The following is a 122,654-nucleotide window of genomic DNA, read 5'->3' as shown; positions in this document are numbered from 1 at the left end:
TTGATAGAGCTGTTCTAATCTGTCTTCAAGTAGACTCCAAGGAACACCTTCAGTATTTCAGGTTACTAGCAACACAGAGACACCAGTGCTGAACAAGGTGTGTGCCCAGTAAAAGGGCAGGTTATGTCACCTGGATTCTGTGTTGGCAAAGGAACTCAGAATATGTTGGCTCCACTCCACCCCTTGTTCCCTCATGTGAGGGCACATGGCACTCAGGGCACAGACACAACCCTAATAGACAGTGCTGACCAAAAGATTCCAAGCTTGAACTCATGAAGTACATGCACATGATGAGTGGCATATATATATATATATGGACAACACACCCTGAAGTACTTTACAGTTACTATAAAGTAAGTAACTGTTCTTTCCCAATTTATCTTCTCTAGACCATTCATTATTTTATATACTTTTATCATGTCCCCTCTTATTCATCTCCTTTCTATCTAAAATAAACAATTCCAAACTTTTCATTTTCTCTGCATACAAGTTTTTCCAGACCCTTTATCGTGCTCACTGCATTACTTTGAACACTCTCTAGTTCTGTATTATCCTTTTTTTAGATAGGATTAGCAGTACTACACACACTATTCCAAATGAGGTCATACCATTGATTTATATAAAGGCATTAAAATATTCTCCATATTATTCTCCATCCCATTCCTTGTGCAACCTAACAACTTGTTTGCTTTTTTGACCACAACTGCAGATTGAGCACTGAACTGTCTGTGATGATGCCCCTCTACTCTAGATGGAGTATGTTACATTAATGTAGTGTTGTATAACCCGTATTGCTGAAAAGTAGAGGCCCACTAGCACACCCACTTTTGCATGTGTATTTACCACACAGGCACTTCCAGAGTGGGGATTTTGGATGCACTCATGACTAACGCAGTTCTTGTCTGGCCATATGTTTGGGCAAAATACCTTTTGTGTCAGTTCTTTAAGTGTCCCTGTAGGCAAACTCCTCTGGCCTCGCTCTAATAATCAGGCCCTAAAAGGCTTAGGCCTTAAGCATGCTCTCTTTGAAGTTAGTGGCAAAAATCCGATTAACTTAAATGGAAGCAGGATCAGAGCCTTTGAGCACAAGTGCCTTTACAGTAATATCAATTGCCCTGGACTTTATAGTACAATTTATATTGATGCCACTGTAGTGACTGAGAAAATATGTGGTACATTGGTATGCAGATAGCAAGCATTGCGCTGTGTGTGTGTCTTTGGCATTGTTACAGGGTAACATTATCTTATTTATCAGTGTGCTTGGCAGACTCTGACATTTTATATTTTTTAAATTTTAACAGAGAATGTTTATTTTTAGCATTTTTTTTCTGATTTAAATTACTACAGTTGTGGGAAATTATGGGTGGATCAGACAGTAATTATTTAATGAGGGTAGATGTTGAGATTCCAACAGTTAAAGCTATATAACTGTTAACACAAACTGTCAACATCACATGTCAAAATATACAAAGTAAATATTCTTAAATTAAACTGTAGCTCTGAAGCAGCCATTTTCTTCCCTTCCCTGTCTCTAAATTTTGATGGTTGATGGCAATATTGTTTAATTGGTCTGTGTGCATATGGCGAAATCAATGTTTACTGACATTTACTGATAAAATCTACTCCCCAAAGCCTATTAATGAGAATTTATTAACACCTTCCCTAATCTGTATATTCTCATAGATATTAGCCGTGCACCTCCCTCTTGCATGAAATAAATACAGAACACTGTGAAGAAGAGGGTTTGCACTGTAGTGATCAGTATTTGTGCCAAAGGCTTGGGTGTCAGGTTTGAGCCTACATTTTCTGGTGTAGTAAGTATGTGATAATGCACCAGTAGATGCTAATGTATATGGAAAATAGGATGCATCTGTTACTGTAGCAAATTAACTGACACTGATGATCTGAGTCTTCACATGGGTTCAGTTGTATACTGGCAATCTTACCACTTTTTGTGGTTTATTTACCAGATGTTAATGGCAATTTAAGCTGTTCACCCTATCCCCTTTTACTGCATTATCTGGGAGATCAAACACATTTAATTTTCTTTGCCTTTCCTATTAACACCAGAAAACAAACATTCTCTCTCTAACAGACAGACAGACAGACACCACATCAGTAGTAGGTTTCCTTCACAGTTTTTAAAGATACACATCTGCTGATACTAAAAATAGGTCCTTGTCAGCAGTGTGGCAATTTTAGGCTCAATAAGAAACCGTACCCATGGTAACAGTACAGTTGTTGAATCATTTATTATTTGAGCTACAAAAGCGTAACTGTACAGACAATTTTCAATTTCTGAGCATTTTTTAAGGACACTTTACCATTTTGCTGTACTCCCTTTTCCCATATCATTAATATTAATCAAACAACACTGGCCTTGGAACTGATCACCTGCCTCCTTGTAGTCTGCACTGTAGCAACTACTTTGCTAGAGTACTAGATCAGAGCATGGTAGTTTCTCTTCCTCCTCACCTTCCAAACATGTTTAAAACATGATTCAATCTTGTATTGTACTGATGGGTCAAACTGTGCGACAGACTTGTAAAGACAAAGGCTGTCCCAGAGTTTGGAAATTGGGTTAAGTCAGTTTGACCCAGTCTCTGCTGCAGGCAGGGCCGTCCTTAGGATTTATGGTATCCTAGGCAGGATTATTAAACTGGTGCCCCTGTGCCTGTCTTGCTCTTAGCAACACAAACATAAGCTGACACTATTGGAAAACTTGTCACATGCATGTTATTAAAATCAGTTTAACGTAGTTAAGCACATTGTAATGCTGATGGACTAGCACTAAAGAAGTAGCACTATAGAAAAAATTCTGATTTGACAGAATGATGCAAATAATATAATTTTTTTAATTTGTCAACATAGTATTTGAAATTTCTATTAAGAGGTATTGAAACAAGGATTAGTTTTTAATTAAAAGCAATCTTTCAGACTTTTTTGGCCAGTAAGAATGTCATCGTATAACAAGGACAAAGTGATGTCTTGTTTGACTGCAAGAATAGCAAGACCAGTCAAGTGTTCCTGACTCCTTGTAGAGCGAAGATAGTTTTTAATGAGCTTTAGTTTTGAGAAACTCGGTTCTCCTGATGGTACTGTTACAGGAATTGTTGGTAGAATATGAGTGGCAACGTACACATTAGGATATATGTCAACAAGTTTGCTGGTATGAGTAAACTGTACCATGTCCATCATCGATTTTGCATGTGGCAACATTGATGACAGTGTACTCAATTCTTCGTATAGTTCAAGTCCATTTAAATCAAAATGATCGCTGTGCTTCAGGAGGCTCTCTAGGTCAGGCCCACCAGATGAAAAAGGTTGGGGATCACTGCTCTAGGTTCTTGCACTTGTCATTAGTTGCTCTTGTTTTCCTATTTCGTTGAATTTAGTCCCACTCAGCCCGCTACCAGCTGAGTGAATGGAACCCCAGGCTAACAGCAGGTTGAGTGGCTCAGCCAGGGTATCAGCTGCTGGCTTGCTCAGCCCACTTCCAGCCTGGGGTTCCTTGGGGGTCCACAGACCAGCAGTGGGTGCTGAGTGGGGCCAGCAGCCGGGACCCCGGGTGGCAATGGGGCGGCAGCCGGAACCCCAGAGCAGTGGCGAGCTGAGCCACTCAGCCTGCCACTGTGTGCCATCAAAAATCAGCTCGTGTGCCACCTTTGGCACATGTGCCATAGGTTGCCGACCCCTGCTCTATACACTAGTAAGAAGATGAGAATATTACAGTTGTTGGAGGGCTCTAAATAGCAGTAACAGGGCTATAGGAAAGTCAGTCAACATTTTTTGTTTCTCTGATGAAAACTGGCCCACTCCCTTCCCCATACCAAACTTGTGACAAATAATTGTCAACAACTTAATTTTCTGTTTTTGGCTAAGATATTGATTTTTAAAAAAAAATATTGAAATTGAATTCAGCATTGTTAGCAAGCATTTTTGGTGAACAAATTTGTTAAATGACAATCTAAATGGCAATGCAGTACTGCTTTCATGCTAGGCTCATCCCTCAGCCTGTTGGTCCAACAGCTGCAGTAGAGAAGGAGATAGGTGGAAAGCTGCAGGACCCCAAAATCCACCTCTTGGGGTGCAGAGTGGCAACAGCAGCAGCAAACCCTCAGGTCCAATCACATGCCAATGGGCACTGCCGCCAACCCAGTGGACCATGGTATAGTTAGCACAGCATCTGATCTCAGGAACTGGGCACCCATGGAGCCATAGCAGCTCATCCTGCCCTGTTCAGCTCCATCTGGGGGAGAGACGCGCTCCCCAGTTAGGGTGATCAGATCCAGATGTCCTGATTTTATGGGGCCAGTCCCGATATTTGGGGCTTTGTCTTATATAGGCACCAATTACCCCCACCTAGGGTGACCAGACAGCAAGTGTGAAAAATCAGGACTGGGGGTGAGGAGGGAATAGGAGCCTATATAAGAAAAAGACCCAAAAATTGGGACTGGCCCTATAAAAGTGGGACATCTGCTCACCCTACCTCAACTCCCTGTCCTGATTTTTCGCACATGCTATCTGGTTATCCCCAGCCCAGACTTGTGTGACCATTCCAATCCTGGTTGCCTATCAGGAGCGGCTCCAGGCCCTAGCACTCCAAGCGTGTGCTTGGGGTGGCAAGCCGCTCAGGGCGCTCTGCTGGTCTCCACAAGGGCAGCAGGGAGGTTGCCTTCGGCGGCTTGCCTGTGGAGGGTCCGCTGGTCCCACAGCTTTGGTGGACCTCCTGCAGGCATGCCTGCAGAGGGCCCACTGGTCCCATGGCATCGCTGAAGCCGCGGGACCAGCAGACCCTCCACAGGTACGCTGCCAAAGGCAACCTGCCTGCCATGCTTGGGCGCGTGCTTGGGGCGGCAAAATCCCTAGAGCCGCCCCTGTTGCCTATGGAGGAAGTGAGTTACTTTCACTTTAATTCCTCAGCAGGCAGCCAGCCTCCCCTCCTCCCACAGTACCTCACCCATCCCAGCTCTGACAGAGGAGAGGGGGGAGAAAGAGGTGCTCCGTGGGGGAAAGGGATAAGGGGGGTGCTCCGTGAGGCAGGAGGGAGAAGAATGGACATTATGGGGAACAACAAAGGATACTGCCAGAGCCACCAAGCCTGCCTCACCTCAGGCCGGGGGAAAGAGTCACACTCACAGTGAGTTCCTTCTCCCACCCCTTCCCAGAGACCCCAGCAGCCAATCCCCTCCCTCAGACTGTGATGCATTCGGCTCTCTCTAGGACCCAGCAGCCCTGTTCTTACATTCTCCACTGCTTCTCATCTGTCCGGGCTCCCGGCAGAGTGGTGCCCCCAGACCTAGTGGTGCCCTAGGCGGCTACCTGTTCTGCCTATGGCTAAGGACGGCCCTGGCTGCAGGACTAAACCATGTTTTAATCACAGTGGAAGACTACTGGATAGTAACAGTCCCTCAAAATTTGCTCAGTGTATATGAGACCTTAGGATCTGTCCACACGAGAATCAGATCCACGATAGCTAAACCATGCATGATCCTTAAACACAGATGATGCTAGCAGGGTTCTATGATAGGTTTCCCTGATTGGTGTGGTTGACTATTTCTTTCTGCACATTGTGCTATGCCCTACCTAGCTAACTACTCTACAATTCTGTTTTACAGCATAGTTCTAAGTCTCTTTTAGGCCCTGCCTGCATAATAATTTTTATGTGAAATTTGTCTGAGTCTGGGGGCTTGGCTACACTTGTGAGACACAGCGCAATAAAGGACCCCCGGGCGCACTAGCTCACTCCTCGTCCATACTGGCAAGGCACATAGAGCGCTCTGACTCCACGGCTACAACGCTGCTGGTACTCCACCTCAGCAAAAGGAATAATGTTTGCTGCACCTTGGCTACAACGCCCGGGTGTCAGTGGGAATAAGGTGTCGTGTTACTGCGCTCTGATCGGCCTCTGGAAACATCCTATAATCCCCTTAAGTCAAGTGGCCGCTCTTGTCATTGTTTTGAACTCCTGTAGGAATGTGGAAATGCCCTTTCAAAGCTCAGCCAGCATGCAAGCTCTTACTGTGGAATGCTGTGTATGAGAGAGAGATGTGGGGGGAGGGAGAGGGGGGGGCCTGCTGCTGTCTGAACTTGCAAGACATCATGCTGACATGCTCTCAGCACCCCATAAACCCACCCTCTTTCTCCTGACATACACACAACACACTCTGTGTCACATTCCATCCCCCCCCCATTTGAAAAGCACATTGCAGTCACTTGCATGCTGGGATAGCTGCCCATAATGCACCGCTCCCAATGCCGCTGCAAGTGCTGCAAATGTGGCCACGCCAGTGTGCAAGCCCTGTTGGTGTGGAAAGACTGCAGCGCTTTCCCTACTGCGTTCTATGAAGGCGAGGTTAACTCACAGTGCTCTACATTTGCAAGTGTAGCCATGCCCTGGGTTAGTTCTAAACTGGACTTGTGTCCAGTACTCCCTTGCTCTCCTGTGACATGTTGGGACCTTGAAGCAGCTGCTCATTCAAGCACCTGGACTCCTCCCTGCTGCTTCTGCAGGGATAGGAGAGAGGGAGGGAGTATAAACTCCACCATCCCCACAGAGCAATGCAGAGGGAAATCAGTTTCAATTCAAAGCTTCCTGCTTTCTAGGCAGAAAAAATTCTATAGAGGTGACTATCTGACCCTTAATTTATATAAGAAAAAGTCAAACAATTGGCCCCCTTGCTTCTCTTCACTTTCTGCTCCCTCTCCTGGATCAGCTCAGCACAGCGGAGCTTGTTACTGCCACATCTAATAACGCCCCAGGAGAGAAATAGAATTTTATGTTTTAAATACTTGTTGTATCTCTAAGTGCCTAACTTAGAGCTCTAGGATCTTTAATACAATATACAGACTGGGCATTTAATTCTGTTATATCTTCCATTAAAGCCAAATGAAAGGGCTATATTGTTTGTAATGGGAGATGGATTGGACACCAATACAGCAGGTCCAGTCTGATGCATCAGCAACCTATATGAAATAATCAGCCACACAGGCCATTAAATACAAGAATACTATCTCACTTGCTTTAAAAGAGAGTCACCTAAAAGCTCTCATTTAGGGAATCCTGTAGGGTCAGTTCTACAGACCCTCTTATTCAACATTTAGGTTGGACCTCTCTGGGGAACACAGAGGAGTTATGGACTCTGTGCCAGGAAAGCATCATGACACCCAACGCTAGTTCTTAATCTCATGAAACCTAGATAGTCTCATTGCCTAGGTGTCCTAGAGAAAGAAACACAGGAGAACTTGGATGAAGAGCAGCAGACTAAAGCTCAGCATAGGCTAGTCAGATGTGATGATGGTGGAAAATAGGAAACATTTCAGAGAGCTGACAGAGGTGGTCAGATTGTGCACAGTCTTCACATATCTCATTGCTTCTGGTCAATCAGATGGAAACAGTAGTTAGAAATGTCCTTTTCCATCTTTGACTAGCCAGCAAGCTTCACTCCTTCCTTTTCACAAAGCAATCACTCCATATCTGACCTCTCAGTCCTCATCTTCAAAGAAAACCTGCACAACACCTTCAAAAGGTGAGCCTGGGAACTTAAATTCATAGACACTAAAAACAACGGACTTAGCAGAGACACAGGTTTTGTGACTCTTTACAACAATTTGTAACACACTCTGCTGCCTGCTAACCCTTAATTGCCACTTCATTTTAAGTGGTCTCCTCCAGCATGTGTGAACCCCTTATACTTACCAATCTGTCCCAACTCATATTTAGCTTAGGGCATGGCTACACTTGAGAGTTAGAGTGCATTAAAGCAGCCCCATGCGCTTTAACTCACAACGCATCCACACTAGCAAGGCACGTAAAGCGCCAGGACTCTGCAGCTAGAGCGCTTCAGGTACTCCACCTTGGCGAGTGGAATAATGTTTGATGCGCCCCCGCTGGAACACCACAGCACTAGTGTGGACACCTTGGTCTGTTAATGCGCTTTGATCAGCCTCCAGAAGTGTCCCACAAAGCCTGTTCTAGCCATTCTGGTCATCACTTTGAACTCTACTGCCCTGCCCTCAGGTGACCAATCGTCAGACCTGCCCTTTAAATTATCTGAGAATTTTGAAAATCCCCTTCCTGTTTGCTCAGCCAGGCGTGGAGTGCAATCTGTGAATCTTTCCAAGTGACCATGCCTCCATGCACCAGGCGGTCCCCAGTATGGACCAATGGCGAGGTGCTGGACCTCATCAGTGTTTGGGGGAAGGAAGCTGTCCAGTCCCAGCTGAGCTCCAGACATAGGAATTATGATACCTTTGGGCAGATATCAAGGGACATGATGGAAAGGGGCCATGACTGGGACGCACTGCAGTGCAGGGTTAAAGTGAAGAACCTGCAGAATGCCTACCGCAAAGCCCACAAGGCAAACTGTCACTCCGGTGCTGCCTCCACGACCTGCCATTTCTACAAAGAGCTGGATGCAATACTTGGGGGCGACCCCACCTCCATTCCGAAGACCACCATGGACACTTCAGAGCCCAGTTCAACAATGCAGGAGGAGGAGGAAAGCGGGTGTGATGGTGCTGAGGAGGAGGAAGACACCCCAGAATCCCTAGATTCATGCAGCCAGGAGTTGTTCTAAAGCCAGGAGGAAGGTCGCTAGTCACAGTGGCCAGTGCTTGGGGAAGGACGAACAACAGAGGAGGTTCCCAGTAAGTGGCTTTTATTTTGGGAAGGAAGTTATTTAGTGGGGGCTCTTGCGGTGAGGAGGGTTAGGGCTACATGCATGCCTAGATGTGGAATAGGGCGTTGATGTGCTCTCTCACATTGAGGTAATCAAGCTCAGTGATCTCTTCAAAGGTCTCATCCAGAAGTTGGGCAATGCACTTGTGCAGGTTTCTTAGGAGATCCACTGTGGTCCTTGTCCTAGTCAGGCTAACATGTCCGTGCCACTGCACGGTGAGGTGTGAGGGGGCCATTTCTGCACACAGGAAAGCTGCATATGGGCCAGGGCAGAAGCCGCATTGCAGTAGAAGACCCTCCCTTGCTTCCCAGGTCTCCCTCAGCAGCGAGATATCTTCCAGGACGAACTCCTGTGGAAAATGTGAGGACAGTGTTCAGTATAGGGGCCCCCTGCAGCTGTTGGCTCTCCCCAAAGCACAGAAACCCAGAGGACAGTATGGCCATGAAACAATCAGTCCCCCTTGACCCTGTGCTTACTCACCATTTTGGGGCTTCCATGGGTTATGTGCGCTCGCTTTGGGATGGGCAAATTATGCCATTGTGTAGACCAGGGATCGGCAACCTTTGGCACGCAATCCACCAGGGTGAGCACCTGGCTGGGCCGGGCCGGGCTGGTTGTTTACCTGCCGCGTCCGCAAGTTTGGCTGAATGCGGCTCCCACTTGCATTGGTTCACCGATGCAGGCCAATGGGGTCTGCGGGAAGTGGTGTGGGCCAAGGGATGGCCATTGGCGAACTGGGGCCAGTGGGAGCCACGACTGGCCAAACCTGCAGACACGGCAGGTAAACAAACTGCCCCGGCCCACCTGGCGGGCCGCATGCCAAAGGTTGCCGATCCCTGGTGTAGACTGTGCTTGCCCTTAAGTATGGGTGAATCATTGCTCTCTCTATTGTGAACAATGCTGCCTCTGTTAAGTGTTGCATTTTGCCTTTTGTAAGCAGAGTCAGGATGAGCTCTACCCTGACATCTGGTGGTGAATTATGGGGAGTGTGGAAAGGAATATTAGGTATTTGCATTTGCCCACCCACTCTGCCTAGCATAGCCTACGGCAGCCTGGGATGGTTACTTTGACAGCTGTGGGATCCCCAATTTCTTTGTTATTGGGGCAGGAGGAATAAAGTGTTCTCACCCTGATTATGTGAATGAGGAACTTTGACACTGTTTTATGACAGAGAGTTTCACCATCAGTTAAGTAAAAAGAACAGGAGTACCTGTGGCACCTTAGAGACTAACAAATTTATTAGTCTCTAAAGTGCTACAAGTACTCCTGTTCTTTTTGCGGATACAGACTAACATAGCTGCTACTCTAGAACCATCAATTAAGTAGCACTCGCTAGACAATGGACATGGGTGCCAAAACCTAGTGAATTGAGAGAGGTTGGGGATAGGTATGTGTACCTGATGGTATGGGTGCCTTTTGAAGGCTGGCATACCAATTGCACCACCACCACTTCTCTCCCTCTACCCATCTTTGAATAGCAGAGCTAATTTTGATTCTATTAGGAATCGAGCTAGAGGCGGCTGAGCTGAATTCACTTTGGACCAATGCTGCACCAGCACTGGGGCTCCCCTACTACAAGCTGAAATCACTAAGAGCTGAGATCACTGAGTGCTGTGTTAACTAGTGGGGGAGCTTGAAGATATATCGCTAAGCAGCTGGCAGAGCAGTTTGCAGGATGGTTGGAGCAGCCTAGTGCAGCAGAGTGGAGCGGAGCCATTTGTGGGGACAGCTGGTGGAGTGGAGCATCTGGTGGAGCGGAGCAGCGTGTGGGACGGTTGGAGCAACCCATGGAACAGTGAGTGGAGTGGAGTGGAGCAGTTTGCAGGGATGACTGGAGGAGCGGAGCAGAGCTGTTTGTGGTGAAGGCTGCAGCAGATCTCCTCGGAAAGGCGAGGCAGTTGGCCTCTGCCCACATAAGGTGCCCCTTTACACTCTATGTGCCTCCCCCCCATTTCCACCCAGGTTGTGGGGAGGAGGTAAAACTCTGCAGATGAACTTTTGAACTCTGGGGTGATTTGGACTTAAGAACCTGAGGGGAAAAGCACTTTGCCAAACGTACTTGGAGGTGGGTTTTTTGCTCATGGTTTGTGTTATAATCCTGTTTGTGGTGTTTCTCCAACGTAATGCTGCATTGTTTCCCTCCTTTATTAAAAGGATTTTGCTACACTCGGACTCCGTGCTTGCGAGTGGGGAAGTATTGCTTCCTAGAGGCGCCTGGGGGGTGGTAGTATGTAATTGTCCCAGGTCACTGGGTGGGGGCTCGAGCCGGTTTTGGAATCTCTTGTCCTTGCTTCACAACAACATCTTGACTTGCTTCATTAGCAATCACTATAGTCACCTTTTTCTGGGCGTCAGCAGGTAGGGTTCTGACTCCACTGGGAACCAGCACTCCTTCTGGGAGCTCTCCTTCAACCAGCTGCTCTACCATTGCTAATGCCCCTTTACTGCCTTTCAGCCTGGTACTCATGACAAGTACTTCTTGCTCCGTCCTTGCAGGCACAACTAAGGGGGTTGTGCCCATGTACTTCAGTGCCCCAATCGGTGGCATTGGTCTGTGTGGCCTCAGCATGGATGAATACCCCTATCAAGGGTATGCCATAGTGCACCTGGAATTCCCAGAGAAGGTTGCTGGGGCAAGCTAAGAGGTAGACACAGCTGCCTTAATATGCCCTGACCCTAAAGGGACCTCTGATGTGTCTGTGCTGATAGAGACCAACTCCAGTCTCTTCAAGATGCTCGCGGATTACTGCAGACGATGGGCTGGGGACCAGTACCTGAATACTTTGATGATCCATATGCTTTGTGCTGAAGCCTATAGGAAGATTGCAAGAGCTAAAAAGGAGATATCTGAGCTACCGATTGGGGCACTGAAGTACATGGGCACAACCCCCTTAGTTGTGCCTGCAAGGACGGAGCAAGAAGTACTTGTCATGAGTACCAGGCTGAAAGGCAGTAAAGGGGCATTAGCAATGGTAGAGCAGCTGGTTGAAGGAGAGCTCCCAGAAGGAGTGCTGGTTCCCAGTGGAGTCAGAACCCTACCTGCTGACGCCCAGAAAAAGGTGACTATAGTGATTGCTAATGAAGCAAGTCAAGATGTTGTTGTGAAGCAAGGACAAGAGATACCAAAACCGGCTCGAGCCCCCACCCAGTGACCTGGGACAATTACATACCACCACCCCCCAGGCGCCTCTAGGAAGCAATACTTCCCCACTCGCAAGCACGGAGTCCGAGTGTAGCAAAATCCTTTTAATAAAGGAGGGAAACAATGCGGCATTACGTTGGAGAAACACCACAAACAGAATTATAACACAAACCATGAGCTTAAAACCCACCTCCAAGTACATTTGGCAATGTCCTTTTCCCATCAGGGTCTTAAGTCCAAATCACCCCCGAGTTCAAAAGTTCATCTGCAGAGTTTTACCTCCCCCCCCACAGCCTGGGTGGAAATGGGGGGGGCACACAGAGTGTAAAGGGGCACCTTATGTGGGCAGAGGCCAACTGCCTCGCCTCTCTGAGGAGATCTGCTGCAGCCTTCACCACGAACAGCTCTGCTCTACTCCTCCAGTCATCCCTGCAAACTGCTCCACTCCACTCCACTCACTGTTCCATGGGCCGCGCCAACTGTCCCACACACTGCTCTGCTCCACCAGATGCTCCACGTCACCAGCTGTCCCCACAAACGGCTCCGCTCCACTCTGCTGCACTAGGCTGCTCCAACCATCGGGCAAACTGCTCTGCCAGCCACTTAGCAATATATCTTCAAGCTCCCCCACTAGTTAACACAGCACTCAGTGATCTCAGCTCTTAGTGATTTCAGCTTGTAGTAGGGAAGCCCCAGTGCTGATGCAGCATTGGTCCAAAGTGAATTCAGCTCAGCCGCCTCTAGCTCGATTCCTAATAGAATCAAAATTAGCTCTGCTATTCAAAGGTGGGTAGGGGGAGAGAAGTGGTGGTAGTGCAATTGGTATGCCAGGCTCTCAAAAGGCACCCGTACCATCAGGTACACATACCTATCCCCAACCTCTCTCAATTCACTAGGTTTTGGCACCCATGTCCATTGTCTAGCAAATGCTACTTAAGTTATGGTAAAACTCTGTCATAAAGCAGTATCATAGTTCCTCATTCACATAATCAGGGTGAGAACACTTTATTCCTCCTGCCCCAATAACAAAGAAATTGGGGATCCCACAGCTGTCAAAGTAACCATCCCAGGCTGCCGTAGGCTATGCTAGGTGGGGTGGGTGGGCAAATGCAAATACCAGATATTCCTTTCCACACTCCCCATAATTCACCACCAGATGTCAGGGTAGAGCTCATCCTGACTCTGCTTACAAAAGGCAAAATGAGATCTCAGCCATCCGTGTTATCACTGGCCGAAAGACTCGAAAGAATTAGGAAGAGGCCATGTAAAAGCAAAGAAGACATGCTGCATGAAATAATGCAGCAGTCCCTTAATGAGAATCTAAAAGTACAGGAGTAGGGGGGACAGTGAAAGGAGGATCCGACAGCAGAATGCGGATCGCTGGCACAAAGCACGGAGCTTCGGCAGCAAAGAACAGAGCAGCTGATAAGCATCATGAAGTGCCAAGTGGACTTGATCCAAGTGCTAGTAGCCAGGCAGGTGGAGCACTAACTGCGCCCCCCGCTCCCTGCCACAGCCCTTGTCCCAAAACTCTTTCCTTTGTGCCCCCATGTAACCTCCAACCCACTTTCCCCAACATCTGGGTTCTTATCGCCACCAGCTGCCTCTAATACCTGTAGTTTCACCACCCAGCTCTGAAAACTACAACCCTTACCCACAGCACTTAACCCCCATCACCATGCATTACAGCCATCCTGAAGTGCAGCACTCAGTGTACAGCACTCCAGACAGGAAGGCTGAGTATGATAGCAGAACATGTGCAAATCTGTGATTGTACCGTTCCCCACCCCACCTCCTTGCCCTTTCTGTTTCCCAAGCAGTTGTGTTTCTTTTCAATAAATGAATTTTCTTTTCAATAAATGGATTTTTTGGCTTTTGAAAATATTCTTTATTATTGCATAAAGTAAAAAATACCTTAGCCCAGGAAAGCAACAGGCACTGCAAGTCAGTATAGCAAACAGATTCCTACTAACATTGTAACCACTGCATTTCACTCCTGTACAGGGCACCAAACATTACCGGTGGCTTTCAGCATTGAATTGCTCCCTCAAGGCATCCCTAATCCTTGCAGCCCCGCGCTGGGCCCCTCTAATAGCCCTGCTCTCTGGCTGTTCAAATTCAGAGTCCAGGTGTCGAATCCGAGGTCCATGCCTGAGTGAAGCTTTCACCCTTCCCTTCACAAATGTTATGGAGGGTACAGCACGCAGATATAACCTTGGGGATGTTGTCACTGGCCAGGTCCAGCATCCCATACAGACAGTGCCAGCAGCTATTTAAATGGCCAAAAGCACACTCCATAGTCCTTCTGCACTGGCTCAACCTGTTGTTGAACAGCTCTTTGCTGCTGTCAAGGCTCCCTGTGTAGGGTTTCATGAGCCACGGCATTAATGGGTAAGCAGGGTCTCCAAGGATCACAATGGGCATTTTGACTTCCCTTACTGTGATCTTCTCGTCCTGGAAGAAAGTCCTAGCTTGCAGCTTTCTGAACAGGCCTGTATTCCGAAAGATGAGTGCATCATGCACCTTTCCGGGCCAGCCTGTGTTAATGTCAATGAAACACCCACGGTGATCCACAAGTGCCTGGAGAACCATAGAGAAATACCCCTTCCAATTAACGTACTTAGAAGCTAGTTGGGCTGGTGCCAGAATTGGAATATGCGTCCTATCTATTGCCCCTCTACAGTTAGGGAAACCCATTTGTGCAAAGCCAGCCACAATGTCATGGTTCTTCTGAGCAGGATGCGATTAATGGCCCTGCAAACTTGCATCAACATGATTCCAATGGTCGACTTTCCCACTCCAAACTGGTTAGCAACCTATTGGTAGTTGTCTGGAGTTGTCAGCTTCCAGATTGCAATAGCCACCCACTTCTCCACCATTAGGGAAGCTCTCAATTTCATGTCCTTGTGCCGCAGGATGGAGGCAAGCTTCTCACAGTCCCATGAAAGTGGCTTTTCTCATTCGAAAATTTTGCAGCCACTCTAGTCATCCCAGATTTGCAGGATGATGTGATCCCACCACTCAGTGTTTGTTTCCCAAGCCCAAAAGCAGCGTTCCATGATGGTGAGCATGTCTATGAATGACACAAGCAATCTCGTGTTGTATGCAGTACCCGAGTCAATATCATTGGAGTCCTCAGTGTCAGTTTGGATCTTAAGGAGTAACTCGACTGCCAAACTTGATGTGCTGGCGAGAATCGTTGGCATGTTCCTCAGCAAATGTGGATGGAAGCACAGAGATTGCTGGAATGCAAACTGATGCATCACGGGATGTTGGGACAGGACCCAGAATGCCCTGCACCCCCTTCCCCTTTCCCACAAGCCACAGCACCATAATGGGAAGATGTGCTCTGTGGGATAGCTGCCCACAATGCACTGCTCTCAATGCTGCTGCAAGTGCCACAAATCTGGCCATACCAGTGCGCTTGAAGCTGTCAGTGTGGACAGATTGCAACGTTTTCCCTACTGCGCTCTACAAAGGCTGGTTTAACTCAAAGTGCTCTACATCTGCAAGTGTAGCCATGCCCTTAGATCAGGGATGGGCAAACTTTTTGGCCCGAGGGCCACACTGGAGTTGTTAAACTGGATGGAAGGCCAGGTAGGGAAGGCTGTGCCTCCTCAAACAGCCTGACCCCCACCCCTATCCACCTCCTCCCACTTCCTGCCCCACTCAGAACCTCTGACCCATTCAACTCCCCCTGCTCCTTGTCCCCTAACTGCCCCCTCCCTGGACCCCCCGCCCCTAACCGCCCCCTGGAACCCCACCCCCTGCTCCCAGTCCCATGACTGCCCCGACCCCATCCAAACCCTCACTCCCTGACAGGTCCCCTGGGACCCAACGCCTATCCAAACCTCCTGTTCCCCATCCCCTGACCGCCCCCCTCGAACCTCAGCCCCATTCAACCGCCCCCTGCTCCCTGTCCCTACTGCCTCCCAGAGTCCCCCGCCCCTTATACAACCCCACGGCCACAGCCCAGTTACCACGCCGAGCAGAGCATGCAGAGCAGCACATCTGGCTTCCACACTGGCAGGAACCAGACACCTTACTGCTCTGCTCGGCAGGAGCGCGCAGCTCTGCTGCTGGCCGGGAGCTCAAGTGCCAGGTAGGACGGCCATAGTTTGCTCACCTTTGCCTTAGATAATCTGCTTAACTTCCCCAGAGCTGAAGAGGAGCACTGTGAAGCTCCACAGCTTGTCTCTTCCACCAACAGAAGTTCGTCCAGTAAAAGATACTATCTCACCTATCTTGTTTCTCTGATAATATTGAGAGTCTACATCCCATTTAGATGAAGTAAAGATAAGAGGAAGAAAAGATAAGAGGACTGGAGATGCAGGTGGAAACTCTGGCTGAGTTTAGAAGGGGGTTTGAGCAGGTGATGGAACACAGACATGATGAGGCACAGGGGATAAGCTCAGACGAGCGGATAGAAGCAGGACCAAAGAACTCTGAGGAGGGGCTGCTGGGTGAGGAAAGTGGACGGTGGAAGCATGTGACTAGGAGAACCAGGCAGAGGAAGAGACGGGCCAGCGATGGAGAAATAGAACTCAGGAACAGGTTTGCTGAGTTGGAAAATGAAGATGGAGCACAGCAGGCTGCTGAAGGAGAGAGGGCAAGGAAAAAGAGACGAGCAGTTAGTCCTGCAGAAGGAAGGGAGGAGTCAATGGAGGTGACACCAAGTATGAGCCCTAGGAGGATTGTAAGGGCGAATACAAATCGAGAGGACTTGCGGCCAGCTGGTGTGGGGGATAGACCGGAGAATCACACTGTCGCCAGGAAAAGGCAAGTCTACGTGATTGGAGACTCTTTACTGAGAAGAATAGACAGGCCTGTAACTAGACCTGATCGGGAGAACAGAAGGGTGTGCTGTCTGCCAGGGGCTAAGATACAGGATGTGGACCTGAGGCTGAATAGGATCCTAGCGGGAGTGGGAAAGAATCCGTTGATTGTCCTTCATGTGGGAACGAATGATACGGTTAGTTACTTGCTGGACTGTATCAAGGAGGACTATGCCAGACTGGGGAAGACGCTCAAAGAAATCGAGGCTCAGGTGATCTTCAGTGGGATTCTGCCGGTTCCTAGAGCAGGGCGACGAAGGAGTGACAAGATTATAGCGATTAACAGATGGCTCAGGCATTGGTGTTATAAGGAGGGCTTTGGGATGTACGGTCATTGGGAAGCGTTTACGGATAGACAACTGTTCGCTCAGGATGGACTTCATCTAAATAAGGAGGGAAATAGAATTCTAGGATGGAGGCTCGCCGACCTCATCAAGAGAGCTTTAAACTAGGAAGTTGGGGGAGATGGTTGGGAGATGTTCAGGAGATCTCCACGGAATATAACCTGGAGAGGGAAGTAAACAAAGTGAGAGGGGATACCCTTGCGGACCAAAGAATTGATCCAAGGAGGAATAGTGGAGTAGAAACCAGATTAATGGGGGATGCTGGTGGTAGAAGGTCTGTGCACGGCGGGGGAAAGAAAGTCACTGACGCCAAACGCCAAAAATTAAAATGTCTGTACACTAATGCGAGGAGCCTAGGTAACAAGATGGAGGAACTGGAGCTACTGGTGCAGGAAGTGAAACCGGATATTATAGGGATAACAGAAACCTGGTGGAATAGTACTCATGACTGGAGTACAGGTATTGAAGGCTATGTGCTGTTTAGAAAAGACAGGAAGAAAGGCAAAGGTGGTGGAGTAACCTTGTACATCAATGATGAGATTAACTGTAATGAAATAAGAAGCGATGGAATGGATAAGACAGAGTCTGTCTGGGCAAAAATCACACTGGGTAAAAAAGCAACTAGAGCTTCCCCTGAGATAGTGCTTGGGGTGTGCTATAGACCACCGGGATCTGATTTGGATATGGATAGAGACCTCTTTAATGTCTTTAATGAAGTGAACACAAAGGGGAAATGTGTGATTATGGGAGACTTCAACTTCCCGGATATAGACTGGAGGACAAGTGCTTGCAAGAATAATAGGGGTCAGATTTTTCTGGATGTGATAGCGGATGGATTTCTTCATCAAGTAGTTGAAGTACCTACGAGAGGGGATTCCATTTTAGATTTGGTTTTGGTGAGCAGTGAGGACCTCGTAGAAGAAATGGTGATAGGGGACAACCTTGGTTCGAGTGATCATGAGCTGATTCAGTTCAAACTAGATGGAAGGATAAACAAATGTAGATCTGGGATTAGGGTTTTCGACTTCTCGAGGGCTAATTTTAAAGAGTTAAGGAAATTAGTTAGGGAAGTGGATTGGACGGAGGAACTTGTGGATTTAAATGCGGAGGAGGCCTGGAATTACTTTAAGTCGCAGCTGCGGAAATTGTCGGAAGCCTGCATCCCAAGAAAGGGAAAAAAACCATGGGCAGGAGTTGTAGGCCAAGCTGGATGAGCAAGCAACTCAGAGAGGGGATTAGGAAAAAGCAGAAATCTTACAGGGAGTGGAAGAAAGGCGGGATTAGCAAGGGAAGCTACCTTGGTGAGGTCAGAACACATAGGGATAAAGTGAGGAAGGCTAAAAGCCGCATTGAACTGGACCTTGCAAAGGGAATCAAAACCAATAGTAAAAGGTTCTACAGCCACATAAATAAGAAGAAAACAAAGAAAGAAGAAGTGGGGCCGCTATACACTGAGGATGGAATGGAGGTTAAGAATAACCTAGACATGGCCCAATATCTAAATAAGTACTTTCCCTCAGTTTTTAATAAGACTAGTGAGGAGTTTAGCGATGATGGAGGGATGATAAACAGGAATGTGGATATGGAGGTGGATATTACCGCAACTGAGATAGAGGCCAAACTTGAACAGCTTAATGGGACAAAATCGGAGGGCCCGGACAATTTCCATCCGAGGATATTAAAGGAACTGGTGCGTGAAATTGCAAGCCCATTAGCGAGAATTTTTAAGCAATTGATAAACTCGGGGGTTGTGCCGTACGACTGGAGAATTGCTAACGTAGTTCCTATTTTTAAGAAAGGGAATAAAAGTGATCCGGGTAATTATAGGCCTGTTAGCTTGATGTCTGTAGTATGTAAGGTCTTGGAAAAAATTTTAAGGGAGACAGTAGTTAAGGACATAGAGGTCAATGGTAATTGGGACGAATTGCAACATGGATTTACTAAAGGTAGATCGTGCCAAACCAATCTGATCTCCTTCTTTGAGAAGGTGACGGATTACTTAGATAAAGGAAATGCAGTAGATCTAATTTACCTCAATTTCAATAAGGCGTTTGACACGGTTCCACATGGGGAACTGTTAGTTAAATTGGAAAAGATGGGGATGAATATGAAAGTTGTAAGGTGGATAAGGAACTGGTTAAAGGGGAGACTCCAGCGGGTCGTATTGAAGGGTGAACTGTCAGGCTGGAAGGAGGTCACTAGTGGAGTCCCTCAAGGATCGGTTTTGGGACCGATCTTATTTAACCTTTTTATTACTGACCTTGGCACAAAGAGCGGGAATGTGCTAATAAAGTTTGCGGATGACACAAAGCTGGGGGGTATTGCTAACACGGAGAAGGACAGGGTTACTATTCAGGAAGATCTGGACCACCTTGTAATCTGGAGTAATAGTAATAGGATGAAATACAATAGTGAAAAGTGCAAGGTCATGCACTTAGGGATTAATAATAAGAATTTTAGATATACGTTGGGGATGCATCAGTTGGAAGCGACAGAGGAGGAGAAGGACCTTGGGGTATTGGTTGATAGCAGGATGACTATGAGCCGCCAATGTGATACGGCTGTTAAAAAAGCAAATGCGATTTTAGGATGCATCAGGCGAGGTATTTCCAGCAAGGATAAGGAGGTGTTAGTACCGTTATATAAGGCGCTGGTGAGACCCCATCTGGAATATTGTGTGCAGTTCTGGTGTCCCATGTTCAAGAAGGATGAATTCAAACTGGAACAGGTCCAGAGACGGGCTACTAGGATGATCCGAGGAATGGAAAACCTGCCTTATGAAAGGAGACTCAAAGAGCTTGGCTTGTTTAGCCTGGCCAAAAGAAGGCTGCGGGGGGATATGCTTGCTCTATATAAATATATCAGGGGGGTTAACGTTAGGGAGGGAGAGGAATTATTTAAGTTTAGTACTAATGTAGGCACGAGGACGAATGGGTACAAACTGGATATTAGGAAGTTTAGACTTGAAATTAGATGAAGGTTTCTAACCATTAGGGGAGTGAAGTTCTGGAACAGCCTTCCGAGGGAAGTAGTGGGGGCAAAAGACTTATCTGGCTTTAAGACTAAGCTTGATAAGTATATGGAGGGGATGTTATGATAGGATAGTTTAATTTGGGCAATTGATCTTGGATTATCACCAGATAAGTCTGCTCAATGGTCTGCGGGGAGATGTTGGATGGGATGGGAACTGAGTTACTGCAGAGAATTCCTTCTTGGGTGCTGGCTGGTGAGTCTTGTCCACATGCTCAGGGTTTAGCTGATCGCCATATTTGGGATCGGGAAGGAATTTTCCTCCAGGGCGGATTGGCAGGGGCCCTGGAGGTTTTTCGCCTTCCCCTGCAGCGTGGGGCATGGGTCGCTTGCTGGTGGATTCTCTGCAGCTTGAGGTCTTCAAACCAATTTTGAGGATTTCAATAACTCAGTCCTGGGTTAGGGGTTGTTATAAAAATGGATAGGGTTCTGTGGCCTGCCTTGTGCAGGAGGTCAGACTAGATGATCATATTAGTCCCTTCTGACCTATGAGTCTATGAGTAAGTAGATCAGTTCCCACCTCAGAACTATTGTTTCCAGGATGCCTGCAGACCCCAGTTCGTTTATATTTTGAAGGTTCTGTCTAAACTGAAATGGCTAAATATTTTTTAAATGGAAGTTTAGATCCTGGATCACATGGTGATACCCCTCACAAAAGTGGATAAGCTGGCTAAATATCTGAGAGCCAGTTCATTTTGACCCTAGGCCTCAGTTATATCTTAGGGACCATCTCTCTCAATCTCTGGGACTCACTAGGAAAGCTGTGCTTTTGGAGGACTCAGGCTATGTCTTCACTGGAAAAAAAGTGCATTTTCAAAGTGAGATAACTAATGTGAGTTCTCGATCTTGCTCTCAATCCCTTTGAGACTAGGCACAGGTAATTTTTAACCTTATTGTGGCTAAGTAAGGTCAACCCCAGGTGGGGTGGGGGGGAGAGTGGTTGAGTGTTGAACTCACCTAGCCACAGTGAAGTAAAAGCCTCCTGTGCCTTGTCTCAAGAGGATTTTTGCAGCTAATTCATATTAGCTATTCTCTTTGTTGGTAGTGAACATGTAGCCTCAGTGGCTGACAGTGACAGAGAGGGTGGTGGTATGCCTGGACTAGGGCATTCTATCCGACCAGAAAGGACGTGAGCCTAACTCTTGCTTAGTTTTGTGTGTGTGCACGTGTGGGGTTTTTTGGTAATTACAACTGCAGAATGGACTGGAAATTGCTGCTCTGCATATTCAAATAATAAAAGGAATCCAGCAATATAAATATATACACGAGACCATATACATGGCCCTGAGGAGGGATGGCAGAGAGATTTCAGGAAGTGTCACATCACACACCCTGACTGCCTCACTAGTTCAGTAAACAGCACATCTGAGTTTCTAGTTTTATTGTAGCTGCGTCGCCTTGCAGTTTACTTAAGTTCATAGTAGTAAGGTGCTACTTATTGTCAATACATTTTATACCAGAAGTGGCTTGACAAAGTCCCTTTCAGACTCTAACTTTACTTAGAATCCAAAAGAATGCTATAAAATAATAAAGACATCAGTTCTATGTTCAGTTAATTGTGAAGTGATGCACTTAGTGGAGCTACTGCTGCTGCTGCTGACATGAAATGCTACAGCTATTGTATAGTCATGGTTGTGAAAGTTAAAGCTACCTTTTGAGCCTAAATGCACTTTCAGTGTGTGAGCTTTTAAGAAGCGCTGCGAGAATGTAATCTGTACGGTGCTTTTAAAGTGGCTTTTGTATTATTAGTTAACTGAGTCGAACAAAGCAAGTTGAAGGCATGTGAGTGTTTCACATCTTTGAGTGCAGATGTTTTCTACTTTAAGAAGCTTTCTGTAAATCTGTCAGTACCCAAAACATGTTATCCATCATTAGTACAGGATTCATCAGGTGATCCCAATACATGCTTTGTTGAGGGTCACAATGTGTCACCTTAATGTATTTTCCTCTTCTTTTCTGTGTGTGTGCATAATCATTAAGAATTACCCACACAGAGAGACAGGAAAAACACACTGAACCCCGGAGGAACAGTGACAACTGAGCTAAATATCTAGTCTATGAAAATCATATTCTAGTATAAAGGCTCTGCTCACAGTGATTTGGCACCCCCAGCTGATTCTCCTTTTAAACTGTTCATTACTTTTAACAAAAGATTACAAGACTTTGCTGCCATTTAGCTCATTACTCTGCCAGCCAGCCAGATTTTCAGCTCTCCCTACACGTTTTATTAAGAGCCCCTTTGATGCACTCAGTGGGCTCTGTTCTTAGAGCAAGTGTTCATACTGCAGTGCAGAGAACATACAAATTGCTTGGTACATTAATACACAGTACATAGTGGGTGTAGAACTCTGAACACAGATGGAGCTTTCTTATTGGCTATAAGTGATGTCATACCCATCTCTCTAGTGCTCATTGAATGACACGTCTGACATTTTTCTTTATTAATAAATTTCAATTTATACTAACAAAGAGATGCTTCAGTGAGTACATTGCTAGGGAATGATTGCACCTCAGACCTCTTTTGTAACAACCATCAATTCATGTTATAGCTGCCTAGAAATTTCTGATTTTTTACATTATTATAATTTAATTATGTTTAGCTAGTTCAATTTTTGGTTTTTATTTTTATTTATTTTCAGTGAGTTGGGTTATGATGCCTTTTCACTGCATAAATAAAAACTTTGATTGGATAGATGATTTGAATTGTGATTGCATAAATTTGCACAATTTTTTTTCACCATGAGCAATGAACCAAACAGAAGAGTTAGAGTTTTTTTTAAAAGGATTTCACTATAGTTTATATGTTGCATTCCCACAATGTGTGTAGCCACAAAGAAAGCATGAGGGACTTGGGGATTTATATGAGAAATCAGGCTGCTGCCTACCATAGTCGCAACCTTCCCACATTTGAACTCCCCTGTAAGGAATGGAATGAGATGGCACAGAGACCTTCTCTCACCCCAAACAAAAACATGAGTAGAACAGATTATTTCTGCTTAGGATACTTTGCTCTGTCTCTGTTCTATATTCCTTTGAAACTGACCAAGATTCATTCACATACATTTGTACTGAAATTCCTCTCATCTTTTCCAAAACAATTTAAAAAATCCTGACTCTCCATTCTGTTCACATAATTACATGAGCAGCTTCCTTCCCCCAGTCAGTTCAGCCTCTATCTATTTGTTCCAATAGTTCCTCACATATGTTTTTAGAGATTTGGGAGACACTTAGACCTTTTATTTCCAACTAAATGTCCTTCTATTCAGGCTACAAGTAACACTTAACACTCACCACTGCATCTGTCAGCTTAGTTCTAGGTTATTTCCTAAAATGGAACTGGAATATTCTAACATCTTCATTTTCAGGAATTGCCTCTACATGACACCCAGAAAACTGTTCACTAGTCAAGTCCTCAGAAACTGTTGTAGCCAAGAAGAAATATGGAGAGGTCAAAATTGATTGAAAGCTTACCTGTGCAGCAGGCCAAAAAGAAGCAGCATTTACCCCAGATTCCGTTGTTGCATGTTCCTGGCTATGGGTCCTATCCACTTGTAATGCATTGCCTTGGAAGCTTTCTTAGCTGTCTCCCAAAATCTGTTCCTACCCAAATGTAAATATTTCTATACAAACCAGGTATCTGTACCAAAGCCTCACAAGCCTTTCCAAACACCGCTTTCTCATTCATACTAGTGATAAAGCATAGTTCAAATCTGAAAAGTGACTTAAAAAAACAGTACTGTCTTACTCGGTAGATCTGCTTTTCACTGGCTTATGCTCATATAGTGTGACTGTAGTGCTCCAAATGAGTTTTACTGTCTATTAACTCGTTAGTATTGCAGAGTTAATTTGTGTAAGAGAGTGAGCTGCATTCTGTTCCTTTTTGTTCATTAATTGTTCACTAAGTTCCAGTTACACCTGTGTAATACTTTAACCACAACAAAGTTGTACTGGGGTAACTAAGGGCATAATCTGAAGCCAATAGGCCTAGACAGCTGTCACTGAGGACATTATTTAGTATGAAGAACAATTATTACTGGTGGTAATGCATGAAAAGGAAAATCACCTAGTTTCACTCTCAGAGAATAGGTTGAGTTTGAAGTGCTAGAATATTTGTTTACTTATAAGTGGAAAATTTTTTATCTGAAGCCACTGAGACATAATAAATATGGAACTTCATAATGCTATTTTTATAGTTTCTTTTCAGACTAGTACTGCACTTTAAATACCAACTGGAAACAGACATTTTCAGTTTTCAACTGTTTGGGGTCATATTTCCTAGTAGAGATTTCAGGTGGCAAAAACAACATTTATTTACATCTTATTTAATATTTACAGCATAATAGTGCCCAAAGACCCGGTTTCAGGATTTGGTCCCCAGCATACTAGGTACTGCATAACCAAAGCCACATCACAGTTTTGTTCATGCCAGGCTGATGTTTTATAAAGAGCATTTGAATCACATTATGTCTTGTCAGCACTGGAGGCAAAACCCCACCAGCTGCAACTTCTCAAAAAATGGCTTCCTAGTAGATTATTTGGGATGTGTACAGTGCCCTGAAAGCCACAAGCTGAGCTCTAAATAGCACACTGATACTCCACCTGTGACTACTTCATACAGCTTTTGTGTGTCAGAACCTGAAATATACTCCACTGGGGACTCCTCAGCAAAGAGAGCTACCTGAGGTGTACATCATCCCTCTCTGCTCTTGGGGGTAGGAGAGGAGTGTAGCTTGGACAAAGGGGGTGGAGGTGAGGGAGGAGGTTAGAGTTTCTTTGTACAATAATCCTCAACTGCCAGAACTGCCTTGGGGACCAGTGCAAATCGTAAGTTAGAACAGCCATCAGACTGCTCTGAGTTGCTTCTTGAAACTGGCCCAGTGATCAATAGCACAAGTGCTAGAGCCATAAAGGTGGTTTACAGCCACCTTTGTGGTCTCCATTCCCGAAGCTGCACTGGATACAGAATATCTGGTATCCATGATCTCACAATGTAGTGCTAAGAATACACTGAAACTAAAAGCTCTCTATATTCTTTTATATAGATGTCATATGTATTCTCCCTACAAATCCAAACATACCGTATTCTGTATTAGCAGAATATACGCATACTAAATTACATATTCCTTAATTTTCTTCATGTTTCTGGAGATGATTTATTTTTCGTTTGGCACTATCATATTCTTGCCCCAAAGAATGCCACCCTTGATTTCTATCCCTAATCTTGTCTATGCTGACAATCAATTTATATATTGTGTCAGACCCAGGCCAGTGGGGTACAGGAGTCTGGTCCTATTGGCAACCAGGAGGTGGGCGGGCTTCGCTTCTAAAGGACCTCCCCCCAGCCTAAGGGGAAGATCCACAGCTCTGTGACACCAAATGATGTGGGATAACTAATAAAAAAAACAGGATTGGGAGTGAGGTCATAGGGCTAAACAAAGGGAACCTAATGGGGACACTGAGCAGAGAACCCCGGACAACACCCACTGCTCCCCGAAGGCGTCAAGGGAGCCAGTGGACGCCACCCAGAGGAACTCTGCCCGGATGCGTGAACGGATGGAGGAGCAGAAATAGGCCCCACAGTCCCAGGAAATCCCGTCGGCCAACCTCCTCTCCTTGGTTTTATAGATGGTTAGTTTGGCCAGGGCCAAGAGGAGGTTGATAAGGAGATCCCGCAACTTTCTGGGGCCAAGGATGGGGAGTGCATAGATAAAAAGGTGAGGGGAAAAGTGCAACCAAAAACGCAATAAGATATTCAAGAGGAGCTGGAAAAGGGGCTGCAATCTGGTGCACTCCAAATAAATGTGCGCCAGGGTCTCTTTCACGCCACAAAAAGGGCAGATGTTGGGGACAGGGTTGAACCGGGACAAGTACACACCCGTGCTCACGGCCCCGTGAAGGAGCCGCCAACTGACATCCCCGGCAGGCCTCGGGACCAGGGCAGACTATAAGCTGGCCCACCGGGGCTTCTCACCCTCGAGAGGTGGCAGGAGGTCCCGCCATTTGGTATTGGGGCGGGACGTGAGGGTGAGGTAGTGAAGAGTGTGGAGCACGAGCATGTACAGATGTTTCCTTGGCGCGGTCTGGAACAGAACCAGCTGCAGATTGTGCAGCCGGCTCGCAGTGAAAGGGCGGGGGGGCCAATTGGATCCACAGGGCAGGGGCCTGATAAAAATGTCCACGGGGCCAGGGGTGGAGGGTGGGTGGGGCGTGCCCTCTCACAGGACCCGGTCGAGGTAGGCCCGAGCAGAGGGCTGTAAAGCGGCCTTCACCTCCTGAAGTACGCACCAGGGACTATGAGGGCTGGAGAGCCCCATGCGCTGAGCGAGCGTCAGGGGATCCAGCCAGTCTCCCTGGTAGTAGTCCAGGAGGTCTCCGACCCTGGTGACTTCCGCCAAGACCAGCCTCTGGCACACTGCGGGGGACTCCGCCACCTGCACACGAAGCTGGGGATTGTGTAGCAGGGGCTCCGCGAGGAGACCAACCCCCACGGTGGCTGCCACGGACCTGGTCATTGAAAAGAGCTTCCAGGTCCGGAGGAGGTCTTGGTAGAAGATCGGCAGCCCGGAGAGGTCTCGCGGAAGACCTCTCGGATGGAGGTAAAAGAGCTGCCAGTAGTATCAGAGCCCTCGGAAGCGGTGGAGGAAGGCGTGCGCCAATATGCTCCACGCCGGACTACCTGCACCATACAGGAGCCTCTGCAGGGCCTGGAGGCGGAAGACATGGACCTGAGTGCGTAGGCACTTCAGGCCCTGCCCCCCCTCCTCCAGGGGCACGTGGAGGACCCCTGCAGAGACCCAGTGCATTCCTGGCCAAAAGAACTCCAGAATTGCCGTCTGGAGGTTGGCTAGGAAATCCGGGGCCAGGACCAGGGTGTTGAGCCGGTACCAGAGCATGGACAGGACCAGTTGATTAAGCACCAGTGCCCTCCCTCGAAGGGAGAGGCACCGGAGTAGTCCTGTCCATTTCTGGAGCTGCTCTGTCACCCTGCCCTCCAAACCGTGCCAGTTCTCCGGCGGAGACGGATGCGTGGCAGAAAGGTAAATGCCGAGATAGAGCAGTGGACCCGCGCTCCACCGGATGGCCTGAAGTGTGGGTGGGAGGGAGCTTGCCTGCCACGCGTCCCCGACCACTAGGCCAGAGCTCTTGACCTGGGCGGAGGAGGCCGCCGAGTACACAGCATGGCAAGCCTCCACCCGCGCCAAGTCGCCCGGGTCCTGGACCACGAGGAGCACATTGTCAGCGTATGCCGACAAGACCAGCCACAGCTCCAGCTCCCGAAGCACCAACCCTGTCAACTTCCTGTGGAGGAGACAGAGGAAGGGCTCGATGGCCAGAGTGTACAGCTGGCCCGAGAGGGGGCACCCCTGTTGCACTCCCCGCCCGAAGCTGACCGGCTCGGTCAGGGTCCAGTTGAGCCTGACCAGACACTCTGCAGAAGTGTACAGCACCTGGAGAAAACACACAAACTGGGGTCCAAAGCCGAACGCTCGCAGAGTGCTCAGGAGATGCCTGTGATCCACCCTGTCGAACGCCTTCTCCTGATCCAGGGATAAGAGGGCGAACGACAAACCATCCCTACACCCTAATTCCAGAAGGTCCCGGACCAGATACAAGTTATCAAAGATTGTGCGGCCCGGGACAGTGTAGGTCTGGTCAGGATGGACCATGTCCACCAGCACGGACCCTAGCCGCATCGAGATGGCCTTCACAACTATTTTGTAGTCCGTGCTGAGGAGCGAGACGGGACGCCAATTCTGTAAGTCGCGGAGGTCCCTCCTCTTCGGCAATAAGGTAAGCACAGCTCGCCTGCAGGAGAGAGGGAGGACCCCGCTCTGCAAAGACTCGGCCCAGACAGTGACCAGGTCTGGGCCGAGGACGTCCCAGAACACGCGGTAGAACTCCACAGTCAGCCCGGAGATTTACTGGTGGGCATGCGACGGAGGGCTTCCGAGAACTCGGCCAGAGTGAGATGCAGCTCTAGCTGGTCCCGGTCGCCCGTGCTGACCATCGGGAGTCTGTCCCAGAGCACTCTGAAAGCATTAGGATCGGTCGGATCTGGGCAGAAAAGAGTCACGTAGAAGGCCCTGGCCCTCTCGCACATCTCCGCCGGATCCATGAAGGGGGTGCTGTCCTCTGTCAGGAGGCAGGTGACATGATTCTTGGCCCCCCTCCTTTTCTCCAGGGCGTAGAAGAAGTGGGAGCCATGAACCATCTCCCGAAGGAGGTGGATGCGGGATCGAACAAAGGCACTCTGGGCCCGATGGTCTTCGAGGGTCCGGAGCTCCTCCCGCTTCTCCCGGCACGCTCCGCAGAGGGATGGATCCTCGGGGCTGGCAGTCGGACACCTCTCCAGCTCCAAGACCTCCCACTCCAACTGCTCTATCGCCGCATCCCTCCGTCGGCTGGCGTCCCAGGTGTAGTCACGGCAGAAGAGCTGGGCGCGCACCTTCCCCACATCCCACCACCGCCATGCCGAGGGAAAGGCGCGCCTCTGCCCTCGCCAGGCCAGCCAGAACTCCTGGAAGGATGCCACGAAGCCCGCATCCTCCTGCAAACTATTATTAAAGTGCCAATAGGCTGGCCCCGGCCTCTCTGTGCAGAGAGAGGCCGTCATGGTGGCAAGGTGGTGATCCGAAAAGGGGGCCGGCCTAACGCTGGAGGAGTGGGCCCGTGAAAAGTGGAAATGCGACAGGTAAATGCGGTCCAGCCAGGAGTGGAGCGACCGATGGGCCTCCACCTGGATGAAGGTGAACATCGAGACGTCGTTCAGGTGGTGGTTGCGCCAGACGTCCACCAGGGAGCGGCTTTTGATGATCTCCCGGAGGACGTCCGTGGCGGCTGGGCACTGCTCGGTCCCCAAGCAGTCTCGTTCCTCGAGGGTGGTGTTAAAGTCCCCTCCCAGGACCAGGCGTTCATGAGGATTCAGGGAGCTGAGTAAGGTGGACGCCTGCTGATAAAAACGCAACCTCTCCGGGCCTGATGTTGGGGCATAGATGTTGACAAGATTAACCACAAATCCCTCCATGCGGACCCGGAGGTGCAGCAGGTGGCCCGGCACAGCCTCGGCGACCCCCAGCATCTCGGGCCGTAGGTCGGGGGAGAACAGGGTGGCCACTCCAGCTGTGCAAACTGAGAGGTGGTTAAAGTAGACCCCGTCCCCCTACTCCAGCTGCCAGCTAGCTTCAGCAGCTGGATCCGTATGGGTCTCCTGCAGGAAAACCACAGAGTACTCCCCCTCCTGGAGGAAGGAGAGCACCTGGCTCCTGCGGAGACCCATCCTACAGCCCCGGGTGTTTAATGTGGCAAAGATGATCGGTGCCATGAGGAGGGCTGGGGGGGATCCTCGCCGGCAGACACGCCCACGTCCTCCGTCGGGCCACACAGCAATCCATGACATACCCCGTAGGTGAGTAAAGAGTCGCAGAAGAGGCGGACCTGCTGGTAGGCCACAGTGGCCTGCTTCCCGGTCCTCTTACCCTCCCCCATGAGGGCCCTCGCGGCCCGGAGGATCTGATGGAAATCTCCCCACTGCTGAAGCGCAAGTTGGTCTTTGTTATGGGAGCCACGGAGTCAAGGAATTCCTGCAGCTCCTCCCTCAGTGCATGGGGGGGCGGGGTCACTGATGGATGAATGTCCCCCAGTAGGGCCCCTGTCACAGCCCCGTGGCCCACCGAGGCGGGCAGGCAGGGGGCAGACCCCCGACGTGGCGTCCAATGGGCTGACACCACATGGCCTGTCCCGCTCTCCGGTTCAACAGGGGGCGGCGGAAGGAAAACAGCAGCCCCTGGTGGGTCGGGACAAGGAAAAACTACTAAAGCCGCTCCCTGGGGGGTATTCCCAGGGGCAGCACCGGCATCACAGGAGGTGGGGGGCCAAGGACAGAGCTGGCATCAGGGATAGGGCAGGGGACAGGAGTAGGGTGGGAATCAGGAAGAGAATCAGGGAGGGGGGCAGAGGCAGGATCCTGAGCCTCAATTGTCGGGCCGCTGGACGGAGGCCCTTCCCGGCCAGGCTCAGGGATCTGGGAAGTGAGAAGGGGACCCCTAACGATGCCTGGCTCAGCCACTGTGGTACGTGTGGCAGCCCCGGTATCCAGAGATAGATGTCCGTCAACGGAGTCACTGCCTGGGAAGGAGGGCGGGTCCTCCACACCCAAGAGGGACACTCCCTGGGAACCGGGTCCCAGCAGCGGGGCACTGGTCGTCGCTCCAATGAGCTCGGCGGCCGTCAGCAGGGTGTCACCCGCAGCCGGGTTGATGGAAGAATCCAAGGGACCCTCAGAGGCAAGAGCAGAAGCAGCGGTTAGGGGAAGGGAACATGGGGACCGGGGGACCGTCGCCCAGATCGAGGCCCGCTGGCAGAGGGTCATCCTCTCCCTGCATGACCGGGGTCAGACCAGGGCCTCGATCTCCTCGTAGATGGAAGGGAGATCACCGTCCACCATCCCAGGGCCCTCCTCGCCAGCACCTGAGGCGACGCCCACCTCGGCGTTCGCAGCGGCTTCAGGTGGGAAGGGGGCGAGAGAGGCTCCCTCAGGGGCTTCCACGGGAAGGGACCCTGGAGGAGGGGCGGAGTTACCTTCTGGTGCTGCCACAGTGTCCCCAGCCGGCACCACAGAACAGGAGTCATTGGGGGCAAGATGGAAGGCTCGTCATTTGTGCCCCCCTTCCTGCTCTTCCGGGAGGTCTCCGAATCTGAAGGATGTAAGGACACTCGAGCCTTCTGCTTGCCCTGCTTCTCCTGCACTAAGGACCAGCCCTCTATGGCATCAACCGGGGGCTGGCTAACAGAGGTCGGGTTGGGGGGCAAGGGCAATGGCTCAAGGACTCAGGGAAGCAGTGGTGGAGTAGCAGGAACGAGGGAGGATTCCCCATGGGGCAAGCCCTCTCCCACGTCCGGCGACATCTCTGCCGCACCCTCCTCCACAGCAGTGGACCGAGAAGGAGGAGGGGCAGCTTCAGGTGCTGGGCAGCCAGGGGTATCAGCGATGATAGGGCCGGTGCCTTGCCGAGGTTCGGGGGTACTGGACACTCCTCCGTGCTGGGCCAAGGGACAGTCCCTCCAGACGTGCCCCATTGCCCGGCAGAGGTAGCACCGGGCCTCCCCCGTTGAGTAATGCACCCGGTAGTGGGCTCTCTAGTAGGGGACCAGCAAGGACCCCTCGAGCACCTCTCCGCCACGTGCCGCCGGTGGCAGTTGAAGCTGCACTTGCTGGTGGAACGAGAGGACGTGACAGAGGGCGGGGTCCTTGCAGCCCAACGAGAGAGGGCTGATGACAGAGATGGGGTGCCCGAGGGCAGAAAGGGCGGGCAGCAGGGCGGCATTGGGCAGGAAGGGAGGGACGGAGGTCAGGATTAAGCGGCCCCCCAGGTCTTCCAACGTCTTCAGGGGGACGAACACGCCCCCCACTGCCAGGCCCGTCTCTACCGCCTCCTGGGCGGCGGCCTCCGATGCCAGGAAGAAGACCACCTTCCCGTACATTTTGGAGGCCGCCACGATAGCCACCCTCGCCAACACCCGCACATAGGTCTCCACGTGGGGCGAGGCTGGCACCAGGAGGCAACGGACGCCATGCTTTCTGGTCAAGGTGGGGAAGGGGCCCCGGCCGCTGTAGATAGTAGCGGAAGCGGCGGTTGGAGGAGCAGCAGCAGGCGCAGTGGCTGCCGCCACGTGGGCATATGCCCTGGGGGCTGGGGGAGGGACACCCGCGGAGCTGGTGGAGGGAATAGCGGGGAGGGATGCCGCGGCCGGTAGCGGGGCCGTGGCAGCGGGGGTAGTCTCCGCCATGGAGGGCCTGGCCTTTCTAGCGGGGCCCTTACCCTTCTTCCCACCCCACCCTTCCCACTGGCTGGGGGGGCTCCCCCCCAAATCGGAAGGGGCGAGGGACGCGGCTGCAGCAGAGGTCTCCTCGGTACTCGCCACCGCTGGTGCCCCAGCAGGGGCAGTGGTAGGTGGATCGGCAGCGACGGTTGAGGTAAAGGCTCGGGCAGCAGACATGGGGGCAGGTGGAGGAGGGGCGGTGGGAGCATCATGAGGGGTCTCCCCCGCCGGGTCCTCCGCCATAACAAGAGAGGGGAGGGGGACAAACAGCGAGGGGAGGGGAAGGAAAGGAGGCGACCACCCCTCCCCGCTAGGCTGCAGGCAGGGGAAGAGGGTGCCAGAAAGGGAAGGCTAAAGGGGTGTGGGGAGCAACCAAGGACCCAGGGGTGGGAGGGAGTCAAGTCACTGACACAGAGGGGAGTTCCAGCTCCTCTAGTTGCACTAGGAGATCGGGGGGACAATGGCATAGGGGGGTGCAGTGAACAAGGGGAAATCAAATGGGGGAAGGGCACAAGCGTATGGGGGGGTGTGGGCGCACAAGGGGAGGAACCTATCAGGGCTGGGGGATCACAGGGTGGGGGTGGGGGAAAAGGGTGAGCTGGGAATGGGGTAGAGGGATCACGGGGATAGCTGCAGGGCTGGGGGAGGACTATCAGGGCCGCAGCGGGAAATAGGTGGGGTGGACAAACGTGGCAAAGGAAAGGGGTCAGTCCAGGGGGAGGGGGGAAGTGGTGCGCCCACAGGCACTTGTGCCAAAAAGTCAATGGTTGGCTGGTGCTGCTGCAGGCCCAAATGATGGAAGTAGGCGTGGTGAGCCAGGCGAGCAGCTCAGTCCCAGAGGCAGGAGTCCGAAGCAGAAGGAAAACAGCCAGCAGGGGTGGTGGAGGAGGCAACAATGGTGATGGGGGCAAAAGGGAACACAGATGGATCGGGGGCAGGCTTCATCCCACACCCCCGGTGTCCCAACAGACACACAGTCCAAACCCCCACCACAAGAGCACAGTTTGAAAAAGACTTAGTCCAGAAAAGCCCCCTCCACAGTAGTCTTCATGTGGTCTCCCAGCAGCAGGCGGTCCTCTTCTACTCCCCCTCCTCCGGGCTCCAACAGCTCCCCAGCAACAGCCACAGTAGCCCCAGCAGCTCCAGGTGGTGGTGGTCTGGTGTCCAGGCAGGAGGGACCCCGCTCAGATGGTGTTCTCAGCAACAAGAGCCGGGGTCCCTCACTACCCCCCTCTCTGGGAAGCAGGCCAGCAGCCCCCTCCCTCAAGGGCTGTAGGTGGAGTAACAGCAGCAACCGAGGGGGGAGGGGAATCTACTAGCCAGCCAGCCAAACAGACAGCAAAGAGAGGAGCTGGTGGTGGAGTCTAGCCCAGCCAGGGGAGCAGCAGGAGCAGGAACAGCAGCAGCAGCAGCGAGGGCCCAGCGCCCAGCAGGAACAGCAGCGGCAGCATCAGCAGCCGCCCTCTCCCTCCTTCCTCTACAGCAGAGCGATCGAAGGGAGAGCTACTGGCTACAGGAGAAGCAGGCTTCTGTTCCCTGAGTGACCAGAGCAGAGGCTGCACTAGAGTAAGCAGGAACCTGCTAGAACCAATTAAGGCAGCCAGGCTGATTAAAACACCTGCAGCCAATCAAAGCAGGCTAATCAAGGCACCTGGGTTTAAAATGGAGCTCACTCCAGTCAGGGACGGGGGAGCAGAGGAGAGGAAGTGCGTGTGAGGAGCTGGGAACAAGAGGCGCAAGGAGCTGAGAGTGAGAGGGTGTGCTGCTGGAGGACTAGGGAGTACAAGTGTTATCAGAGACCAGGAGGCAGATTCTGTGGTGAGGATAAAGAAGGTGTTTGGAGGAGGCCATGGGGAAGTAGCCCAGGGAGGTGTAGCTGTCATGCAGCTGTTACAGGAGGCACTATAGACAGCTGCAATCCACAGGGCCCTGGGCTGGAACCCGGAGTAGAGGGCAGGCCCGGGTTCCCCCCAAACCTCTCAACTCCTGATTAGACACAGAAGAAGTTGACCCAGACTGTGGGGAAGATCACTGAGGTGAGCAAATCTGCCAAATAAGCGCAGGACCCACCAAGGTAGAGGAGGAACTTTGTCACAACTGGTATCAAAGGTAGGATATTGGTGTGCACAGCGCGGAGAAAGGAGGAGGTTAATTTAAAAAAAAAAAAATAAAAATAAAAGAGGATTTTTTTTTTCACCACAATAGATGACTTAGTGCGGGCATTGATACAAGCTACGGCGGCCCAGCAGACGGTTACCTGTGTCCAGGCAGCTGCCCAACAGGAGGCAGTGCGGCTGCAGCAAGAGACTAATCGCCTGTTGATGGACCAGGCTTCTCAAGACCGAGCTATGTTGCGGGAACTGGTAAACCAGGTAAAGACCCTTACAGATCTGAACCATGGCCATGATGGGATGCAGATCATATGGCCAGCCATTGGCCACAGAAAATGATGCGGGAGGATGATGTAGAGGCATACCTTCTGGCCTTTGAAAGTGGTTGCAAACGAAATCCCGGAGTCTGGAAGAGCTACTAGAGGTTCTGGTCATTGACCGATACATGAGGGGACTACCGCCAGACCTTTGTGCTTGGGTAAGCCAGAACAAACCCTCCACCTATGATGAGGTTGTCGCACTGGTAGAGAGGCAAAGGACAGCGAGGGCGCTGACCCGACCAGTTAAGGAAGAGGCACCTCGGGTTAAACTAGCAGCACCAAGCCCTACAGCTCTGGTGACTGGGCCACCAGGAGGGCCCAGGTGGAAAAAGAGAGGGGCTGAAGGCCCACCAGAGGCCACAAAGAGTCAGAGCATGGAGGGAAAAGAGGATCATGATGTTAGATTGCTCAAACCAAGAGACCAGGGAATGCCTAGGGCTCCATACAGATGTTATGCCTGCGGGGAGTGGGGACATATAGCTGCACAGTGTCCCAATGCTGAGGAGCGGATGCAGTGTAACCTGGGGAACTGGGCAGACCCATGCTCCCTAATCCACCTTGTGGGGGTCTCACTAACCCCACATATGTACACCAGACCAGTAAAGCTAAATGGGGTAGAGACCACAGCACTGGTTGATTCGGAGAGTGCTATCACGCTTGTCTTGGGGAAGCTTGTGAAGTGTAGTCAGCTGCTGCGGGCTAAGCTACGGGGATAACATGCGTCCATGGGACAGTTGGTTACTACTCCACCATCCCAGTAAAAATCAAGATTCGGGGGAACACTACTGAGGTAGCAGCAGGTGTAGTCCCTAAACTCCCATACCCGGTGCTCAAAGGGGGGGACTTCCCACAGTTTGGACTCACTCCCAGTAGGAGGATTGGAGAAATAGGGGAACCCTGAAGTTTGTGAGGCATCCACAGTAGACTATCAACCCCCAGTCTTCTCTGAAATATCCCCAGATTTATTTTCTATTCCCAGACAGGATAGAAAGTCGAAAAGGGAAAGGAGGGCAGCTAAGGCCTTGGGAACCCAAATACTGACTCAAAGCCAGAGGGTTGCTCTTGTAGGTAGGCGGACCCGAGCAGCTGAAAAGGAGGCCACGCAGGAGGGAGAAGCACCCGAGTCTGACCTCCACCCTAACGCTTCTGAACCAGTAGAGGCAACAGAGACTGGGCCCCTAGATCTTGGGCAGATTAGCCCCAGAACAGGAAATTTTGGATGGGACCAGGCTGAAGACCCAAAGTATGACAACATTAGAAAGGAGGTGACTGAAATAGATGGGGCCACCGTGGAAGGGAAAACCCAGGGACCAGGACCCTACTTCATAATGAAGAAAAAACGGTTACTCACCTTTGTAACTGTTGTTCTTCGAGATGTGTTGCTCATATTCATTCCAGTCAGGTGTGTGCGCGCCGCGTGCACGTTCGGAGAAACTTTTACCCTAGCAACACTCGGTGGGTCAGCTGGTCGCCCCCTGGAGTGGCGCCGGATATATACCCCAGCCGACCCAGCCACCCTTCAGTTCCTTCTTGCCGGCGACTCTGACAGTGGGGAAGGAGGGTGGGTTTGGAGTGGATATGAGCAACACATCTCGAAGAACAACAGTTACAAAGATGAGTAACCGTTTTTTCTTCTTCGAGTGATTGCTCATATGCATTCCAGTTAGGCGACTCCCAAGCCTTACCTAGGCGGTGGGGTCGGAGTGAGATGTGGCAGTATGCAGAACCGCTGCGCCAAAGGCTGCATCATCTCTAGATTGCTGGACCAGCGCGTAGTGCGAGGTGAAAGTGTGGACCGATGATCAGATTGCTGCATGGCATATCTCCTGGATAGGCACGCGCGCCAGGAAGGCGGCTGATGATGCTTGAGCTCTAGTAGAGTGCGCTGTGAGGTGGCCTGAAGGGACATGAGCTAGGTCATAGCATGTGCGGATGCATGTAGTTACCCAAGAGGAGATTCTCTGGGAGGAGACTGGCAGACTTTTCATCCGGTCCGCGACCGCCACGAACAGTTGGGGGGCTTTCGGAACGGTTTTGTTCTCTCAATATAGAAAGCGAGTGCCCTGCATACATCTAAGGAGTGTAGCTGCTGCTTCCACCGAGAAGAGTGGGGCTTTGGAAAGAAGACTGGTAGGAAGATGTCCTGGTTGGTATGGAAGGCAGACACAACCTTAGGGAGGAACGCCGGATGAGGGCGCAGTTGTACCTTGTCTTTATGAAAAACAGTGTAGGGTGGGTCCACCGTGAGTGTCCTCAGCTCGGAGACCCGCCTGGCCGATGTAATGGCCACCAGGAAGACTGTTTTCCATGATAGGTACAGGAGTGAGCAAGTTGCTAGCGGCTCAAATGGTGGGAGCATGAGTCTGTTTAGGACCAAATTGAGATCCCAGGTAGTGGCAGGGCGACATACGGGGGGATAGAGACGCTCTAGGCCCTTAATGAACTGAGAGACCAAGGGGTGAGAGAACACGGAGTGGCCACCCTCACCTGTCCGGAAGGTGGATATAGCCGCTAAGTGCACCTTCAGAGAGGATGTCGCCAGGCCCTGTTGCTTAAGGTACCAGAGGTAGTCTAGGACCATGGGAATTGAGGCCTCCAAAGGAGTAACGCCATGAGTTGCGCACCAGCAAGAGAAGCATTTCCACTTTGCCAAATATGTGGAGCGGGTGGAAGGCTTCCTGCTGCTGAGGAGAATATGCTGAACCAGAGCGGAACAGCGAAACTCTGCTGTGTTTAGCCATGCAGGAGCCACGCCGTGAGGTGGAGGGCTCGCAGGTCTGGGTGACGAAGCCTGCCGTGGTCTTGTGTGATCAGGTCTGGGAGGAGAGGGAGGGGAACTGGGGTGTCCATGGACAGGTCTAGCAGGGTGGTGTACCAGTGCTGTCTGGGCCACACAGGCACGATCAGAATCAGATGTGCTTTGTCCCTGCAGAGCTTTAACGGGACCTTGTGCACCAGGGGAAACGGAGGGAAGACATACAACAGGTGGTGCCGCCACAACAGGAGGAATGCGTCTGTGATCGACCCCAGAGACAGACCCTGAAAGAAACAGAACTCCTGGCACTTCCTGTTCGAGCGGGAGGCGAACAGGTCTATGTGGGGAAATCCCCACCTCCGGAAGATCGAGTGGATGACATCCGGTCTTATTGACCACTCATGACATAGAAAGGACCGGCTGAGCCGATCTGCCAGAGCATTCCGGACTCCCGGAAGAAAGGATGCCACTAGGTCTATCGAGTGGGCTATACAGAAGTTCCAGAGTCGAATGGCCTCTTGACACAGGGGAGACGAGCGGGTCCCCCCTTGTTTGTTGATGTAGTACATGGCCGTTGTGTTGTCCGTGAATACCGAAACACAACGACCATGAAGATGTTGCTGGAACGCCTGGCACGCAAGGCAGACTGCTCTCAACTCCTGGACGTTTATATGGAGTGTCAGCTCCTGGAGCAACCAAAGGCCCTGGGTACGCAGGTGACCTAGATGGGCCCCCCAACAGAGGGATGACGCATCCGTCATTAAGGTCATCGACGGCGGCTGTGGATGAAACGGCATCCCTGCTCATACCAGGGATGGAGCTAGCCACCAATTGAGGGAGCGGAGGGGGCTGGGGGGAACTGTCACCAGGACGTCTATAGGGTCCCTGCCCGGGCGGAAGACCGAATGGAGCCACGTTTGGAAGAGTCTCATGCGGAGTCTGGCATACTTGGTCACATAAGTACATGCGGCCATGTGCCCCAGGAGGCCGAGGCAGGTGCGAGCTGAGGTGATTGGGGAGGCCTGTAAACCTTGTATGATCGATACGATTGCTTGGAAGTGGGGCTGAGGCAAGTAAGCCCTGGCTTGAGTGGAGTCCAGCGTTGCCCCTATGAACTCCAGCCTTTGAGTGGGGACCAGGGTGGATTTCTCGGTGTTGAGGAGTAAGCCCAACTGGGAGAATAGATCCGTGATTATACCAACATACTGCCGGACTTGAGATTGAGAGGTCCCCTTGATGAGCCAGTCGTCCAGATACAGGAACACATGTATCTGTTGCCAGTGGAGGTGGGCGCCGATGATGGCCATGCACTTCGTGAATACCCTCAGGGACGTGGAGAGGCCGCAGGGGGAGGACTGTGAATTGGAAGTGCTGGTGGTTGGCCATGAAGCGAAGGTACTTCCTGTACATTCCTGAGATGGGAAGATGGCAATGTGGAAGTACGCGTCCTTCATGTCGAGGGCGGCATACCAGTCTCCAGGATCCAGGGATGGGATAATCATTCCCAGGGAGACCATGCGGAACTTCAACTTGAGCATCCATTTGTTGAGTCCGCGCAGGTCTAGGATAGGTCTGAGGCCTCCCTTGGACTTGGGAATCAGAAAATAATGGGAGTAAAACCCCTTTCCCCTCTCGTCTAAAGGTACCTCCTCTATAGCCCCCACAGCGAGGAGAGATTGGACCTCCTGTATGAGGACTTGCTCGTGAGAGGGGTCCCTGAAGAGGGACCGGGATGGGGGGTGGGAGGGCGGTGATGAAACAAATTGGAGGTGGTATCCTTGCTTCACTGTGCGCAGAACCCAAAGATCTGATGTCAATTGAGACCACACCGCGAGGAAGTAGGAGAGACGGTTGGAGAAGGGAGGGAAAGGATCCTGTCCTGAGACTGGTACGCCGTCCCCGGCTGCACCTCCAAAAGTTGGATTTAGGGCCCGGTGGTGCCTTAGAGGGCCCGTGGTTTTGGGCCCCCTTGGGACCGGGCTGGCGTCTGCGGCCATCCCGCCCGCGCCTTCTACTGATGTCCTGCCTCTGCAGAGGTGGAAAGTACGGGCAGTGTGCTTGGGGCCTGAAGGGTCTACGTTGGGTTACGAGGGTATGCATCTCCAACGAGCGCATGATGACTCTATTATCCTTCAGGCTCTGCAGCCTGGGGTCGGTCTTTTCCGAGAACAAACCCTTGCCATCAAAGGGTAGGTCCTGGATGGTGTACTGCAGCTCAGGAGGCAGGTTAGAGACCTGGAGCCAGGAGATGCACCTCATGGTGATTCCCGAGGCCAAAGTTCTGGCTGCTGAGTCGGCTGCATCTAGGGAGGCCTGGAGAGAGGTCCTGGCCACTTTCTTTCCCTCCTCCAGGAACGCGTTAAATTCCTGGCGTGAGTCCGGGGGTAGCAGCTCGGTGAACCTACCCACTTCTGCCCAAGTGTTATAATTGTATCGGCTCAGGAGAGCCTGTTGGTTGGCCAGTCGGAGCTGTAGGGCCCCCGTTGAGTACACCCTCCGACCCAGGAGATCCATCCGTCTGGCCTCTTTGGACTTCGGGGCCGGCGCCTGCTGGCCATGTTGCTCCCTTTCATTGACCAACTGGACAACTAAGGAGGAGGGAGGATGATGAACGTACAAGTACTCATACCCCCGAGAGGGTACCATATTCTTTCTCTCAACTCCCTTTGCCGTCGGTGGAATGGAGGCTGGAGACTGCCACAGGGTGTCGGCAGTGGCCTGGATAGTTTTGATGAATGGCAATGCGACCCGGGTGGGAGCATCATCGGTGAGAATGCTCACTACAGGGTCCTAGACTTCTGGAACCTCCTCCACTGGGAGGTTGATATTGAGGGCCACCCTGGGAAGGAGGTCCTGATGGGCCCTGAGGTCTATCGGCAGGGGCCCTGATGACGAGGTCCCTGCCACAGCCTCATCCGGTGAAGAGGAGGAGGATACCCCGGGAATGAGAGGGTCCTGGATGGCCTCCTGCTCTTGGGACGGTTCCTGCTCCAGCTGCCCCGGGGAGTCCGGAGGATGTGTTGTGTGCTCTTCTGACTCAACCGCGGGGGGGCGGGAAATGGTGGCCTCTGGTGCCCGATGTTCTGAGGCAGCAAAGTGGGTCTTGACCAGGGGGGCACCCTGGGCTTGGTGGTACGCCCAGGGTGTCCAGAAGGAGCATTGTTGAGGTCCTATGTCCTGCGGCCAAGAGTCCTGGAAAACCCCGTAGGTAGGTCCGTATCCTGGTCCCGATCGTAATAGCTGTCCGCCTGGGAGGATACGGACATGTGTCTGGATGGCCATGGTGGAGCAGAAAAGCCTGGAGCTGAAGTCCCGACTGATCGCGCACCTCTCGATCGTGGGGACCGGTGCCGGTACACCGAGCGGTACCGAGGGCGAGACCGGGACCTGCGATCGGATCGGTGCCGGGAGGTCGACCGGGATCTCGAGTCTCTATGCCCTGACCTGCTCAGGGAGGTACAGTGCCTGGGACGGTGCCAGGAATTGGAGCGGTACCGCGAGTAGCGGGTTGGGGAGTGAGAGTCCGACCGGTGCCGAGAGTCCGACTGGTGCCATGGCGAGGAACAGTGCCGGGACCGAGAGCGACACTGGGAGTGGGAGCGACATCTCGACTCAGAGCGCCTGCAGGATTGCGATCGTGAGCGGTGCCGGTCCGCTGCGCTGACCGACGACAGTCTGGTCAGGGTCGGCTTGCCCATGGACTGCAATACTCGCATCGGCGGTGCCGGGGGTAGGGGCGGTGCCGCCTCGGTGATGGGGATCAAGTCCCTCGCTGTGGAGAAAGTCTCTGGGGTAGATGGCAACGTGAGCTCTACCACGGCCGGTGTCGGGGAGCTGTCAGGTGCCGGACTCAATGGCCCTCGTGGGGCTGGAGTCGACGGTACCGGTTTCAGCTGTGCCACGGCAGGTATTGGTGCTGGGCGGTCAGATCTAGGTGCAGTCTCTGGCTGCAACACTGGTGTTGCCATCTGACCTTTCGCCGTCTTTGACCTCGGGGAGAGGGAGTGGCTCGGAGTCGATTTCGGTGCCGGCGGTGGCCGGTGCCGGGAGTCCTTAGGCATACCAGCAACACCTGGTGCCATAGGGGTGCCTCTGCTCACCGACTGGCTCGTGCTCTGTGCCGAGGGCGACGGTGTCAGGGCCACTTCCATTAGGAGCTGCTTCAACCTAATGTCCCACTCCTTTTTAGTTCTAGGCTTAAAAGCCTTGCAAATTGGGCACTTAGCCGATAAGTGTGATTCCCCTAGGCACTTCAAACAGGAGTCGTGGGGATCTCCTGTCAGCATCGGCCTATGACAGGCCGAGCACTGCTTGAGACCCGGTGAGCCAGGCATGAGCTCCGGCACCTGGTGCGGGGAAGGGGTTACCCCCCAAACCCCGCAACACTTACTAACTAACAACTATAACTATGAACTATAACTAAATCTAACGAACTATATATATATACACAACAACAGTTAACTACACTACGAATATAACTAGAAAAGACTACGAGTAGCTAGGGAAGGTGGAGGTCAGCTAAGCCGCACTCCACTGTTCTAACGACTGACACGGGCGGTAAGAAGGAACTGAAGGGTGGTAGGGTCGGCTGGGGTATATATCAGGGGCCATAGTGGCGCCACTCCAGGAGGCGCCCAGCCTACCCACCGAGTGGTGCTAGGGTAAAATTTCTCCTACGAACGTGCACGCGGTGCGCACACACCTAACTGGAATGCATATGAGCAATCACTCGAAGAAGAAAAATCTCTTATACTGGGTTGCACCAGTACAGGGGCAGGAAGTACAGCAGATCCTAGTACCTCAAAAACACCAGAACTCTGTATTAAGTCTTGCTCATAGTCATCTTTTTGGGGGGCACTTGGGAGTAGAGAAGACCCTGGCATGAGTCCTACGACAGTTCTTCTGGCCCGGAGTACATGAAGAAGTGCAGAGGTGCTGTGCATCCTGCCCGGAATGTCAGCTGCACAGTCCCCATCCCCACCTGAAGGCACCTTTAGTACCCCTTCCCATCATAGAGGTCCCCTTTGAGCAAATAGCCATGGACCTAGTGGGACCCCTGGAGAAGACAGCTCGGGGCCACCAATATATATTTGTTGTTTTGGACTATTCTACTCGCTACCCAGAAGCCATCCCCCTGCGGAACATGGCCTCTAAAACGATAGCCAAAGATCTGGTGGGGATCTTTGCCCGAGTAGGGCTACCAAAGACGATATTAACAGACCAAGGAACCCCATTTACGTCAAAGCTAATGAAGGATCTCTGTACACTGCTCCATATACATACCCTGAGAACTTCAGTCTACCATCCGCAGACTGATGGGTTGGTAGAAAGGTTTAACTGAACCCTCAAGACTATGATAAGGAAGGTGGTAAGTTGGGACAGGAAGGATTGGGACACCCTACTGCCCTACCTTATGTTCGCTATCTGGGAGGTACCTCAGCCCTCAACTGGGTGTTCCTCCTTCGAGTTATTATACGGGAGTCACCCCTGTGGCATACTATATATCACAAAAGAGATTTGGAAAGAGGAACCCAATGAGGGGAGAAATATAACAGAACATGTAATACAGATGCAAGACCGGATAGCCGGGGTCACCCCTATTGTACGGGAACATTTGGAAAAAGGCACAGGAGGCCCAGAGAACCCATTACAAATCACCAGGCAAAAGTCTGACAGTTCCAAGCAGGGGATCGGGTGATGGTGTTGACACCCACAGCAGAAAGCAAGCTTCTGGCCCAATGGCAGAACAACAATGAGGCCCTATCGGGTGCCAGCGGCCAAAAGGGAGGAAATAAAAGAAGAAGTAAAAAAAAATGCTGGAGTTGGGGATCATCGAAGAATCCCAGTCAGTGGTCCAGCCCAATCATGCTGGTGCCCAAACCTCATAGCACCACAAGGTTTTGCAACAACGTCGGGCGACTAAACGAAGTATCCCAGTTTGATGTGTACCCCATACCTCACATAGATGAGCTAGTGGACTGTCTGGGGAATGCCTGGTACTTGACTACCCTAGACTTGACAAAGGGGTATTGGCAGATTCCCCTTGCGGAAGATGCAAAGGAAAAGACTGCATTCTCTACACCAGAGGGTCTTTTTCAATATACTGTCCTCCCTTTGGACTACATGGGGCCCCAGCTACTTTCCAGCGCCTCATGGACAAGCTATTACGCCCACATAACAGTTATGCTGCTGCCTACTTGGACGATGTGGTCATTCATACCCCACACTGGGAAACTCACCTACAGAAGGCGGAGGCAGTTCTTGATACCTTCAGGCGAGCTGGCCTTACAGCAAACCCTGCCAAATGCACTGTAGGGTTTACAGAGGCCAAATATCTTGGCTACATTGTGGGAAAAGGTCTGGTAAAAACCTAAGTGAACAAGTTGGAGGCCACCCAAAATTGGCCCCAACCATGTTGCAAGCAACAAGTCCGGGCATTCCTAGGTGTAGTGGGGTATTACCCACGCTTTATCCCCCGCTTTGCCACAAGGGCTAGTTCCCTGACAGACCTAGTGAAAGCCCGTGGACCTGATCTGGTGAGATGGTCTGACGCAGCAGAGGAAGCATTCACAGACCTACGGACTGCCCTCTGCAGTAACCCCGTACTGGTAGCCCCTGATTTCACCAAGGAATGTATCCTGCAGACAGATGCATCGGAAGCAGGGTTAGGGGCCGTTCTATCACAGATGGTCAGGGAGGAGGAACACCCAATTCTCTACCTCAGTAGGAAACTCTTTCCAAGAGAACAAAATTATGCAGTAGTGGAGAGAGAGTGCCTCGCTGTAAAATGGGCCATGGAAGCATTGTGGTACTACTTGCTCAGGCGCAGATTTGTCCGTGTGACCGACCAGGTCCCTCTTCAATGGATGCAGCAGAACAAGGAGAAGAACACAAGGGTGACCAGGTGGTTCTTATCCCTCCAACCTTTCCAGTTCCGTGTGCAACACAGAGCAGGGAGCTGTCACGGCAATGCTGATGGCTTGTCACGTGTGCGCTGTCTGGCATCCCAAGCTGCCCAACCCCTTGGTGTTGAGCAGGAGGGAGGGATATGTGACTGACCCAGGCCAGTGGGGTACAGGAGTCTGGTAGAGGGCAAATATACTGGTCACTGGATGAGTAGTCTTCTGTTCTCTGAGTGACCAGAGCAGGGGCTGCACTAGAGTAATCAGGAAACTGCTGGAACCAATTAAGGCAGACAGGCTGATTAGAACACCTGCAGCCAATCAAGACAGGTTAATCAGGGCACCTGGGTTTAAAAAGGAGCTCACTCCAGTCAGGGAGAGGAGAGCCAGAGGAAGGGAAGTGTGTGTGAGGAGCTGGGAACAAGAGGTGCAAGGAGCTGAGAGTGAGAGGGTGTGCTGTTGGAGGACTAAGAGTGCAAGCGTTATCAGACACCAGGAGGAAGCTCCTGTGGTGAGGATAAAGAAGGTATTTGGAGGAGGCCATGGGGAAGTAGCCCAGGGAGTTGTAGCTGTCATGAAGCTGTTACAGGAGGCACTATAGACAGCTGCAATCCACAGGGCCCTGAGCTGGAACCCGGAGTAAAGAGCAGACCTGGGTTCCCCCCAAACCTCCCAACTCCTGATCAGACACAGGAGAAGTTGACCCAGACTGTGGGGAAGATCACTGAGGCGAGCAAATCTGTCAAATAAGTGCAGGACCCACCAAGGTAGAGGAGGAACTTTGTCACAATATATAGAAAAAAACACCCCTATACCTCTGCTTTAAATAAAGCTTTCAGTGATTGGATTTATTTGTAAGTGAACTTAAAGTTAAGGACAATTAATTGGAAAGGGTTCTGTCTATGACAGGCTGCATTGCAGTGACAGGAGTCTGGAAACTTGATTTGTTGTGGAGGCCTGTAGGTGGCAGAAGATGCAAAATATTCAAGAATCAGAATTTAAATCTCAGTATTGCCTATATGCTAAATTACTAAATTTGTTCACTGGGTTGAGAATATTCACATAAAATTATATCTGCACCACCATGTTTGTGGATAAGGTGGGAAGAACAATAATTTAAAAAAAATCTATGCAGAATAACTTTGGTTTATCAAAAAAAATTTAACAATTTCTGAATTAGACAGAGATGGTATTGAAACTCCATTGCAAGAATTTAAGCGTAAGGGACAAAACACTTGAGAATGTAAAGTTAGTGTATGTAGACTTATTTCTGGCAGGGATAGACTAGACAATCTAAACATCTAGACAACCTGTTTTCTATCTTTGAGGTTCAGGATTTTGTTAGCCTTTAGACCCCAAAGTCAGAGAGTTTTGCCATCAACTTCAGTGGTAGGTAAAGCATAAAGCCTTTATGTTCTAAACTGTACATGTATCTGGAGTTCTACACCACAACACTGTCCCCAAATTTTACATGACAGGCTTGTATTATCTAATCACCTGTCCATACAAGCATAAGCTTTTTTTTTTAAGCAAGGTCTGCTTAAGTAATCCAGTACTATAATGCTACCATAAGAAATGCAAGGCTGTATTCTCTCCCTCCACAAAAAATGTTAATGCATATATCATGGTTGTAGCTAAAGATGTTTGTGGAACATTTGTATACTTCATTTTTTTCCAAAAACAATTTTAACTACTCAGGCTGTCTTCACTGCAGAGTTATCTTGAGCTCTTCATGTGTTGCTCCTAATCCTCGCCCCCCCCTTCCTGTTCACACATGCAAACCCTCTCACCCAAATTAAGTGGTGCTTTACACACAGGCTAGCTGGTAATCTGCCCACCTCAACAAGGACAAACTAAATCACTCACATTTTCATAATCCTTCAATACTTTCTTGCAATTTCCCCCATAGCTAAGTCCTCCCATCACTCACTGCAAAAGAATTAGAGCCTCTTAGCTTACTGCATCACAAACAGGGCTGGTGCTACCATTTAGGCAGACTAGGCGGTTTCCTAGGGCACTAAGATTTGGGGGCACCAAAAAGCAGTGCCCCCAAATTATTTTTTAAGCATTTCAGCTGCCACGGAGGGAGAGTGAGTCTGAGCTGCCGCCGGCAGCCTAGGGCTTCCCCTGGGTCAGCGCGCCGCTGCCAGCAGCTGGCAGCCCAGGGGTTCCCCTGGGTTAGCCCACAGCCGGCAGCCTGGGGGTTCCACTGCCCAGTCGCTGCTTCACTTCTCCCACCTCCCAGGCTTGTGGCGCCAATCAGCTGTTTGGGGCCACAAGCCTGGGAGGAGAATTAGAGCAGGACAGCGTGCTCAGGAAGGACAGGGAGCAGAGGTGGGGAGGTACTGCAGGGCTCCCTGGGCCAGGGGGTAGGGAGCTGCCACGGGGGTGGGGTGCTGCTGCAGGGCTGGGGGGCACGCAAGGTGGAAGTTTTGCCTAGGGCGCGAAACTTCCTTGCACCGGCCCTGATCACAAAGAAACTTCTAGTGTGGCCACACAGGTCCTAACGACACTCACAGCTGCATGTAGCACCACTGAGGACATGATAACATGGCAATGGCTTTGCAGTTTGGCCTAGCCTGAAAGTTAGCCAACAGTAGGACAGTCACTCAAGTTAACTCTGCAGTCAAGACCCACACAGAGACAACTTGATATTAAATAGTTCCTTAGGTAGCATGTACGATATAGGTCATTCCAGGAGCAGCTGGGTGCTAGAAACTCTAGCATTTCAATCCTGGAACTGCCAGACTCTTTGATTAGACATGGTGCTCAGCTCAAAGCCCTGAAAGGTCATCCCACTCTTGCAAGTGATGCAGCTGCTGTGTACCTTACTCACAGGCCCAGTCTGCCACTGCACCAATTCTATTCTCTTGACTCCTTTCTAGAGATCACTGAGTGAGTGGTGGAGGATGTAGTCTTTCAGAGATGAGGACAGTCCCATCTCCTGAGTGATGCTACTTACTCATTGTCTCAATACTCCCCTGTCCATGCAGGCAAGTTGAAGTCCTAGAGGAGAATCTTCAGCATTTCTCCTCCTACCTGAAGAAAGTAGGGAGAAGACATTTATGCCCACCTAGGTGAGGCATAGCACAGATCACATGTACATCCCTAGGCAGGGGATAGGGATGTACACCTGTACCATTTGCCTGCAGCTGGGACTGAGCCTCCCCCCGCCCCCAAGCTGGAAAAAGTGAGTGTAAAGATTAAGAAAATAAAGATTTGTGGTGATTGGTAGTTAGGAAATAATCAGTTCCTGGCTTTGCCACAAGTTTCCTTTTGAGTTTTTACTGTCTTAGTTCCCATTCGTCAAATTGAAAGAGTTTGTTTCTCCCATATTAGCTTGCATAGAGATTATGAACTCCTCAGCCTTGTCTTCACTTTGGAAAAAAAGGCATATTTGAACCTGTGCGAAAATAACCCCTATTAAAATCTTAGTTCTAAGGTAAGTCTTCACTGCAATGGTGTGTTCTTAACTTGGGTTAGCGAAACCATATTAGAACATCAGTGAAGACATAGCAACTGAGCTTTTAACTTTGGGTAGCAGCATGCGTTCAAAGAGACACTCCCCTATAGGCTTTAACCCAAACTGATAAACAAGGCACATTGCTGGGTCTTTGCTGCTATTTTAACTTGAGTTATCTTATTACCACGTGTATGCAGTAGTGTGTTGGTTCCAGGATATCAAAGAGACAAGGTGGGGGAGGTAATATCTTTTATTGGACCAAACTTCTGTAGGTGAGAGAGAGAAGCTTTCGAGCTTGCACAGAGTTCTTCAGGCCTGCTGATGGGGGCAAAGGGGGCAACTATCCAAGGATCCAGGTGATTTAAAAGGGCTCATGGGCCCCCAGCTGCCACCACAGCAACAGGAGCCAGAAGCCCTAGACCCTTTTAAATCACCTGGGCAGGCCACAGGGTGCCTAGGCACGTGAGACTGCTCTGGGCCCCACACTTTGGGGGGCCCTACAGGCAGTCCCAGCAGTGACTGATTTATCACTTCTGCCCCAGACCCTGTTCCCCCCTTGGGACTCCCTGGCGCCTAGAATTTCTGTCAATGGGTCTGGAGCTCTTCTTCAGGTCTACATAAGCTCGAAAGCTTGTCTGTCTCATGAACAGAAATTGATCCAATAAAAGATATCACCTTCCCCACCTTGTCTCTACCACATACGTAGCAATACTTCAGTTCTGTTGTGGAACTCATCTTTTACACTAATATTTGAATGCAGTTCTGCATTTCTGCAAAAATATCCCCGTAATGGAATCCTATGCACTACAACACAGAATCAGAGAACTGGAAGGGAGCTTGAAAGGTTATCTACTGCAGGCCCCTGAACTCAAGGCAGGGCTAAGTATTATCTGGACCATCCCTGGCAGGTGTTTGTCTAACTGCTCTTAAAAATCCCCAGTGATGGAGATTCCACAACTCCCTAAGCAATTTATTCCAGTTTGACAGGAAGTGTTTCCTAATGTCCAACCTAAACCACCGTTGCTGCAATTGAAGCCCATTGCTTCTTGTCCTAGGCTCAGAGGTTAAGAACAATTTTTCTCCCTCCTCCTTGTAACACCTTTTATGTACTTAAACTGTTATGTCCCTCCTCAGTCTTGTCTTCTCCTGACTAAACAAACCCCATGTTTTCTATCTTCCCTCACAGGTCATGTTTTCTAGACCTTTAATCATTTTTGTTGCTCTTCTCTGGACTTTCTCCAATTTGTCCACATCATTCCTGAATTGTGGCACCCAGAACTGGACACAATACTCCAGTTGAGGCCTAATCAGCATGGAGTAGAGTGGAAGAATTACTTCTCGTGTCTTGTTTACAACACTCTTGCTAATACATCCCAGAATGATGTTTGCTTTTTTTTGCAACAGCGTTCCACTGTTGACTCATTTAGCTTGTGATCCACTATGACCCCCAGATCCCTTTCCGCAGTGCTCCTTCCTAAGTAGTCATTTCCCATTTTGATTGTTCCTTCCTAAGTGGAGTACTTAGGATTTGTCCTTACTGAATTTCATCCTATTTACTTCACACCATTTCTCCAGTTTGTCTAGATCATTTTGAATTTTAATCCTATCCTCCAAAGCACTTGCAACCCCTCGCAGCTTGGTATTGTCCACAAACTTTATAAGTGTCCTCTCTATGCCATTATCTAAACCATTGATGAAGATATTTAACTGAACCGGACCCAAAACCAATCCCTGCAGGACCTTACTCATTATGCCCATCATTATGACTGTGAACCACCGATAACCACGCTTTGGGAATGATTTTCCAACCAGTTATGCACTCACCTTACAGTAGATCCATCTAGGTTGTATTTCCCTAGTTTGTTTATGACATGGTATGTATTAAATCAGAAAACTGTCAACCATTCAAATGAAGACATTCAGGAGTTAGAGCTAACATATTTGGTAATATAAACATTCTTTCCTACACAATAAAACATACACTGCTTCATTCTCTCTTTGTTAGTACCATTCTGTCTTTGCCATAAGCTTTCAAGCCATGTTAAGATAGTTACTTAAAAGCGAACTCAATTATTTATTCTGACTTCTTCTCCAGAATACCTTTGTTTTTCAAATAGTCAATCCAGGCTCCTGTATTTAAAAGGATCATGTTGGGCAAGCTGTAAAGGAAGGTGCAGGGACGAGAAATTGTTTGGCTCTCCATTCAAGTTGTTAATTATTAACAAAAAATAGCATCCAGTAGAAATCTGCATAACTCCACATGCCAAACGCTCACTTTCAAGCAAACAGTGAAGTAACTCAGTTATTTTAAGACCTGTTTTCCCCCTCTTCCCCCTTTTGAATTTGGACACAAGCTATATTCTATATAGTGTCACATACTGCACTTCTGTAGCAGATATTCACACAATGTTCAATAAATCAGATATCAGTAACAAAATTAATTTAGTTTTAGTGTTTCCTCCCTCTACTACAATGGCTTTACATTTTAACAACTTACCGTTGAGAAAATGTAAGCCCGTGACAGCATGGTTAACACACACAGAAGCATTACATTTTTTAATTACAAATTATTGCTTTCTAGAGCATGATGATTTTAAGATAATACCACTAACATTCAGAAAATGGAATGGAAAATGAAGTCTCGTTAGACAACTACAATACTTTGTTGCAATTCAAACTGTCACATTAGGAGCAGATGCATTTTTGATCTTGAAGGTGTTGGAGTATTAATATGGGCCTTCATCTTGCACACACATACACAGCTGTTGAACTTTAAACAGGTTAACAGTCCCATTACTTTCAACGGAAATATTCACCTACTTAAAATTAAGCCTGTAAGTGTTCACAGCATCAGGCCCTTAGTATTGATGTTATTTTTGTTCATGTACAAGGCAATGACATTTTGTGCGTGCAAACTGCAAAAATCCCAATGCATTTGATAGTGAAAAAATAAGCATGCAATGATGAGCATAACCTTGTGCGGGAAGCCATGTTCACAATAAAATAGTAATTGGAGATCCACAAAGAGAGGCTTGCCTGCTGAATGCAGATAGCCTGCGGGGGGAAAATGTACATTTGGTTACAACAGTTTAATGGCTTTACTGCAGCAAGATGTGGTCTGACTGCTCTCTGCCAAGCCACTTCTTTTACAATACTGTGACAAGACTCTATTGCAAGCCAGAGACAACAAAATTAAGATTTAAGGCAGAATTTTCAAAAACTCCCTTAAGTACTTTTGAAACTCCAACCCAAAGTCTTAAGTTCACAAAGAACATTTTAAAAAATGATAAACTGTGAAATTGTTAATAAATTGCCTCAAAATGAAGACAGTGCTGCTTATGCTATTGTAAACATTCATAGTAAAGCAATAAAACTTTTCACTACGCAGTTTATGACATTAAATGAGAGTGAGCACAGGCAATGCTTTTTTCCAGAAATCTAGATCAAGACCTTAAAATTCAGATCTTGCAAAGACAGTCTATATGAAGTACAAAATACAACAAATGGTTAGCTTGAGGTACAAGTCAACCACACATTTGGGAAATTAAAAAGTTAAAGTGAACACTCGAGTTCCTTAGCTCATGTCTGTCTGTCTCCCCCTCCTCAGAAAACAAGTGTGAAATGAGGTGTCAGCCTGAATTCTAAATGTACTTTTATCACCAGCCTTAAAGTGTTTATCGAACACATCTAAAAATGGTGTTTCAGCTATCGTAGGGCATATTTAGGCTCCACATGAATTTAGATTTTAAATCTAAATAATTTGCCAGATTAAATGCAGATTTGCTAGGAGTATAGTTTTGAAAGAGTGAATGGCAAGAAATTGTTAGCACTTAATAGAGCTCCTTCTACAGTTCCTGTTCGGATGATCAATTTCAAATATTACCTTCAGAGCAGTTACATGTCTGTCTACAAGCCACAGAGTCACATTTTCAGACTCTACCCACAATCTTAACATTACAAAGAGGTGGTTCTTCAATGGTACTTCCACTTGTGTCATGACTGAGTCTCAAGATTGCCTGATAATATGAATGATTAGGACCAGATCCTACTCCCACAGAGATCACGGAGTTTTGCCCTTGATATCCAGGAGAGCAAGACTGGGCCTCCTATTTGCCTTGGAAAAAGTGAGCAGAGCATAATGCAAATATGTCTAGTTATAGCAACAGCCTGCCATTGTTAGTATGTTTGGTTTCTAAAACACACAACCTTTTGACAGCAATATAGTATTGGTTTCACTCAGGTGGACCTAGATCAAACTAGAAAAGACAGTTACTCACCTTTGTAACTGTTGTTCTTCGAGATGTGTTGCTCACATCCATTCCAGTTAGGTGTGCGCGCCGCGCGTGCACGTTCGTCGGAAACTTTTTACCCTAGCAACTCCAGTGGGCCGGCAGGTCGCCCCCTGGAGTGGCGCCGCCATGGCGCCCAATATATATCCCTGCCGGCCCGCCCGCTCCTCAGTTCCTTCTTGCCGGCGACTCCGACAGTGGGGAAGGAGGGCGGGTGTGGAATGGATGTGAGCAACACATCTCGAAGAACAACAGTTACAAAGGTGAGTAACCGTCTTTTCTTCTTCGAGTGATTGCTCACATCCATTCCAGTTAGGTGAATCCCAAGCCATACCTAGGCGGTGGGGTCGGAGTGAGAAGTCGCGGCATGGAGCACTGCAGTTCCGAAGGCCACATCCTCTCTTGACTGCTGGACCAGGGCGTAGTGGGAAGCAAAGGTGTGGACCGATGACCAGGTCGCTGCCCGACAGATTTCCTGGATGGGCACACGGGCGAGGAAAGCCAGCGACGACGCCTGCGCCCTGGTAGAATGCGCAGTCACACGGCCCGTAGGGACATGGGCCAAGTCATAACAGGTCCTGATGCAGGACGTTACCCAAGAGGATAACCTCTGGGAGGAGATAGGAAGCCCTTTCATGCGGTCCGCTACCGCCACGAAAAGCTGGGGGGATTTGCGGAAGGGCTTGGTCCTCTCCACGTAGAACGCGAGAGCCCTACGGACATCAAGCGAGTGGAGCTGCTGCTCCCTGCCTGAGGAGTGAGGTTTCGGGAAAAAAACCGGGAGGAATATCTCTTGGTTGACGTGGAAGGCTGAGACCACCTTGGGGAGAAAGGCAGGGTGTGGTCTCAGCTGCACCTTATCTTTGTGGAAGACCGTATATGGGGGGTCTACCACAAGAGCCCGGAGTTCCGACACCCGTCTAGCTGAGGTGATAGCTACTAGAAAGGCAGTCTTCCAAGATAGGTAAAGCAGGGAGCAAGTAGCTAACGGCTCAAAGGGGGGTCCCATGAGCCGGGACAACACCAGGTTAAGATCCCAGGTTGGAGCAGGGGGACGGACGTTAGGGTATAAACGTTCCAGCCCCTTAAGGAATCTAGACACCGTTGGGTGAGAAAAAACAGAGCGACCATCCGCACCCGGGTGAAAGGTGGAGATAGCTGCCAGGTGGACTCGCAACGACGATATGGCCAGACCTTGCTGTTTGAGGGACCAAACGTAGTCTAGGATGTCGGCCACCGAAACTTCCATAGGGCGGAGATTTCTCTCCACGCACCAACAGGAGAAACGCTTCCACTTGGCCGAATATGTCGCTCTCGTGGACGGCTTCCTGCTGCCCAAGAGCACCTCCCTCACCGGCGTGGAGCAGCGCAGCTCGGAGCCAGTCAGCCACGCAGGAGCCACGCCGCTAGGTGCAGCGACTGCAGGTCCGGGTGACAGAGGGTCCCGTGCTCCTGGGTAATCAGGTCCGGATGAAGGGGCAGGGGAACTGGGTCGGCTATGGTCAGGTCCAGCAGCATGGGGTACCAGTGCTGTCTGGGCCATGCCGGGGCTACCATGATCACGTGAGCCCTGTCCCTGCGCACCTTCAGAAGGACCCTGTGGACCAGAGGGAACGGGGGAAACGCATAGTACAGGTGGGTCGACCACTGAATAAGGAAGGCATCCGCTATCGACCCGGGCTCCCTGCCCTGAAAGGAGCAGAACGCTTGGCACTTCCTGTTCCCCTTGGACGCGAAGAGGTCCACCCGGGGATAACCCCACCTCCGGAAGATGGAGAGGGCGACGTCCGGGCGAAGGGACCACTCGTGCGACAGGAAGGATCTGCTCAATCGATCCGCCAGCGTGTTCCGTACTCCGGGGAGGAAGGAAGCCATGAGGTGAATGGAGTGGGCTACACAAAAGTCCCAGAGTCGCATCGCCTCGTGGCACAGGGAGGAGGATCTGGTGCCTCCTTGCTTGTTGATATAATACATGGTCGTGTTGTCGGTGAACACCGCGACACAGCGACCCTGAAGCTGATGACAGAACGTTTGACAAGCAAGGCGGACCGCTCTCAACTCCCGCATGTTGATGTGTAACCCCACCTCCTCCTGGGACCACAGGCCCTGCGTCCTCAGGGTCCCTAGGTGGGCCCCCCAGCCTAGATCCGAGGCATCCGTTGCTAGGGACACCGAGGGCTGAGGTGGGTGGAAAGGGAGACCCGCACATAACACGGACTGGTCTAGCCACCAGCCGAGAGAATCTAACACCCTCTGGGGGATTGTGATTAACATGTCTAGCGGCTGTCTTGACTGCCTGTAATGATTGATGAGCCACAACTGGAGGGGCCTCATGCGGAGCCGAGCGTAACCGGTCACAAAGGTGCAAGCCGCCATGTGGCCTAACAGGGTTAGACATGTCCGCACTGATGTCAAGGGGGCTGTCCGCAGTCGTTGAACGATCGCCGACAAGGCCTGGAACCGCTGGAATGGCAGCAAGGCCCTGCCCACAGTGGCGTCCAGGACGGCCCCGATGAATTCCACCCTCTGTGTGGGAATCAGGGTGGACTTGTCCGTGTTTATCAAGAGGCCCAGAGTGGCGAACATGCCGGTGATCACGCGGACATGGCTGCAGACTTGTTGTTCCGACGTGCCCCGAATCAACCAATCGTCCAGATAAGGAAACACGTGGATACGATTGCGCCGAAGATGCGCCACAACAACTGCCATGCATTTCGTAAACACCCTCGGGGCCGTGGACAGGCCAAATGGGAGGACTGCAAATTGATAATGAAGGGGGCCCACCACGAAGCGGAGGAAACGTCTGTGGTGTGGCCAAATGGCAATGTGAAAATACGCGTCCTGCATGTCGAGGGCGGCGTACCAGTCTCCCGGATCCAGGGATGGGATAATGGTCCCCAGGGATACCATGCAGAACTTCAACTTCACCAGGTATTTGTTGAGCTCTCGCAGGTCGAGGATAGGCCTGAGGCCTCCCTTGGCCTTGGGGATCAGAAAGTAGCGGGAATAAAACCCCTTGCCTTTCTCGTTTTCCGGAACCGCCTCTATAGCTCCTTTGCTGAGGAGCGTCTGCACCTCCTGTCGAAGGAATTGCTCGTGAGAGGGGTCCCTGAAGAGGGATGAGGAAGGGGGGCAGGAAGGAGGAAATGAAACAAACTGCAGGCGGTATCCCGTCTGCACCGTGCTTAAGACCCAGCGGTCCGATGTTATTTGGGACCACGCCGGGAGGAAAAACGAAAGGCGGTTGGAAAACGGGGGGGAAGGATCCATGGAGGAAACTGTTACTGCGCCCTCGGGCGCACCTTCAAAATGAAGGCTTAGGTCCAGGCGGGGGCTTAGAGGAGCCTTGGTTCTGCCCCCCTTGGTTCCCCGAATGCCTGCGCCTTCCATTCCTGCCGCGGCGCCTGTTAAGGTCCTGCCGCTGGCGGAATTGGGAATACGGCCTGCGCTGTTGTTGTTGCTGCGGCCGGAAGGGTCTGCGTTGCGTCCCCGGTGTGTGCATCCCGAGGGACCGCATAATGACTCGGTTATCTTTCAGACTCTTGAGTCTGGGGTCTGTCTTTTCAGAGAACAGGCCCTGGCCTTCGAAAGGGAGGTCCTGTATGGTATGCTGGAGCTCCGGCGGAAGGCCAGAAACCTGCAGCCAGGAGATGCGACGCATTGTTACTCCCGACGCGAGGGTACGGGCAGCCGAGTCTGCAGCGTCCAAGGAGGCTTGCAAGGACATGCGTGCAACCTTCTTGCCTTCATCCAAGATGGCTGCAAACTCTTGGCGAGCGTCTTGTGGCAGCAGCTCCTTGAATTTGTCTGCTGCCACCCAGGAGTTGAAGGCGTATCTGCTCAGCAAGGCTTGCTGGTTGGAGACCCTGAGCTGCAGCGCCCCAGCCGAGTACACCTTACGGCCGAGGAGGTCCATTCGCCTGGCCTCTCTGGATTTGGGGGCTGGAGCCTCCTGCCCATGACGCTCTTTATCGTTCACCGATTGAACCACCAGGGAACACGGTGTCGGGTGCACATGGAGGTACTCATAGCCTTTGGAAGGGGCCATGTACTTCCTCTCGACGCCCTTCGCAGTAGGAGGGATGGAGGCCGGAGACTGCCAGATGGTGTTGGCGTTGGCCTGGATGGTTCTTATGAAGGGTAGGGCGACCCTGGTGGGAGCATCTGCTGAGAGGATGGTGACGATTGGATCCTCTATTTCCGAGACCTCCTCGGCTTGCAGACTCAGATTTTGAGCTACTCGCCTGAGGAGGTCTTGGTGCGCCCTGAGATCCAGCGGGGGGGGGGGGGCTGTTGGAGGAGGTACCAGCCACCGCTTCATCCGGGGATGAGGATGAGGAGACCCCCGGCAAGAGAGTGTCTAACGGTGGGTCTCCTTCGGCCCTCGCTTCTGCCTCAGGAGCCAAAGCGGAGTCTTGTTGCTTGGACCCTTCCTCCCCATCCGGGGAGGGAGGGGGGCGAGATAATGAGGCTTCTGGTGCTCTGCGCTCCGCCGTCGCCGGCCTAGCAGGGAGCTGTTGGGGGCCCTGGGCCTGATGGTATGCCCAGGGTGTCCAGAATCCCCATTGCTGCGGGCCTTGGTCTTGTTGTGGCGGATCGCTAAACAGCGCCGCCTGCCGGTCGGTGCCCAGCGCATACCCACTGTCCGTTTGGGAAGATACGGACGGCTGTCTAGAGGGCCATGGTGGGGCTGACCCTGGATGGTAAGGGTCTGCGCGGGTCGGCACGGACGAACGTCTCGGTGCCGGGGACCGGTGCCGGGAGTCATATCGGTGCCGGGATCGGGACCGGGACCTGTCACGGTGCCGGGATCTGGACCGGTACCGGGCGCCGCTTCGGTGCCGGGATCGGGACCTGCCACCAGCTCGGTGCCGGGACCGGGACCTGCCACCAGCTCGGTGCCGGGAGGTCGACCGGGACCGGGACCTGCCACCAGCTCGGTGCCGGGAGGTCGACCGGTGCGGCGAGTAACGCCGGGACTGGCTCCTGGAGTCGCGGTGCCGGTATCGGCGGCTGGAGTCCGACCGCGATCGTCTTGATGTCGACCGGCGCCGCGAGTGCGACCGGCACCGCCGAGGGGAGCGGTGCCGGGACTGCGAGCGGCGGCGGGATCTGGAGCGACCGTGGCGTCGGGACCTGGATCGTGAGCGTGAGTCCCGAGACGGTGCCGACATCATGGGCTTGCCTCTGGACATGACCCGCACCGGAGGTACCGGGGGAGGCAGCTGAGTGGGCTCAGTCAGAGCTATGAGGTCCCGAGCCGAGGCGAAGGTCTCCGGTGTGGATGGGACCACTATCTCAACCCCAGATCTTATGGGGGAGCTTGGCGGCACCGGACTCGACGGACCCGCCGGGCCCGGAGTCGACGGTGCCGGCGGCGCCGCGGCCGATATTGAGGCCGGGCGCTCCAGTCGGGTCTGCCTGGCTGGAGTAGCAGATTTCGACAGCCTCGGCTCTGTCCCCGGTGCCGGAGAAGGTCGGTGCCGGGGAGTCTTTTCGGTGCCGGCGCGATCCGGTGCCGGCGCCGAGATCACGGCCTGCGAAGCCGCCAGGTCAAGTGCCGCCTCCATAAGGAGAGTTCGGAGTCTTTGATCCCTCTCCTTCTTTGTTCTTGGCTTAAAAGCCTTGCAGATGCGGCACTTGTCCGATCTGTGCGATTCCCCCAGGCACTTCAGGCACGCATCGTGGGGGTCACTGGTGGGCATAGGCTTCTTGCAGGCCGCACACTGCTTGAAGCCCGGCGAACCAGGCATGAGCCCGGTGCCGGGAAGGGCTAAGCCCCCGGCGAAGAACTATTTACAACTTACTTAACTTAACTACTATTATCTACACTTAATCTAATTAACAACTATAATAGTACTAGAGATAATCGAGAGATAACGAGGAGAGCTAGGGACGTGGAGGACAGCTATGCCGCGCTCCACAGTTCCAACGACCGACACGGCGGTAAGAAGGAACTGAGGAGCGGGCGGGCCGGCAGGGATATATATTGGGCGCCATGGCGGCGCCACTCCAGGGGGCGACCTGCCGGCCCACTGGAGTTGCTAGGGTAAAAAGTTTCCGACGAACGTGCACGCACGGCGCGCACACCTAACTGGAATGGATGTGAGCAATCACTCGAAGAAGAACTAAACCTTGGTTGTAATGGCTTGAACTGAAATTTCAGTTCGAGACTGATTTCTTGGAAAGGAAAGTATGGAGCTCACTTCTGAATTCTTGGGAGTTTCCAGAAGATGAATAATTCTCCCCCTTTTCCTGCACAGTATGAGATGTGTTTAAAAAACAGAAGCAAACACTTACAGGTTATCTTATTTATAAATCCTTGAAAACAAGGATCAAGGAAGACAGTGGTGTAACATTTAACTATAGCAGTACAGTAACTCCTCACTTAAAGTCATTCCACTTAATGTTGTTTCATTGTTATGTTGCTGATCAATTAGGAAACACTCATTTAAAGTTGTGATATGCTCTACTCTTACATTGTTTGGCTACCTGCTTTTTCCACAGCTGGCAGCCTCCCTATGCGTCCCCATCCCCCAGCGCCTCCTGCCTCACCCTGCGGATCAGCATCTTCCCTCTCCTCCCCACACCTCCTGCCCACTGCAATCAGCTGGCTTGCAGCATTTTGGAGGCAGGAGGAGGGGGAAGGAGCCAGGACTCTGGCACGCAGGCTCCCCCTCCTTTCCCTGCCTCCCAAATGCCACAAGCCAGCTGATTGCCTTGGGCAGGAGGGAAGGGGGAGGAGCGAGGACTCAGGGCACAGGCTCCCTCTCCCTCCCAAACATGTCGAGCCAGCTGATTGCCCCAGGCAGGAGGGAGAAGCGAGGACTCGGCACACAGGCTCCCCTTCCCTCCCCTGCCTCCGGAACCTGGCAATCAGCTGGCTTGTGGCAGGGACAGGGGAGGAGTCAGGACACAGCGTACAAAGTAAAAGGGGAGGAGGTGGGGGGGGAGAAGAGGTGGGTCAAGGGTGGGGGTTTGGGGGAAGGAGTGGAGTGGATGGGCTGAGGGTTGAACCCCCTGCCCCTGGTGCTTGCAGATTAGGGGAAGCTGCCCTGGAACCTAACCCCCCTCTCCTCCCATTTACATTAATTCTTATGGGGAAATTGGATTTGCTTAACTTCTTTTCACTTAAAGTTGCATTTTTCAGGAACATAACTACAATGTTAAATGAGGAGTTACAGTACTAAGCATTGCTTTAATAAGTAAACAAATTAGTTTTAACTGCAAAATATTAGTAACATTTTTTATTGTTTATGACTGAAGACAGAGCCACCTTCATAGATATAGAAAAAATTGTATTTTCAATTTCTACTTTGCATTAAGTAATTTGACCCGCTACAGTGAAAAATCCTGCCTACTTTACTCACACTATATTTGAAGTCTTAAAAGTTAAAAATAAAATCAAACTAACATTTAAAAACAACACTGACTCCATTAGTGTAAATACTGCTAGGGGAATATTACACTGTAGCTTTTTATTCTTATATGTCTTGAATTGACTCTTCCTTACCAAATATTCCCTTTGCTCAAAACAAGTTGTTTCAGTCAGGTAAGAGTATTTTTAGCTTCCCATTTTCCTCACTCCCCTCACCTCAGAAACTTTTACATTTTGTACATATCTATTTTCTAACATAAGTTGAGCAAACAAGATTCCAGGAGGATAAATGTGTTTCAACATCAAGCTCTACAATTATAGCCAAACAGATTTTTTCCAGTGGGACAGAACAATTTGTTATCTGTCTTATCTTGTCTGGCAGTGACTTTGTAAGCCACAAAAAATTCTATGTTAATTTTCACAAAGGTCACTTAAGATTTGAGATGGTTACTGCTGTGCAGGTCATTTTGAAAATCAGGACTTTGATAATATTTTGAACAGGGTGCAAGAGAGATGTCCCATCTATGCCTTGTAACAGACCTCTCTATTGCACCAAAAACCTCATTATCCAAAATATTTTTCACTTTTAGCCACATTCAAAATTGGATTTTTTTTCCCCTCCTTGCTTTAAAAAAAAAATAGTTTAAAAGTTCATGGAACAAGTCAGTCTGACAGAACTAGAAGCTGAAGTAGCAGCACAGACAGAGGGAGAGTGCAGGCTTGCTATACAGTCTGGATAACAGACCCAGGACTGGCGCTAGAGTTTTTCGCGCCCTAGGCGCACCATTTTGCCGCCCCGTGCACCGCTCCCGCGGCTTCAGTGCAGCGGCCACAGCCATTTCTGCGGAGGGTCCGTTGGTCCACGACTCCACTGGAGCCGCGGACCAACGGACCCTCCGCAGGCACGACTGTGGCAAGTCCACCAGGGCCGCCTGCCACCCCCTGAAAATCCTGGCGCCCTAGGCGATTGCCTAGTTCGCCTCAATGGAAGTGCCGGCCCTGAACAGACCACAAGTCTGTTCCAGAAGGACATCAACCATTTAAGTAAGATTAACAATAGATCAGTTTATGTATTCAAACCTTGACCTCTGCAAGGACTGCCAGTTGTGTTGGTGATTTCTGGCCAATGGACACCTGTTCAGAGAGCATGAACATATTAATCTATCAGTTATCAGATCATAACACCTTTCAGTTTCTACCTCTGTGAGCTAGATAAGAACAGGTAACTTAGAGGAGAGAATTTCCATCTTCCATTGTCAGTTTAAGCCAGCCAAGCCTCTCAAATTGATTTTAGTACTCCTCTGAAGTTGAGTCTTGCAATGGATCACGATCATGAGAACTTCTCTTGGACAGAAAGCTATTTAACACTCGCCATGCAAAGAATATGGTAGGTGGTAGGATGGGGACATCAGAAATGGGACTGATGCAATTAGCTTCTGTCAGTTGAGGCTAACTGCATCCATCTTCTAATTCCTGTTGCAGACTGATTTGAGAATATTTCCCATTATACTCTATGTAAAATTCACTTAAATACACATATAATCAATATACAAGATGAAAAAAGAGTTGGAGAGAAAACATTTAACGTTTCACACTTGATGTATTTTACAAAGTTACAGTAATTTTCAGGTAATAATTTTACATTCATATCCATTTCTGCACTGTGTAAAGTAATCCAGGCTAGAATCTGTCAAAGTATACACAGGGTTTTTTTGCACAGAACAATCAAATATGTACAAGACAAGAAAATAATGTTTTATAAAAATGTTGACTGCATAATTAAAGGTCCTTATATATATATATATTTTTTTTAAAACGTTAAACTGTGTGCAAATTAGATAAAAAACTTGGGCTTATTGGATGTTTCAAACATAGTTTTGTATATTAATGTCCAGAATCTAGAAAGTTTAATCTAAACTATAATTCTATTCATGTGAAAAGCATTTTAATACTTTCTGTATAGACAAAAAAAATAAAAATCAGGACTCGTGATCTCTGAACTTGTGCTCTCAGTGAAGGGCTCGGTGGTTCCAGTGACAATGTGTGTATGTGAGTCTCTGTGGACATAGTGTATTTCATATTTTAAAAATTAGATACAGGTCAATGATGATTTCCAAGGTTCTGGTGATTTTTTTTATGAACAGCTGGCTTGACCAAAAGAAGAACTAGGAATGTAATCAAACGATCTCCAATTGTCTGGCTGTAGTTCACAAACATCAGAAAGCTAGGAGGAATCTGCATGAAATACACAATGAATCTGAATGTTATTTATTAACATAGACCTCATGTTAAGGAAACAATGAATAAGAGCAGAACAAAACCTATCATTTCTTACAATAAAGTTTTAATTATAGTAATGAACAGTGAAAACTGAATTTTTGGAAGCCTCCAGATCATGCAAAATTTACTACTTCACATAAAAAAACTATAGCTTTTTTACTAGAAAAGGTGGGATACATTTAATTAAAAACACAAATCCTAGTTTATTCAACAAAGTACACTCCTTAGGTTATCAGACTGTGATATTGGGCTTTAGCAACCCAGCTAATGAATATGTATGGATAACCCTTAACTAGCTGAAATGTTTCATCTTGTTTTAAAATGGCTGTGGTGGATTCTGTGCTAGGAGAAAAGTTACATGGATTCTGTAGCAGCAAAGTTACAGTAAGTGAAGATTTACATGTAGAAGTTAATTATGCCCATGGGATAGCCCGCCTTTCTGCAAATGGAAAGGGCCAATCAAAAACTGCATTTGTTGGGAATGGAACATAATCACTTCCCCCCCGCCCCCATTACATATCTAGTTTTAAAAATCAAATCCCACCTGGCATCTGAGACCAGAGTTGCCAAATTCATGTTTTATGCCAAGATGCAACTCTGGGAATAAGATTCTTTACTCTAAAGAGGTTCTTTTTCTTAAGTCTTCGCCCCTCACTTTCTTCTGAAGATTACTTACTCCAGCATCACTGGCAATGCACTGTGGTTTTAGAAGAACTGGGACGTAGACTGTCTACACAGCAAGTGCCAGTTGTGGGTACAAGTGCCTTATATAAGCAAGTGTTGTCAGGGAACCAAGAGACCATTTCAAATCAGTAAGTGACATTACATGTTCTGTGAAGATTACAGAAACAGAGTGCAATTTTCAAAGGAGGATAATGTACTGACAGCTGGCAAGGTGCCTATACACATGCGGAGTTAAAGGTAGTTAACTGTAATAGTAATCAGACATTCAAGTAATATGCCAGGGTTCTTTATCCTTACCGTCTCTTCTAAGTCAGTCAGTCTAACTGCTGGGACCTTTAAATGCAAATCCATTCTTTGGGCATTGTCCTTGCCGTGCCATTTGTGTGTACAAGTCCATCCTCTGCTGCATGCTAGAATGCAAGTTAAGGTGTACATGATCAGAAGCAGGGCAAAAATTTTCAACAGGAGCAGGAAAAGGCAACCATAAATTTTTGTTTATGCTCAGGGCATACTTCAAACTACAGATTTACAAATCAAAAGTATTTGTAATGCTCTCTGTCACCATGGCAGAGTGCAAAAAACAACTCAGCAACAGCAGTGATGCTGCAGAATCAGCCTCATCTAATAACCTAAAGGACTAATAAACAGAACGTTGTCAAACAAGGTTGGTCAGTTGGGACTTCTCTCAGATAAAAGGCTTGGACAATCTTAAGAGAAGATCTTCAGAAAATAAAGCCAGACTGTCTAAGACAGACATTTACCTATCAACAAATGCAATACAAATGTAACAAGGGGATAGCCACCACCAGCGTAGCAGATATGTGATTCAGCAATGTACACCTGTTTGCAAGTCTTTGAAAGGAAAAGTTGAGAACTTCGCCACTAGGTGGAGCCTTACAGACTCTCCACCACCATAATTTATCAGTAGCATGCATTAACAAATCTTTATATTGAGTGAAACTAAAGCTAGCACCTTCTTGTCCCACCTACCTCCTCCAGTGAAAACTATATGTAAATTCAAAGACAAAAGACGTACAATAAATGTCCTCCCTATATATCTGCTTCTCTCTCATCAAATCAACCCCACTCATTTGCTCCGCCATCAGTTTGTCCACTTTGCCAGGTTCACAAATACCTTCACACTTTCTTCCACTACTCCTATTGCAAAGATGTCCTCCTCAAACTTATTCATAAAACCTACTAGCACCGCCATCAAAAATCTCTCCTCAAGATTCACTTTTACCAAGATGCCTACAGTGAAGCTGCTAGCAGGGATTGTCAATCATTCATTTATATACTTAAAAAAAACGACTCAAAACCTACAAGTTATGCACACAAGCTCGTCTATGGAGCCATGTACTTCCCTCATTGTTACCTTTCTTCCTCCATTCCTTCAGAGTGTTTTACGTGCTTGAATCTTTTCTTAATTTAGAGCACCTGATCATCTCTTGTCTATGTAGCATTAAAAGTGAATTATTCAGCAGGGATAGCACTTAAACCATTATTAAAACAGCAGATAAGTGATATGGAATCTAGGTACAGGGTCACACTATTGGAGAGGAATTTTCAGAGGCTTCACCACGCAATCTACCACTACATTAGAAGTTAAACTCAGAGTCTTAAACAGATACAGGGACTGGAAGATGAATACTAAGAAGTAGGTTAATCTCATGACCAAGGGATAAATGGGCGTTTTGCAAAAACTATTCATATCACAGCTTCATGTCTGGAAAGCTGGTAGCTCTTCAGTACCGCATTTGTGTCTTAGCACTTCTATCTTCAGAAGTAGCCCATTTCCAGGTTTTCGATGTCCAGTGAAAGTTATTGACTGAACAGTTCAGCTGAGAAGGTATCTGAAAGATTTTGTTCTAGTAATCCAGTACAAGAGCTATATAAAGATGGTCAATATTTCAGTTTAAGATCACATTCTACATAAGTAGTAGTAGTATTACAGTTTAGATCTATCAATAAATGGGTGTTGCTTTCAAAGAGTATTATATACCTTAGCTGGAATACTGTTATTTAAAAAGAGAAGTTTAAAACCACGACTCCTATTTATCTAAGAGTAAAGAGGAAATCCTGCCTTCCTCACCACCAAAACATTTTGGAATTATGTGGCTTTATGCTTTCCTCTGCAGCATTTAGCATGAGCCATTAATGACACAGGATATTTCATTAGACAGATCTTTGTGTTCTGATTTGGCAATTCCAACAGTATTCTTTATGCACTACAGGAACAGATAATATGTATGAAATTCCAGGGTACATTTACATTCACACCATTGTCACCTAATCAGTATAAATCACCCATTGTCTCATGGAGTGAAGGGGTTTCTCCCATAAACTATTAACTGAATAGCTCTGTGGCACTACCTTAATTAACATTATCCCTTTAGCCAGAGTGGTCAAGAGCTACAAGAATGTATGAAATCTTTTGCTATTCTGAACTGTAAAACTATCTTAAATGCACAGAAAGGGAGTAATATAGGATTATTTATGCTATAGGATTCCATTCACCCTTGTAGAATCTGTATACAAATAGAACACTCATCTCCTCCTGTCCCCTTTAAAGTTTGACAGAAAATAGCATATAGCATGATAGATTTTCTAGTTCAGTTCAGGGAGGTACCAAAACAACTATTTTTTTTTTTTTGCGGCAAAAAAAGGTGTGCTTTTTTACATCAAGAGCTCTATTCCTAATCCTATTGGGGACAAAGTACAGATAGGTTTTACGTTGCCATAGCTAGTTAAGGTAAAAACTACCTATCCTTTGTCTCCACTAGGATTTTAAAATGAGATAGCTCTCTCACTTTTTTGTGGTGAAGACACAGCCCAGGTCTTAACTAGGAAAAGTAGTAGAGAGTTTAGGTTGACCGTAGCTAACTAAGCCAGCTCTTTTTCAGGCTGTATCTATACTACAGGTGTTACAGTGGCACTGCTACCATGCTGTAGGTCTGCCACTGTAGCGCCAGTAGCTACAGCTACAGATACTTCTTACAGCAAGAGGGGTTTTTAGCATTGCTGTTGACCACCGCCTACCCAAGCAGCAGTAGCTACTTCAATGGAAGCATTCTTCTGTCAACCTAGCTACATCTATACCAGGGGTTAGGTTGACAGCTACAGCCTTCCTGTGGATGAAAGGTAAGACCTTAGCTCAGGTTTAAGTCTCGTCTACATGGGAAAGTTTTACCAGTTAAAACAGTTTTATACCAGTACAACTCCCTGTGTGCACACTTCAATTAAAAAAAGTATAATTTTCCTGTCCAGACATGTCCTTAGCCACCACCTAAAACACAATAGATTAAATGCACACCACCAGCTGTACCTGAAGTTGACCATTTCATAGGCAGAACAGCTTCACCTTAAAGAATCTCAGCACTCTCATGCTGAAGACGAGTCAGGATGGATTCTCCCCTCTGATGTAACATTACCAGTATCCAGCAGGAACAAGCACTTGCATGTTTTATGTGGCGACAGGAAGGTTGTGTAGCAACATTGCCACTCTTGACATACACATAAAACCTTCTTGCATAATATAATTGTAAGACTAGCTTTTTGCCATAAGAGAGGAGGCACCTTATGAAACTAAGCTGCAGTACAGAGAGCTTCCTAAAGGCTTGCACGAAAATCTGATATATGGAAAGCTCGGAGTTTAAACAGAAAGATGCTTTTCAGGTGAGTAATATCAGAATTGAGGAGTAGAGGATGCCATCTCCACTGCAGACTCTTCCTTTGAGAGTAGGTCTTTAGCCTTGGCTCTAACCAATAGTGTCTAAACCAGCCTTTTCCAGCAGTGTTTTGGAAACTGCAGTAGTCCACAATAATTCCCAAAACAAAATAGGATTCCTTTTTAAGAGGTAATTTCTGAAGTGTTAACATCCAAGTTTTCACATGCCCCCAAACTGGATTTTGCTATGCAGACAGTATTTACATGCCAAAATCAGGTAAACAATACTTGAAGAGTTTCCTAACTTTCATCATGTGGACTTCCTTATACAGAAATATTTTATTGGGGACCACCTCCCTCTCCCATTGGCAACTCAGCAATTGCTTACTTGGAAAGATTATTAGGAAAGTATTTATTATAATTGCACCTGTCTTTGAATGTAGTTTAACAGATGGAACCAGGGAGCAGTCAACATCCTTTGATCAACCAGCTCTCCGCAAACCTCCAGGTAATGTTCTGTGGACAATGAGGGAAATTGCTGGTCTACCCAGTTTGGGCACATCATCAAGTGCCATTTGCATGCACAAATCTGAATTTGGGAGAGGCATACATTTAGCTGCACAAGTTGAAGCCAGACACTTTCTAGATTTTCAGTTCTCCAACTATACGGACCAAACTTCCAAATCTTTTCCTACAACTCGTTCTATGGCTTGAGTTTCTCTTGCCTTAAACAAGCAACTGGTCTCAAATTGTAATCTTAAAGATTTATCTTAAGATAATTAATTTAAAGATAGTTAACAGGAACACTGAAGATTTTCCACCTTCAAGCTACTCTTCCAAGATTACTAGATCAAGTTAAGAATTTCCTTAACTCCAGAACTATAAGCCAGGCCCTGCATTTTGACCATCATGCCATGCTGAGGAGGGACATTAGTGTTAGCAGCTGAAAGGGAGTAGCCAAGGCTATGAAGCGAACCTGGGGGACTAAAGGGAAAACACAGTAAGATAATTCAACTTTGTCACTAACTGGTTTTTGTTTATTTTGTTTTTCTAATTGAGTAATCTCCTTTTCTATGGCTGGGGTTCCTCTGAATCCTTAACAGAGTTAATGAGATCCTCTCTACTCTGCCAGTTTGGAACTTCAGCTTTGAGACTCCATGAGCTCATTATCCTTCCTGCCAAGGAGGACTGGAGACATCTCCCTGATAAGCCATATCAGCCTAGGCAGGGAGAAGAGTCATAGATGAGCAAGATTTCAGATTTCTCCATGAGCAGCACTCCAATGCCCTCACAGCACTCCCAGGCCCTTGTTGGCTTAGGACAGTGGTTTTCAACCTTTTTTCATTTGCAGATCCCTAAACAATTTTGAATAGAGGTGCAAACCTCATTGGAAATCTTAGATAGTTTGCAGACTGTCAAGGGTCTGTGGACCACAGGTTGAAAACCATTGGCCTAGGAAGTAAGACTTGGAGCAGGAGCTGGACACAGATTTCCAGTACCACTACTTAAATTATGGTAGCACTTAAAGGCTTTAAATAAGATAAGGGCCCCATTGTGCTAGGCACTAATAAAAAAAGGCCTATGAAGGACTTACAATCTAACTCAACCATCCAGGTCAGCTCAATTATTAATAAACGTAGAATATAAAACATTCCATCTTCAACAATCCCCAAAGCTCAAACTATGTACACCATTTAGGGTTACCAAGCTTCCTTAAATTTTGAAAAGTCACCTCCTTGAGAGGGTTCCAAGACCTACAAGTCTACCTTTCAGAGGACTAAAGGGTTTTTAACTATCCTTTGGGCTGACGCAAGGAAAGACTGTTTTGTCGTATCAAAGCACAAAGGCAATGTGTGCACATTTGGCTTGCAGTGTCAACTTAAAGTGCAGTGTCTGTAAGCTCTCACTACTGAAATGCAGTTCAAATGGTAGGAAAAAAAACACTAACAATTTTAAGAATACAAAACTATATCAACAGTTTGTGGTACATGGTAGTACACCGCTTCCAGCTTAGAACACAAAGTGAATTTCATATAGGCATAATGAAATTGTTGAAGTTACCACAAGTGTTCCAGCCAAATGCTAACACCCTACACTCTTACAAAACTTGCCCTAAGATCTTTAAATTACCAGAAGGGAACAGAACTGTATATTTTTCCATTCAAACTGGAACATTTATATCAATATTTCAGAAGATGGACAGTTGACTTGATAAATAGGAAACTGTACAGACTACTTTGAACAGTGATTAAGATGATCCTGTGAAGCCTTTTATAATTACTCCAGCTTTGCAAGCAGGCTATTTAACACTTTCAGAATTGGGCCCTACATTAACCTCTATATTAGTTCACCGTCTAGTTTAGCGTTTTACCTGCAACACAAGATGAAAAGCCATACTAGGCCACCATTTCTTCGTGATTTGCCCTCAGTATAGACCAGAAATATAGCAAATGAGTTCTGAAAGCTATTTAGTTCTAGAGCAAGAGCTAGCGATGCTTTTGCAATCAAGCTCTTTCCAATAAATTGTACAACCATCTACCTGGACTTCAATATCTGCCATTGAAGCACTCTGGTTAGGCCTCAACTGGAGTATTGTGTCCAGTTCTGGGCACTGCATTTCAAGAAAGATGTGGAGAAATTGGAGAAGGTCCAGAGAAGAGCAACAAGAATGATTAAAGGTCTTGAGAACATGACCTATGAAGGAAGGCTGAAGGAATTGGGTTTGTTTCGTTTGGAAAAGAGAAGACTGAGAGGGGACATGATAGCAGTTTTCAGGTATCTAAAAGGGTGTCATCAGGAGGAGGGAGAAAACTTGTTCACCTTAGCCTCCAATGATAGAACAAGAAGCAATGGGCTTAAAACTGCAGCAAGGGAGATTTAGGTTGGACATTAGGAAAAAGTTCCTAACTGTCAGGGTAGTTAAACACTGGAATAGATTGCCTTGGGAAGTTGTGGAATCTCCATCTCTGGAGGTATTTAAGAGTAGGTTAGATAAATGTCTATTAAGGATGGTCTAGACAGTATTTGGTCCTGCCATGAGGGCAGGGGACTGGACTCTATGACCTCTCGAGGTCCCTTCCAGTCCTAGAGTCTATTTAATCACCGATACCTACACAAAATTATTCTCCACAACAACTGCCCCTCTTTCTATATATTTTTGACTCTAGCTTACCAGCCCATATTTTGAGATCAGACCAACTGTCTTTCTGAAACACTGAAGTCATTAGGAACTGATGCACCATCCAAATTTGTTACAACATACATTTTCTAGTTATGAAATGTCATGGCGTATCTAATAGACACTGCATCTCCCATTATTGCTCAGTGCATAATTACTATCCCTCTGTATAAGATAAACAGAATTGGAAAACAAAAAGCGACAGGAATGGATCCAGTAGTACTTCTCTGCCGGTATTGTGGGAATGCTCTGATTTGAATAATTTTTGGAACTCTAGCAGCCTGCCATTGAGGAATGTTTAGGGAAGAGTGAGTATTGCTGAGTGCCTCTCGAAAGGTACATCCAACTGTAATTGGAAAAAGTCTCATTCTCTAGAGACTAAAATGTGTCAATAAGCATGAAACCTGCAGGAGGGGTTTCTAGCCCCAGTTACAGCACTCTCCCCTACCCCCTACAGCTACAGGAGTTTTCTATTAATATATATCAAAAACAAAAACGACTGGAGATCATACACTGGAACATGGAATCTTCACTTAACTCCTCTTCACTAACAATACCTGAACTGTATTTCTATAGAAGAGCAGAAGGAAGAGCCATCTTCAAACTGAACCTTGCAAAAACCAATGAGCACGAAACTGTAGAAACTTCTAATAAGTCTACCTTCATGAACACCATGACCAATATCAGTCACAAGTGCTTGTATGTTGCCATCACTGCACCATAACATTTAGGAATCTCCATCTCTGGAGGTATTTAAGAGTAGGTTAGATAAATGTCTATTAAGGATGGTCAATGGATGCAACATAACATTTAGTGTTATGGTGCAAGATGTTGTGGAAGTTTCAGACAACAGGCTTGTCTGGTAGTATGGAGTGCCAGGACATCTTTTTGACTCCGGAGGGATCTAGCCAGTCCCAACAGTTCAGGTCTGGTGTGCCTCAAGGAGAAGAGGGAAGCTCCCGCAAGTACTCATCTTTCTTTGAAAGAGCACAGTTACATGATGCACATGGGAGAAAGGATTGAAATTAACAACACTAGATACTATTTGCATCTGCTTTGCATTACCTTTTGCAGCTACGCAGTGAGAGTCCTGTGGAAAAGTTGGGTAATACACACCAAAATCTCCCAGGAATCTTCCACAGAGATCTCTAGGAAGCTTTCCTGTAGATACTCTGCAATTCTCTGCTGAAGGTTCCTTGGCAGAGCTGCTTTGTTTCTTCTCCCGTTGTAGGAAACTTTGCAGTGCCAACTGGCAACACTTCTGGAGGAACAAATGCAGCACATAGGCGAGCAGCATACAGACTCGTTTTGAAGGTGCACGTATACAGGAGATGCACCCTCACATCTTTGGTTACCTTCAGTAGTGTGCGATTCAGCTTTGATCGCCCTTGCCTGTGGAAAATGGTGCCACTTTTCAGAATAGTGTCCCTAGGTATTTGTACGGATCCCCTTCTGAAGCCACTCTGACCCTGTCTTGTCTTGCACACTCTTTCCCCCACAGGCCAAACTCACCATGTTTAATGTTCTGGCTGTGCTGAATGTTTGCCAAGTGAGAAAGGTGTATGTAACTTATGATTCACTACTGAGTGAACACACAATACTGACTGTATATTGTTTCTCTTGCTTCTGCCCTTGACGGCCAGCTCCTACACACTGGCAGAGCACCTCCATCAGATAAGTAGGTGAATAAGTAGGAGGAACAAGGACGACATGTTTTGGGAATTGCTGCAATCGTCAGATCAGGCAGATAGTGAGTGAAGACCATGGAGAGAGAAACTACAAATTGATAGCCAAGACAGAAGACAGGGTCAGGAGTGGATAATAAAGCTCATGGAGGACCAAACAGAGATGCTGATGTCCCTGACTGCGCTGCAGGCAGAACACATGCATGCTCAACCCCCACCTGCAGTCCATAGAGAACTACATTCCATGCCCTTCTCAAACTCCACCCACACATTCCTCTCACATTCACTGCCCATCACAGTACCCTTTCACTCCTCCCCAGGGACATTTTCCATAACAGTTGGACTTGCACGCAGCTGTGAGATCCTCACTTCAACGAGTGCTGCTCATTGTCATGTCGCTGCAGCCAAGGGTGCGACAGGAGTTCGCGGATGTGATTGCAGAGCCATTAGCTCTGAAAATTCATGGTGATCGGGGGAGGTCCCGGATGACTGGAAAAAGACTAATGCAGTGCACATCTTTAAAAAAGGGAAGGAGGAGGATCTGGGGAAATACAGGCCAGTCAGCCTCACCTCAGTCCCTGGAAAAATCATGGAGCAGGCCCTCCAGGAATCAATTCTAAAACACTTAGAAGAGAGTGATCAGGAACAGTCAGCATGGGTTCACCAAGGGCAAGTCATGCCTGACTAACCTAATTGCCTTCTATGAGGAGATAATTGGGTCTGTGGAGGAGGGGAAAGCAGTGGATGTGTTATTCCTTGACTTTAGCAAAGCTTTTGATACAGTCTCCCACAGTATTCTTGCCAGCAAGTTAAAGTAGTATGGGCTGGATGAATGGACTATAAGGTAGATAGAAAGCTGGCTAGATCATCGGGCTCAACAGGTAGTGATCAATGGCTCCATGTCTAGTTGGCCACTGGTATCAAGCGGAGTGCCCCAAGGGTCAGTCCTGGGGCCAGTTTTGTTCAGTATCTTCATTAATGATCTAGTGGATGGTGTTGACTGCATCCTCAGCAAGTTTGTAGATGACACGAAACTGGGAGGAGTGGTAGGGATAGGATACAGAGGGACCTAGACAAATTAGAGGACTGGGCCAAAATAAATCTGATAAGGTTCAGCAAGGACAAGTGCAGAGTCCTGCACTTAGGATGGAAGAATCCCATGCACTGCTACAGAAAAGGACCTAGGGGTTACAGTGGACGAGAAGCTGGATATGAGTCAGTGTGCCCTTGTTGCCAAGAAGGCAAACGGCATTTTGGGCTGTATAAGTAGGGGCATTGCCAGCAGATCGAAGGACGTGATCCCCTATTCAACATTGGTGAGGCCTCATCTGGAGAACTGTGTCCAGTTTCGGGCCCACACTACAAGAAAGAAGTGGAAAAATTGGAAAGAGTCCAGCGGAGGGCAACAAAAATGATTAGGGGGCTGGCGCACATGATTTATGAGGAGAGGCTGAGGGAACTGGGATTGTTTAGTCTGCAGAAGAGTAGAATGAGGGGGGATTTGATAGCTGCTTTCAACTACCTGAAAGGGGGTTTCAAAGAGGATGGATCTAGACTGTTCTCAGTGGTACCAGATGACAGAACAAGGAGTAATGATCTCAAGTTGCAGTGGGGGAGGTTTAGGTTGGATATTAGGAAAAACTTTTTCACTAGGAGGGTGGTGAAGCACTGGAATGGGTTACCTAGGGAGGTAGTGGAATCTCCTTCCTTAGAGGTTTTTAAGGTCAGGCTTGGCAGAGCCCTAGCTGGGATGATTTAGTTGGGGATTGGTCCTGCTTTGAGCAGGGGATTGGATTAGATTACCTTGAGGTCCCTTCCAACCTTAATATTCCATGATTCTATGTTCCTGTAAGAAATGTGAATCTGTTTAATAAAAATTTAGACTCACAAAGACAGTGATTCTTTATTTGTGACCTACAGAGTGTGGTTGCAACAGAAATTCAAATACTGTGGCAATCGCTACATTTGCAGAGTACAGTTAATAAGCAGGAATCATTACAAGAGTTACTGAAGGTGGCAAGCAACCAATGCTGGGCTCAATTCATTACAGAAAGACACATTCCTGGTGCTCATTATCAAAATGATGCTTCCAAGCCTTCCTGATTTGGATAACACCCGTTGTGCTCCTCTAATTGTCCTGATATCTGACTGCTCAAAATCAGCTGCCAGGTGATCCACCTCAACCTTCCACCTCTGGTGAAACTTTTCCCTCTTGGCTTCACAAATGTTATGCAGAACACATCAGGCTGCTATGACCATGGCAATATTTTCCTTACTGCAGCCTAACAGAGGCAGTGCCAACAACGCTTTAATCTGCCAAATGCACATTCTGTGGTCATTCTGCACCTGCTGAGTCTGTTGAAGTACTCCTTGCTGCTGTCAACGTTTCCAGTGAGAGGTTTCATGAGCCATAGGAGTAAAGGATAGGCTGGGTCTCCCAGGTCACTTCAGGCATTTCCACATCTTCTGGTCTGGGAAGAAAGTCCCTGAATGCAGCTTTCTATACAGGCTAGTAGTCCTGAAGATATGTGCGTCATGCACCTTCACTGACCACCCCACACTGATGTCAGTGAAATGACTCCAGTCTGAAATACCATAGAGAGGTTGCCTTCTCTGTTGATATACTTCGTCGCAAGATGGTCTGGGGCCAAAATTAGGATGTGTGCGCCATCTACCGCCCCACCGCAGTTAAGGAATCCAATTGCCGCAAAGTCATCCACTATTTCATGCACATTACCCAGAGACACAGTCCTTTATAGCAGGAGATGATTAATGGCCCTGCATACTTGCATCACTGCGATTCTCACAGTGGACTTCACAACTCCAAAGTCATTTGCAACTGACCAATAGCAGTCTAGAATTGCCAGCTTCCACACTGTGATCACCACTCACTTTTCCACCCTTAAAGCTGCTCTCATTTTGGTGTTCCTGTGCCACAAAGCAGGGGCAAGCTCCACACACAGTTCAAGGAAGGCAGTTTTGCACATACAAAAGTTCTGCAGCCACTGCTCATCATCCCATACCTGCATCACAATTCAATTCCACCACCTCGGTGCTTGTTTCCCAAACTCACTAGTGACAGTCCACTGTGTGCAGCTCCCTGTGAATGACATCAGTTTGAATTGTTTCTTTCAATGGCACACAGCAGGGCAGGCAGTATAGATTCCTGTTCAGATTTGCAGCTCATGAAATGCTGTAATGATCAGCCATGCTGTGTTCATAATGCTTATCACAAAACTGGTGAGCAGTGCAGGATCCATGCTTTCAGGCAGAGAGGGCAGGTGCAAAGTGTACAGGCACAGCTGAAAAAAAGGGCAAGAAATGCAGTTGGAAGCCCTTGGAATTATGGAACAGAGAAAACTGAGTCATGGAGGCAGTGATCCTTCCCCATGATGCACTGCAATCCATCCCCAGAACTCCTAATGGGAGAAGGTGATGATTTGCATAGTGGGATAGCTATCCACGGTGCTCAAGCACCAACTGTGGATGCATTCTGCTGACACAAGGTGTGTTGTGTGAACATACACAAGCGATGTAATTACAGCAGTTTATGATCAATGTAACAAGTCGACTCAATTCTCACATTTTCTTATATATCACTCACACACACACACACACACACACACACACGTATTCCTGCACATTGACAAGCTTTTTTATTATTAAAAACTATAGCACTAGTACAGGGGTCAGCAACCTTTGGCACGTAGCCCATCAAGGTATTCCGCTGACGGGCCATGAGACATTTTGTTTACATTGACTGTCCACAGGCACAGCTCCCTTTGGCTCCCAGTGGCTGCAGTTCGCCATTTCCAGCAAATGGAAGCTGCCAGGGGCATTCCTGCAGATGGTCAACGTAAACAAAATGTCTCGCAGCCTGCCAACAAATTACCCTGATGGGCTGCATGCCGAAGGCTGCCGACCCCGGCACTAGTACATTGAAAGCAAGACAGTTGAAACAAACAAACAGTCTCCCTCAGGGGCTTGTGATAAGCACAAGAAAACCTGGAGGGGTGGGGCGGTATAGAGAGAATTGAAAAAGAAAGAAAAAGAAAAAAGGAGTAGAGCACTATGTCAACAGCGGAATCAGCCATTATAGAAATCCTTGACCTTGTCAACACAAGCTGTTGAACCTTTTGGTAGTAGGTCAAAGAGGCTTTCCTTATTTCCATAAATGCTCACTTATTAGATTTATTGGCCAATGTTTGGTCATTAGCTACTGACTCCTTATTGCTTTTCCATGTACATGCATTTAAATATACAATTTAGTACTGAGGAGACCCACTCCTTCCCCTTGCACTTACTTCACATTTGCTGCATTATTTTTAGTTCCAGAAAACATCATTAAAAAGAAAGGTTAAGGTTACTCAAGGACAAAAAAAAGATTAAAAAAAGAGTACTTCCTTATCCCACCATTTACAAAACCCAAGGGAGTAAGTCTTACACTGCTCACATAAATGCCTCTTTCCATATGATAGTTTTTTATTGCAACTAAACAAACCACATACATTTTTATTAAATAAATTAAGACTTCTCCTAAATATGAGAAGATATTTAAGTAGTGCCCTAACAAACTATCAAATGGAAAAAGTCAGCTGATTTATTAAGTAAGTAGAATTTTGAGATATAGTTACAGTTGATGTTCTTTGGAATAGTATCACATTTAATTTCCTAGGAATAGTGTACAACTGTCAATTAAAGATAACTTTATGGGCGTATTTGGACTTGCTTCGGAGGCTGATCAATACATGAAATTGTTGTGTATCTACAGGCCCTGGTCCTGAGCAGCTTGCAGTAGGACTCCCGCACCTACATAGAACCCCTTGACTGCAGTGTAGGGGCTCTGCATAGGTAGACCCTTATGCCTGCATGAATTGTTTTACAGAGTCATAGTTCTTGTTTTTTTCCAGAAGTATTGTTTGTTGTGTATGTATTATGGACTCAAAGAAAGAATAGTAAGTTAAGTGAGAATTAAGGTTGCATATCTTATTGAGAAGGATTATTTGTTTTATGTGGCCTGTGCTTAGCTATTCATTTCCTTGCTTTTACATTAAGTGGTTGAGTTTGGTAAGTGACATGATAGGCAAGTGTAGCAAACTTAACTAATTTTAAGATGGTTTAGTTTTGGAATTTTACATTTTTTTTCCCACGCAGATAAATGAGAGCTGTACATCCTGGTTCAGTAAAATGTAATCCATCTGTGCTAAGGTGTCTAGCTCACACAGGACTGGAAGGGGTTAAGATGGGCAGGTGGGCCAATTAACTCCACAGGCTGCACCTGGAAGAGGAACAGGGAATTGATTGGAAGCAGGCTCATCTGGAGGGTTTTATATAAGCCAGGAGGCTGGAAACAGAAGGGGAAAAACAGCAAGATAAGACAGTGCAGGCCTTGGCTGCTGACTTGAGGACCCCTGAGCTAGAACCCAGAGTAGAGGGTGTGGCCAGGTTCCTCTACCAGCCACTGGGGACATGGCAGTGGACTACCACCTAGTCCAATTTGTTCTGGAAAGACTTTGTTACCTCCCCGGAAGTGGAAATCACATAGTGACCCCAGCCGGACGGCTGAGTCACAAAGAGGAGGCTTTGGTTCTTGGAGTGAGAGGGATCTGCAGGACGAGAGTACGACAGCATAGACCCTGCATTGGGGAGAGCTAATCCCCAGGACAGCCAGGAGGAGGCACCAGCAGCAAGTGCACCGATGGCATCATCTTGTCAAAGTTATTCATTTAAAGTAATGAGCAGTGCTTCTGGGCTCTCTCAGCTCCTGCACAGCCCAACCTATACTTCAGGTCTTTGATGATGAACACCTCTTAGCCACCACTCTAGGGTGGATGGTACCCTCAACATCTTCTAGGAAACAGCATCTCTTGGGGCCTAGCTCGGAATCCTTACCCAGAGACTCCACATGGAACTCTGGAAGCACAGTTAAGCAAAGCAATGTTTCCCTCCTCACTGAAAGAGTTTCCCTGTAGATTCACATGGTTGGGATGGTCACTACTTCCCCATATAATACCCTCTGAACGCAACACAGGGGAAAGTTAGTTCCAATGGCTTCCATGAACTGCTTCTAGAAAGTTTCAGGGATAATGCTTGCATCAAGAATGGGGTTGCCTATGATTTATCTCAAAGAGAGAGAGCTATTTGGCAACTTCTTTTTTAAATTGCTGAATAGAACTTGGATAATTTGACTCACAAGAAACGAAGATTGTGTAAAAAGTGATGGGAAAGGACTCTTGGGTTTGTGGTCCACTATTGGTATCAACATTGTTTAACCCCCTCCTGTAAGTTTCCACTAGAACATATGGTACTAGAATGCAATTCAATTATTGGAGGCTAGGGATGAAGACAGACAGAAATTAAGAGCTGTTTAATGAGAACTTTCTGTTAGATATTTTTAGGGAGGTTGACTGTTTCGGCAGGATATGTTGTTAAAGTTTGCCCTGGGCTTCCAGCAAACAACAGCGGATATGCACAGCATGTCTCAGAAAGGATACTTCATGCTGTAAAAGATTGTATGGATGGCTTTGGAGCACCAACAGTAGATCACCTAAAGAGGTTTAGATTATCCATCCGATATTCCACTTACTAAGGCCACATCTACTCTACAAACTTTGGTTGATGCAAGTTATGTGGCATAAAGCTACCACAGTTTATATATTCCTCGTGCACATGCATACTTAGCTCCTTATATTGGCACTGCAGGTACTCACCAGGAGTGCTTGTGTCGATGCACAGTGCAGTGCACCATGGGTAGGTATCCCAGTGTACAATCCACCACCATCCAGCACACTGTCTTTTGGGGAAGTTTTGGCAATGCCTGGTGAGGCAGAGATGAGTTGCACATGGGGGCAGGGAACAAGGAGTCAACTTCTCAGCATGTAACTATAATTTTTGCACCTTAAAAAACAAAAAAATTCACATGGCCCTCCTTACTGTCCATCTCTGACAGAAGCACAGAGCCTGCACAGTTCTACACTATGGTCATAAGTGTTGCAAGCACAGAAAGCACGTTCCTCCAATATTTGCAGAGTTGTAAGAAGAACTGAATCAGTGGGAAATATGATAATTTATTGGAGGACAGATTGCTGTGAGACATACTGCGAATCAATTCTAAGGTTGTTGGTGGTGTTCAGAGCACCTGCAGATGGTGGAGTGTCGCTTCTGGGCCTGAGAAATGAGCACTGACTGTAGGATGCCATCATAATGCAGGCTTGGGATGATAAGCTGTGGCTGCAGAACTTCCAGATGTGCAAGGCCATATTTCTGGATCTGTGTGCCGAGCTTGCCTCAGCCCTCCAGTGCAAGGGCACCAAAATGAGAGCTGAATTGACAAGGCAATAGTGAGTGGCAATCGCACTGTGGAAACTTGCGGAGCTGTATTGCTACCAACCAGTGGGAAATCATTCTGGCGATGCAAAATCCACTGTGGGACCCACTGTCATACAAGTGTTCAGGGTCATTCATCGCCTCCTGTGATACAGGACTGACTCTGAGCAATGTGCAGAATGTAGTGGATGGATTTGTAGCAATGGAGTTCCCAAACTGCTGTGGAGCAATAGATGGCATGTGTATCTGTATTTTGGCACCAGGACACCTTGCCACAGAAAGCAGAAAAGACTATTTCCTTAATTATGAAGTGTTGCTGGATCACCAGGGATGTTTCAACATCATCAGGGTTGGCTGGTCAGATGTACATGGCGGTGTGTGCAGGTGCACTCCTAGGCTAAGCAGATCCTTGCGTGGGAGCAGGTCTGGGGGAGGGGTGGCTAGAATCCATCTGCTCTGGATGGAGAAAGTACTCTAGGATCCTCTCTGAGGCCCCAAGGGTCAGTCCTGGGACTGGTTTTGTTCAATATCTTCATTAATGATCTGGAGGATGGTGTGGACTGCGCTCTCAGCAAGTTCACAGATGACCCTAATCTGGGAGGAGTGGTAGATATGCTGCAGGGTAGGAATAGGATACAGAGGTATCTAGACAAATTAGGCCAAAAGAAATCTGATGAGGTTCAACAAGGACAAGTACAGAGTCCTGCATTTAGGATAGAAGAATCCCATGCACTACTACAGACTAAGGACCGAATGGCTAGGAAGCAGTTCTGCAGAAAAAGACCTAGGAGTTACAGTGGACGAGAAGCTGGATATGAGTCAACAGTGTGCCCTTATTGCCAAGAAGGCTAATGGCATTTTGGGCTGTATAAGTAGGGGCATTGCCAGCAGATTGAGGGACATGATCATTCCCCTCTATTCAGCATTGGTGAGGCCTCATCTGCAGTACTGTGTCCAGTTTTGCACCTCACACTATAAGAAGGAAGTGGAAAAATTGGGGAGTCCAGCAGAGGGCAACAAAAATTATTAGGGGGCTGAGGAGAGGCTGAGGGAACTGGGATTGTTTAGTCTGCAGAAGAGAAGAATGAGGGGGGATTTGATAGCTGCTTTCAACTACCTGAAAGGGGGTTCCAAAGAGGATGGATCTAGACTGCTCTCAGTGGTACCAGATGACAGAACAGAGTAATGGTCTCAAGTTGCAGTGGGGGAGGTTTAGGTTGGATATCAGGAAAAACTTTTTCACTAGGAGGGTGGTGAAGCACTGGAATGGGTTACCTAGGGAGGTGGTGGAATCTCCTTCCTTAGAGGTTTTTAAGGTCAGGCTTGGCAAAGCCCTGGCTGGGATGATTTAGTTCGGGATTGGTCCTGCTTTGAGCAAGGGTTGGACTAGATGATGACCTCCTGAAGTCCCTTCCAACCCTGATATTCTATGATTCTAAGGTGCATGATACAGATGCTCCCTGACTTATGCAAGCGTTCTGTTCCGGAATGCCTTGCATAAGTTGAATTTTGTGCAAGTTGGGAACATATACCCGACAATTATGCAAAAAACAAAAACAACAACAAAAAACAAAACAAAACAAACAAAAAAAACTTACAGAACTTTTTCTGTAAGTGCCGATTGGCATAAATTGGGTTTGTGTAACCCTGGGGAGCATTTGTACTTGAATCTTTAAGAACACAGGGCTGTTCAGAAAGCTACAAGGAGGGACTTTCCCACCTGCTGGATAACCATTGCCAATGTCGAAATACTAATAGTAATCCTGGAGGACACCCAATCTAGCTGTTGTTCTCCTGGCTCATGAAGCTGTACACCAGCCAGCTTGACAGCACCAAGGAAAGGTTCAACCACTGGCTCAGCAGGTGCAGAATGACAGCTGAATGAGCTTTTGATAGATTCAACAGTGCCAGTGTCACTTCATTCACAAGATTGGACCTGAACCTAAAAACAAACAAACAAAACAAAAAAAAACACACAACCCCTCCCCGCCCGAATAGTTATAGCTGCCTGCTGTGTCCCACATAATGTCTGTAAAGCAAAAGGGAGAATATTTGCTGCTGAGTGGAAAGTGGAGTGACTGTCTGCTGAGTTTCAACAGCTAGACACAAGGGCTATTAGAAAAGGTCAGGCCTGAGCTATATGGCTAAGAGGCTTTGAAAGAGCACTTTAACAGCAAGACACAGTAATGCATTGTGGTGGATTGTGCTCTAACTGGTTCTGCTGTTTTGGGGTCTGTTAGGAACTGTGTGTTGCATGGTGTACATCTGTGAATGTAACACTGTCAATGCACTATTAATTTTGAAGCGTTTGCTGCACATGTAGGATTATCACATTGTGTCATTGATCCTATGTGCTGTCACACTGCACAGCAAGAAGTGGGTCCTTTCAGAACTGCTAAGTTCTCTGCAGTGTATGTTGTGAACTAATAAAGATGAATTACTTTTAGAAAGTCACTCCAAGAAGTCTGTGCAATTTAAAAGCAAATATATTAAAAACTTAAGTTTTGTTCCATTAATTTAAGTGGAAAGAACATTCATGCCCATTTTACCTACACATACAGCAACCATGGCTGTCTCAGATCAGTGTATGAGAAGTGTAGTTGTCCTTAATGTTCTTCAGGGTGAAGTGGTAGGAGTCGAGATGTGGCTCCCTGATACCATGTGGTATGTTGAGCGGGGTGTGTAGGGAGATGATGCGGTAATAGAGTTCTTCATGAACTGCAAAGAGAGGCGAGCCCATGACTGTTGACCCTGTAGATCCACAAGCGAGTCTTCGGCATCTGTTTGCTGCCAAAGAAGCCCCATCATGTCCTGGTGCATCTGATTCTGTTTTTCCTTTGGAGATTCCTGGGCCTTTCTACAGGCTACCTGCAGTGTTCATCTGATGCAACACTGGCTTGTAGGATCTTGCTGAATGTGTCATCCTGAGTCCTCTTCTTTCTCCTTATCTGGCTTAGATGTTCCATAGTTGTGGCGGTGGAACCCCTGAAGGCTGAAACAGCAGCAACTGCAGATAAAACACACAGAGGTACCATTGTCAGTACAGTCACAGTGGAAAGTGAAAGTTAAGAGTCAGAAGTCCCTTCCCCTGCTCCCCTAAAATTTTACACCAGACATGCTTATTGACACTTCTGCTACAGAGTGCTCGTGTGCAGTACCACTCACAGCACCAGCATTGGTGAGTGTCACCCACCAGCAGTGAGGGAAATGAAGAGGGAATTGCTCGGTTGCATGAAGCTATGCATAAAGGGCAATGGCACTGAATGCTGGCACCATTGACCACAGAAGCTGAAGGTTTTATCTGATCTCTCTCTCTCTCCTGAGGGTAACAAAGGCACAGAGCACTGTTGGTGTCCTGAAGCCTCCCAGATCGGTATGCTGCTAGCCTGTATACTGCAATGGCAGTTGCCAAAGTTATTACTATATGCAGTGTAGTTGTAGCTATGTCAGTCCCAAGATGTTAACGAGACAAGGTGGGTGAAGTAAGCTCTTATTGGATCACCTTCTCTTGGTGAGAGAGAAGCTTTTGAGCCACACAGAAATGTACTCAAGGCATTACTTTCCCAGGCCTGAAGAAGAGCTCTGTGTGGCTTGAAAGTTTGTGTCTCTCACCAACAGAAGTTGGACCAATAAAAGATATTACCTCACGCATCTTGTGTCAAGTTATTATTGACTGGCATGGGAAAGTGTCCATATTGCAGAGGAAGAAATAAGGCTGCCATCCCTAGAAACATTCTGGAGAGGGTTGCAGAGTACTTCCATGAAAATTTCATCAAGATCACTCAGGAGGATTCAAGGGACATCCCTGTGTACATCAACAAATTGTTCCACATGGCCCCACTATCCTACCTCTAGAGGGGAATGAAAAGCAGATAACACCACCTCTTCTACTACAAGTAAATTAATGAAGAGTCAACAGCTGTGTCCTGGTAAGTTGAGAGTGCCATCATTGTAATGGGAAATACATTTACACACTTACCCCAGGTTGCTTCCCCGCATCAGGCTCGCTTGTGCTCAACTGCCGGGATCGACTGGACTGCAGTGGAGTCTTGAACAGGTTCTGGTTCACCTTGTAGCTGGACCTCTCACTCTCACATCCGCCATCCTCCTCCACCTCTTCCTTGCCAGAGGCCTGAGACTTGGGCTTCTTGGTGGTATCCACAATGGTCTGTGGAGTGGTGGTGGGGTCTCCGCCAAGTACACCATTCAGCTCTTTGTAAAGGCTATATATTTGCAGCTCCACACCAGATCGACTGTTGGCCTTGCTAGCCTTCTGATAGCTTGACGCAGTTCCTTTGCTTTATATGGCACTGGTGCCAGTCCCTGTCATATCTTTTGGCCTGCATCTTCCATGCATTCTGCTCAGATATCCACCTTTCTTTGGCAGGTCTGTAGCTATGCCTACACAGCCTCTTCTCCTCACTGGCCCAGGAGATCCAATATCTCCAGTCTACTCCATCCTGGAGTGCCTCTGGAGCATGTAGCCTGCATGGTCAGCTGGGCAGTTGCACACAACAACGGATTGCTGCTAGATGTGCTTGCCAAACTGGATAATCAGGAAAAGCCATTTAAACAAAATGTATGAGGCTTTAAAGGGAAGGGAGGCCATTCGGTTTCTGTGACCGCTGGGCATTTACCATTGTGAACAGAGCTATCAGCATCAGCCATTGTGGGACAGCTGCTAGAGGACTGTTAGGGTTGACATACGCAACAGTGTTTACCTTCATGCTGCATCAATCTCAGTATATCGACCCCGGTTCAATGGGGAACAGTGTCACTGCGTCTCTCTAATGTGGTGCTTATATCAGTGGGAGACAAGTTTAAATGTAGACACAAGCACAACTAGGTTGACGCAAGATGGCTTACATTACACTACAAAGTTAAGTCAAACTGGGCCTCACATACAATCTCGACAGTATGAAGTACGTTGCATTTTAATCAGAACGAACCATTACTTTGTGATTGTGAAGTATACATTAAACCCACTATACCCCACCCACAAGTGTTTGTTTCCTTTAAACCAGGAAAAGTTAAAGGTCCTCAGAGGAGAGAAATGGGGGATGGAGAGGGGAAAAGAACAGTAGTCAGTCAACTTGCACTGAAACACATGGGAATATTTACATTTACATAGCACCTTTCCCCATCAAAGTTTACAAAATCCTTTAACTGTACAGAGACACTGAAAAGCAGTTACTGCGAGGGTGGAAGGCATCAGTCAGAACACTACAAAACAAGTTGAGGGAAAGAAGAGGCAAAAAAGCCCCTAAAAGGACAATTCCCATGGAGAGGCAACAACAAGTGTGCTTCTAAGTCACTTGGTCACTTTTCAAAAGCCACACGCTATTCAAGTGACCAATATTTTACAGACATTAAAATTTGCCACCTGAGACGTTCTAAAACTGGAACCCCACCAGTGGATTCTGAAATAATTACCCTGATCAAATACTAAGCAGGCTATTCTCTATAGCACAAGCCTTCACCATGGCAGCTAATACTCTTTTGAAAGCTTCAAGCATTTGCTGTAAAAGGACTTTTGTTCCTGTCTCATTGCTTTACCTGGGATAGTACGTGTAATTCATGAAGAGCTGGGTGCCAGCTGGATAGTATGCTGTGGAGGGCTGAAGCGTTCGTGGATTCAAAAGCACGGAGGGCTGATAAAGGGCAGCTTCTGTTGGAATAACTGCTGCAGGAGCTGGAAGTGAGTAGGATGGAGGAGAAAGACCTAGAAGAACCGAAGGAAGATAGATTAACATGGTTCACCAAATTCCAGTATATTCAGCAAGACAGCCTGAAGTAGATCTAAGGTCTTTCCGACCTGGAAAAAACTTGCTCCCATTTTCATGAAGTTATCTGTGTAGAAATCACAAAACAAAAAAAAGGTATGTGACAATACACAGAAGCCACCTCTTGCTCTCAAGGTTATTGTGGGGAGCCACATGATAAAGTGGTCTCCTTAACCACAGAGTACAGGACACATAGTAACAGGCACAAAATTGCAGCAAGGAAAATTTAGATTAAACACCAGGAAAAACTTTCTAACTGTCAGCGCGGTTAAACACTTGGACAAAACGCCTAAGGAGGGTGTGGAATCTCAGTCAGTGAGGTTAAGAACAGGTTAGATAAACACCTATCAGGGATGGTCCAAGTAATATTTAGTCCTGTCTCAGTGCAGGGGATTCTATTAGATGACCTACCAAAGTCCCTTCCTGCCTTAAATTTCTAGGATTCTATGATTTGTGGGAACAAATTCTTTTTCCAAAAAGAGATGAGTTGGTTTACTGGTCTAGTTTCAGTTATCAGTTAAATCTCCTCTCTTCAAAAGACAAGAGCAAAGCTTGTCAATATCCAAGATTGCATTATACAGGGCACTCCTACAATTTAGAGATCTCCATCCTCAACAGGCCCATTGTATTATTCCTTGGTACTTCCCATCATGTCACTACTTCATTTAACAGGATAATGCAAATTCAAAAAACAAAAAAGGGTGTTTCTACAAGTTGCACACATACAAGAACTAGGAGGGCGGGATCAGACTATTCCCCAAAGCCTTTGAGAGTAGTGTCTTTCTCCTTCCACCACCATATTCTGATTAATCTAGACAGATTAGGAATGGCAAAATTGATCACACTTTTTTTTTTCTTCTCCTTTTAAAGGGACCAGCAGTTGTGAAGAGACCATCTGATGACTCAACTCCTCACTTCCCCCATCACAAGCAGACATGGAGACATAGCCTGTTGGAACTTTTAGTCATCTCTGCTCATAGCTGTAAGAAGGTGAAACTCAGAAATCCAAAAAATTTTCATTATTTCAGCAGAGTTTGTTAGCCTGCTCTGGGAAGCTTCACAAAAGAAGTCTCTGAACAAAAAAATCAGAGTACACTTGCCCCATATCTAGGGAAGAATGACCTGTCTATCCCTCACTCCCATTCAGGCCTTTGCCTTTCTGCTGACAAGGGGATCAATTATGATGGTGGTAGTTTCTCTGATGCAAGTATTTGTTCACTAGAAAGCAGACGGGGATCAACTCTCTATGGGCTACCAAGGAGCCACCAGGTAAACAAACAGCATCCTGGCTGGATTTAGAATATTCCATTTCTTCGGCATAAACAGGAGGATCCTACCTCAATTATCCTGCCATTTGTGATCTTTGAAGCAAAGTATTGTTTTCCCATGGGTTCAAAGCCATATTACTTTAAAACATATGTCAGCCCCTGAGCCTTTAAAGTATTCTCTCTCAAATATTAGATTAGATCCCATTTTCCCAAATGACTCATACCCAATAAGGAGCACAGCTTGAAGCAAAGTCTTGTTTTCTGATCATCAGACATTTGGGTAGCTTAGCTGCATGTCTAAATACGTATTTCATTCATATACCAGCAACCTTAACTCCATGCATTCTGGATGTCCAGGGAAGAGTCCAGGGGTTAGTAGCTGTTCAACAGGTAGAATATTTGTGTTTAGATTTGGAAAAAAGAATTACCAGAGGTTGCAAGAATTAGCCTTTAAAAGAAAGGGAGGGGCATGGAGTCCACACACACAGTGATAAAATAATTCATATTAAAATTTTTATTGGGCTCTAGGTGGCAAAGTTTCCTTTCAGAGTCATTGCTTGTCCAGAGCAAGTTAAGTTGCAGAAAACAAGTTTGTCAGTGGAAAAGAGTATAATTTGAAAGTAATTCTTCTTCAGTAATAGTAATCCACAACCAAAAGAAAAATGATCACAGGCTACTGCTGATTTCAGATTGAAAAGCCTTGCAATTCCACCCCCATTTAATATATCTTACAAAGAACCGGGAAGAGAAAGAAGCTCCAACACCTACCAGCACACAGCGTAGAGTAGCACCAAGAACCATGCAAAACTTACATGGTAACTTACATGGTGGTGGGGACAAGCCATTTCGATTTAAAGTGCCCCCCATTAATACAAAGTTCATCTCCTCTGCAGAACACTGAAAGACTTCAATGTATCTGTCCTTCATGGTCTTCTTATGACACTTCTGTGCAGCCAAAAAAGCTCGGTCTGCAGATTTCATCTGGATAAAGGCATCTCCTGATGGACGGCCCTGAAAAACCAAGAAAAGGAACAAGAGCAAATCTATAGTTTCCATGTAAATACTCATGTGGTACCAAAACAGAAGTCACTTGCAATGTTAGAGCAGCAAAGAATCCTGTGGCACCTTATAGACTAACAGACCTTTTGGAGCATGAGCTTTCATGGGTGAATACCCACTTCGTCAGATGCATGCAGTGTTAGCAGCATCTTTTACAAAGACTATTTGACCATTACTACCCCAACTCCTGTACCAAATCAATGGTTCTGATGCACTTAAATTCTCACTACTGCCTGGGTCCATGGTCTGCCCACTGTATAGTACATCAGTGTTTGTCAGCCTTCTACTATCATTTGTTTTGAATATTTAAGTAAAGCTGTTAACTATAGTACAGCTTGCCTATTTTTATGGCTCAGAATAGAGAGAATAAAAATGCCACACGTTAGCTCCAAGTATAGCTTTGGTAAAAAAATAAGTTTAGAAAACCTCTTATCCCAGTATTAGCTTGAATGGAAAAAAGGCTTATGTTGTTTGGGAAGGGACTTAAGCTGAACCCGGCAAAAGCCACTCTTATACCAAAATAAGAGTGCCCAAGTGGGGAGGACGGTGCAACATGGGATGGTTTATAGTTGTAAAATTATTGGTTTAAATTCATGCCCTAGGTTACACTGGAAGAAAACAAAAAACCACCACCACCAAAACACTTTCCAGAGTAGACAAGGCCTAAGAACTTTAGTCCTCTGTTCAGAGAGCACATTTCCTTCTATAAAGAGGAACAGTTTCCTGGAGACAAAAAGCAATAACGACAGCAAAGGCATGACTATATTCAAGTTTGTAAGCCACTGATTAATTTCAGTGCTTAGCTTGACTATTTAAACGCTAACATTATTTCACAAGGCCCCCATACAATTCAAGCATGACAAAATTTTTACCCTCTCACATATGCACTGTGGCAGCAGTTTTGAATGAAGCCTTTACTCTATTAGAGAAAAGAGGTGGGTGAGGTAATATCTTTTGCTGGACCAACTTCTGTCTCTCTAATATCCTGGGACCAACAAGGCTCCAACACTGCCAAAAAAAACCTTCAATCTACATCAGGGGTTGGCAACCTCAGGCATACGGCTTGCCAGGGTAAGCACCCTGGCGGGCCAGGCCAGTTTGTTTATCTGCCGTGTCGGCAGATTTGGCCTACTGTGGCTCCCACTGGCCGCGGTTCGCCACTCCAGGCCAATGTGGGCTGCAGGAATGGCGGCCAGCACATCCCTTGCACATGCCACTTCCCGCTGCCCCCATTGGCCTGGGACGACGAACCATGGCCAGTGGGAGCTGTGGTCTGCCGAACCTGCCAATGAGGCAGGTAAACAAACTGGCCCGGCCCGCCAAGGTGCTTACCCTGGTGAGCCACATGCCAGAGGTTGCCGACCCCTGATCTACATCATAAAAAGCTTTTCCTAAACATAGCCAGCATCTGTTATACACTTGCCTCTGCCTCAGTAAGTATGTGCCTTTGCAAGCTACTGCTGCTTTTAAACTGCAAATGGCCAAGCTTACAAGACGTGGACCTTTACAACATATGAGCATACCAAAAGATACACACCACCAGTGACTTTGGACAAGTTAAATCTCCTCTGTCCACTTCACCCCAATTATACTGATGGAGTTTTGATCAGCTATCCTTAACATGGGTATTGTGCAGTTGAATTCACCAGCACTGGTGAAGCTCTCAACTCCTCAGACAGAAGGTTCTGCAAGAGGAAAATGCCAACCAGGTGTAGCCAGCCCAACATGTAATGAATTGGTGCAGCTCAGTTATGCAGGGGCTAGGATTTGGGGAGGTTGAACAGGAGGGAATTCAGGCCCTGCGCAGAGCTTATCTCTGCGATATGTAGGAAGAGTGGAGATGGACCGTGGTCATAACCATAGGCTGTACTGCAATAAAGAGGGGGTCACTAAGGCAGCTAAGCTCACTCAAGCTCCTGTCTAAAGCTGGAGTATTCCTGAATAAACGATGTACAAACAAATCCTTACACTGGAGCAGGAGATCTGCTCCCACGTGGCAGTTGTGGCAGGATTCCTGTCTACCACTACATGTTGCATTGGACACAAGGAGAGCTACAGATGGCAAGACAGCAGATCTCTTCACCAACATTTTCCCCACACAGGCACTCAAGCTGTATTGACAAATTATGCTTTTAATTTACTTCTGGACATTTAAAAATTAGTCTTGGAATTGGCAGTCCAGCCAATTTAATTAATCCTTGAGCCCAAGTGGTAGAGGTCTGTACTGGAGCGATAAAAGACCCAGATTTAAATCACTGAAAGGATGGCTGCCATTTGCACAATCACATCCTTCCTTAAACACCTTACACTTTTGTGACGCCACTCACCACAGAGCAAGTGGTTCAAGTTTGGAACGTGTGTCTTGCATATTTAGACTGTACAGTCAGTGTCTGAAATGGACTGTAAGAGCCTTGGTGCAAGGACTGTCTTCTTCTGTTAGCAGAGCACCAAGTGCAGTGAGCTTTAAGAGTGTCACAGCCCAGGAAGAAAGCCAAAGAGAATGGGACAAGTAAGGCAAAATGTCAGTCCAAGATAATTTGAGCACGGATAGTGTATGTGGTGTCGTCATAACAGATTATGGTTCAGGTCCAGAGTAATTTACAAGACAGTTTGAACATGTGAGACAAACTGAAGGAACAAGCTTCAGATAAAACTCATGTTGTCTAATATCTGTTCTTTACTCAGGGTTTGTTTGCACTTGAAATGCTATAGCGGCACAAATGCGCCACTGCAGCACTTCAGCGTAGACAGACACTACCGACACCAATGGGAAGGGTTGTCCCATCAGTGTAGATAATCCACTTTCCTGAAAAATGGTAGGTAGGCCAACAGAAGAATTGTTCTGTTAACCTAGCACTGTCAACAATGGGGGGTTAGTTGGTTTAACTATGCTGCTCAGAGAGCATGGATTTAAATTGACTTAATTGTCTAGAGTAGACCAGGCTTTCATGGATTAAGTCAAACAGGTTATTAACCCCATCTCTAAGGATAAATTATGTCATGGAGGTCATGAATTCTGTGACTTTCAGAGATCTCTGTGACATTTTCTGCTTCAGCCCTGGGGCTGGGGCCCCCAGAGTGCGGAGCTGCTGGCTCTCAAACTGCCGGTGACAGAGGGGACCTGGAACTCTCAAGATGGAGCCATGGAGCTGTCAGCCACTGGGGCAGTGGGTACTAAAACCTCTCCACCTCCCACAGCAGGGCTCAGGTTCTCAACCTTCCCCCCACCCCCAATCAGTCCCCACTCATTATTTTTAGTAAAAGTCACAGACAGGTCATGGGCTTCCATGAATTTCCGTTTATTGTCCACGATCTGTTTGTGACTTATCAAAAGCAATCGTGACAAAATTTTAACCATACCCATATCACAAGTTACAGGAGAATGGGAACCAGCCCTCCCTGAGGGAGAATTGATAGTTTAAGAGATTGCTAGTTCAGAGTGGTCAGTTATCAGGTTTCTAAGGATTTTGATACGAGATTAAAGATCTGTGAAATATAAGAATGAAATTAAGTATCAATTTGTATATTTTAGTTGGGTAAATGGAACAGTTTAATTTGAAATCCCAGGGAAGAGGAGCAATATTTTTTGCAGATTTCCAATTATATAGGTAGGCTTGGAAGCATTAGATTTTTACTGGTAAGTGTTTATTTCACCATACACATACAAACCGACCAAAAATTATTTCTGTCATTACAACAGAAGTTTATAGACCAGTAAATTAAGAAAAATGCTGCTTGAGAATTTAACATTTGATTTAGGGATATTTACTTAATATGTTTTGATATTGATAACTGTGTTTTAGCAGTTCTAAAGCTTTAACTTTTTGAATCTCAATACTGACTGTCATTAATTACCTGATACCCTCTGAACTTCTGACCCCACCCATAATTTCCCACAGCTGAAAATTTAGATAGGTAAAAATAATGCTTAAAAATGAACATTGATATTATCCATCTAAACTAAACAAATAAATTATTTCAAGCCTATAGAGTATCACATTGTTTACCCAATATAACAAAGTCACCAATAAATAGCAACACATAGGCTTGTCCCTTGTGTGAGTCCCATAACAGATGTTAAATAAGCATGTGACAGTTATGCTTTTTCACTAAGTTACAAATATGAACTTACTTTTATAATCCTTTTAAAAGAGATTTTGGTAGGTTGTGAGAAATTAATGAATGTAGTGTGTATCTTGTGGACATAAGACACTTAAAATCTTTAAAATTTACTTGCCATTTTCTGCAGCACATTCAAGTAACTAAGTCTTTGAAATTAATGTATTGGGCCATGTTAAAATGAGACAGACTCTTACAACCCTTGGCTCCTGGCTCTAATGATTTTTGGTGCCCAACTTAAGAAGCCTTAAAAAGGGACTGGTTTCAGAAAATGCTGAATACCCATCCTCTTTAAGAGTCCCTTTTAAAGTATTCTTAAGTTGGGCACCCAAAAAAACCCCAAAAACAAAATTAAAACCCCCACAAAAACACCCCACAAAAGAAACCCCTACCATTAGCCAAACAAACTACAGACAAGACTTTTTGGCTGGAGAGTCTAAAAGGTTCTTGTTGTTGGTTTGTTTTTTAATCACAACCCCATAAAAACAGATTACTTACCCCCACTACGTCATCTACTATCATCAAGAAAAAGAGCAGAAATGTTTTTAATCCTTTTAGGTGTGATGTTGTATGTTTCACCATATAAAAGCCAACACACTGCTTTCAAACCCCCACATGCAACATGAGTTACCTATTTACAGACAATGGAAATAATTCTACCTACATTTACGGATAACCATGCCAAGTTCTCAGTTGATCCTGTTAGCAATTTGTTTGCTACACTGGTCCAGTATTAAAAAAATACAATGCCTTGAAACAGCTAGGTTCTGTGAAAGACTATTGATTATTTTCATTACACTCCTGGAGGACAGAATCAGTATCTGTCTCACCTTTGTGCATTTAGGGGCTTTATCAAGGCTGCTTCCCTGTTATTGCACTAGTAATCAACCCAGGGGATCATGTGGTGGGTAGCACACTCGCAACCATGATTTGCATTCTCTTGTTGTCTACCTACCTGGTGATTTAATACCATGTGAACCCCATGGGTTCGAATATCTGCAGAAAACTCCCCCAAGAATTCCAAGATGTCCTCTATAGTGGCAGCATAGGGAAGACCACGCAGACGTATGCAGTCTCTGACATTGGTAGGAGACATGAATTGCTGAGGTAACATGGGAAGGACAGGCGGTGCTGCAAGGGGAACGAGAGGTGTAGAAGAGTACCTGTTCAGCACCTGCACAAAAAACAGAAACAAAGAAATGGTGAGACTTCAAGCTTGTTCCAAGGAACTGAATGTAGGTAGAATTTGTTAATTATAGTTAACTTGTGCAATAGTTAGAAGGTAAGTCATCTAAGCAGTAGGCTTTTAATCAAGGAGAAAAATACAGCTTGAATTAATAAGTTCTAAGTAAGTCTGAAGTCTTTGGGTGGTTTTATTTGAAAATGTCATCTTGGTTTCTTTTTGATCAGACTGCAAGTTGCAGTGCTCCATACCAGGAGATGTATCAGAGCAGCAACTTACTAATTATGTATATTACATTTACATAATGCTTTTCATCCTGTAGGATCCCAAAGCACTATGTGGTCATAGAAGAGTTGTTTCCAGTAAAAGGCATCCAACCCAGATGACAAAAGAGGCAGCTGTTAACCAGGACACAAGACTACACTGTCAAGGTGGAGGAAGAGAAGAGTCCTGAAACTAGAAGATTTTTGTTTCATGTGCTACGGTACAGTGTAAACCACCATTTAATGTTTTTAATGACTGAAGTTGCCCATGTAGCAACACCATCTGTCAGCTAAAAGTAAATATATTTGGCCAAAAAGATCATGTTACTGTTTAAACTAGAAACAATAAATCTAAAATGTAAGAGCCCTGCCTAACAGTTATGTGAATATTCAATCATTTCCCTTGATCACATCTATGTATATAGCAATATTATGCATATTTTCATCAGTGCAAACAGATAAGGCTTCACAGAAAGAGTCAAACTCCAGATCTATGAAAAATCCAGGTTAGCTCAAAACTTGTCATTTCTGCCATCTTGTCACACAAACAAGGGTCAGGCTACACTAGCATTTCCACTGTTAATACCAATCAGCTGAGCAGCATGCGTGCTAGTGCAATGGTAGGAAGTTTCCTCATTGTTGTCCAGTGTACCAAGTCTCCTTGACCAAGACTGGCACAGGATTGACTGCTAGTAGCCAGTTCAACATACTGTTTGCAGCATGGAGAGGACTCTCAGTTTCTATAACTGGTTTGACTGATCCCATTTCCTTGCAGATCTTTATATGGCAAGATATCCCAGAGTGCACTGCCCCCTTCTCCTGCTGTCCTCACAATCTGGGTCTTGCTGAAGCGATTAAAGCAGACTGAAAACAGAGAGGGAGCTCTCATGGTATAAGAAAGAGGGAGAGCTGTTTGCGACTACTTTTACCCCAACCAGGGACAGGATGGGGAGCTAAATCTCCACCACTTTTGGAAACAGAAAGCACAGTATTCCTTCTTCTACTTTAGGGATTGCTCTGCCAAGGACAGTTGTCCAGGTTTTCCTAGAACGCACTAATACCAACACGGTTAGGCAGCATGGGAACAGCCGAAACAAACACATGCTGCTATGCGGCCAAACTGAACCATGCAACTTGCAATAAGTTACATGGATCAAGCCTCTAACCAGTTAGTCATCATTAGACAGAAGTTAATGTTAAGCAACTAAGATGGAAAATTTGAACTCTCAGAAAACAAGGGGTCTTTTTAGTTGGTGGTGGTTTGTTTTCTAGAATTTAGTCAAATCCAGATTAAATTTCCCAGGACTACCAATTAATGTTATATACCACTGGAAAGCAGAGGATCTCAGCCTTCTGATGATACTTTACATGGATTTGTTTGACACCTAGTGTTCTTCAAATGCAGGTCAACTCAAGAGATGAAAAGTGGGATTGTGAAGTTCTACTTGTGCATCCCAATGATTCAAGATCAAGTGTACTCAATTTAGAAGTTGTTCTTGTAATTGCCAGCCCCCTGAAATCAGCCTGAGTGCCGCCATCTGCATCCCCTCCAGTAAAGGTTCTGCAAGCCAAATAAAGCCTTCCACTGGGCCTGTGCAAACCCTGCATGTGCAATAGGCTTGCCCAGGTATGGACTATCAACAGGACCACTTACTAAGTTCTGACCAGTCTCTTAATTATGAAACTTGCATAGTTAGCAGGAGAAAAAAAAAGCAGTTTAAATAAAAATACAGTTGCCAGAGTGAGCAGATGGACTGTGCATTCAAACAGGGATCAGAACTCTTGATGAAAGGCTTCACAATGTACATTTTCTGACCTTGATCACGCTTTGAGGTCAAACAACTCTCCTCCCACAACAAGATACAAAGCAATTCCTTAAGACCCCAACCACATGCCAACCACTGTGTCCTCCTGTTTCTTTGATTAGAAGAGCCCAAGATATTTGGAAGCTTTCACCCTACCTGCTGAACCTCTGCTGCCGTGCTCCTGAAGAGTTCAATGTACCTTTTACCCAGCAAGTCCTTATGTTTTTTTAGTGCATTTTGTGCATATTCCTCACAAGCAAACAACACAAAGGCATCTCCCGTTGGCCTGTTGTCAGGGTATGTGACAAACAGGATTCCTTCCTTTCCTCCTGTTACTGGGCAGTGCTGGCCAAAAAACGTCAGCACTTCTTCCGTCGTTGCATTGAAAGGAAGACCTCGCATCCGGACAATCACCTGGTTTTCTTTCGATAAAAACTGAGCTGCTTCATTGGAAGTACCTTTAACAAAAACAACAAAATCCAAGTTGAGATACCACAGACACATAAAAGACAGCAACTCCCTCCCTGCACGGATTGTTTGCACCTAGGGTATAGAATTGAAATTCACATTGTTTCTCCCCACTCAAAAGCCACCTGGAAAGCCAGGAGTGTCGTCATATGGGACACTCCTCCCTTTGAAGCCTAGAATGCTGCTCCTTTGATTGCTTAAATGAGATTCACCCTCACCCAAGGGTGAAAGTAGGCTGCATTTACAACATTGAGTCTTTGCCTACTCAGCAAAACACTAGTCTCTCACATAGTAGCACAGATGCTGATGGAATGGCTTTTCTGGTGAATTCCAAGCCTTAACTTTTAAATACATATTCCTGAAATGTTGTTTCAGACACCAAACTACCCTAGACAACGGCCTGGGAAATGCCAGCAAAAAAGTGCATTTAGGAAGGTTCAGGCCTTTGGTTCCGCCTTGATACAATTGTCATCTTTAGAAGCTTTCCAGTTTTGCCTTCAGTAACTAGATGGGAGTCTATCAGCATTGCTTACATTGCCAATGTAACACCACAGTAAAATTAGTAAAGTGATCCAAGGCATCCTATCTACAGTCAATTGGAAGGATATCAGTTTGTATTCTTATCCCAAAACTTGGTCCTCTCTTCCCAAGACACGTCAGCTCTCCAGAGTGAGCTATGAAATAAGCAAGTCATAGATTGTACAACACTCCCCAGTCAACCTCACAATAGCTGGTACAATACTTTGGTGCATGGAGAGAGAGCCACGAACCTTATCTTTACAGGGTGAAATGCAAGATCCATCTGTTTGCCATGGTTTTTAATATGACTGACAAGCAAACACTTTGTGGGTGGAGTTTTCATAAGTACCTAAGTTACTAAGGATCACAAGCCCCACTGAGAGTCCATAGCATTTAGGTGCCTTTGAAAATCCCATCCTCTACCTCTAGGATTGGGGAGAAGAGGATCACTGAGCAAACCACTGACATACCCAATTTTAGGGATGTGTGCACCTGTGTGTTTAAGATATGCCAGACGGACCACCATTTAGACCCAAGCTCAACCTAGTTCTATAGCCATAGAGTGCAGTGCCAGCAGCAGCACAAGTGTATCTGCACTGCCTCCCAAGGACCATCACCAAGGTTCAAGTGAGTCAGTTTTCATGCCTACTCAGTCCTTCGTCTCTACTGGAGTTGCCAACAGTGTCTGTTTTCCAGAAAATGGACACTAGAGTCTATCACGAAACAGATTTTAAATTGGGTCCGTCTAGTGACCTACTTTATGTCTAGACCAGGATTAAAAAAGGGGGGAGGGAGGAGAAAGATGTTTAAAGCCAAACTTTAGAAGAAAGACACATGCCAATCACACATACCTCTGCCAGTTTAGCTATACCCTTAGAAGTCAAAGGCACCGCTATACTCCGTTACCAACCCTCTCAGCCTCACATTCCCCTTCTAGGGAGCCTTTAAAAAGTTTCAGAGTATTGGTATTTGTGGCTTTTAAATACTAGGTTACTGCAGCCTGCAGGGAACATGGAAACAGGTAATTCCTATCCCAAGCCTGTCTGGCCCCTGAGAATGAGACCCAACACCACAGATGTGGGTGGCAGCTTGTTGAACCTTATCCAACCCCCTTGGCTAAGACCAGGTGGGTGAGAGAGGAGTTGAGAGAGAAGATGGCGTGAGGGTTTACAAAACACTCTGCATCCTTCCAGTGTTTGGTGATCAACTTTCCCTTGGAAGGAAGATCATTTTAGGATACAGGAAAAGTTTGAGTTGTTTAATAAAAACCAGTTTCACCCATCCCTAGTAATTAGCATTTATATTTTGAAACTCATTTGCTTTCACACAGATTTGTATACAACAATAGAGAACAAGTAGAACAGAGTTACATCACTGTTCTGAAAAAATTCAGGTTATGTTTTTCTATAATTGATTACATGGAAGCCATGGCCCCAGGAAAATTATGTAGCAAATGAAATTCAGAAACAAGTCTGGTAAGATCCTTAACTGACTGACTCCTTGAAAAGGAAAAGAACATATTGAATTCATTTGTGTCACAGTAGCTCCTCAGGGATCAGAGCCCCATTGCCAAGCATTGTATTCACAGAATGAAGACAGTCCCTGCACCAGAGACCTTACAGTTTTTATGCTTTATTGTGATTCATCAATATGGTGGGGGTGAGGGAAAGAACAATGTAAATTGTAAGACAGTAATGATCAGCAGAGTAGGTAGCAATCTCAGCACATCAACTACCTATGTATTCTATGAGCCAATTCAGAGATCACACTCGATAGTTTTAAATTACAAAGTGTTTGTAAGTTACTGGTGTTTATTGGAACGGAATCCCATCTCCACCCACAAAAGAAAAAGTGGATTACCTCCTGCAATTTTAAGGAAATCTTCACCTGTTGCCTTATACACCTAGGGAAAGAAGGGGAAAAAATCAGTTATATGTAGCATGGTATTTGTAGTCCTATCAAAGATTAAAAAAACAAAACAAAAAAGCAACCACCATTGCTGCAGCGTACCTCAATGTACCGATTCCCCATGTGGTGCTTGTGTCTTTGTAGTGCTAACTCTCTATGCTCTTCACTTACAAACCTGACGAGAGCTTCCCCATTCCTTCTTCCTTGTACATTGAGACACAGTGCAGCACCTCCCCTTAAAGAGTCGAGGCAAGGAAAAAGGAGGCACAAGAGTGAATCACTGAAGCAGAGCAAGCACTATTTCTGTCTCGCAAAGCCATAAACATATATATTGCTGGTAACTAACTTGGCAATATTTAGGCCTTTGAAGAATCTTGCGATGTCCTGGTCAGATGACTGCCACGGTAAGCCTCTTGCTCTGATTATGGTATTATCATCTACGAGTTCCATCTTGTTGCTTCAGATAAAGCACAAACACACACTGAAGTTTCCGCATCCTCAGTATCTACCACACACACGGCAAGCGGAACTGTAATTTATTCATAAGCTTAAACTCATATTCAACGTTTATCAAACAAGGCCTGAGGTTGTTCACAGTTGGGAAGATTGCAAATTTAAGAGTCGTAAGCGTGTTTTCCCTTATCTGGCTCATTCCATCCATCCCAGTGCCATTTTCCCTCATTTCTGTTTACTATTCTCTCATTCTTTCACGTTTACACCCATTCTTTGTTGGCAGAAACACAGAGCACATGGACTAATTAAGCTCTCTCTTTCCCGCTTCCCCCTCTCATAGTCTGTCTCTTTTGCTACCCAGTGTCTCATCTCCATTACAGTTGTGTCTCTCTTTTCCAGGTGTGCTCCCCGCCCCAGCCCAATGCTTTGTTTTTATGTTGTTCTCTACCGAGCTAAATCACACCGTCCACTGCAGAAGCACTGAAAAATGGGAAAAGATGAGAAAATTAAAACAGAGGATATCCCACTTGTCTAGGACCACAGAGGAAGTTAGTGTCTGCATGGGGATTATTATTTATATTGTGGTAGTGCCTGGGGGCCCTTGTCATGAGCCAGGACCCCATTGAGCTCAGCACTGTACAAACTGAACAAAGAGCTTAGAATTCAAGTCCCACGCTCAGGTCACTATCATGTTAGCTCACATGTTGTTCAACCACCCCCCATGTTGTGGCTAGAGGTCACAATGGTGGCTTAGCACAGGACTGACTCAGCCACAGACAGCTGGATAGTAATCAGCAGGGAGTCTGTAACACCCAGGTCAGCTATAAATTGGTCAAGAGCATCATCTCTTTTTCCTCCTCAAAGCGCCTTCCCTCCCTCCCCCAAAAACAAAAAAATCAAACAAGATGCAAAAGCCAATCTAAGGTTATGTGATCAACGTGACTTTCAGGAAATAAGTCAGTGATAGACTTTTAGCCCTATTAACCGGCTTCTATTTCTTTACCCTTTTAAGGCTACCTTTGTATTAAGGCTAGAGATTTACTTGTCCTCCCATTTTTATGGCAGGCAGCACTGCATTGTTTACATGCTGTTCATGTTTGGAAGTTTTGCTCATAATCAAAACCACTAGAAAGTATAATTAAAAGAAAATATTTTACTAGAGCACAGTTCTGCAGCAAAGGGCTGATTTTGCAGCAAACTCTACAGCAGTGAATGTACAGAATATAAAGTCCATCAATTGTGCTCTACATATTTGACTGGACATGACAACAAAAATCCATGGCTCTTATTTAGCTTCCTGGAGGACTCATGGACAGTTGTGCTGCTAGCTTGGGAATTGCATCATGTGGCTTAGCTTTGGATGAGATGTTGCCTTATGGGAAATTAGCCTCCTGAACATGGTCACTCTTCTCTCTCTCACCCCATCTCCCCCTGATGTAAAGAACATACGTATTTATAAGAATGTGATCCTATAGAAGTTACAGCTGCAAGTCAATAACTCTGGTATCTATTGAGTTAAGAGGATACTCATCTGAATGATGCAACAAGGTATTAAATTAACCTTTTGAAGCCCTTGCCCATGTCAGGTGACTGGGACCCAGAAATAAAGCTCTATTAATCTCTAATACTCCTGTGCATCACATCCACACAACTATTTGAGTCAAGTGTTACACAGCAGCAATCATGGCAGATGCATTTTATAGACTCTCAAGTAGGTAGAATTTTGATTTTGTGAATAGACTGGTTTCATCTGCGGAGTCCATTTCAACCATTTACTGGACTCATTTAAAGTTGATGCCTGCAAAGGAAATTATAACTTACAGACTAGAAGATGAGCAGAAGTCTATAGGAAGAGCACGAAGTTTCTGATATTTCAGAATACAAAATGCTTAACTCTTCTAAAAATATGCCTCTATACAGATTGCTCAACATGGCATTAACTCTTTCACTCTTCAAGTATCAGGGGGTAGACATGTTAGTCTGTATCCACAAAAAAAACCAACAAGGAGTCCAGTGGCAACTTAAAGATTAACAGATTTATTTGGGCATAACCTTTTGTGGGTAAAACACCTCACTTCTTCAGATGCAAGAAGGGTGTTTTTTTTTTACCCACAAAAGCTTATGCCCAAATCAATCTGTTGATCTTGAAGGTGCCACCGGACTCCTTGTTGTTCTTTCACTCGTCTTCCATTGCAAACTCCTATCTAACTTGCTGTCCACTCTCATTCCCAGATCTCATTGTTACAGTCTAGATTTCTCCCTCCTATTAAACAGATTTTACTGGATGAAACTCGTTATTTTCTGCCAATATTTATGACCTTTTAAATCATAGTATTTCCCTTGCTTTACTGAGCTAGAAAGAGCTGCAAATACCAGTAGCATCTGTGATTATTATGACCACACTGTTTACTCCCTCTTCCAGATCATTCATGAAGATTCTAACTAAAACCAATTCTGATACTAATCTCTGTTGCAGGCACTGCTTAGAAAGCATTTAGTAATAACATTGCGAAGAATCTTATATGCTAAAAAGAGATGAGTGAGATTAAGAAGTTTGCATCATAACCGGTACCATTGCAATTGTCATTACTAAACATATTTAAAAAGACACTGATATTTATAATTAGAAAAATTTTACATTGCTTTTCATACTGTCTTGGACACATGAAGATACATTTGCATGCCATTGTTACATTGAGCAAATATTTTTTCCCCATCACTTGAAACAAAGCCAAATAGGGTTAACAAGAAGTTATTTATCTTTGTTTAATAGGCTAGTGTGTTTACCATCATCCGTGATAATTAACACCACAATTTTGGAGATAGTAGCAGCGTTTAATCAATACCGTGCAAGTCCAGCATAGGATACTCAGCATATAGTTCTGTTTTACAACCCCTCATCTCAGTTAAGCAACCTATTATTTTTTTTTTTAAAAGCAACTTCCCAGCAAAATAGAAGACATTAAAAAATACAAAGACCACTTGCAAGTGTAGGCAAGTACAGAAATTTTAAGTGTAGGTAAGGTTTTGTACTTCGCCTTAGGTGTAAAAAAAAAACCAAACACCACCCAAACACACTCACTCCACTTACCAGGTACCACTTTCAAATTTATAGTTCACTCTTTCAGGATCTGCAAATCTGTGATCTACAAAACATGGCAGAAATTATTTCACTCCTCAACATTCTGGAGAAATAAAGTAAAAAGCCAAACCCAAGTTTACTACTGTTGCTTACTGTATTCTTCAGAAATTAGTGTTAAAATAATATTCCCCATATCTTCCACTTGAGATGCTCCAAAATGCCATGCTGGACTGCTCTTTTCAAGATTTAAATCTGTAAATTGAAGTTAAGTCAACAGTCATTGAGTAAATGAATTTATAATTGAACAGAGAATTCCCCACTCCCTACATGGGCCAACAAGCTTTCCATGGTATCCCGACAGTCAATTTACACTTAAAATAGTAAATCTGTGTTCTTGTTCATGATTTAGTTATCTTCACAGTTCAAACACCTTCCCCCAACTACTGTCACCTATTAGAATACAAGATCACTTTAGGAAGCATTTGGTGACAGCACAGCAGAGATGCTAAAAGAGCTTCCATAAAAAGTGTAAGTTATTGGATAGAATTTAATAAAAATCAAAGACCTTCTTGCATTCACAGTAGATTGGAGTCATCTCTTAATCTCACCATAATAATTGTACCCCCACTGTAAACGCTCCACGTTGATTAAAACCTCTCTTTCTGCGGGAAGGGAAAAGGCAAATTAAAACTATGGCTAGAAGCTCATAAAAACTAAAAGCTGTTGCTTAGTATTTCCTAATATAGATTACATGGCACCTCTCCAATTTGTTCCACTCCTTGGAACTAGCATATCACTTCCTAGTTGGATACAATTCAGAAACTTTAGAAATGGCACCTTTTCCAATTTTACCTACTTGCAAAAAATTAAATTAAATAATAAAAATAAATAAAATAAAAATATAAATAAAAAAGACTGTTAACCCAATACTGAAGTATAGCAAGGCTAATTCTTAATGGCACATCATCCCAGTAAAAACACTGACTACCCTAACTCCTTCCATTTGGAAGGATGTCAAAGGGAAAGGTGAAGATAAACCCTCTGGATGGGAGGAACTAGCAGAAATGGTTTGTTTTGGATTGATATTAGTGGATTTATTAGCTACCTTTCCGCTTTGGAGACTAGTTTAAGTTTGAGTGGCAAATACCACCATCTTCTCATGGTCATTTCAATTGTACTTACTATGTTATTTTTTTTTCATTACATCAGACTCCAAAGTTCTTTAAAATGGATCAAATTTTGTCCTGTTGGGTAAGGATTTTTAAAGAGAATTGGGGAAAGGTGGTCCTGCTTCAGTCCCACTTTTAAAAGCTAGTTATGATGCTTTATGTAAAGCTCTTTGGGAAAGTCTTCCATATTTTTAGCCTTATAGGATACAGGAAAAATGTATCCCTTATCTAAAGCAGTGGTTCTCAACCGGGGTATCCCTGGGGTTACACAAAAGTCTTCCAGGAGGTACATCAAACTCATCTAGCTATTTGTCTGTTTTTACAACAGGCTACATAAAAAGTACAAGCAAAGCTAGTACAAACTAAAATGTCATACAATTACTTGTTTATACTGCTCTATATGCTATGCACTGAAATGCAAGTACAATATTTATATTCCAATTATTTATTTTATAATTATATGGTGTCATGGTATAATTCCCAACTCTGAACCTTAGTGTCCAAAAGATGGGGTACCAGCATGAATTCCTCTAAGCTCAATTACCAGCTTAGTACTTATAGTGCTGCCACCAACCAGGAATTCCAGTGCCTGGTACACTCTGGTCCCCCCAAAACCTTGCCTGGGGACCCCCAAGACCCAGTCCCTCTGGATCTTAACACAAGGAAAGTAAAGCCTTTCCCTCATCGTTGCCTCTCCCAGGCTTCCCCTCCCTGGGTTACCCTGGAAGATTACTGTGATTCAAACTCCTTGAATCTTAAAACAGAGAGGAAAATTCACCTTCCCCCATCCTTCTCTCTCCCCCTCCCAGACTCTCCCTGAGAGAGACAGTAATCCTAACACAGAGAGAAAAGTAACCTCTCTCCCCCTCTTCTCTCCTTTCTCCCCACCAATTCCCTGGTGGATCCAGACCCAGTCCCCTGGGGTCTCACCAGAATAAAAAAACAATCAGGTTCTTAAACAAGAAAAACTTTTAATTAAAGAAAGAAAAAACAATAAAATTATCTTTGTAAATTTAAGATGGAATATGTTACAGGGTCTTTCAGCTATAGACACTGGGAATACCCTCCCAGCCTAAGTATACAAGTACAAATTAAAATCCTCCTATCCAAATACACATTAGCAAATAAAGAAAAACATAAGCCTAACTCACTTTATCTACCTAGTACTCACTATTCTGAGCTTATAAGAGCCTGTATCGGAGAGATTGGAGAGAAACTTGGTTGCACATCTGGTCCCTCTGAGCCCCCAGAGTGAACAACCACCAAACACTAACAGCACACACAAAAACTTCCCTCCTTCAAGATTTGAAAGTATCCTGTCCCCTGATTGGTCCTCTGGTCAGGTGACAGCCAGGTTCACTGAACTTGTTAACCCTTTACAGGCAAAAGACATGAAGTACTCCTGTTCTTAAGTTAAGTTCTTAAATACCCTTAACTATCTGTTTATGACATATGGTGAAAAGGAGAAAGTAAGCAATTTTTCAGTAATAGTGTGCTGACATGTTTGTATTTTTAAGTCTGATTTTGTGAGCAAGTAGTTTTTAAGTGAGGTGTAACTTAGGGGTACGCAAGAGAAATCAGACTCCTGAAAGAGGTACAGTAGTCTGGAGAGTTAAGAGCCACTGATCAAAAGGAAGGCACAGATGTTCATTAGGCTATTTCTTCACTGCAGAATTAACTCAAGTGAATGCCTCTCAAGTTAGCTTATCTTAGGTAAGAGGCAGCTAGGTCCACACTTACATATGTCAGGAATGTATGTAAAAACACACCCCTAAATGACATAGCTATGCTGCTATAATCGCAGGTATAGGTGCAGCTATATTAATGGGAAAAAAAGCTTCTGTTAGCATCAATACCTTTGTTCAGGAGTGTGGTGATCCTACACAGACAGAAAGTCTCCTGCAAATAACAATTCAGCTGCGGAGCTGATTGCGTTGTGCTCACTCAGGCTTTAGCTTATACCCCCTGGTGGGTCAGCCACCCCGAGTTAACAGTATCACCACACTTGCATTAAGGGCTTGTGTGTGCAGATGGGACTTGAGTAAGGGACAACACTCAGGTTACAACGCGAGTGAACTCTGCAGTGAAGACAATCCCTTAGGAAGTGCTGTGAAGCTGGCAAGGAAATGCAGGCCTTAACTCTATTAAGAGTGGTTTTTGTTGCTTGTCCATAGTCTGATTTACAATCAGTGATACAAAACACTATACAATACATATGCAAGAGGGGAAGACTTTGTAATCAGTAATTTTTTTTAAAATAAAGAATAAGTCAAAAAGTATAATATCATGTTGTGAATTCGGCTAGGTTCTCTCAGACTGTTATAAAGAAATAGTCTATTTCCATAGTAGAGAAGACGACGATGTTTACGGAAAGTTTTAAGACTTGTCACTGTGGACACAAAGAAGTCCAAAATAATTAAATCCTACAAACAATACCTGCGTAGATACAGGATGTATTTACAACCCAACCATAGGTACATTTATATTCCAACTAGAGTGAAAGGCAAAAGATAGGTGTTGTATTGTGTAAGTACAAGGCTGGGAGCCAGGAACTCCGGAATTTTACTTCTCAGCTCTATCAACTCCTTCTATAGCTTTAAGGGAGGGTCACTTCAAATCATTCTACCTTAGGCCCATTTGTACAGATGGTTTCTTTCCCTACTACCCCCACCCCCCTCAGTCTCACTCCACACTTGCCCTCCATATTGCCTCCCTCCTCCCATTCCCTTTTTCCCTTCCCTTTTCATTTAGCTTATCCCCCATGGCTTTTAATCCTGGCACATATCCACCCACCCCAAAATTGTCTCAACATGATTGTTCTTCAGAGAAAGCCATTACCTTTGAAGGAAAAAGGATTTTTCAATACACAAAGACTTATATAATATACCAAGATTCCAACTTAACTTGCAGAAAACCTTTTTGGCTTGCAGTGCAAGAGCATGAAGACTTAGGGTTTCCTCAAAAACTAACGGCAAGCAAGGGGGAAGGATGTCAGTGACCCAAAAAACAAAAACAACCCTCTCCCAAAACACCTCCCTTGTCACTTCCCCAGAAACATGGTCCACTTTGAACTTCTCCCACTTATCATATGGCAGATGTACCGACCTTCTCCATGAAAAGTGACTGAGAGACTATTTGTGACTGCAGAAACAGACATCCAACTATGGAATGCCTCACCAATGTCACACACGTACACACAATCATCTTCCAGAGGTACATCTGCCCAGGCCCAGATTACCCAGTGTACTCTCTGGGTACTAGCACAGGGGCCCCACCAATCACTGAGGGGTAGGGTGGGGTGAAGAAATGAACAGAGCTGCAACTCTGCACACTAGGTCACATCACCACTCCCTCAAATTTGGTTCAGCTGCTCCTCCCTGAGACAGGGGCAGCCATGCCAAACTTGAGTGGCACTGACTCCACATGCCATATCACAACTCCACTCAGGTGCCCCGGTGCCATTCCCATAGTGCAGAGGACCCCAGAATTCTTTCAGTTGGCATGGTCTCTGCTGTCCATTCCATGTCACCTGAACCAATTAACTGGATCACCAACGTAGACTTAGTCTCTCTTTCATCTGGCTTAAAATGTTAGATGTCCGAATAGCACTGTGGGGCCCTAATCCTGGGTGATCCCTAGGCACCACAACAGTAAATATGATAATAGATAACTTACATGGGTGAGGGGATTAAGTTAAAATGAAAACCTTTCTGAGTGCTGAGTTATAGTTGTGTTCCATGTAAAGCTTTTTACAGCCTTCCATATAGAGAGAGAGACTATTTTTGCCACTTCACTACCCAGATTCTGTTCAGCATGTTCCAATTTATGTTTCATTAAAAAAAAAAAGGACACAGATTCACAACACAGCAACAACAAGAGTACTTTCTGCAGGGTATTAGACTGTTTACCCTTCAATATATATTCCTCATTAAGACAGTCTGCCTCCCACTAAGCCCAGAAAGAAGAAAGACAGCTATTCTCGCTCCATTTATATCCTCTATTTACTTGCCATTTAATGGCTTCTGCATGCCCGATCTTGAGGGAAAGGAGAATGAGTCTTCTAGAGACTGATTTAGGAATAGTCATGCAAGCTTTATTCATTCCACCCTAAAGGCATTCACAACAGTGAAAACTGGCTTAGCAAGTTCTGCAAATCAAGAAGTCCTGTGAATTAGGGAGATACAGAAGTGCAAAATGAACACTCCTTCTGTATATTTGCACGAGTTGAACATAATTTCCTCAATAACCACAACTCCTTTTTTAGCAGGAATGTACTTGTTTCTCCAATGGCTTTTCTGTAGAGTTGATTTTCTTGTTACTGGTCACATTACTTTCACTGTTAGGTCATGCCAAGAAAACAAGGTTTGCCACAAACTCAAACAGTAAAAAAAAAAAAAATTTGCTTGATTCCATAATAAAGATTGCAGAGGAGACTTCTCAGGAGAGAAGATTGTTAGGTAGCATCAGTTCTTCCTCAATTCCTTAAAATAAAGCTGGCACCTTTTAGAGCACTATTTCCCTTCCTTAGCATCCCAGCAGTCTTTAAATCCGTGGCCCCCAACGTGGTGCCCGTGGGCACCATGGCACCCACCAGGGCATTTATGTGCACCCGCCTAGTGCCCAGCAGGGGAGAGAAGCCGTGGCACCATGCCTGCTGGAGACAGAGAACTCCGGGGCTGCAGGCTGTGAGTGCCAGTGTCCTCCCGGCTTCTCTCTGCCCTGCCCAGAACAGGCACAAAAAAAAAAAAAACAAAAAACAAAAACAAAAAAACCCACAAACACACACACACAAAAAATCACAAAACAAAAACCACTCCGACTCTGCAGAATGGACGGAATGCCGCCCCATAGCACGTGCTGCCCCAGGCACGTGCTTGCTCCACTGGTGCCTGGAGCCGGCCTTGTATGTGAGTAATTGTTGGCGCCAGCCACACTCTTCTGAAAACATGAATGTGCTACTGGCCACAAAAAGGTTGGGGACCACTGTTTAAAAACAAAACAAACAAAAAACAAAAAACTACTTATGATTTCACTGGAGAAATGGTGGGAGAAAGTGTTCACAGAACGGTCTGGAATTCTTGAAACTGGAATCCCTTTCTTACCATAGATTGAGGTAGTTTTAACTGATTAAATTGATTATAAACCTTCTCTAAAAGCAAAATAAGGTACCCAATTATTAATTCAGTTTAATAACTCTGTACTCTTTTTACAAGAGGTTGCCTCCTCCACACAAAATACATGATCAAGCATAACATACTGTTATTTACCATTCTGTGCAAGGGGGCTACTTATGGTTAGTCGAAATGAGAGAATGGACACATACACACGTGCAATACAGGTCTCACACATACAAGGCTAGATTGTCCATGATCCTGCACCTTGTACAGTCCTTACATTAGTGAGAATCTGCTATCTACATACTACACAGACCACAGTGAGAGATTATGCTATACTCTATCAAAAAAAACACTGAGGAACCACCTGATCAGCATCCTATACAGCAAACAGGAAAACATCAAAAAAGAGCTCTCCAACCTGGAGACTCATTAATAACCAAACTTCTATACAAACGGACTTCACTAGAATAAGACAGGAGATCTACATTACTCACTTCACCTCTCTACAAAGGAAAAAGGACTGTAAGCTGTCTAAACTCCTACCTGCCACATGGGGCCACAACCGTGGTACCCCAACCCACCCAGCAATATCGTCAATCTATCCAACTAGACACTCAGCCCAGAAGAAAAGTCTGTCCTATCTCGGAGACTCTCTTTCTGCCCTGCCACCCCAACCAACATGATACAGTTCTGTGGCAATCTGGAAGCCTACTTTCGCCGTCTCCGACTCAAAGAATACTTCCAGGATAACACTGAACAGTGCACTGATACACAGGTGCCCTCCCACCAACAGCACAAGAAGAAGAACTCCACATGGACTCCTCCTGAGGGTCGAAATGACAGTCTGGACCTATACATTGAATGCTTCCACCGGCGTGCACAGGCAGAAATCGTGGAACAACAACATCGCTTGCCTCACAACCTAAGTCATGCAGAACGCAATGCCATCCACAGCCTCAGAAACCACCCTGACATTATCATCAAAGAGGCTGATAAAGGAGGTGCCGTTTTCATCATGAACAGGTCTGACTACCAAAAGGAGGCCACCAGACAACTCTCCAATACCAAATTCTACAGGCCACTTCCCTCAGATCCCACTGAGGAATACACTAAGAAACTACAGCATCTACTCAGGACACTCCCTACACTAACACCAGAAGAAATCAACCTACCCCTAGAGCCCCGACCAGGGTTATTCTATCTACTACCCAAGATCCACAAACCCGGAAATCCTGGACGCCCCATCATCTCGGGCATTGGCACTCTCACTGAAGGACTGTCTGGATATATGGACTCTCTACTCAGACCCTATGCCACCAGCACTCCCAGCTATCTCCGTGACACCACTGATTTCCTGAGGAAACTACAATGCATTGGTCACCTCCCAGAAAACACCATTCTAGCCACCATGGATGTAGAGGCTCTCTACACAAACATCCCACACACAGATGGAATACAAGCTGTCAGGAACACTATCCCTGACGATGCCACAGCACAACTGGCTGCTGAGCTCTGTGCCTTTATACTTACACACAACTATTTCAAATTTGATGACAATATATATCTCCAGATCAGTGGCACTGCTATGGGCACCCGCATGGCCCCACAATATGCCAATATCTTTATGGCCGACCTGGAACAATGCTTCCTCAGCTCTCGTCCACTCACGCCCCTTCTCTACCTATGCTACATTGATGACATCTTCATCATCTGGACCCATGGGAAGGAGACTCTGGAAAAATTCCACCACGATTTCAACAGCTTCCATCCCACCATCAACCTCAGCCTGGACCAATCTACACGGAAGGTCCACTTTCTTGACACCATGGTGCAAATAAGTGATGGTCACATTAACACCACCCTATATCGAAAACCTACTGACCGCTATGCCTACCTTCATGCCTCCAGCTTCCATCCCGGACACATCACACGATCCATTGTCTACAGCCAAGCACTGAGGTACAACCACATCTGCTCTAACCCCTCAGACAGAGACCAACACCTACAAAATCTCCACCAAGCATTCTCAAAACTACAATACCCGCACGAGGAAATAAGGAAACAGATCAACAGAGCCAGACGTGTACCCAGAAGCCTCCTACTGCAAGACAAACCCAAGAAAGAAACCAACAGGACTCCACTGGCCATCACATACAGCCCCCAGCTAAAACCCCTCCAACGCATCATCAAGGATCTACAACCCATCCTGGACAATGATCTCACACTTTCACAGGCCTTGGGTGGCAGGCCAGTCCTTGCCCACAGACAACCTGCCAACCTGAAACATATTCTCACCAGTAACTGCACACCGCACCATAATAACTCTAGCTCAGGAACCAATTCATGCAACAAACCTCGATGCCAACTCTGCCCACATATCTACACCAGTGACACCATCACAGGACCTAACCAGATCAGCCACACCATCACTGGTTCATTCACCTGCACATCCATCAATGTAATATACGCCATCATATGCCAGCAATGCCCCTCTGCTATGTTCATCGGCCAAACTGGACAGTCTCTACGGAAAAGGATAAATGGACACAAATCAGACATTAGGAAATGGCAATATACAAAAACCTGTAGGAGAGCACTTCAACCTCCCTGGCCACACTATTGCAGACCTTAAGGTGGCCATCCTGCAGCAAAAAAACTTCAGGACCAGACTTCAAAGAGAAACTGCTGAGCTTCAGTTCATCTGCAAATTTGACACCATCAGCTCAGGATTGAACAAAGACTGTGAATGGCTTGCCAACTACAGAACCAGTTTCTCCTCTCTTGGTTTTCACACCTCAACTGCTAGAACAGGGCCTCATCCTCCCTGATTGAACTGACCTCGTTATCTCTAGCTTGCTTGCTAGCATATATATACCTGCCCCTGGAAATTTCCACCACATGCATCTGAAGAAGTGGGTATTCACCCACGAAAGCTCATGCTCCAAAACATCTGTTAGTCTATAAGGTGCCACAGGATTCTTTGCTGCTTTTACAGATCCAGACTAACACGGCTACCCCTCTGATGATTAGTGAGAATGAATGCATAAAAAAAAAGGTATTCTGATTTGGTAGCATTTTATATAGTAATACTTAATCCTTATACTTTTTTTTTTTCCTTCCACAGATGTCAAATCTTCTCTCAAAGAATTATTCCCATTTTACAGATGGGGAAATTGAGGCACAGAAAGGCAAAATGACTTACTCAGTGTCACCCATCAGATCAGTGGCAGAAGCAGGAATACAAGCCAGGTTTCCTGAGGCCCAAGCAAGTTGTTTGTTAGCCCATACTGCCTCCCTATTCCGCAGTCAGCATACAAGGTACAGAGCAACAGAGAATTTGACTTACACAAAAGTTCCACTGTTTCACATTAGGGTATGTCCAGACAACCTGCCGTATCGGCAGGTAGCAATTGATTTTTCGGGGATTGATATATCGTGTCTTGACTCTGGAATTCTACCGGAGCAAGCGGCAGTAGCGGAGTCGACACGGGGAGCCGTGGATGTCGATCCCGCGCCGTAAGGACCCGAGGTAAAATCGATCTAAGATACGCAACTTCAGCTACATGAATAGAGTAGCTGAAGTCGAAGTATCTTAGATTGATACCCCCCACTAGTGTAGACTAGCCCTTAGATTCAGACCTCATGCCCTCTCCACTTACCAAATGGAACATACTTGGTTGCTTTAGAGCAGAGGGACTGAGGAAATTCTGCGAGAGTATGCAATATTTTTTTAAGTTTCCTTTCAAGTGACTTCACATTCCGCAGGTTTGGTTTTTCCTTTAAATGCCTATTTCAAGTTTGAATTACTTTTCATTCAGAGTCTGCCTATCTTTACTAAAAATTCACTCATATTTGAAATAAAGTGCCTAATGTACTAATTTTTTTCCAGTGAAGTGGGACTGTTTAAGTCAGTAATGCGAACAGAGAAGTAGCTTAATGGTTTATTGCTAATATTTTGCACATCACTACAGCCCACCAACTAATGATAAGCAAGCCACTTATGCAGTGTTTTCCCCCAACATCAGGAAATGATCATCTGCTAGACATTTTTACCAGTTTCTGCCACTATTTTAAGAACACAGAAATACTATCCCAGTCTGACTAAAATTGGCAGTCTATGAAACAAGCCACTCTGTAACAGTAATTAAGAAGCCACATGAACCAAACAAACAAACAAAAAAAAAAAAATAGAAAACCTACCAGGAGAACAAATCCACTATCCAATCAAATTAAGCACGCAGAGACAGTTAATATTTTAGCCATGTCACATAAAACAGAACAAAGTTTACAATAAGAAGTCACCAACGAAAACAGACCTACAAATCAGTCAAATAATCTGGAACCAGAAAGACAACAAAAAGCCACAAACAAAACAAATCACTGAAGTTATGTGTTTTCAGAGGTGTGTTCAATTAACTAGTCTATTCAGTTCAGAACTGAGGTCTACAATACAGTGTTTTGTTGAAGCTCCATTGGTGGTAGAAGCAATGAGAGCTACAATATAGGCCTTGTCTAAGCTGGCAGTGGCATATAGGGTATGTGTAATTACACGCTGCAGTGAAAAGCGGGCTGCACCTGCACTGTGGTGTAGGTGCATGCAGCACTGGAGAAAGGCTCCAGTGCGGGGACAGCAGGGAAAGGCTCCAGCAGCTTCCTGTTGCTGGACCCTTTCTTCACTGCTTCACCCCTGCCAGAACCACTCACTGTGGTGGGGAAGGCTCCAGCAGTGGGACACTATATTGCTAAAAACAGTATAAAAATGACAGTTTAGATAGGGGATGCACTGCTTGGGTATGTAGAGTATATACTCTAAGGTTCTGATGTGTCTTTACTCTATTTGCTTAAATGTCTCACCATCTACACTGCTATTTATACCCATGCTAGGGGATGTGCAGCGTATCTGCACATAACAGCAGCATGCAGTGTACATATAGTGAGTCGTAAGCACTGTGCCATCCAACTCCCCTCAGAGGGGGTCTAAGTGACATTTAGAGGCCAATGGCCATGGCAATCTTCTGGTCAAATTCTCAACATAAGATTCATCATTGCCCTCCCAATACCAAGAATGCCCTTGTGTCTTGGTCAGTACTATACTATTTGGGTCACTGAACATTTGACCCTCCTGTGGTTGGTCAGAATCTCTGCTACCCAGAGATAAGAGGAAAGAGGTATAATCAGACCTCATTTCCCATTGGATGGATAAAACATCTCTCACCAGTGCAGTCTCTTTCAAGTGCTTTGTACAAAACACACGTAGTTTATTGTTTGGGGATGCTGCAATAGACACACTTAGAAGCTATATGAAGTAAGCTCTTTGAAGCTGGGAGTTCTCTTATGTTTTCTAAGAAGTTCCTTGCATGTTTGCAGACAACAGTTGTAAAAAGATACCACTACCCCCTACTCCTGGACTGTGTAGAAGAACCTAATAAATGTCAGAGATACCATATATTAACAAATCTACACACGTTTTAGGATAGTGAGATAAATAAGGCACATCTCCCTTAGTGGAAAAGTTAGTTACACTGTTCTGACATCTGAAGCTACTTTCAAGCTTTGGATTCCACAGTTAAAACATTGACACAACAGCAACCATTTATGTTGCTACATAGGGTCATGTAAAAAATTGTAGTTATTTCCTATTTTTATTTAGGCAGTACTATCTCAGATGTCACTGTGTGGCAGATGCCAGCTTTAATGGTAATCACTGTACATGTACAACAGGTGTTTACATATGGAGTGTAACCTAGTAAACTGTTTCTCACCAATATTTGTTTTAGCTTTGAAAACCGCAAAGAGTATTCTAAATTCACACCCCTCCTGGCTAGTCAGCCTTTGCAGGCTCCCTTTGGTGGCGTCATTCGAGGAGTCAAGTGTTTCCTACTTTCGAGTTACAAAACAGGGATGTGTGCAGACCTAAGAGAAGACACTAGCCACCAGGCAGGAAGAGTTTAGTCAGATGACATTTCTGGAGGTCAGTTTCAGTTGCTATGGATTGTCTCCAGTGCAGACTGAGAATAATGCAGCAAAAGATTTTAAGAGCCATATTTAACTGCGTTACTGGCTATTTGAGAACAGTTTCTGAAAGCTTTTTTAGCCATTGTATGCCCTCTCCATACTAGAGAAGGAGAGAAGACAGGGAAGAGACAGGATTCCTAGTCTAGTTGCATGTTAGAGAGTATACTGTGCACAGTTTACCTGAAGCATTGTGTGTCTGGATACTTCAGGTATTAAAAGCAACCCCATGTACTATTCAAAGGTTGAATATCATAATTGCTTCGGAAATAAAATGTTCCAGAAATTAAAATGAGCTCACATAAAATCCATGATCTACTATCTGCCAAATAAGGCTGAAAAAATGCTATGAAAATTGGAAACATTTTAAATGCACTGCGTTAACATGCAAATTTTATCTCAGGGTTTAAGTGTTTTAGTAATTAGGAGTCAAGGTTTATCAAAACTGGACATTAAACAAGACACTAAGGCAGTGATTGTTAATATCGTAAAATTCAGAGGTAAGGAAGAGAGAAAGAAAAATTTCAGTTTCAAAAAGTCTCCCATAAACTGTTCAAAGCCTTTGCAAGGTACCACAAATTTTTGCATAGCTACCAGAGACAGAAGCATATTTAGTAGGAAACCCATTAATGACTCATTATTGTTTACTAAATTATATCATTCCTAAACAAGCATTATGAACACTCCTATGCTCCTGGGCTGTGTTTCTAGAAGTACTAGGCTGCCATTATAATTGAAGTTATGATTTTTAAAAAGGATACATTCTGTCATGGCAGCAACATCCAGTTTGTTAACATCAGATGAGTCAGGGCAACATTTCTTGAACTCTTTCCGCAAGTCAAAAAAGGAGTAGAAGCATTCAGGTAATAAGATATTCTGTAAGACGACATGGTAGTGACTGTAAACTAAGGTGAATCCAGTCTATATTCTCTTGAGTTTTCACATTTCGCAACGAGTATATTATAGCACATATTTTTACAAGCCTCTTCTCTCAGTGACTTAAATATTGTTATGAATCTTTCTTACTCAGTAAGTCTGTTCCCTTGGTATAGTCAGGGATATTTGCTACCTTTACTGACAAAAGGGAAGGTTATTGCTGCTTTTTATTAACATTACTAATGCTGGGGATTTAATTCAACTGTGGGAGAGCAAAGAGATACTATTACAAAACCGCACCTAACAGTTCTTGGTTCCAATTTTCATTAGTTGGCCCCATCAAACCAGAGGGGTTACAGCTCGATTTACAGAGCCCAAGCAAACTTTCAGAAGACATTTTAATTTTATAGACAGCATATTTAATGAAGGGACATTGCATTCTATTTTCAGAATATAATCACACTTCAAATAGTTGTTTGTCTATATTACAAAATAGCCAAATGTATAGCCTGATGTGGTGTCAAGATTTTGTCAGCATGTGCTTGTGATGGATGCATTACTAATGAGCAGCAAAGCCAAGAGTGAGTGGATATAGCTAATCTCACATAAATGCCAAAAAAGCCATTATACCCTATCACTGTCTATGTCACATACTCAAACTCTTAAATAGTTTTGTTTAATTCTTCATTCTATGGTATAAAGGCAGGCTCCCTTAATACCATGAACCCAACTGCACAAAGGGAAAGAAAATGAATGCAGGATAACCTCTAAAAGTAACCTACAATGTATTTTTAATACATACAAGTGTCACGTTTTAAAGTCTAACATCTCATAACCTTCCAGGAATAGAAGTATGTGCTGTATATTCCACTCCAACTCTTTTCCCTAATTGTGTGACTATCAAGGTTAGCAGTGGGGGTGGCCCAGGAAGAGGAAGTCAGATTCCCGAAACCAGTTGCTGGTGCATAACTGATTATTGCTACTCCTTTCACATCAGGCAAAAAAAATTATTGTATTTTGGGATACGGAGAAATTTCACGTGGGGGAAACTGGAAACTTTTTTTTTTTTTTTTTTTAAAGGCAGATTTCTTAGAGGTTAGGAAAGTCTGAAGTCGTCCTAGAGGGGATTGATTAGTAACAGGCAGAACACAAGTGGGTTGTCCCAAGTACCGAGTTGGGGGAGATGATGGATATTTAGGAATTTCCTTGTAAGATTTTTTTTTATTATTATTATTTTTTTAAAGTTCATTGAAAGCTATTAAGTTTCGTAACAGGAAATGTCTTGAGATAATTAGCATGGAATGGTGTCCACACATAAAAGTCCTTATTTGTATCTGGCTGAAAAAAGTCACTCTCCTACAGCTATAAGCTTCCACGTTTAGCTCAGCTGTTTATGAGGTAATGCTTCTTTTCCAAAATTCAGCAAAATAAGATCCTTTCATCCACAATTTACTGGCCAATTTGTGTATTGGGGTACTGTGTATCAGGATGAGAGGATGTATGTATGTGTGTGGGGGGGCTGGTGGAGGTGGAGAAAGGTGCTGTTGGAAGGATTTTAGACACTAAGAAGTTGGGTTTGGGCTTTGGAATATTGATAAGTATTATGTTAGCAACGAAAATTCCATCTGTTTTCAGAAATTTTGCATTTAAGTGCAAGATCAGCACAGATGTTAGAACATCATTTTCTTGTACCAACCCCACCAGCAAGGGGGGGCAGGAAGAGCCCCACACATCAATGATTTTTATTATCTATGTGTACTTGACTGCTACAGCCAGACAAAGCGGTACTAGCCCACTGTGGACCTTAGAGCAGGAATATTCTGGTCCCCCCCGCAAATGCATAATAAAAAGTGAATAGTGGGCCCCCCTTGACCTGCTTGGGGCCCTATGCAATTGCTTAGTGTGTTTATACCTAATATCAGCGCTACAGCCAAAGTAGCTGCATTTTTCTTTACTATAGAAGTTATGAACTACAGGTTCTTTTCTTCTTTAATTGCAACATTCTTTTAAAACTGCTACCCTGGCTCTCTTATTTTAAAAATGTAAAAACTGAACTTTTATTTCACAAATGTCACCCCGCTCATGCAAACAGTCAACCTTCGGTATTTCCCAGTTGTGGTTTCATGACACTTCAGTCCCCCATCCCCTTAAACTCTATTCTTAATCATTCAGTATAAGCTGAACCTGCCTATGTCATAACCACTCAAAGTCAGGGCCTGTTGAAATAGCTCATATTGGACATCCAAAACTGAGGCACTCAAAAACAGCTAATCATTTTTCAAGTCTTGGTTTTAGTTTACACTTAAGGTTTAATCTCAACATTTTGTTATCCACAAGAAAAGCCAGTGACATTCTGTAGTTGTCTGTCTGGTTTAATCTATAATCAGCACAGAGTAGATTTCAAATTACCAGCTATTTCAACACAAATAGCAACTGAAGACCCTAGCCAGCATTAAATTCCTACTGTTCTAGACACTGTATAAATACATAGAAAAGTGTTAGTCCCCCCAAAAAATCTTACAAACTAAGATGACAAAAATCAATTTTTAAAGATTCTGTTTTTTTTTTTTATTATGTACTTAATCTAACTGCAGGGAGGATGAATGCATAAAATAGGTAAATTGCATAGTAGTTAGAGAAATAATTCTATCGCATGGAGAGAAAAGTATAGTTATTAAAATATGGTTTATTTTTTCATGTTTAGAATACTTCAGATAGTATGAAGTGATTCATAATACAGGAGCACTGTTTGTTAAACTGACTTTTTTTGAGTGATAAATATCAAATAGTAGTGGCAACTATTACATTAACAATCTGATATCACAGTCTGATATTAGCAGTAAGATTTACTGTTTTACTAGCATTATGCTTTCAACCCATTTAAAGAAACAAGACACAGAAGAGAATGAAATGCATGGTTCAAAAACATCAGCGAAAACAGAAGACTGGAATAAATCTGTAGCATGATTCTTAGAACATTGTTAGTTCCTAATGGTACGGAAACACAGAACCATGCTTGAGTGCATTGCAGGGACAACCATGTTATAACTGAGGTCCATCTACACAACTGCAATTCTATTGGCAATAGAGAAGTCAAATAGGGACTTGTATTTCCAAAATTACCAATCACTAATAGACTTTCATCATCAAATTATAGAAAATTTGAGGGAGATAATGAAGACAGACATGATCTCAGACCAGCGTTTGGCTCTTTACAAATACAGGCAAGTACCACTATCAGAGTGCAAGCCGAATATTACAAAGACTGAATGCTTATCTTTAGATGGGTCAACTTTCAAAGTTTCAAAACAGCATGTACAACAGTAATGTTAAAATCGTAAATTTTTCACATAATACTTGACAAGTCCTACAAATCAGTTCTTGTATTAACTCATTACAGCAACCTAAAGGTTTTTGTACATGACAAATACCAACATAGAGTAGAGTGTGAATTTAAACTGCTGCAGTTAAACCGATATGACTCCCGATGTGGACATACTTATTCCAGTACAGGGGACCTTTTTCTGTTTTAGCTTAAGCCACTTCCAAAGCTGCATAAACTAAACCAGAACAAGGCCTTATTAAACTGAAATAAGAGCATTCACATGAAGAGTTATACTGGTAGACTGGTATACTGGTAAACAGTAGTTTAACTATACTATTATAACTGGAAAATTCCCCAGTGTAGACAAGCCCCAAGAGTCTAATAAACTTATTGATGGATGAGAGATTTCTCTGTTATGACTATGCTGAAGTAGACTCATATTGGGCATCATAAAGCAAAAAGAAGCTGATCAATTCTGCATTAAAACCCAAACACCACCACAGTAGATCAGTCTTAAGGAATGTCTAATGAGTGCAACCACCTTACCTTTTTGGAAGCCTCAGGATGCAGAAGCTGTCTGATGTGAAGCTGTCCATCAGTACAGAGACAGAAGGAAGTACCTACACCAATATTCAGTTCATTGCTCACAGACTGGTTAAACTGAAAGTTGAAAAAAATAGGCATAGTACAAAATTATGAACTACTACACTTTGTTATGAAAGGGTCAGTGTAAATTTCAGATCATTACAACTTGTTGAATATGAAGAGGTAAATGTTCAGTTCTATATAATGCTCTTAATAGGAATCAGGGCACATTCCTATGCTTTATTTAGGCACCTAAATACTTTGGGCTAATATTCAAAGCTGCTGAGTCATCACAAATCCAATTAGAGTTAATGGGGACTATACATGCCCAACATGCTTGAAAGTCATCCCAGAGTATTTAGGTACTTCAATAGGGCATTACAAGCCTAGCTTTAAGCACCCTAGTTTGAAAATTTCTACTAAAATCTTTAGACTAAAGCTCCTGGCAGTGGCTGAAAGTTGGGGGAAGTTAATGAGGTGCAGTTCTTCACTGTATGCTGAGCAGCATTGCAGCAATGAGTTATGGGACCTCCTGGTTATTAGGAAAGAGGAACAGAGCACCCCTATGCTTTGTGGAGATATGATTGGTCACGCTGGAGCCTGTCTCTACCCTGGCTCATGTGCAGAGAAGAAATAAAGTTTCAGTAAGTTTAATAAAGAAATTCAAAGAGAACCAAAATCCAGTGACCTTCGATGAAAGGGCCCTGGGAGAGCAACGGCTGGGTCACTCCAACTTAACTTTCGCTATACCAATTTGAAATGGAAAGAGAATAGGGCAGGTTCAGGGGATCTCAGGAGGCCCCTAGATGTGCCGGCCTCTCCCAATGCGCTCATCAGCCACCGGACGCCCACATGGCCCTAGCAACAAGAGCCTTCTTCAGCTTTCCAGGGGCTGCAACTCCAACCCCATGCCCCAGCCTGTCTCCTCCTCGCACGTTTGTCTTCCCAGCTAGATCATCTGCAATAGACCTATAGAGAGAAGCCCTCCCTGACCCTACAGAAAGAGAGGTTCAAGTATCCCATCCTAGGGACACCAGATGTCCCAATAAAATTGGGATGACATCTGTTCTGATATTTGGCAAGGGACTGGACTGGTCAACCTAGCTGGCAGGCTCCCTATCTGGCTCCAGGAAGCGGCTGGCAGGACCCTGGGGCCACTATGTGGAGGGATGGCCGGGGTGGGTGTGTGTGTGTGTGTGTGTGTGTGTGTGTGTGTGTGTGTGTGTGTGTGTGTGTGTGTGTGTGTGTGTGTGTGTGTGTGTGTGTGTGTGTGTGTGTGTGTGTGTGTGTGTGTGTGTGTGTGTGTGTGTGTGTGTGTGTGTGTGTGTGTGTGTGTGTTGCATCCACCATGAGTGCTGGCTCTGGAACGCCTATTGGCCAGGAACCACAGGCAATGGGAGCTGCAGGGGTGGAGCCTGTGGGGGCGGCCAGAGCCCCCTGGCCATCCCTGATCCTAGGAGCTGGAGGGACCTGAAGGCCACTTCCTGAGAGCCGCCCAAGGTAAGCACCTCCCAGACCCTGCCCCTGCACCTCCTTCCCCAGCCCTCAGGTGAGAAGTCGAGTGGCAGGCATAGGGGGGTGTGGGTGGCCAGAGGTAATAGGGTATACATGGCACGGCCAGACGCACATTGGTCTGCCTGGCCCTGTACTGCCAGTGTGACCCTTCCCGTTGGGGGTGGGCCCATGCCATGTCACACAGCCCTCCCACCCAACACTCCCCAGACTGGCTATGCCCAGCATCTTCTCCCCACAACTGCACAGTTCCCTGCACACCACGACCCTTGCCCAGCACCTCACACAGAACCCCCCACTCCCTAGTGCCCTAACACACACAGATCTCCCCCTCCCACACTACCCAGTGTCCTTCTACACAGCTCCACCACCACAATTACACAGTGCCCCACACAGCCCCACCTCCACTACCCAGCACCACCCTCCCCAACAACTCCCCCTACTGCCTAGCATCCAAAAAACACACAAACCTCCTCCACTGCCCAGCATCCCTTCCCCTCCCCCTCGATGTACCAGACACTCACTCCCCCATGCCCTGTCCTTGGGAGGTGAGGTGATGGGCTGAGCCAGCAGTGTCAGGGCCTGTCTCAGGGCAGGAAATCACTCTGGTACCTTGGGTAGGGTTGCCAGGTGTCCAGTTTTCAGCCAGAACACCCGGTTGAAAAGGGACCCTGGAGGATCCGGTCAGCACTGCCAAATGGGCTGTTAAAAGTCTGGTCTCCAATGCTGCAGGGCTAATGCAGGCTAGTCCCTACTTGTCCTGGCACTGTGCTGTGCCCTAGAAGCGGCCAGCAGGTCCGGCCCTTAGGTGGGGTGGAGGGCCAATGGGGGTCTGTGCACTACCCCCACCCCAAGCACTGGCTCTGCACTCCCATTGGCTGGGAACCACAGCCAACGGGAGCTAGGGGGGCACTGTGTCTGCAGGCAAGAGCAGGGCGGGGAGCCTCTTGGCCCTCCCACTTAGGAGCCCAGACCTGCTGGCTGTTTCTGGGGTACAGAATGGAGCTGGGATAGGCAGGCTCCCTGCCTTAACCCCACTGTGCTGCTGACTGGGAGCTGCCTGAGGTAAGCCCGCACCCCAACCCCCTGCCCCATCCCTGAGTCCCCCCAAACCTAGAGACCCATCCTGCACCCCAAACCCCTCATCCCCAGCCCACCTCCAGAGCCTACACCCCCAGCCAGAGCCCTCATCCCCCACGCCCTGATCCCCCTCCCACCCTCTGAACCCCTCCATCCCAGGCTGGAGCACCATCCTGCACCCGAAGCCCCTCATCTCCACACCCACCCCAGAGCCTGCATCCCCAGCAGGAGCATGTACCCCAACTCCCCAACCCTAGCCCAGAGACCCCTCCTGCATCCTGAACCCCTCATCTCTGGCCCCACCCCAGAGCCCATACCCTCTTCTGCACCTCAACACTCTGTCTCAACCCACAGCCTCCTCCCACACTCTGAATCCCTCAGCCCCACCCCCTCAGCCTGAAGTCCTCTCCTGTACACCAAACCCCTCATCCCAGCCCCACTCCAGAGCCTGCACCCCCAGCCAGAGCCCTCACCTCCTCCCACATCCCAACTCCTTGCTCCAGCCCAGTGAAAGTGAGTGAGGATGGGGGAAAAGCGAGCAATTGAGGTGTGTGTGTGGGGGGGAAGAATGTAGTGAGTGGGAGGGTGGGAACCTCAGGGTAGGGGTGGGGCTAGGGCATAGGCATCAACTTCTGCCACCAGTGGGTGCTCAACCCCCCTGCCTTGCCCCCATTCCAACCCCTTCCCCAAAGTCTCTGCCCCAACTCCACCCCTTCCCTGCCCCTACTGGACTCCTTTCTCACCTCCTCCCCTGAGCGCCATGCATTCCCACTCTTCCCCCCCCCCCCCACAGCTTGTTTCGCATGGCAAGCACTGGGAGGGGAAGGGGGGATGTGGCAGTAGAGAGGTGAGCTGGGGCGGGGAGCTTGGCTACCGGTGGATGCAAAGCACCCACCAATTTTTCCCTGTGGGTGCTCCAGCCCTGGAGCACCCATGGAGTCTGCGCCTATGGGCTAGGGTGTTCAATTTTGTGGGATTAGAAATTGGCAGCTTTACCCTTGGGAGCAATACACAGGGCCTGCCCTGGTCAGGCTCCCTCAGGACCCACTTGTCTGGAGGGGCCCAGCCAAGCCCCCCCACACTGGGTAGGACCGGCCATGCTTCTGCGCAAGTCCCATGCAGTTTGGCTCAGGGGAGGCAGGCGGGGCCCCGCAGATTGTGGGCATCAGAGACTGTCCAGAACTGGAGTGACACTGGGGTCCAGCCACGGCAGGGGGCAGAGAGGAGCTAAACAAAACCACCACTCACTGCATGCCATGCAGGAGGCAGGCTGTTCCGTATGGGTCCAGATTTACCATCTCTCTGGGGACACACACAGCGATCATCATGCCTGATTGCCTCACACACACTCCTCGACTGCTAGGAAGGATAGACAGCTCCTGGAAGGATCCCCAGACAGCCCAGCTGGCCTCACAATGGGGGAGCCCTTTGGGGAGGCCACTGGAGCCCATGAATGAAGAGGTCTGGAGCAGTGAAAATGCGGGGCCCACAGGGGGGACAGATGAGGGAGACGGAGCAGCTGGAGCCCATGAAGCAGGAGTGGAGCCCATGGGGGGCCGGAGCTAGAGCCAGGGCAGTGCGCTCCTGACCTATAACTTAAAGCAGGGGCTGGAACTGGGGGCCATGCACCCCTCTCCCCCATGGCTCTGGTGGGGGCTGTACGCCTACCCCTGCCCCCCGTGTGTCCTGATATTTTACTCTTGCCATCTGGTCACCCTATCCCACCCCCTCTCCCCCAGTGAGTTTCTGTCTGTCCCGGGGAGCGGGGACCCCCCGGGCTATTCGCACACCCTCTGCAGTCGGGAGCGTCTCTCTGGGAGGCTCGAATCCCTGGAGAGGGGTTTGAGAAGCCCCACTGAAAGCAGAAGGGGGTTCACCTGTTGCAGGGCTTGTTCCAGCTGCGGGGCTCGCGCCAGGCTCTCCAGCTCCAGCTTGGTTGTTTCTTTGCATTCTTCTGTCAGGTCCAAGCGCTCCGGTCTGACCAGCACTTCGTGCAGGCTCCCCGCCTCCGGAGAGAGAACGAGTCAGCGCTCCCTGCTCCCGCCTCGGCGAGCAAGCGCCCAGGGAGAACCCCCCTGCAGGACTGGTGAGAAGCGGGGCTTTGCATTCCCCCTCCCCCCAGCGTCCCCTGGCGTGGAGGGCGGCTGGCCCGGGGGAACAGCCTGTGTGGGCGGGCGCGCCATGGGGCTTGGTGGAGGTTGTTTGCTTGAACACAACCCCTGTCACAGAGGGGTGGTCTGGGCTGCCGCCTAACTCCGTCTGCGCTCCTAGCCCGGGCGGCGCCTCCTCCACGCGGGCAGACACCAGCCCTAACTTGGCAGCTGGTTAAATCCCCCCGCAGGGAGCCCGGAGCGGAACGCGCCCGGGCAATTCCTGCCAGCAGCCTCCCCTCCCCTCCCCTCCCCTCCCCTCCTTGGGGGCTACTCCGAGAAATACCTTCTTGCGGGCTAGATCCACCACTTTCCACAGCAGCTGGACCAGCTCTTTCTCATCGGATCCCAGCTTAGCCCCCTGAGCACCAGCAGTCGTCCCGAACAAGATCACCAGGTAGTCAAGAGACGCAGTCATGATGATCGCCAGGGGAGGGCAAGAAACCAGATTCCTGCCCCAGTTTTACCGAGAACACCCTGCTACACACACCACCCCTGGAGTGTAAAGGAAGAAACCCGCCCCCCCAGCGCACACCTGCAGCCACTTAGCTCTCCCCCACCCACCACCACTCCCTGGAGACCTGGTCAGGAGGGGAGGCGTGTGCAGCGTCCCCCTTTTGTAGCTGACTGCTTGGGAACCAAGGCAAACCAGGGCTGCGCCCCTAGGAGACGCGCAATGGAGGCGAGCGTCTCTGCTTTGGGATGTGGCTCTACCTGCTCACTCTCCCTCCCCACGTGGTGCAGGTAAGAGACACCTGACTGAGCCCGCCCATTGGCTCCTTCAAACAACGACGTGGCAGCAGAAGGGGAGGAGGCAACGGCTAGGGGTAGGTAGCAGCTGCAGGAGGAGGTGATGGCCTGGGTAGCAATTAGCAGAGTGGGAGGAACCAACAGCAAAAGAGTGAAAGGGCAGGAGCAGAAAGAGGGGGAAGAGGCAGGGGCGAAGGGGTACAAGAGGCGGGAATACCAAACTGGGGTTGAGGGGACAGCAGCAGGAAGAATGAAAACCAGAGGGGTCCCAGGAGAAG

At 46.8% G+C, this 122,654-nt stretch overlaps 1 protein-coding gene across 2 annotated transcripts; it reads right to left on the bottom strand.

The window, feature by feature from the left end:
* Positions 1 to 60,645: 60,645 nt before the first annotated feature.
* ESRP1 (epithelial splicing regulatory protein 1) lies at positions 60,646 to 122,319 on the bottom strand. Of its 2 annotated transcripts, none has more exons than XM_050940931.1 (15): positions 121,913 to 122,319; positions 121,354 to 121,482; positions 116,846 to 116,959; positions 112,860 to 112,974; positions 99,954 to 100,052; positions 99,810 to 99,864; positions 96,612 to 96,722; positions 96,368 to 96,500; positions 96,218 to 96,260; positions 93,527 to 93,828; positions 91,075 to 91,293; positions 85,754 to 85,952; positions 83,447 to 83,612; positions 62,332 to 62,444; positions 60,646 to 61,305 (listed from the first exon to the last, which is right to left on the bottom strand). In XM_050940931.1, the coding sequence occupies exons 1-14, from the start codon at positions 122,042 to 122,044 to the stop codon at positions 62,354 to 62,356; spliced, it is 1,908 nt and encodes a 635-aa protein (XP_050796888.1). In that variant the 5' UTR covers positions 122,045 to 122,319; the 3' UTR covers positions 60,646 to 61,305; positions 62,332 to 62,353. The 2 variants fall into 2 exon arrangements, with proteins under 2 accessions (XP_050796888.1, XP_050796889.1); XM_050940932.1 differs by having other exon boundaries at positions 85,766 to 85,952.
* Positions 122,320 to 122,654: the final 335 nt, after the last annotated feature.

Source organism: Gopherus flavomarginatus, chromosome 2 (assembly GCF_025201925.1).
Source record: "Gopherus flavomarginatus isolate rGopFla2 chromosome 2, rGopFla2.mat.asm, whole genome shotgun sequence".
Classification (NCBI taxonomy): Eukaryota; Metazoa; Chordata; order Testudines; family Testudinidae; genus Gopherus; species Gopherus flavomarginatus.
This window is presented reverse-complemented; position numbering and strand designations above follow the sequence as displayed.

Coding starts and splice junctions, on each gene's coding strand:
- ESRP1 (XM_050940931.1), bottom strand. CDS start 122,044: ATGACTGCGTCTCTTGACTACCTGGTGATCTTGTTCGGGACGACTGCT. Junction 96,723..99,809: donor AAATTTGAAAGTGGTACCTG/GTAAGTGGAGTG, acceptor CTTTATCTGAAG/CAACAAGATGGAACTCGTAG. Junction 91,294..93,526: donor CGGCAGCAGAGGTTCAGCAG/GTAGGGTGAAAG, acceptor TTTTTTGTGCAG/GTGCTGAACAGGTACTCTTC.